This window comes from Sminthopsis crassicaudata, chromosome 2 (genome assembly GCF_048593235.1).
Source record: "Sminthopsis crassicaudata isolate SCR6 chromosome 2, ASM4859323v1, whole genome shotgun sequence".
In the NCBI taxonomy this organism is placed as follows: Eukaryota; Metazoa; Chordata; class Mammalia; order Dasyuromorphia; family Dasyuridae; genus Sminthopsis; species Sminthopsis crassicaudata.
The window spans coordinates 177329095-177473273 of record NC_133618.1 but is presented as its reverse complement, the minus strand read 5'-3'; the positions used below and the strand labels follow the sequence as shown (position 1 = coordinate 177473273).

General features: G+C 35.8%; 1 protein-coding gene across 2 annotated transcripts; it reads right to left on the bottom strand.

Annotated features, from left to right (window-relative positions):
- Positions 1–62109: 62109 nt before the first annotated feature.
- Positions 62110–135669, bottom strand: BLK (BLK proto-oncogene, Src family tyrosine kinase). 2 transcript variants are annotated; one of them, XM_074287922.1, is made up of 13 exons: positions 135354–135668; positions 94700–94817; positions 93013–93064; positions 91907–92000; positions 90124–90222; positions 88603–88706; positions 87116–87262; positions 83535–83687; positions 81827–82006; positions 80570–80646; positions 70616–70766; positions 64707–64838; positions 62110–62873 (listed from the first exon to the last, which is right to left on the bottom strand). In XM_074287922.1, the coding sequence occupies exons 2-13, from the start codon at positions 94814–94816 to the stop codon at positions 62671–62673; spliced, it is 1509 nt and encodes a 502-aa protein (XP_074144023.1). In that variant the 5' UTR covers position 94817; positions 135354–135668; the 3' UTR covers positions 62110–62670. The 2 variants fall into 2 exon arrangements, with proteins under 2 accessions (XP_074144023.1, XP_074144024.1); XM_074287923.1 differs by lacking the exon at positions 90124–90222 and having other exon boundaries at positions 135354–135669.
- Between the last annotated feature and the right edge of the window lie 8510 nt (positions 135670–144179).

Below are 144179 nucleotides of genomic sequence, written 5' to 3'. Positions count from 1 at the left end.
TGATCATTGGGTCTATTTTACAGAAGGGGTAACAAGCATAAAGAGAAAAAGTTGTCCATAAATGCTATTGTTTACTGGGTTTTTTATAATGTCCTAGGCACTTCATAGCATGGATGGCTAGATGGCACAGTAGACAGAGTGCCAGGCCTGGAGTCAGGAAGATGTGAGTTTAAATCTAGTTTTAGACACTTATTAGGTATATGACTCTGGGTAACTCACTTAACCTTGTCTTTATCTGTAAAATGAATGGAGGAAGAAATGGAAAACTCTTCCATTATCTTTGCTAAGTAAATCCCAAATGGGACCATGAAGAGTCAAACAAGACTGAACAACAACTCCATAGCAGGCCAAACAATCCATACAACACCAAAATCATAAACTCTCTTAAGGCACATGGGACATTTCTGTCTCTTAAGAATAGCTGAATGGCTACCATTTATAAGGAATTTGAAGACTTACAAAGTACTTTCCTTATACCAACAAACCTAACCTAGAATGTAATTAGGTTTGTGGCCCACAGAAGCTTCCAGATATTGATAGACACATTTTAAGATAACATAATCAGCTCACAGTTGTTAAAGGTCTTGACAATCACAGAAGAATAAAATATTGTAGTCTGCTTCCTGTCTCCATGTTTCCCCTCCCTCCCAATAAACCTAGGACCCAATTTTCCATGAATACACACAGCAGTGGAAGAATAGGAACAGATGTAGAACATATTACTAAAGAGGCACTGACATAGAATATACAAATGTGACACAACATAAGCTGTAAGACCCTTCAATTCTTTCTCTTCTATTGATTTCTCACATTAATATCTATCCCCTAGATAAAAATTTTTTGGGACAGGTTGCTCAGGTAGGCTTCCTAGCTTGGTTTCTGCTGGGGAATAATTCTATTCAATGCATCCAAAGTCCTTTGATTAACTCCATCCATATATACATATGTGTATAAGTACAAATCCATGCAAATAGATATAAGATTTTTTTTTTTTTTTTTTATGGGGAGGATACTAGCAGGAGGTGGGATAAGGAAAAGTTTTATGTAGAAGATGTTCTTTGAGCTGAATGTTGAAGGAAATGAAGAATTCTAAGAGGTAGGGATAAAGGGAAAATGTAAGCCAGGAATGAGAATGGTTAGTACAAAATTTAGAGGAAGAAAATGGAGTGTCAAGAAGGAAAAAGAGTGAGAAGGCCAAATTGAACACTTGTTGATTTATTGGTTGAACCACTGAGATCAGGAAGGGAGTAATGGATAATGATGGAAAGATTTGACATATTTTGCATATTTGCATAAGCCTGTTATCTTTTGCTATCTGCACAAGACCATCCCATCTCTTTTTTAAATCATACTATATACACGGCTGATGATGTATTTCAAAAACCATGAGCTGAGCTCATCATTGGTAAAATACAGCAGCCTGCATATACTGTTCATCTATCTTTCTATTGCCTTTTGGGTCACCTGGGATTGTGGTTCTTCTAGGATTATGATACTCTCTGATTTATGGTCATGAAGGATAGACTCTAGTTTATCTGTAATAAACATGAAACAATTCACACCAGTTTACCGGAGTCATGCATAAAGAATGAGCTGGTAGGGTAGGAGTATGTTAGGTAGATTGGGTGTGAATGTGTCTGAAGTCTTGGCCTAATCCAGGAAGATTTCCTAGAGAAGTTTGGCTTTAAAGGAGAGTATTTTAGACTGGACAATGAAAAGAGATAGGGTACTTCACCTGTGGAGGAAAATCATCCTCAGGACCTCAAGAGAAAATAGCCAAGAAGGATTAGAGAGAGTGAGTGATAGAAAGGGATGGTCCTTTTCCTCTGAAATTATCATCAAATAAGAACTTATATGTAAAATGTTCTGTAAATTTTAAGGAGATAAATCTGAGCTATCATTAACAATAATTATATTAATAATAATAATATTGTGAGTAGAATTCAGGTCTTGGCCTCTGATCCCAATTCTGTCTCTCCTAATGACTTCCTGAATGACTTTGGATTTATTAGCTTTAGTTCCTCATCAGCTTTAGTTTATAATGATTTTAAGAGACCATAAAGAGAAATAATCTTAATTCAACACCAGTGCCCAGCAATATTAATATTTTCATTGAATCTTTACTAGGATAATTTCTCCATCTACATGTATACCTTTCTCCAGGACTGGGGAACACTTTTATCCTTTCAGATACATTAAGCTAGAATGAATGGATGAATAAAACGTCTGTCAAGTGTTTAATCGACCAATCAATAATTTTTTTTTTTTTTTTTTGAGGCTGGGGTTAAGTGACTTGCCCAGGGTCACACAGCTAGGAAATGTTAAGTGTCTGAGACCAAATTTGAACTCGGGTCCTCCTTAACTCAAGGCTGGTGCTCTATCCACTGCGCCACCTAACTGCCCCTAATCAATAAACTTTTATGAAGTATCTCCTATGTGCCAGTTGCTGTGCATAGCACAGGGGATACAAGAAGTGATAAAACATAGTACTTATCTTCAAGGAGTTTACAATTTAATGGAAGAGATAGCATGCAAACAAATGCATACAAAGTAAGTTATAGGATAGGATTAAACAGAAGTGATGACATCATGGGATAAAGTCATGATTTGTAAATGAATAGGTTTTATGAGAGACAGAGTTACCCAAAGTTATCATCCTCACTCTCTCTTCAGTCATCAAAGTCCAGTAATAAAACAAAGATTTGATGCAATAACCCAAAGGATGACCTTGGAATTAAGAATGGTTAGAGAAGCTTCCCATAGAAAGCAAGATTTTAATTGGGATTTAAAGAAAGCCAGGGAAGTCAGTAGTTAGAGTGAAAGAGACAGCATTCCAGGCAAGGAGGATAGAGAAAATGACTGAAACAGAGAAGTGGAGTGTCTTGTCATGGAACAGCCAGAAGGCTAGTATGGCTGAATCAAAAATTATATGTTTGGAAATAAGGTGCAAAAAGACTAAGAAGTTTGAGGGTTCATTTTTGAAGGATTTTGAATGTCAAGCAGAGCATTTTGTATTTGCTGCAAGAAGCAATTTGTAGCCTTTGAATAGTGAATTGAAAAGAGAGGTGATATTGTCTGACTGGGAAAATGGTGCTGCCCTCTACAGTAATAAGGAAGGTGGGAAATGAGAGTTTAGAGAGAAAGATAATGAGTTATGTTTTGAGTATTGTAAATTTATGTCTACTCAACATCCAATTCAAAATGTCTAAAAGATAGTTGGAAATTCAAGACTGGAAGTTAGCAGAGATTTGGGCTGGAAAAAGAGATTTGAGAATCATCAGCATAGAGATGTTAATTAAACCCATGATCTGATGAGATTACCAAGTAAAGCAATACTGAGGGAGAAGAGAAGGGGACTCAGAATGGACCTGGGGGATATTTATGGTTAAAAGTCATAATCTGGAACAGGATCCAACAAAGGAAACAGAAGGAGCAGTTAGATGGGTAGGAGAAAAATGGGAGAAAGTGGCCTGAAAATCTAGAGAGAAGTATCAAGAAAGAGAGAGTGATCAACAGTGTCAAAGGAGAATGCGGATTGGAGAAAAAACTATTGGATTTGGAGAGAGAAGTTTTGGTAGAATATTAAATTGGGTAGACTGTAAAAAGTAAAAAGAGAATGAGAGGAAGGAAAGTAGAGCCACCTCTTGTAGATGGCCTTTTCAAAGAGTTTAGCTAAAAAGGGCAGAAGAGATAGGATAATAGTTAGCAGAGATGGAAGGATCAAGTAAGGATATTTTCAGGTGAGAGGAAATAAAGAAGAGGAGAAAAGAGTGAATTCATGGTGAAAAGCCTCAATATTTTATATATCACATGAGGCAACTTTCTCAACTTAGAGATTGTGGGGAGGTGGAACCATGGGAAGTGTGAAGAAAGATGAAAAAATTTGGAAGAGTAGCTGTGGAATAATGCATTGATAAGAGAGGTATGGTAAGGTTGTCTAGCAGGAGTGAGGGCCTTATGTCACACAAATTTGCAGCAGACCCAGTCAGAATGGTTGTATGATTTTCTCTGCCTTTATTCAGCAGCATATGTGTAGATAGTAAGGTGACAAATAGTAGGTGTGACCAAAGTTCAGATATAACTGGATGTATTCTGTGATATGATAATGGGATTAAGGATTCAAAAGAAGAGGACCATGTAGAATTGAATTGTTTCACCAAAGAGTAAAGATAGAAGTGAAAATGGTTAGTGCAGGGGACTTGGCTTGGGACAGAATTGAGGGGGTCAAAAGATTGTCATGATGCTGATGAAAAGTAGGATTATGGGATAGAAGGCCAAGGAAGAATATGTCAGTATACTCTTTTGTCTTCACTGCCCCATCAAGAAACTCTTGTCATCATCAAACAAGAATTCTCTTTATTCCATTCTTCTAGATCACTCTATCCATATCCTTGCTACAGTCATATATTTGCTCCCCGGACATTTTTCTGCCTTTCTCAAAGAATTAATTTCTTGGATCATAGTCTTTTCTATACCCACTTCCTTTGGAGACTTCAGCATACATGTTGATATCCTTTCAAATATCTTGGTTTCATCAGCTTCCTTCGCTCTTATGCACTTTTACCCTATGAGAAAGTCATATCCTTGATCTCATTATACCTGTTTTACTTTCTTAATCTAGAACTTTAAAATCTTCTCTTTGATCATAGCCTTCTATTTTTTTATCTTTATTTCTTCCTCACTCCTTTTCAACTTATTATTAATCATCTTAATTTTCAGTCACTCAGTGAGTTCATGGATTCTAGTTTAGCTTCATTTCCTATACTTCTCAGTCCTGATCCTGTAATTAATCAGTTCAGTTATCAAGTTAACCATTCTTGAATTATTTGCCTCCTTGTACTATTGTTCTTTATGTCTTGTCAAACTCCAAACCTGGCTTACTGCCATAATCAACCATTTATGCTTCTACATATGTATGAAGTTGTTGGAAGTATATTGAAAAAAGTTATTGAGCTGTATTAGCTGGGATAATAATGAGACCTGATCTCATCTTGGTCCTTACTACATGATTCCTATTATTAATGGATATGATCCAGCAAAGGAAATGAGAAGGCGTAATCAGATAGCAGAGCCAGAGAGGAGCAATGTAAGAAAATCAAAAAAATTTTCATGAAAAAAGGGAATCAAAAGTGGCAAAAAGTGCCAAAAGGTCAGAAAGGTGAGAATTGAAAATAAAGGCCATTAGGTTTGGCAATTAAGAGATTGTTAGTACATCTTAAGAGAGCAGTTTTGATTGAATGATGACATTGTCTTTCATTTTCAAAGAGGACCATTGACACCCTAGGGTGATGTCTTGACTCATATATGACTTGGATTTAAGTGAGGTAGAATTACATAAAGTTGTCAGCTTTACTTTCTCTTCCATAGTCATCAAAGCTAAATGGCTAGACATAAGTCAAGATGTCTGTAAATGGCCTAAAATGCTGTGGTTGACTTTGACATCTTTGATGTCTGTCCAAGATTTAAGTACCCCACAGCTCCTGCTTCAACTGCCTTCATGGCCTTTGGAACGATTGTTCTTATCTGCATCTTTCCCCAGGAAGAATCTTCACATGCTTGGGATAGACAACCCCCCAATTCACCAATAGATTTGTAGCTCATTGATTATGATCAACCTGGGTTAGTCTACCTGCCAAGATGTGTGTTTGTGTGTGTGTCTGATGTTCATGCTACAACTTGTTGGAGTCACAGGTGAGAGTTGGGTGCCAGGAGGACACCAAAGGTGAATGATTAGATCTGAAAAGGACTCAGGCAGCCCTTCCATCAGAGATGCTGTCCTCTCTGAATATCCATACATCCCCTGATACATAATAAGTGCTTAATTCCTTCTCCTTTCCTTTTTTTCTTGATCCCCTAGTTATCTCTCCTTCAAATAATCTCATACAATTCTTCTATGTTGATGTTATATTCTCACAGTGAATCTGTGAGTTCCAAGAGAGCTGTTAGTCTTGCCTTTTCATTCTCAATACCTGGTAGTGGTTGTACTTCATAATTGAGAAGATCAAGATGAAATCATTATGTTGTACACAAGATACAGTATTTCAGTACAGAAGGTTTAGTGTGGTGGGTTTTGTTTTTGTTTTATTTGTTTTGTTTTCTTACTGTGATCAAACGAACACAACCTCAGAAGGTTCTACCATATATCAGGCAAAAATAGTTCATATGAACAGTTGGAGTAGAGACATCTCTAAATTTGTACATTTTGTGTCTCTTTTGAGCAATTGCAACTCTGATTCATTCATAGAACATAGCACCTTCTTTGATGCAGGCACACCACGCTAGGCAGTCCTGTGTCAGGCTCTGTCATATCTCACAATCCATTCCAAGGTTCTTCAAAGAGACTTTGACACTGTCTTTGTATCACTTTTTCTGACCTCTATTTGAGTTCTATGTAAAATAGTTTCTTAGATAAACATACATATGGCATTTGAATAATGTAGGTAGCCCATCAGAGTTGCTCTCTTTGCAGTACAGTTTGAATGCTTGCCTGTGCCCCTCAAGAAAGTATCAATGACTGGTACCTTATCCTGTCAGGGGAGCTTCAGAGTCTTCCTAACAATTCAAATGGAAGCGATTCAGTTTCCTGGCATGGTGCTGGTAGACAGTGCAGGTTTCACAGATATACGACAATGAAGTCAGCACAACAGCTCTATCGATCATCAGTTTCAGAATCTAACACCTCTTCTTTCCCACACTTTGATCTCTCAGTCATATCAACCTTTTTTTAATCTATGTGTCCTAAGTAGGAAATACACTGGTAAGGGAACATATGTATAGCATTCAAAATTTCTCCATTTGCTGCAAATAATAATAGTTCCACGTATAAATGATGTGGTGCTGGCTGATGGAAAACCTCTGTTTTCTTAATTCTCAAACCCAACTTAGCCCAAGCAGGGAGAATCTATCCAGATTCAGTTGCATCTCAGCCTCAGAGGATGAACTGAGAACATATAATCTGTGAACAAAAAGTCGAGCACCAACTCTTTCTCCACTTTAGTTTTGGCTTGCAGCAACTTTCCTACTTTAGTCTTGGCTTGTAGCCTTTTAAAGTTAAATGATTTACCATCAGTGAAAAAGGTTTTTGTTGAAGGTACTTGCCTACTGAAAACACCTAGTACAGTGCCTTGAAATAGTGGGTATTTAATTGAATTTGAATCGAATCCCATTATCCCATCACTAGTCCATTGATTATTACTTCATTTTCTATTAGCAGCCTTACTTTCAGTTCCACCAAATATCATATCCCTTCCCAATAAACTGATCACCTGAAATCTCATCACCATGCTGATTGACTCAGCCTTTGATACTTAATACCTTCTCAGCTCCTTCAGTTGCTCCTACCCTCTGATTGGAGGGTAATAGTGGTAAATTCCTTCCAAAGTTCTTCCTTTATAGCTACACTGGAGTATGGGGCCATGAGTTTCAAAACATCCAATTAGGGTGGGAACTCTACTCACCTGACTATTTGGGACTTCTCAAACTGACTTCACCAAGCCTTAGGAAGTTCATTATTGGGAAAACTCTCATCATCATCCTCTCTGATTGATTTCTCCATCATGCTTGTAAATTATCTACTCCAACCTTTGAAACTTCATTATGTTTATTATAAACTCCTATCTTTTTTTTTTAATTTGTATCCACAACACTTAATATAGTATTTATAACTTATATTGAGCAAATGTTTATTGATTGACTTGATTGAAAATAAATTTCCTGATTGTAAACTGTGAACATTTTTTTTGGTTTTTCTTCCCAGATTATTTTTACCTTCTGAATATAATTCTTCCTTTGCAACAACAACAACAACAAAATTCGGTTCTGCACATATATGTTGTACCTAGGATATACTATAAGATATTTAATATGTACGGGAATGCCTGCCATCTAGGGGAGAGGGTGGAGGGAAGGACGGGAAAAATTTGGAACAGAAGGGAGTACAAGGGATAATGTTGTAAAAAAAAAAAAAAAAAAATTACCTGTGCATATGTACTGTCAAAAAAATGTTATAATTATAAAATTAATAAAAAATATATATATATTTCCTAAAGCCACAGAGGAAGGAAACATGAGAATTTTAGGGCTCATTTTATTACTTCTATGCTTGAAATCAGCTCTGAGGAAATGAATAATAATAATATTCCTTGACTGGCAATTTTATCCTTACAACAATGCTGGGAAATAGATGCCATTTTATAGATGAGGAAACTGAAGTCAACAGGATAAATAACATATAAATAACTTATATAAACTTATACAGCTAGTAAGCATCTGAGGCTGGATTTGAATTCATCTCTTCTTGACATATCTTGTCTTATCTGGACTCTCTTCACTGTACTATCTAGCTATCTATAGTCCCTATTCTCAAGGAACTCATACACTTAATTGGGGGAAGCAACATATAAAAGAAATCTCAGTTGCAGACAGAAAGGCCTGGACACTCTATATGTGCCATGACATGATGGAGTTCCTTAGGTTATATCATTATGACAGACAATAATGCTAGAAGGGCACTGAGGCAAGGCAGATGGCAAGGTCTAAAGAAAGATAAGAGAGGGACAAATGGTAATTAAAGAAAAACTAACATCAACTAAATAGTTTGCTGCACTATTATAAAAGTCCTATTCTGTTACCTTATTGTGGTACTGAAGTGATCTTTCAAGGGCTATGTTAGCAGAGTTCAAAATGCAGGGGACAAAAAGAGACTGGGTCTGTTGTCTGAGTATCATCTGAACTAAATATGGTCAGACTCAGCATTAGATAATGAATTGTTTGTTCATGATGATGTATGCAACATAAAAAATAGAAAAGGTTCTCAGTTATTTGTAGTCCTCTTCCATTTTACTAATGACAATAATGGAGTCCTAGAGAAGGAGACATTAGGTGTTAACAATTATGCTTGTTAAACATTAATTTAGTTGGCAGTTATTCTAAATGTGACATCTTCATGCTATGACAAACAAGTTAATGGACTGCCGGAATAAGTGAATCATATCCATATTGACATTCTTGCCATAAATGAAAGATTGCACTTGCAGCTAATTGGAAGGAAGATCCATAGGTCTATAATTAGAACGATGCCATCTGCAACCAGAAGCAATTGGAGGATTTCACCATATATGAGCAATCTTCTTCCATTTAGACTTTATGCCAGACATCTTCTAAGATATCCCCTATATTTGATACTTTGGGTAAGCATATGTCTCCTCTTTTTATGTCTTCATTCATATTCATACTCAAATCATCATCAGTTATCTCTGCACTTGCATCTTTAAAAAATCTTGTATAATTTTTAACACAATCATGGGAGATTATTGAAAGAGATTTACAAGTGGTGTTTTAATCTAGTAAAAGAAATATTTTTTATTTTGCTTTTTTTTTCTACAATTGAACAGATGGTAAATACAATGTTGTACTATATTCTCTTTTTTGAAATTTTTGTAAATTGCACAATTATGAAGTGGAATATCATTTGCAAAAGTCTGCCTTGTCCTTTCTTTTATCTTCATCAAAGATGTCCTGAAAAAAAGTATAAAATTTTAATAAATATTTTGTGAAAATGGATGTTTGCATGGATCAGAATTTATTAATATTTCTCACTTGCCTTTTTTGAAATGTTATATTTTCCAAGTATTAGGTAATCTCCCTTCTTTTCATATATCTTACAATATAGTCCCTTAATCTCTTTAATACTGCATAGCCGGGGCAGCTAAGTGGCACAGTGGATAGAGAACTAGCCTTGCATTCAGGAGGACCCGAGTTCAAATGTGATCTCAGACACTTACCACATCCTAGCTGTGTGACCCTGGGCAAGTCACTTAACCCCAGCCTCAGGGGGGAAAAAAAAACTGGGTTGCCTCCAGAATAGATGTCTATATATTGTTTAGATGTGTCCAGCTACTTTTCCCATAAATTGGTTTCTTGAGGGCCATTTCTCCCATGTGATTTAGTTCATTGGTACCTATAATGTCTAAATGTTATGGTTTTCTGTTGTTGATTGAGAAATTAATTTGTTAATAGAAATCTTGACATCTTTATTTTTTCATTGTCTTTATGTCTTTTTTTTTTTTTTTTTTTTTTTTTTTCCTGTTTCCTCCCTAAAAGCTCTCAGGATGCTTGAGCTTAATTTAGTCTTTTGTCATGCTTTCTGTAAACTTGTTTTTTTCCCCTTCTACCATGTTTTACTCCCTTGTGTGAGATGATAGTATTTATCATCTCACATCCTTCTCTGAGATTTTTATGAATGAGTTTATAGTTTAAAATGACAGACATTTGATTGTCATGTCTTTCTACTTGGAAAGTATTTGCTGGCTGAGGTCCTTTTTGGCAATTTTGAATTCATTATGAGATCAATTTATATTACTTGTTCTAATAAATCAGATTAGAGCTATTTCTATTTGTATGTTACATATTTTACCTTTAGTTTTTAGTCTTTCAATTTTGCAGTGGTTTTGATCTTGATCTTTGATCTTAATAAGACAATAGTCTGGCTAAATTTAAATATTGGTTTAAATTCATTACCTAAAAACCCATAATGGAATAATTTTAGTTTGTGAAAAGGAAATTCATTTTGTGCTGTGCTGTTATTTGATGCTCACATGTCCAGCTACTACCAACTTTATTTTGAGATTTCAGACCTATGTATATTCTACAAGCCTTTTTTGTTCAGTAATTGGATCGTGTTTTCTGACATTTTATTCACTCTTCTCCTATGGTCATTTTTGTCATCAAGTATTACCATAGATCAACATGTTAAGTATTAAATGTTGATTTAAATTGAAAAGTGTTAAATTATTTACAGAATTTTTCTCTCTCAAGGATATAGGAAAATTGAAACACTAATGAAAGTACTGTTGGTGGAATTGTGAAATCATTAAATCATTCTGGGGAGCAATTTGGAACTATGCTCAAGGGGCAAACTGCCCTTTGACTTGGTAATATCACTATGAGGTCTGTATCCCAAAGAGATTTTTTTAAAAGGAAGGGGAAAAACTTACATGTACAAAAACATTTACATCAGCTATTTTTTGTGGTATCAAAAAATTGGAAATTGAGGAAAAGCCCATCAATTAGGGAATGACTGAACAAGTTGTGATATAAGAATATAATGGAAAACTATTATGCTATAAAAAGGTGATGAGCAGGTGATTTCAGAAAAAAATCTGGAATGATTTACGTGAACAAATGCAGTGAAGTGAACAGAACTAGAGAATACTGTAGAGCAATAGCAACATTTTGTGATTACCAACTATGAATGATTTAGCTTCTCAGTAATACAATGATTCAAGACAATTACAAATTACAATTTCACAATGGAAAATGGTATCCATATCCATAGAAACAACTGATGAATTCAATGCAGACTGAAGCATAATATTTTCACTTTTTATTTTTTTCATAGTCTTTTTTTCTTTTGGTCTGTTTCTTCTTCCCCACATGACTAATATGGAAATTTATTTTACATGAGTGCACATATGTAACCTACATGAAACTGCTTATCTTTTTGGGGCAGGGGAAATTGAGAAAGAAAAGGAGAAAATTTGGAATCAAAAAAGAAACTTAAAAATTGACTTGCATATTATTGGAAAAAATAAAATACTATTAAAATTTTTTGTCTCCCTCAAGACCATTTGAGACAGGTGCTTGTGTATAAACTGCAATAGAAAATGACCAATAATGCTTTTGTACACAAAATACAGATAATTCAATTGATTCCTTTATCATTTATTCAAGGAAAAGATTTGCAAATTATTTCTATCTTTTGGTTTTATTGATAGTGAAAATGTCAATATTAGTCCTAGTCAAAAGTCTATAATTAATAAGCATTTACTAAATATCTAGTGTGTACAAGTCACTGTGCTCAGTGCTGGGGATGCAAATGCCATTGGTTCTAGGCCATGATTCAATTATATTATAACTCCCTAGATGAGGGTTTCATATTTGACTGATGTTTATAAATCTAAACATTGCATAATACTTAGTGTATCTTTTTACCATTTGGTCATTATCATTGTAGATGCAGATCTGATATCCTCTAATTCTAATATTCTATATCCAAATCATCTCTAGAGGTAGCTTGCTCATTGCTCTCAGATCACAGACAAGTCAAGTTTGGACATATGTTGAAAGCTGCTTACCTCTTAGTGAATTTTCCCTGTGTCTCTAACAGGATTTCCAATACATTTCCTCACTATTTTCCTTGGGTTTTGATTCTTGTCTCTGCTGTTTTGTTGTCTGTGCTTCCTAGTTTTTAATTTATCTTGTCTCCCCTGTTTCCATTGTTATCATGACTCTAATTCCCACCCTAGGCAAACCAGGAAGCTGGCCCCTGACTCGGCTTTTCTCCACTTTCCATCCTCTTCCTTCTCTGAAGAGACAAAAGCAAAATCAGTTCTTTAACAGATTTGCTGTTTCCCCTTCCCCCTCGTCTCTGATTTCCCACTAATTTTTGTGTGTGTGTGCCTGATTATCCATATCCATCTTGACCTATGGGAGAAAACATTGCTTTTATTAGTCTAGGTCCTCTCTGTGGTTTGTCATTTCCTCTAGGTCTGCCTTAACAATGTGGCACCAGAATTACACCCTGTCTCCTCAGGCAAAGTGACAAGCCCTCTCTTATCCAGATTGAGATCAGCAGAGGATCTAAATGACTGGCTGGCTGTTAGAGGTAGTTACAGAGATGAAGACAATATGACCTCCAATCACTTCTTTAAAAAAATTATTTTATTATTAACCTGAACTTAAACAACAAATAGAATGGGCTTTTCGTTTACAGAACAAGAATGTACAAGAAACTGCAGACCCTTAATATGTACAAAACTGCCTTTTATTTTTAACCTATGTAATATGATAAGCTGTCCTCTTGTTTCTGCTTCTAGTTGTTTCTTTTCTCCATGAAGGTGGTGGGGGTATGTGACTATGACTGTTTCAAGTAATTGTGTGTATATTTGCTATATCCATTAAACCATGAGTTGTCATTATTGTTGTTTGTTTCTCCTCCTCCCCCTCTTCCTTGTCCTCCTCCTCTTGCTTTCCTTTCTCCCTCCTTTTGTTCCTTTCTCCCTCTTTTTGTTCCTTTCTCCCTTCTTTTTTCCTTTCTTTCTTTTTCCTTCCTATATTTCTTTCTTTCTCCTTTTCTCTCTCTTTCTCTTTCCCCCTCATTTTTTCTCTTTTCCTCCTCTCTCTTTTTCTTCCTCCCTCTTTTTCTTTCTCTTTCCCTCCCTTTCTGCCTTCCTCTTTCTCTCTCTCCCTCTCCTTTTCTTCTCCTTTTATTGTTGCTGATGTATTGAAAATAACATTAAACCAGCCACATCATTCCTATGGATTTATAATTTGTAAACAGTTAAATGAACTTCATAAATTCAGATAATATTAACATTTCAAAATAGCTAAAAGGCCATTTATTCCAGCTGGTAATTTTATAGAAGAGAAGTCCTGGAGAAGAAGTGCCTTGTTCATTAGTGACAGAGCCAAGATGAAGACTTCTTATTCCCAGTCTAGTACACTTTTCACTTGACCATGAGCTTTTGTGTGCAAATAGTGTCTACCTGATGCCTCCTCATAATCAAAGTGTCCTTTGCTCTAATCCATTATTCATCCTGGAATTCTTTGGGACAAAGTTCTATGTTGAGGGGAGTATTGCTACCATTCTCAGTGCTCATAATATCATAAATTATCCTTATTATAAGTTTAATTCTTTGAATGCTCATAGAAACTACTAGCAGGAAGAGAACTTCTCCTATAACTTAGCTTTTCATAAATAGATCTGCTTTAGTAAGTAGAGATGAGTAGAGAGAAGATCAGGGTGCCTAAATCTCTGAAAATCCCTAAAAAATCTCTGAAAAGTCCAACCTACAACCTTTGTGAAACTAACCCTAAATAGTTTCAAATTAGGCTGTCACTATGATATATGAGACAGTATGATTTCATAGTCATTTTTTTATTACTTATATAAAAATTTCCTAGTAATAAGAAAATTTGATAAGAATTTTGTCATTCCCACACATAATACCACATACCAAGATAAGATCAAAATGGGTCCATGATTTAGGCATAAAGATCATAAATAAATTAGAGGAACATAGGATAGTCTACCTCTCAGACTTGTGGAGGAGAAAGGAATTTGTGACCAGAGAAGAACTAGGGATCATTATTGATCACAAAACAGAAAATTTTGATTACATCAAACTAAAAAGCTTTCTGTACAAATAATACTAATGTAAACAAGATTAGAAGGGAAGTAACAAACTGGGAAAACATTTTTACAATTAAAGATTCTGATAAAGGTCTCATTTCCAAAATATATAGAGAATTGATTCTAATTTATAAGAATTCAAGCCATTCTCCAATTGATAAATGATCAAAGGGGGCAGCTAGGTGGCGCAGTGCATAGAGCACCAGCCTTGAATTCAGGAGGACCCGAGTTCAAATCTGGTCTCAGACACTTAACACTTCCTAGCTGTGTGACCCTGGGCAAGTCACTTAACCCCAGCCTCAAAAAAAAAAAAAAAAAAAAAAAAAAAAAGAAAAAAAGAAAGAAAGAAAAAAAGAAAAAAAAAAGATAAATGATCAAAGGATACGAACAGACAATTCTCAAAGGATGAAATTGAAACTATTTCCACTCATATGAAAGAGTGTTCCAAATCACTATTGATCAGAGAAATGAAAATTAAGATAACTCTGAGATACCACTACACACCTGTCAGAATGGCTAAGATGACAGGAACAAATAATGATGAATGTTGGAGGGGATGTGGGAAAAGTAGGACACTGATGCATTGTTGGTGGAGTTGTGAAAGAATCCAACCATTCTGGAGAGCAATCTGGAATTATGCCCAAAAAGTTATCAAACTGCATACCCTTTGATCCAGCAGTGCTACTACTGGGCTTATATCCCAAGAAAATACTAAAGAAGGGAAAGGGACCTGTATGTGCCAAAATGTTTGTGGCTGCCCTTTTTGTAGTGGCTAGAAACTGAATGGATGCTCATTAATTGGAGAATGGTTGGGTAAATTATGGTATATGAATGTTATGTAATATTATTGTTCTGTAAGAAATGACCAACAGGAGGAATACAGAGAGGCTTGGAGAGACTTACATCAACTGATGCTGAGTGAAACGAGCAGAACTAGGGGATCATTATACACTTCAACAATGATAATGTATGAGGATGTATTCTGATGGAAGTGGATATCTTCAACATAGAGAAGAGCTAATCCAATTCCAATTGATCAATGATGGACAGAATCAGCTACATCCAGAGAAGGAACACTGGGAAATGAGTGTAAACTATTAGCATTTTTTGTTTTTCTTCCCAGGTTATTTTTACCTTCCATATCCAATTCTTCCTGTGCAACAAGAAATTTGGTTCTGCACACATATATTGTATTTAGGATACTATAACATATTTAACATATATGGGACTGCCTGTCATCTAGGGAAGGAGGTGGAGGGAAGGAGGGAAAAATTCGGAACAGAAGTGAGTGCAAGGGACAATGTTGTAAAAAATTACCCATGCATATATACTGTAAAAAAAAAAAAAGTTATCATTATAAAATTAATTTTAAAAATTTTAAATAAAAAAAAAGAATGTTGTCATTAACTTTGTGGCAGTGAGAAAGTCAATGCACAATTCATTTCTTATGTCTCAACATCTTCACATTTAAATTGAGAGAATACAATCAGAGGAAAATTTAAGGTTGTTTCTAGTGATAATATCCTATAGTTCCATGAATCTTGAACTCACATTGAGGATCAGAAGTTTAGGATGTTTTCTGTCAAATATATGCTGTCTTGAATAAAAGTGTGGCTTGACTTGCATCTACCTCATTCATGTAGGGAAGAAAGATAACTCCAAACCCTTGATTCATTGGTTTTCCTATGAATATAGGCTTAGAGCCAGAAGGGATTTTGGAGATCAAGTCAAACCAGAGACATTGTTAAGATCACAAAGAGCAGAGTTGGAATTAGAATTCATGTCTAGAATAATAGTTTGAGAAACTCAAAGTGACTCACAAATTGTCTGGTCATTAGAACCATAGATTCAGAGTGGAAGGGATCTTGGAGGCTTATCTTTTTTCATCCTCTCATTTGATAGATAAAGAAATTGAAACTTAGAAGGGGTTGTTACTTGCCCAAGGTTAGAAAGAAAAATGTAGGAGATGAGATTCAAATTCAGGTCCTCTGGCTCCAAATTCTATATTCTTTCCATTATGACATTATCCTCCATATTTTATTAAAATAAGGTGCTTAGAAAACATTCTGATATTCAAATGGATTTGCGAACTCAGATCTAGACGTTTTCTCCTATGAAGCAAATTGCTTGCTTATCTTTGGTCACTTTTGTTTATGTCCTCTTGCCATAGAGGTTCAACCAGTGCACCAGTCATTAAGTCATTTCATTACCTCATTTGAAGTATTGGCAAAAAGCTACTGAATTGACTGTTCTTTCTTCCTTCTCTGGATCATTTTACAACTGAGAAAACTGAGGCAAACAGGGTTAAATGGCTTGCCCAGAGTCACACAGATACTAAATATCTAAGGCCAGATTTGATCCTTACAACAACCTTGAAAGGAAGATGGGGCCCTCATCCTCAGGTGAAGAAACTGAAACAAGCAGAGATTAAGTAATTTGCCCAAAGTTTCTGAGGCTGGATTTGAACTTGGGTCTTCCTGACTCCAGTCCTAGTATCCCACTCTTTTTTTTTTTTTTTTTTTTTTTTGACTTGCCCAGGGTCACATAGCTAGGAAGTGTTAAGTGTCTGAGACCAGATTCAAACTCTGGTCCTCCTGAATTCAAGCTGGTGCTCTATCCACTGCGCCACCTAGCTAGCTGCCCCTGTATCCCACTCTTACCCCACCTGGCTGCCTCCATTTTTCCTATGACTACTGACCACTCTAGCTGCCCATCTGTTATCCCTCACTTTTGCTGTGTGACCAGACTATCTTCTCTTCCCATCTTACTATTCCTTGATACCCTTTAACTTTTTTTTTTTTTTACTTTAGAGTTTCTCATTGGTTATATATTGCAAACTCTACTCACTATATTTCTCTTTCTTGTTCTGTGTATGGCATTCATTTTAAATTCTTCTGAGACAATTGTGCTTCATCTCGTTTTCATATATTAACACGTAGAATGCTAGTATTAAAATCAGGGGCCTTTGCTTTCATGAGAAACTTGTCAACAAGGGAGTTTTACAAGTTCCTGAAGGCAATACAGTCTGTTCTCCTATTAACCTTGAGTCCAGCTGTTATCAGCCTATACTGTCATTTTTCTTTGCCTTTCTCTGTCTGTGTCTCTCTGTCTCTGTTTCTTTGTGTGTGTGTGAGATTCTCTCTTTCAATCTCTTCTCTCTTGATGTACTGATGGACAAACTCTCAGGAAATGGCTATTAAAAATGATATATGTAAAAATAGTATCCTTTGTTATTAGTTACAATAAACAATAATAAGAGAAAAACCATATAGTGTATGAAGAAAGGGAATTTATTAAAATAATTTTGAGGCAGCTAGGTGGCACAGTCAATAGAGTACTGGACTTGGAGTCAGGAAGGCCTTAGTTCAAATCCTTTCCCTTTTACTTAATACTCTGGCTTCTCCACCATGACCGAGGAAGCTCATTATTGTTTCCCCAATAGTCACCCTGCAAGATCTTATTAGTTTTTCTTCCTTCCTTTGTTCCTTCCTTCGTTCCTTCGTTCCTTCATTCTTCCTTCTTCTCCTCCTCTTCTTTCTCTTCCTCCTCCTTCTTCAGATAGAGTGCCCCAAGAAGTTTAAATCAGGCTAGAATATGTAATCCTACTATCCAACTGTGATATAATAAATTTGGATGTATATGTGAATGAATCCTTACTTCTGGGTGACAAAATTCATCACAATAAAATGAGGTCCTTTTAATACATAGAAACCCTATATGTGAAGGGCTTCAAGGATAAAAGCCATCCAGTAATCTTCATCTGAACCTCCCATGGAGCTTTCCACCAGTCTGGTAATGAAATGCTGAACCAAGAGTCAGGAAGACCCAGTGAAATATTCTTGTAGCATAAAAAATGATCAATAACTATATTGACAGAAAAAAAAATGTAAAATGAAGTGAGCAGAACCTAGAAAACAATTTATATGACAACCTTAAATTTTCTTCTGATTTAAATGTTATTAAAGAAATGAACTTTGAAAGATCTGATCAATTCATTGACAAACCACAATTGTTGAGGACCAGTGATAAAGCATATCAACCCTCAGAGGTGATGTATTTATAGAGTAGAATGAGAATGAACAACCAATATGGGGATTTATTTGTATTTCTCAGCTATGCATATTTGTTATGTTTGGGAGTAGGAGGCTAGGAGGGAGAAGGGGAATAGCAAGAGTAGGGGAATAGCAAGAGTTGCTTTAAAATGAGGTAGGGGAAGAAATAAAATTAGATCATTGAAGCACTTTTTGAAAATGCATGGAAGGAACTAGAAGAATGGTCAATAATAAACACAAGTAGGACAACTTTGAAGGTTGTATATTGACTTTATTCTACACTTAAGAGGATGAGTAAGCCAGTTTATAGTAGAAATGTGTTTCATGTACAGTTCTTTTTTCTGTTCTTCTCTGGACAAAAGGACACATTTTACTTGTTCATTTTTACATTTAGAAAAATAAAAACAACCTGAAAGAAGAAAATCAGAAAGATGGAGAAACATGAAGTATTAGTTATTGGTCTTGCCTGAGAGACTGACTTCTAGATGCCCTTCTCTGTGGCCTGGAGTTTGTGGCTGCTGGTATCCTATTTTGTGCCTGGTTCTATGAAAGTGATGGTGTTTTTCTTCAGGAAACTTTTGTTTTCCTGTTTTATTTCTTTGCTTGTTCATACTAGTGGAAATCTGAAATTTGTTCTGTAAAGTGGAAGGCATTCTATGATCTCCACAGCATTCCTTTTGAAAGGGATCCTGCTTCCTCAGAACAATCCCAAACAAAGGAACATTTTCAAGGCAGCTTGGGGACTCATTTCTTTCCATCAGCCCTGGGCTGGAGTGAGGAGGCTAAGAGTGTGGAAGACAGAGCAAGTCAAGGTAGAGCTGCAGTACCACCCCCCACCCCCTCCACCCCCCCACCCCTGGCTCACCCCAAGGCCACCCAGCTCCTCAGTGGCAGGTCTGAGGTTAGAACAGCCAGCTCTTTGCCTTGGTGGAATGGCAGGAGGGAGGGGAGGTTCTTCCTATTGCTCCACAGGGAGGACAACTTTGTTTCACCTCTGCCCCATTTCCCATCAGTTAGGGAGAGGAGTCAGATGGACTTTGGGTTCTCCTCTATCCCTGCCCACCCACAACATACATGTGCTCTCTCACACACACACACAAGCATCCTCAGGGAACAACCCAGGTGTTCCAGCATCCAAGCATCTGCTCAAAGCACTAGCATTTGCCAAGACCTTCCAAGAGTTATAATATAACATGGGGGTTGACAATGGAGGTCAGAACTGTTCTTCCAGCTAAAAATTCTGTGACATGACAATCATAATCATTTATATGAATATTCTATTTGTGCTTGAGCACTGGACTCCCAGATAAAGATCCTTTTTCATTCATATCAGGATCATTAAGGCCAGGAATTGGTGGAAGGAATGTAAGGGATATATATCAGGAGAAAGATTTGGAAAAGAAAAGATATTGTTCTTCCCATTGTCTAAATTTGCCACTATGTGACTTCTGTCCAATATTCCTAATTCACATATCTGTGGCTAAGGAGACATCTATGTGTTATCTCAGTAAGCTATTGGTATAATAAAGGTAAGGAGGGGCTGTGAACTTGTAATCATGAAGACCTGAGTTCAAATCCTACCTCAGCTGTATTGATGTGAGTCTCTTAACATTTCTAAATCCCAGTTTTCTCTTCTGTAATAGCATCTACCTTACAGGTTTGTCATAAGAATCAAATGAGATGACATTTATAAAGCACTTTGCAAACCTTGAAGTATTTTACAAATGTAAACTTTTATTATTATATATTTCCTTTTAATGTTATTTGGGCATGAAGAATGAAGAAAAGAGAGTTATGCAGAAAATAGTAATTGATTCTAATTCATGGAAGCATAGAGGAGGAGTGTTGGAAAAAACTTGAATGCTAGAGCATTTTTAATTCCAAGTGTAAAGGGTAACTCAAACCAACAAAATATTGCTAAGCAGAGATCCTGCCAAGTTGGTTTGAATGAAGATAAGAGTCCATGTAATTTGTAATTGACACATGACTTTTTCGCATGGGAATTGTACTACCAAATTAACTTAGTTTATTTTTTTACATAGATTTAAGACATTCATCCCAAATTCTCCACTATGCTGAAATGTTGTTCACTCTAGTAATTTGCTTTCTTCATAGAAATAGGAAGTTAAAGTTAAAGAAAAAGGCCTTGGTAAATGATCACAACTTTTGAATTGGTGATTACTCAGTCAGTTGTAAACTTGATCACTTGGTGACCAAGTGTTGGCCATTGCTTTGAAAGCTCTTTTTTTTTGTTGAGAGAAAAAGCATAAAGAAGGATGGTCCCTCTGGAAGGGAATACTCTGAAAAAACAGTATTATTGTGCCTCTCACTTTACAAAACACATTTCAATGTTCTGTCAGAATAGGTATAGAAAGAAAGAAAACACCATAAGTAAAGTTTATGAGTAGTGGAGAGGCTGGGGATGAGAGGTAGCAGAGCCACTAATTAATGAAGTTTCCTTGTTTTGTAATGGTAAAAGAAAATTCAGTTCCTAGACCACAAAGGGGAAACTGAGGGATAACAATGGAGATTAGGGAATTGTGATGGAGGTCTAAGTAAGTGCTTGGCTGGAAAATTAACAACAAAAATAAACAACAAATTAACAACAACAAGAACAAAGAACCAACCCCCAGTACTGGAGGTATCTTTGGTAACTTGTCTCTAAGGGTGAGTTTTTTGTTTAAATGTGCATTTCAAATGCTTTAAGCACCGTAGATAAAGGTTCAGTCCCAACACAGATGTTTTTATCTACTCTCCAGGACCCTTTGATGAAAACATTCATTGCCCATTGATTTAAACAACCCAGTGATTCCAGAAACTCTCTTCATTCCTAGAGAGGCAGCTTTGCATCTGGGTCCCGGCTGCCTTGACCCTTGGTTTATCAGTTGAGCTTTGTTTACCTCACTGCTTTTCTCTTTTTGCTTTGCTCCTCTTTCTGGCTCAAAGTTACTGCCGAGACCAGCCCACACAGAGCTTGCTCACTGACTCCACATGGCCAAGGCCACAGGCTTAGTTTGCAGGGGAGGCCTAGGAATGGAATTTCAGACTAAACTTTACTTTTGCACATTCTCCTGTCAAGGGCATGAGACTGCTCCAGCTGAGGCGATTCTCTGGGGAGAGCTTGAGAGGTTCTAGTTGGTGTTAATCAAGTCAAGGACAATTGCCTGAGGAACAGGCAGCTCTGAGGAAGGACCTGCAAGGTCTAGTGGATGTGGCTACCATATATGTAGACCCATATAAGAACCAATGATTGAATGAAAAATTATTCTAATACTTTTCAAATTCAAATAGGTCACAGTGTCAGAATGGGAGTTTTTACTGTGAACAAAGAATAGTATTAAGCTCTTGAGATACAAAATATAAGACTAGTCTCTTTGTCAACAATCTAATCGGGAGAAGCACCATCTATAGATTTCAGTTGCAAATCACATAGAAAAGTGCCACCATAGTCCTCAAGAAAGAGTGACATAGCAGATCATTATGTATAATTTTTTTTTTCCCTGAGGATGGGGTTAAGTGACTTGCCCAGGGTCACACAGATTTGAACTCTGGACCTCCTGAATTCAAGGCTAGTGCTCTATCCACCTAGCTGCCCCCATTATGTATAATCTTTAATGTCATTTACACTGACAAAATTTATCGGTTTCTGATGTTAAACCATTTGATAGGGGCAAACTATGTAGCAGTAACTACTGGTGGCCTGAGGATTGTTGCTATTCCCAGGGACTTAGGGTCTACCTGCCAAAAGTGACAGTTTGTCAGCAGATGGTATTGAGGAAAGTAGCCTACTTTTCCCCAGTAATTTCTCCCTTCAATGATGGCTGTAGGTCACAGGCTGGAACAGAGCTGATATGTTTGGCATATGACCCCACTTTTTGTGTCCTGGGTGCCTTCGTGCTTCAGCTAGGGTTAGTTTTCCTGCCCCATATGTGGCAACTGGTGGGGATGAATAGCTCTTTTTCTACAGATATTTCTTAAAATAGATTAGATAGTAAGCTCCGTGAGTTTGGGGACTATCTTTTGCCTCTTTTTTGTATTCCCACTGCTTAGCATAATGCTTGGCACATAGCAGGCATTTAATAAATATTGATTGATGAGTACTGTGCCTCTGCATTTTACTCAATTAACAATAATTTTTAAGCATCTACTATATGCCAGGAATTGTGTAAAGCCCTAGGAAGTCAGAAACAAAGCTAAAACAGTCCCTTTTCTCAAGAAGCTTACATTTGATTGGAGGAAAGAATATGTACACATGTAAAAAAGTTCAAGTTAATTAAAATGTATGGAACTTTTAAGACAGGCACTGAGAGAATAATATAGTAAGTGTGGCTATGGACTGCTAGGTGGTAGAATGGATAGAGCGCTGAATCTAGAAGTCAGGAAGACTCATTTGGAAGTTCAAATCTGACCTCACTGTGACCTTGGACAAGTTTCTTAGTCCTCAGTTTCCTCATCTGTAAAATGAGCTGAAAAAGGAAATGGCAAATCACTCTGCTGGAGTCAGACAGTTTGACATATTACTGGACTTGAAGCTAGGAAAACCTGTTTTCACATTCTATTTCAGACACTTACTAGCTGTGTGATCTTGGACAAGTCATATAACTACTCTGAGCCTCCATGTTCTTATTGGTAGAACAAAAGGACTGGACCTAATGACTTTAGATATCTCTGCCAGTTCTATATTGATGATTCTTATAAAAAGTAGATCTAAAGTGTTTCTCTTTTTCTTTTTCTTTTGTTTTGTTGTTCATGGATGGCTTTTGTAAATGGAAAGGCCTTATGGAGAATCTCATAATTATACTGAGTTGAGCTTAGAAGGAAGCTAGGGATTCTGGAGGCAGGAATGAGAAGGGAGTAAATTTTAGCTATAAATGACAGCCTGTGTAAAGGCATGGACTTTACCTGACTGTTCTGGGCTGAAAGAATTCACCTTCATCCACTCAGGCGTCTTTGGTGTCTATGTTGGGCTGCTTCTCAAGAAAAAATTCACATGTGTGTTGTATTGGGATTGGGATGAGAATTCAAGTAGGTCACAGTGTCAAAATGAGAAGAAAAGTATCTTTTCTGATCTGACGTTTACCATAGTTCCACACTCTGTGCTTCCCACTGCAACTGATGAACCATCCAGATGACCTTGGTCTGGAATGGAAGGAAATGAGCATTTAATAAGCATCTGCTATGTCCCAGGTACTGTACTAAGCACTTTACAAATATTCTTATTTGATCTGGAGAGGACTAGAACAAAGATAAGCAGAAGGATAGGGACATATAATGCTAACTTAGCTTCATGTAGAAGATGTCTCAGATTTATTTCTATAACATAATCAATCCAAATAGGAACAGATAAATAGGATAATTCCAGAAAAAAAATTAGGATGGGCACTGAGTGGAGGATAATGTACATTACAGAGAGCAGTGGGCAGGAGATTTGAATGCTGGCTCAAAACTCATCCTTCTTGACCTCTGTAGCTTTTAACACTTCTGATCACCCTGTTACTTTTTGTTTTTGTGACATTACTTTCTCCTGCCTGACAAGTCTGTTTCTTTTGCTGGATCCTCATCCAAATCATGCCCATTAGCTGTGGATATGCCCTCTTCCATTCTTCTATACTGTTTTGTTCGGTGACTTTATCAGCTCCCATGGATTCCATGATGATCTCATGCAAATACTTCTTAACTCTATTTGTCCAATTCTAACTTTTCCTCCATTCTTATATCTTCAACTACCTGTTGACATTCTCAAACTAGACATCTCCTAGATTTCCTAAATTCAACACATCCAAAACCTATTCCTAAGCTCTTCTTTCTACCTAACTATATTATAATCAACTATTGTACCATCCTCCCATTCACCTAAGCTTACAACCCAGGTATCATCCTTGACTCCTCATTCTCTCACCATCCCATCTCACCCCAATCCACCCCAATCAATCAATTGTTAAGTCCTGTTATTTCTGCCTTTTTACATTTTTTTTTTGTGTGTGTGTATGATCCCTTCTGTCTGGCACTACCACCAACCTGGCACAGGCCCTTATTTCCTCAAGCCTGGATTATATCCAGGCATGCTAACAGGCCTGCTGGTTGGGCTTTCTGCCACAAGTTTTCCCCTCTCCAATCTATCCTTTACTCAGCTGTCAAAGTGCTCTTAAAATGCAAGTCTGACCATGTAACTCCCTACTCAATAAACTCCAATGGCTTCTTATTACATCCAGGATCAAATACAAAACTCTCTGTTTGGTATTCCAAGTGGGTTTTAGTTGTTGTACTTTGTTCTTGATGACCAAAATGATATCACTATGTTAGAGTCAAGTTACAGTGTGCCCAGCTGTGACCGATCAAATTAATGCAAGCTCTGCCTCAGGTTGGACACAAATAGTCCCTATGAACATTGGGGTTACTTCTCTAATTTTGTGTATCTTTCATTTCTTCTGAGCTAATTCAATTCTTCTTTTCTGATGAGGGCACAACATACTGGGTGGTCCTGAACCAGTCCCTTCTTCTCCCTTTCCTATACTATACTCATTCCCAAATGTTCTTTAAGACTGACCTCCTTGCTGTTCCTCCATGCCCAAGATACTCCATGACATTTTCTATGGCAGTTCTTCTTGCCTAGAACTTTTTCTTCTTATTTCTACCATGTGGATTTCCTGTCTACCTTTAAGTCCTGGCTAAAATTCCAACTTATGCAAGAAGCCTTTCCTGCCCTTCTTAATTCTAGTGCCTTCCCTCTGGTTATTTCCAATTAATCTTTGTATGTTGTTTGTATGTATATTCACATTGCTCATAGCTGTACATATTTGTTTACATGTTGTCTTTTCTATTAGACTGTAAGCTCTCTGAGAGCAGGGATTGTGGGGTTTTTTTTTTGTTGTTTTTTTTTTTTGTTTTTTTTTTGTATCTCTAGCTTGGAAGGGGGAAGAATAGAGCAGGGTAACTGTTTTCAGGTTCCTCAAAATCCTCTGTCATTATTCAGAGAACTCCTTCTCTTCCTGCTCCTTTGCCCATGCCAGGAGACTTGGGTAAGTCATTTCCTTTCTCTGATCTTAATTTCCTCATCTGTGAAATGAGCAGATTGGATTAAGTAAACTCTTAGGGTTTCTTCCAGCTCTAACAATCTATGAGTCCGCAGTTTGTAGAGATTTGTAGCAGAGCCTAGCTGCTACATACAAGAAACTAGAAACAAGAAACTACAAGAAACTAGCTGCTGCAGTAATGATGGTAGAAGCAGCAGATAGGAAGGAAGTTAGCTTGTGACTAGGTCTCTACCCTGCTTCATCTCTCTGGGAAGTTCTTTTGTGTCCCACCAAATGTATTCTGGTGTCCATGAGCTCAGCTCAGAGGTCCTGGCTGAATGGGTGACATTATCCAGTGCTTTCTTAGATCTCTTTCCCTCTCTTGGATAATGACTGGAGGTGATAATGAGAACATTATGATCAATCACTCTGACAACTACAGCTACTAATTGTGAGATGCCCTACGTATTGAGTGCAAAACAAAGTATATAACATTAATTCCCTTGCAGGCAAAAGGATCAGAGATTAAAGACGTTAAAACTGGGAGAGCCTTAGAAATCACAGTTCTCTCTTGCCCTTCTACCCTAGCCTAATTTTAAATATGAGGAAACTGAGACTCAGAGAGAAGTGATTTGCTTAACACTAAAAGTGGTAAATAGGTAAACTGGGATTTCTATCTTAGCTCAAGTCCTTATCACCTCTTGCCTGGATTGTTGCAACAACCTCCTATGGGGTCTCCATGCCTCAATTAAGACTCTCCCCACTACAAACTAACCTTCACACATCTGCCAATGTGAAATTCCCAAGACCCAGCCCTGACTTTGTCACTCCCCTGTTTAAGAAACTCCAGTAACTTGGCTTTTGCGAAACCTGTCCTACACATCTCAAATGTACTTGCCCCTTCCTTTGTCTTCTTCAGAGTTCATCTCAAATGGTACCTCCTAGAAAAAGCCTTTCTTCATTCTCCAAGCTGCTAGTGTTTCCCTCTTGTTTAGATTTTGTTTATAATTATATATGCATAATAGAATGGAAGCTTCTTGAGGATGGAGACCATTTTATTTTTGTCTTTGTATACCCAGCATTTAGTACAATGTATGGTATGTATCAAGAATTTAATAAATATTGATTGCTTTTTCTGAAGTATTTCTTATCTTCAGAAAAGACCAAAGGAGAAAATATGTCTTTAACCTGAAGCAAGAGAGTTCAGGTTAGATATCGAGATGACCTCCTTTTCTATATTGTTCATGAAATGTTGAAATAAATTATTCAGAAGTAACTGGTAGCACAGTTGATAGAAGGCTAGGCCTGAAATTAGTTCAAATATAACTCTACAGAGTTACTTAAATGTAAGACCTTGGAAAAATCATATAACTTCTGATTGCCTCAGTTTCCTCATATGTAAAATTGGGATAGTCCTGCTATTGTTGTAAGGATCAAATGAGATAATATTTGTTTTAAAAAATGTGATTGTCAGATAGTAGGTGTTATACAAAATAATTTTCCCCTTTCCCTACATATTGAAAAAGTTAGGGTCCACATCATAGGGAACATGGATCTTTTTAAAATCTCCATGAGACAAAGTAGTTCTCTAGGAGGGCAATATAGCAAACAAATTCATTAAATGAGAAATCCCTCTGGAAATAGACCTTTCTGTTATGACTTCAGGCCATCAAGGCCAGAATTTAAAAATAAACCTCAAGGTTTTGGGGATTAAAAGGAAAAAAATCTTTTGAGCCTATGGTATTTCTGCTTGTCTTTTTCTCTCAATTCTTGTCTGCCTCCTCACTGTTCCTCCCTTCTAGTCCTAGAGTCTGAGGCACTCTCAGAAGCTTGGACACAAAGCAGAAACAGGACCATCTATCACTGGCCTTGAAGAGTGCCCAGTGGAAAGCTTGGGCCTTTAGTGGAGGCCTAGGGGGTGGGGAGAGACAGGGAGCTCAGTTATTTCAGGAGGGAAACATTCATTCCAGAAGGCCCTAGTCTTTCTCTCTCTCTCTCTTACTTTCTGGAGGGGAGGGCCTACAGGGTATGGGTGGAAAGGGAAAGTGGGGAGGAGGAAGAAAAGATAAGCCTGCACTAATTTATCTTTTTTAATTGGCTTGGAATACTTGAAGGAAAGCTGTTTTGTTATCCACTGACTCTGAAGTTGGCCCAAATCCAGGATCCAGGGAAGCAGTCAGACTCCTGAAGAGTACAGCTTCTTAGAAATTGAGCCCAACTCTATCTGTCATTTGTGAAAATATCTTGGGAGCTCTGGATTCATTGGGAGAATGAATTCAAGGAAAATGGGTGGGAGGCAATCATGCACTCTCAGAAGTGGCATTCATTTCCAGGATAGTAAAGAAAAAGACAGTATTAGTAAGTGAGCTTTGACATTTATATTTTATAAGGAAATCATGGAATACCAAATGATTCTCCTAAGGTCATCTCATGCAACCTTCCACCCCTATATTTCACCTCCTGGCTGGTCTGTATAATTATCCCAGACTGATAAGAATATTCCAAGCTATCCCTACTGCACCTTCTTCCACATTTAGAGCATTCTATGTTTCTATTACAAAATACATGAGGTGTTCTATGGAATTGATTAACAATGTTATACTGTTATACATGGTATATTGAAGGCCAATTCACAAGAGTATGTTTAATCCATGATTGCATGATTCATCTATTACTAGGGTTAATTTCCACATGTGCTATTATTTCTAAGGGAAAACCAATTCCAAGTTCTACCTTAAGTTGCAGAATCGCAGCTTTCTACCCGTGACCTTGAATTTGGAAACAGATTTGATTCTTCCTCAGCATAGCAGAGGAAGCTAAGTTCCCAGCTGGGATAGCCATTTTTCTCTGAGACATTTATAAATTGGGAGCTACCAGCTTCTGGTTCTTAAAGACCTTTAGGCTCAGATTTAAGGTAAGCGTGTTGTTTGTGGACACTTCCTTTAAAATAAGCTTCCTAGAGAAGGGGCAGGAATTCTTTGTCTATAGCAAAGTGAAATACCTTCATTTTGTAATCTTAATTTCTTCCAAGAGGACTCAGTGTCTTTAAATTGTTCTTAACTAATTGTCAATAGGCTCAAGCAATTTGGGGGTGGTTTATCAGCAGGGCAGGAGCCTGGGGGACGCCAATAAAAGAGCAGACTTACAAAACAAGAGCTAATAACGTTTGAACCCGGCATCAAGTGAGGATGATCGCTGCACAAGCGGTTATTTCCAAATGGTGTTATTCGATGAATATCCAGAGCCAATCATTTAACCTGTTAGGGCTTAATTTCCTCAAGGGTAAAATGAGAACTGGTTTCCATTCCAACTCTGATCCCTTCTACCTCTGACATGTCCATGTTTTAAAGTCTTTGGACATTCCATGTTGCAAGATTACTCCTAGTTCTGAGGTCTCCTGCTAAATCTGACATTCCATGTTCTAAGCTTTGACGTTTTATGATTTGGCGAGGTTATAAAGCAAAATTTACAGTTACTTACCAAGCAAAGGTAATCAATTCAGATAATCACACATTTATGAAGCACCTGAAAAACACTCTGCTCAGTGTTATGGATACAAAGGTAACAAATGAAATAGTCCCTACTCTCAGGGAGCATGCATTTTACTGCCAGTGGGTGAAAATACAATATATAAGCAAATAAGGATAGTGGGGGGAAATTATCTAGAAGGGTGAGCACTAATAGGAGAATCTGAAAAGGTTTCTCCAAGGAGGTAGCACCCGTACTGAACTTGGAAATGTGGGACACATTGAGAAGGGATGGTCTTCATAGGTATATTTGGAACTTGAATGTAATATTTGGGAAGAGGAATAGTACAAAATAAGTCTTGAGATTGGTTTATGGAAAACCTTAAATTCTGGCCTAAGGAATTGTTTATATTTTATCTTAGAAGCACTAGGGAGTTACTGACATTTTCTGAGCAGGGAATCACGTGGTCAGACATGCTTCAGGAAGCCAATTTTGGCAGCTGTGTGGAGGATGGATTGTAGACAGGAAGAGACTGGAGACAGGGAGACCAATCATGAAGCTATGCAATCATCCAGATGAGAAGTGATTAGGTTTTGTACTTGGATGCAGCCATCTAAGTGGAAAGAAGGGAACTGAGATGAGAAATGTGATAAAAATATAATCAGCAGCACTTGTCAACTGGTTTGATATGGTTGGTTAGAATGAATAGGAGGGTAGGGGAAAGAATGGATGCTTCCACTTTAATTCAATCAATATGTATTAATTATTATGTGCAATGTACTGGTGATAAATAGTGGGAAATATTGTGCCTGCCTTTATTTACTTTATATTCAATTGAGGGTAACATGATTTGATATAACATAATAATAGTATATACAGGGACATAATATATTATGTACTATTATATTTTACATGTGCCAATAAGGAAGCCACCTTAAATGGCCATGAAAAAAGAAAAAAATATGGAAAAACCAGTGAGACCTCTTTGATTAGAAACTGAAGTAGCAGGTAGGCATCATAATGGTTAGAGCCTGGATCTAGAGTTATCCTAAATGACTATGGGCAAGTCACTTAATCTTTATCTGCCTCAGTTTTCTTATCTATAAAATAGGGATCGTAACAGCACATACTTCCCACTATTGTCATAAGGAAACAATAAAACAATATTTGGAGAGAATTTTGCAAACTTTAAAGCTCTAAAAATTTTTGTTTTAAACCATTATGGAGGCCCAGGCTACATTAATTTTTTGGATGTCCCATAATTTTCTTACTTTTAATAAGCATTTCACTAAAATACTCTGGACCCAAATGTATGGACCAAGGAATGGAATCTAAAGAATAGTTTCCAGTGTTGGTATCCATATCTATGGTGAGTCACTATTGGTATCTTTATGTGTTATAAGTAATCAAATGGAAGAAGCTTTTGACTAGAAGTTAGGACATATTAACTATCTCATTTCTTTTGTTAAACCATTATATCAAATTATTTCTCCTTTTGTTGGGTAAAGTGGATTCTATACTTAACTGGTCTTTCAAAGAGGAGCTAAATTCTATTTATTCAACAAATATTTGTAAGGTGTCATTGTTCAGAGCATCTATTGAGTTCAGAGGAGAGAAAAAAAATGACATAGTCCTCCCCTTAAAGTTAGTAGGATATAGTGGAAAGAATACAGACTATGGGGTCACTCCATGGTGTGTATATTCAGCTTCTGTTAAACTCATCTCTGGTAGGGGTATCCCAGCCAAGTTAAGACAGCAAGGTACCCTGGGAGAGAAACAAGAAGCAGATTTAAGAACCTTGGGAATGCCAATGCTTCAAGTCCAGTGTCCTCAACTGTCATCCTAGGAAGCAAACCTTGTGGAGATGCAGCTTGACAACTCCTCAAGATGCTATAGCTCTATTTATTGAGGGTCCAGCAAAGAAAGCTCTTGTCACCCGAGTCATCTGTCAAATGCTTCAGCATTGAAAACTAATAAGATTGTTTTTAGTGGGAATGACATAAAGAAGTGTAACCACCTGCTTTGCCATTGTACTTTAACCATGGATCTTTCCATTTGACTTGCATCTGAAGCCTTTTATGTATATTATCTTCACCATCAGAATTTGAACTTGTGTTCTCAGTTTAGCATATAATAAATGCTTTGTTCCTTCATTATTTGTGCAATCATAGAAAACCATAATACAAAATAAGATGTGTACATTAGAAAGAGACAAAATGTGTGAGGACTCTGCTTAGAGGTAAATCAGTAGGAGGAATGCAGCAGGTTTCTTGAATTACTAGCATTTGAGTTAAGTGTCAAAGGTGAGTATGAATTCAGTAAGTGAAGAATGAAAGGGAAACAATTTTAGAATAGACTTTTTTTTTTAAACTTTATAGACAAGGAAATTATGAGCAAAAATCAATGTGGGAAAGCACAGGACACATTTATGAATATTTCAAGTATACATGAAATAAGTTTGGAAATACAGAGTATTATGAAGTGGGGAAAGAGGCAGAAAGATGAGCATTTGGATTTTTGTTTTGTTTTGTTTCTAACAAAAGAGTGTCATAATGAATGCTATAATGTGTATAAGGAAGATTAATGATGACAGCAATAGGAAGAACAAAGTGAAGGAGGGAGAAGAAAAGTCAGCTCCAGTGAAGTTATAAATGGTAGCACTTCATTTTTCCTGAATTTGGGACATCATAAATCCTTTTCAAGATTCAACAAAGATTACAATAGTGAGAGTCATCTAAGCAGTTTGAACAGGGTAGGCAAGAAGAGGAAGCAGAAAATCCAATGGCTTGAGAAGTTAGTGTCATAGTGCTGAATTCCTGGCTGATAGTAAGCTCTCCTCATTATCAAACCACTATGACACTTTTCATCTAAAAAGGAAATGACTTCATAAGTGTATATGCTAGTGATCTTCCCTTGGATAAGTAGTTTCTGGAGAGCAGTGATGGGTCTATGTTTTGAGGAAATAATTACTTAGCTCTCAGCCTCACATATTTACTAGCTCTGTGATCCTGGGCAAGTCACATAACTCTGCTTCAGTTTTCTCATCTGTGAAATGAACTGGAGTAGGAAATGGCAAATCACATCAATATTTAGAAAGGCACTGAACAACAATTTTTTCTACCTCCCCTTCCTTAATGCCTTTTTTTCTATCATCTGGGGACATGGATAGACTGCACTAGATCATGAGTCCTAAGTTCTGAACTGAACTGACTGAACAATACCAACAAATTATTGTCAGTTGAACAGATTATTCATTCGATGCCTATTAGGTGAAAAGCACTACCCATTCATTCTTGGCTTCCACAGTCAAAATGTAAACTCTTTTTTTTAGGGCTTCCTAAACCCTAAACTACTGCTTTCCCTATCTGCCATTTCATTGTTTTTTTCCAAAAATTTTTTTCTGATCATACATGTATATATATATATATATATATTTTTTTTTAACCACATTTCCTTATGAATCATGTTAGGAGAGAAAAATTAGCACAAAAGGAAAAAAAAATGAGAGGAAAAAACAGAAGAAAAAGAAAGTGAGCAAGCATGTGTTGATTTTACATTCAGTATCCATAGTTCTTTCTCTGAATGCAGATGGTGTTTTCCAAGTAAAGTGGGATTTTCTTGGATCACTGAACCTTTGAGAAGAATCAAGTTTTTCATAATTGATAACCATATAATCTTGCTGTTACTGTATACAATGTATTTCTTGTCCTGGTTGTTTTGCTCAGCATCAGTTCATATAAATCTTTCCAGGTCTTTCTAAAATCAGCTTGTCCTTCATTTTTTATGCAACAATAATATTCTATTACTTCCATATACCATTACTTATTCAGCCATTCCCCAATTGATGGGCATTAACTCATTTTCCAATTCTTTGCCACCGCAAAAAGAGCTGGTATAAACATTTTTGCACACATGTGGGTCCTTTCCTCTCCTTTATGATTTCCTTGGGATACAGATCCAACAGTGGCACTACTGGATCAAAGAATATGCACAATTTTATAGCCCTTTTGGCATAGTTCCAAATTGCTCTCCAGAATGGTTGAATCACTTCACAACTCCACTAACAATGCATTAGTGTCTCGCTTTTCCCACATCCCCTGCAACATTTATCATTATTTTTTCCTCTCATCTTAGCCAATCTGAGGCACACTTGCTATTCCTTCCCTCTCATTTGTCACCTTTCATTATATATGTGTCCTGAGTGCCTTACTCATTCTCCTCATCCCCATTCTACCTCCCATACTCAAAAAAAGTTCACCCTGCTTCATCCCAAACAGACCTTAAACTTCCAAGAGAAAACAAATCTCACCAATGTCCTGAAGATATGTTAATAACTGCTTTTTTTATTAAGCAAGGGAAATAATTAATGATAGTAGACAACTTCATAGGGAGAATTATGTATATGCATTAAGTGCATACAAAGTAATTTCTTTTGGGGGAGGAATTGAGAAAGATCTAGCAATGTAGAGTTCAGGAAAGACCTCATATAGCCGTAATCTGGGTGTTCCTGAAGTCAAGCAAATCTGAATTCAAATTCTGCCTTAAATTTTTCTCAGTTGTGTGACTTTGGGCAAACCACTAAACTTTTCTCAGCCCTAGTTAGCTCTAAGGGCATTTATTCATTCCCTTTGTCTCTTTCTCTGTCTCTCTTTTTCTCATTCCTTCACTTTTCTCTGTTTCTGCATCTGTCAAACACACACACAGATACACACTGACCTAACTGAACACCCTTTTCCTTATAGAATTAGGCTATATTCTCCCCACCCTACCCCCAGTCCCCCTTGCTGAGGGACCTGATGAAGACTTTAAACTTTCTAAAAATACCCCCCCCCCAAGGCTGTTACTACCCGTTCCCTCCTCCCTCCCAACCCCCAGCAATCTCCTGACAGTAACCATACCCCACCATAGTGTCAGTCAAAAAAAACTTGGCAAATGTCAGCGGCAGTTCCCTGTAATCTCCCGGGAGGTAAGACCATGCCAGAAGTGACAGATTCCTTTATCCACATCTCTTGGATATAAACAATATTGTAGAATAATGACAGGGGAAGCCTTCTAACATATTCTCCTTTAACCACTTTACCCCAGGCTAAGTTGCCTAGAGGCTTATGTCCTTAATAGCCCGAGGGCTTCCCCCCTCCTTTTTTTTTTTTTTTTTTTTTTTTGGCTTATTATCCTTATCTATTGGAGGCAAAAGCACCTCAGTGAAAGACCTTTCTGTGGTGCCATGTTCTGAATGTCTCTGTAATCCTCTCATTTATGTATGCAGACAAGGGAGATCAAAGTCCCCCTTTCCCCTATCCCCAGAATGCATAAAACATGTCAGGGCTGAAAGTTTTACATCCATTAGAGCTGACATACACCTTGTCTAAGCTGATGGGACAGCATAGATAGCTTCAAGAAAAAATGAACTTAGGACGGAAGGTCTAGTGTGGTCCATCCATGTCCCCACATAATGGACAAGAGACATTAAGGAAGAGTAGACAGGGAAAGGCAAGAGACTATAGGAGACAAGGAGGAAACTGAAATAATAATTAACAATTTTAAACAACAATAATGGAAATTCATATAGCACTCTGAGGTGGGCATTTTAAATCCCTTTGCATGTATTGTTGCTTTTGAGCCTTCATAGAAACTCTGTGACTTAGGGACTATTATTATTATTATTAGTTTTATTAATGAAGAAACTGAACCTGAAAGATCTTAAGTGATTTTGTCCAGGGTCATCTGATATTTGAGGAAGGATTTAAATTCAGATCTCTGTGACTCAAAATCCAGCATAGTGTTCAGTATCCCATGCTGGTTTTCTTAGAGATCAGTCAAGAGGTAAAAGAAATAAGAGAGCAAATAACAAAAAACGAAGGAAGAAAGGAGAGAAAAAAAAAGGGGAGGGAAGGGATACATAGAGAGACAGAGACAGAGAGAGGGAGAGAGACACAGACAGAAACAGATAGAATCTTGATGCACTGAGGATCCAGAGTTGTAGGTCCTGATACTTCCTCTGTATAAAGGATCTCCCCTAATGAACATCTCTTTAAGGAGGATGCTAGCCTTATTTTTAAGTTGATGACTCTCAAAACTTTTCAGCTTGATAGGACCTGAGAGACTGACTGTTTGTGTTTGACTGACATAGGCTTCTGGAGCCTAGCCATGGCATGGTATGGTGAGGTAGTTGATGACATCTGTGAAGAAATGAGTGTGGCAGATCTTTAAAGCTTATAGTAATATGGCCTCAATATTATCCTTTTGGGTTCTTACATTTTTTTATTGGTGTTTTTTGTCCTTATAATAATTTCTTATACTATTAGCAACTGACATTGTAGTTATTAGTTCATTAATGTTTGGAAAATATTTTATATACACTAATTAATTGGATCTTTACAATAATGTTATGAGATAGATGGTGTTATTGTGTTTATTTTACAGATGAGGAAAAAACTGAGCTTGGAGAGGTTTAGTTATTTATCCTTTATACCTTAAAATAAGTGTCTGAGGCAGAATTTGAAACAATTTTCCTGATTCCATGTCCAGTACTGTCAAATTTTCTATGCTGTTTCTCCATCTTTTAGACTGAATCTGCTCTTGTATTATATTAATATGCACATGCAAAAAGATCCAATACAGTGATGGTATTTGAATATAAATATTTATATTTAAATTTATATTATTTGTATTCAAATATAACACATACATATGTATATATAGATATACATATATAGTATATACTGTATATGTTATTCTTCTCTAATAATCAGTTCCTTAACTCTCTCCCATAAAGGGAGGTATATTTCAGTATATATTCTCCAAGGTCATCACTGATGTTTTAATTATTCAATTTCTTTTCATTTATATTATTGACATCATTGTGTTTATTGTTCTTGGATCCTCATTATTTCTCTCTGTAGTCTCAATGAGTTTGAGCTGTTGATCTTCCCATGCTTTTAAAATTCCTTATACACTTTATTGAATATTCAAATAATGGATCTGTGAGCTCCTCATTTGGGGAGTTCTCTACAATGCTGAAGATTATAAACTCCATTATATCTGCCCTTCCAGAATGACCCTTAGCCATATTTCCTCCTAAGTCCCCATACGCTACAGGCTTTGTCATTTCTTCCCAATGTTGAGAGGGTACCAACGCACTCTCTGGATGTGCAGCTGTCATCTCTTACTCTTGTCATATAATCAATACATCCTTTCTTTCTGTAACACATTTGACAGTTTCCTTTATTCCTATTCTTAGAGTTTCTAATTAGTTATTTTATATATCCTGATCACGTTCACCATTCATTTCTGTGTAATACTTCTCTTTCATTTTTCAGAAGCAGTGGTGTCATATAGAAGTACTAGGAAAATGTTTACATTGGTTTTTTGGGAAGCTTGATGTCTGTGAAAGTGCAGTTTTCCCAAAGCAAATCAACTCACTTTCTTTCTTTTCAACTAGAGGCTGTTCGCTTCTCTACCTGTACTTCCTGTTTCTCTCTTTCTCACACACACTCATATGTATATCTGTATACACATATATAATTGGACAAGCTCTCTAATTTAGCTGCATGGTGTAAGGAAAACAAGATTCCAGGATATTGAGTACTGACTGTGGGCTGGAGTAGCTAGGAAAGACTGAGTGAAAGACAAGAGCCTTGAGGGATATAGATATAAAAGGGAAGGAGGTACCATCCTTCTAGTTATACAGTTTTGCCTCTTTGGTTTCATCTTTAACTCTTCACCCTTTCACATCACCTCACCTATATACTCAGTTGCCAAATTATCTTTCCCTTCTCTAGTCTAGAACATTTTTCAGGTGCAACTTCTTCCTATTACTCTCTAACATCCTTGTTCAAATTCTCACCACCTCTTGCCTATCTTATTGTAATAGCCTCTTAGTCTCCTGTACTCAAGTCTCTTGCTGATTTTCTACCTAGCTGCCAAATTTTCCTAAAACCCAAATCTGACTATATTACCCAGCCCACCCCATTCAGTAGCTCTAGGTTCAAATAAAGATGTTTGGCATGAAAAACTCTTCATACCCTGGCTCCTTGCTATCTTTCCAGTATTCTTAATTTTTCTCTCCTCCACACATTCTGTGATCCAGACAAACAGGCTTATTTGTTGTTTCTCACGCACTTTATGTTCTATTTCCTTCTTTCTGCAATAGATGCACTGTATTCTGTGTGTAGAATGCTCTCCCTCCTTTGCCTCTTAGCTGACTTTTTTCAAGTCTCAACTCAAATGCCACTTCTAAGGACATCCTCCCCTGCAAGGATACCCTCCCCTCCCACAAGCTGTAAATATCTTCTTTCTAATGTTTCTGTATATCTACTTTGTATTCATTTTTCCAAATTATCCCCTCCCTCCCCCTACTCCCTCCCCTTGATGACAGGCAATCCCATACATTTTACATGTGTTACAATATAACCCAGATACAATATATGTGTGTAAATCCCATTTTCTTGTTGCACATTAAGTATTAGATTTCAAAGGTATAAGTAACCTGGGTAGACAGACAGTAGTGCTAACAATTTACATTCACTTCCCAGTGTTCCTTCTCTGGGTGTAGCTACCTCTGTCCATCATTGATCAACTGGAAGTGAGTTTGCTCTTCTTTATGTTGAAGATATCCATTTCCATCAGAATACCTCTTCCTCCAGCATTGAAATGTACAGCGATCTTCTGGTTCTGCACTTTTCACTCAGCATCAGTTGATGTCTCTCCAAGCCTCTCTGTATTCCTCCTGCTGGTCATTTCTTACAGAACAATAATATTCCATAACCTTCATATACCATAATTTACCCAACCATTCTCCAACTGATGGACATCCGTTCATCTTCCATTTTCTAGCCACTACAAAAAGAGCTGCCACAAACATTTTGGCACATATAGGTCCCTTTCTGCTCTTTAGTATTTCTTTGGAATATAAGCCAAATGATTGCTAATCTTTTTGAAAATACCCTTTTTTGGAGGGCGGACATACCTCTTTTTAATTTAAAGAAGATGTTAGGGCAGCTAAGTGGCACAGTGGATAGAGCACCAGTCCTGAAGTCAGAAGGACCTGAGTTTAAATCTGACCTCAGACATAACACTTCCTGGCTGTGTGACCCTGGCCAAGTTATTTGATCCCAATTGCCTCAGCACAAAAAATTAAATTAAATTAAATTTTTAAAAATTAATAGACATGTCTCCACTAGACAGTAGTTGGTTTTTTTTTTAATTTCTCTTCATTGAGAAACTAAAATAATGACAAGATTATTATGAACTCTAACATTTTGAAATGTATTTATATATACATTTTTTTCCCCCTGAGGCTTAAGTGACTTGCCCAGGGTCACACAGCTAGGAAGTGTTAAGTGTCTGAGATCAGATTTGAACTCAGGTCCTCCTGAATTCAAGGCTGGTGCTCTATCCACTGCGCCACCTAGCTGCCCCATGTATTTATATTTTTAACAATCATGTCAGTTTCTACATTCATTGTAAAAAGTTAACCATATCTAATAAGACATATAATTTGTTCAGTCTGCAGAATCTGTTTTTTGTTTATTATACTGTTACTTTTTGAGATGAGTCCATTGAAAGAACTCTGTGGCCTTCCAGGATTCTTCAGCCCATAGACTCGGAACATTTGATCTAGTCCTAGTGTATCCTACTTTTAACAATGTATTAACAAAGTTTTTTATTATAATTTTTAGGATACATCAAGTTCAAGGACACATGATTTCAGTGGCATAGGCTCTCCCTTCTACTGATACTGATTGTATACCTACAATAGGCAGTTTAAGTTTAAGGATTTTCTGTGGCCAAAAAAAAAGAAAGAAAAATCACTAGCTAGAGATCATATTTCTGGTGACAGAGATGAGGCTCTTAAAATTTAGAAAGGCCTGTCCTCTGGTTACAGATAAAAAAATCTTTCATTGGTTTTGTATGACAAATGTCAACTAGACAGCAGTGGAACTTAGCAACTGTTTTGCAGTGTCAGGATTTGGTGGGCATTTTATGATTTGGTGTTAAAGCTGATAGTATCATATCTCTAGAGCTGGAAGAAACCTCTGAGGCTACCTTGTCCAAACCACTCATTTTACAGATGAAGACACTGAGACTCCAAGATCTGGAGAATATAAGAGACATTATAAGTACTGTTTGAGAGAATTTGAACCCAGTACTTCTTAGCTCCCAAGTCCAGTATACTATTGAAGATATTATGCGGTCTCAAGAGGTAGAGAAGAAAGTTGTAAGCGTGTCATCTTGGAATAAGGCTTCAAAGTTTGAAGTTAATTTATTTTTTCTTTGTTTTCTCCTTTTAGACCTAAACCTCTCTTGAATTGGGGATTGAAGCTCTTTACACATACTCATAGATTATCAGAGCTGAACAGGATCTTCTAGGTCCTCTAGTCCTATCCTCTCATTTTAATGAGAAAGGGAAACCAATTTCTTCAAGGTGTCACTGGAATCTGGTAGAGCCAGTGTAAGAACCAAGTCTCCTGACTCCCAGAGTTTTTTGTTTTTATATCACTTTTATTTGTATCTTTACTCTCAACCCTACTAAAAGAACATTGAAAACAGAGAATCAAAAAGGAAAAGAATGGGGTGTTCCATGAAACAAATTGATCTCTTAATCAAATTAGACATTATATGCAACACTCCACTCCCATAATAATAGTTAGTGTCCTTGTGTCCCTAATCTGCCTTTGGCCCTCAGAGAATCTCTTTTGTGGAGGAAGTTAAGGATGAAATTCCTCCCTGATTCTTACCATCATCATTCCCATCCTGTCCTTCTGTCCTTTGTAGGGTAGAAAAGTCAAGCCCTTCCAGAAGGGCTTGCTGAACCATTCCCCCCATGGTGTTCAGAGGCAGAAGGCTAAAGAGAGGACACAAATCATTAGCTTTTCTATATCTTCTTTTTTTCCTAGCACTGAAGGAGGAGGTCATCAGCCACTGAAAGCTAAGGAGGTAGCACATTGGAGGAAGGGGAAGAGGAATGAAAGAACTACTGGTGGGTAATGAGATTAGAACTCCTCATGTTAATGGATCCTCTCCATGGCTTTCATCTGAGGGTTTATAGGTGGAGTAGGATTTCTCTTTATTTTCCTCTTAAGATTTGTTAGGAAGTCTCTTCCTTAGCAAGTTTTTTTTCTTTTAAATTTTGAGAGTTTTTTGTTTTTACTTCACTTTTATTTGTATCCTTTCCTTCTGTTCTATTGAGGGAGCCATCTTTGAGAAACAGAGAATTAAAAAGGAAAGGAGGTAGGGAAAGCAGTTCCATAAAGCAAATACCTCTCAACCAAGTCAGACAATGTAATATTTCATTCCCAATAATAATAGCTAACAGTTATATAGTGTTTAATATGTATCAGGCATTGTGGTAAGTGCTTTATAATTAGTAACTCATTTTTACAAGTGTGTTATGTGGAGGGGCAGAGAGGTGCTTTTAATATCTGCATTTTACAGATGAGGAAATGAGGCAAACAAAAGCTAAGTGACTTGCTAAAATCATATATCTAATAAGTACCTAAGGTTGGATTTGAACCCTAAGCTTCCTGACTGTCCCAGGTGCTCTATCTACTGCACAATCTGAATGCTTATATCCAGAAAAGATCATTTTCTCAGTTCTATTGTGGGGATTGGTTGTTATAATTGCATAATATTCTGTTTACTTCCTTCTTTCTGAGTTGTAGTGTCATATGTATATTATTTTCCTGATTTGGCTTATGTCACTGCATCAATTCACGATTTCCCCCATTCTTCTTTGAATTATGACATAGTAATATCTCTTTCATGTACTACAATGTATTCAACTATTCCCCAAATGAAAGGACATCTACTTGTCCTTGATTCTTTGTTATTATTTTGTTTTCTACAGAGCCTTTCTTTTTGTCTTTGACCTCTTTGGAATATAGTCAGATCTCTGGACGAAAGAGTACCATACAGGTCATATTATAATCATATATATCCTACTGTAGGGATAGGGATAGTAGGTCCCAGAACTGAGGGATGACAAAACCAGAAATGTGATCCAAGGGGAAGCAAAAGTATAGGGTATTCTTCCCAAATATTGTTCTATTGATCTTATCATAATAACCCCTTCAGCTACCATGTGGCCTCAACCACTAGGTTAGAAAACAGTTAGAAATATGTTTGGTAAACCACGTAAACACACCCACTTTATCTAGGTATATTTCTTTTGGGAAGTCTACTTAAGTTTTCTCCCAATAATACATCTTCATTAATCAATTAGTAAAGTATCATCTTGAAAGGCTCCCAGCCATGAGTATATAAAAAAGCCCAGAAAGGTGAATTTCAATGGGAAAGGAGAAAATAAATGAAAACAGAAAGAAGAATAGCCTGGACAAGATTTCAAATTGCTTCTAAGTACTCACAGAATAATGGCAACACTTATTACAGAACTATAACATTTAGGAGTTGAAAGGACCCTCCTCTTATTTTTAGCCTTTATTCAGCTGAAATTACTTTCTCCAGAGTTACCAATGATTTCTTAATTGCTGATTTCTTTTTTTTTTTTAATTTTATAATTATAACATTTTTTTGATAGTACATATGTATAGGTAATTTTTTACAACATTATCCCTTGTACTCCTTCTATTCTGAATTTTTCCCCTCCTTCCTTCCACTCCCTCCCCTAGATGGCAGGCATTCCCATACATATTAAATATGTTATACTATATCCTAGGTACAATATATATGTGCAGAATGGAATTTTGTTGTTGTTGTTATTTTTGCAAAGGAAGAATTGGATTCGGAAGGTAAAAATAACCTGGGGAGAAAAACAAAAATAATGCTAACAGTTTACACTCATTTCCCAGTGTTCCTTCTCTGGGTGTAGTTGATTCTGTCCATCATTAATCAATTGGAATTGGATTAGCTCTTCTCTATGTTGAAGATATCCACTTCCATCAGAATACATCTTCATACAGTATTGTTGTTGAAGTGTATAATGATCTCCTAGTTCTGCTCATTTCACTCAGCATCAGTTGATGTAAGTCTCTCCAAGCCTCTCTGTATTCCTCCTGCTGGTCATTTCTTACAGAACAATAATATTCCATAACATTGATATACAATAATTTACCCAACCATTCTCCAATTGATGGACATCCGTTCATCTTCCATTTTCTAGCCACTACAAAAAGAGCTGCCACAAACATTTTGACACATACAGGTCCCTTTCCCTTCTTTAGTATTTCCTTGGGATATAAGCCCAGTAGTAGCACTGCTGGATCAAAGGGTATGCACAGTTTGATAACTTTTTGGGCATAATTCCAGATTGCTCTCCAGAATGGTTGGATTCTTTCACAACTCCACCAACAATGCATCAGTGTTCCAGTTTTCCCACATCCCCTCCAACATTCATCATTATTTGTTCCTGTCATCTTAGCCAATCTGACAGGTGTGTAGTGGTATCTCAGAATTGTCTTAATTTGCATTTCTCTGATCAGTAGTGATTTGGAACACTCTTTCATATAAGTGGAAATAGTTTCAATTTCATCCTCTGAAAATTGTCTGTTCATATCCTTTGACCATTTATCAATTGGAGAATGGTTTGATTTCTTATAAATTAGAGTCAATTCTCTATATATTTTGGAAATGAGACCTTTATCAGAACCTTTAACTGTAAAAATGTTTTCCCAGTTTGTTACTTCCATTCTAATCTTGTTTGCATTAGTTTTGTTTGTACAAAAGCTTCTTAATTTGATGTAATCAAAATTTTCTATTTTGTGATCAATAATGATCTCTAGTTCTCCTTTGGTTACAAATTCCTTCCTCCTCCACAAGTCTGAGAGGTAAACTATCCTCTGTTCCTCTAATTTATTTATGATTTCGTTCTTTATGCCTAAATCTTGGACTCATTTTGATCTTATCTTAGTATGTGGTGTTAAGTGTGGGTCCATGCCTAGTTTCTGCCATACTAATTTCCAGTTTTCCCAGCAGTTTTTGTCAAATAATGAATTCTTATCCCAAAATTTGGGATCTTTGGGTTTGTCAAACACTAGATTGCTATTTTTATTCACTATCTTGCCCTGTGAACCTAACCTATTCCACTGATAAACTAGTCTATTTCTTAGCCAATACCAAATAGTTTTGGTGACTGTTGCTTTATAATACAGTTCTAGATCAGGTACACCTTCATTTGATTTTTTTTTTTTCATTACTCCATTACTTCCCTTGAAATTCTCGATCTTTTGTTCTTCCATATGAATTTTGTTGTTATTTTTTCTAGGTCATTAAAATAGTTTCACTTAACCCCAACTGCCTCATGCCATATATTTTTGTAGCAAGTGTTTTGTAATTTTGCTCATATAATTCCTGAATTTTTTTTTCCCCCCCTGAGGCTGGGGTTAAATGACTGGCCCAGGGTCACACAGCTAGGAAGTGTTAAGTGTCTGAGACCAGATTTGAACTTGGGTCTTCCTGAATTCAAGGCTGGTGCTCTATACACATTGCCACCTAGCTGCCCCTTAATTGCTGATTTCAATGGACTTTTCTCAGTCCTTGCCTTACTAGATCTTTCTATAGTATTTGTCAGGATTGATTACCTTCTCTTATTGGCTATTCTCTCCCCTTCAGGTCTTTGTGATACTGTTTCTTTTTGGACTTGTCTAGTCCTTCTTAATGTCTTTTTTCTAGATTATCATCTGTATCTTACCTCTGTCAGTCAAAAAAAAAAAAAAAAAAAACAACGAATAAACTTAAAAAAAATTTTTTTTAACATATTCCAAGTGCTAAGCACTAAAGTGTAAGAGTTATTCTGATTCCCCTAATTTTAAATTTTTTTTTCTATACTTTCTTTGTGATTTCATCAACTCTCCTGGTATGAAAAATCTTCTCTATGTAGAAGAGTTTCAGATATACCTACTGCTTCCTATTCTCTCTGCTGAGCTCTAGTTCTGCCTATTGGATATTTCCTAATGGATATAGGCATCTCAAATTGGACATGTCCAAAACAAAAATCATTATTTCTGTAAGTGCACCCCCATTCCCATTTTTGTTGAAGGAACATCCTTTCATTCACATGAGTTTGTAGCTTTGGAGACAGCTTTGGAGTCATCTTTAACTCCTTATTCTTCCCCACTCCCTATATTTAATCAGTTGTCAAGTCTTGTTGATTTTATCGACACAACATCTCTAGCATCCATTCCCTTCTCTTCTTTCACACAGCAACCACCCTAGGTCAGGCCTCTGTGACCTCTTATCTGGCCTATTGAAATAACTCTCAATTACTCTCCAATCCATCCTCAGCACAGTTGCCAAAGTGATTTGCCAAAAACACAGATTTGATCATATAATTCTTCTGCCCCAGAAGTTCTCTATGGGCCCTAGAATAAAATTGAAATTCTTCTGATTGTCATTTAAAGTCTCCCACAAATCAATTACAGCCAACATTTTCAGACTTATTACCCTTGATTCCCTTCCCATCTACAATGTTGTCAAATTGGTTTACTTGCTATTCCTCATGCACTTTGTGTGTGTGTGTGTGTGTGTGTGTGTGTGTGTGTGTGTGTATAATGTTTGTTTATTTCTTGCCTTTAAAACTATGTTCAGTTTTCTAGAATGCACTCCCTTTCTCCTTTCTTCATGTCTTGCCTCTAAGAATACTGAGTTTCCTTTAAGACTTGGCTCAAGTGCTTCCTCCTACCTGAGTCCCTTCCTGATTCTCCCAGATGCTAATGTTTCCTCCCTTCAAAAAAATACCTTTTATCTGTTTTACATTTATTTGCTCATATGTGCTTTTATTTGCTTCCACCACCACACCCCTTCCCTCGATAGAATGTAAATTCCTTGTCAGCAGTAACTCTTTTGTTTTTATCTTTCCATCTTCAGTGCTTAGCCAAGTGCCTGGCACAGTTGGTATTTAATAAATGTTTGCCAATTGGATAATTGACTTTAGAGGACATTTAGTTCAACTTGTACCTGAGAATCCTCTCTATAACATCTTCCAGAATTCTAGTGTTGAGGAACCAATCGGCTCCAGAGGCAGCCCATTATACTTGTGGATCTCAACATTTAGAGAAGTTTTCTTATCCACTGGCCCCAATCTGCCTCTCTTCAATGTCAACCATTGCTTTTTGTTGGGTCTTTCTGGACTAAGTAAAATACCTCTTTCACTTCTACTTTTTAAAAACAGCTATAAGTATGTGCCAAGTCTTTTCTTCCCTCATTTCTTCTGCTGAGCCCTATGTGGCACATCTTTTCCAGTGTCCTCATCATCCTGATTCTTCTTCTCTGAGCATATTCCAATTTCTCAATTCCCTTCCTAAAATGTGGCATTTGGAAAAAAAAAAATCAGGCAAAGTACAGTTGGATGAGATCACTTGAGACTGAGTTACTGAGACCAAGTAGATCAGGGACCACTGTACATTGGACTTCCCAACTGTGGATGGGGAGCTATCCAAGAGTATTGAATGTGGTAGCAATAGACAAGGATTTTTGAGGAACAGAGACTGCTGTTCCACTACATAGGATGCACACTAATCCTTCAACAAAAGACAGATTCATTTAGACAAGGTCTGTCAGTGCTCAGCCCCAGGGACTAATTCCATTAAAGCTTGAAGCAAGGCAGCCTGATACTGTAACTTTCACCATCTGGGTTGGGGAAGATGGGAAGTGGAAAAGAGCTGATTCTCCTCATTTCTCAATGATGTTGTTCTCAGACGTGCCACTAATTCTCTGGATATGCTGCTATAAGCATCCATATGTTTACAAGGGACTCCTCTAAAATCATAGCATGGGGACCTTTAAACTCATTCCCTCCCTCTTTTCCTTCATGGAGCTTGGCAAGGTTGCCTGATCCATAACCAGCTGCCAGCCCCAAGCTGACCCCTGTGATCCATGAATGGGGAGACAGCCGTGTGGTGGGTCCTGGGACCACCAAGGTTGCAATGTTGTAGTCAAAGAGATGGGGTGAGGAGAAAAGAAAGAAACTACAAGGAAAGCTTTGAAATGACACTAAGTAATGTACTAAGTTCAGTAGGTGGTTAATATATGCTTATGAATTGAATCAAAGAATGAGCATATATATTGAGATCAGGTCTTCAATCCATATATAGTTTTCATATGGAAAATTTCCCACTTTGGTAACCCTGTAGCAAAGAAAAAATTATTGAAAAGGTAGAAAGGCAAAAGGATTGTGAATTCCTAATCCACAACCCCAGTTGATTCCTCTTGCTAATGACTCTATAATCTTACCTTCTGGGGCACACTCCTTCAGAAAGGGGTCAAAGAAGAATAGAAGGGAAAAAACCCTAAGGCTAGACAAGAATGTTAGAGATTATCTACTTGATCTAAGGAAATCTGTAAAACAAAATCACAGAATCGAATAGGAAAGAACCTTAGGCCAACTATTCCAGCTCACTTTACAAATGAGGAAAGTGAGACCTGGAAAGGTTTAATGGCTTGCCTAAGGCTGAATAATAAGTGGCAGAATTAGTGTTTAAATTTCAGTCTCTATCAGATATTCTCCCAGAGTGTCCCTGGAAACCTTTCCTGGATGTTGCTTGATAGTTCCAATTGGTTATCTGTTGTACTTGCCTCCCCAAGGGAGAAAGAACAGATCCTCCCCACCCATATTTTGACTGAATTCTTTTCATCTCCCATCCCCTCAGTTCTTGGAAATATTTATTTCAAGGCAATAACTTTCTTAGAATAGACATTCAATGAAAAAGATGATTAGTGCAGAAGAGTCCTAGTTTTTTCCTAGCCACAGGACTTAGAACAATTGTTACAGTTTCACTCTCCAAAAGGAGACAAATGAAAATATAGAGGAAAGGGCAATGAACTCAAAATTAAAAAAATAAAAAAAAAAAATTTGTGTTGGAAGCCTAGCTTGACCACTCATTACATTTGTGAACTTGGATCAGTTCTTTTTCCTCTTTGGGGTTCAAGGTTCCTGAAATCTGACATAAGATTATAATGAGTAGGTGGGTGGGGTTTCTCTCATAAAATATCCTTGGATCTGGCTCTACTAAAGAAATTCTGGGCATGTCACTATCTGGTTCATTTGCCTTTTTTTTCAAAAAGGTCTTTGGATCCCTTGCAAGCATCCAGACCCATAGGACATCAAATATAGAATAACTTTTACTAAACTTAACCCTCCAAAATGGTAATTGGACATTGATAACCACAGCTAAGAAAACCATTCTCTTCTTTCATGTCATGTCAAATGGGTTCCATCTTTCTCAGGACCTCATCCATTCTTCATCACTTGTGGTACTAGTAGTAGTTGGGATTTGCAGGTTTGCCCCCTCATTTCATGGTTCTGTGCTTTTTAAAAATTCATAGATGTTGCCAAAGGTGCATTTATTTTTCTGCTTTTAAGTACACACAGTTAGTTTCTTGTACTTTTACCTCAACTTCTGGTAATGTTCATAATATCAGAATCCTATATGTGTATGTATATTGCTGAGGGCAATCCTATTATATACAACTATTTCTTTCATCTTTCTCTTGTTCCCTACTTTTTCTCCTGGATTAGCTAATAAGCATTTATTAAGCAGGGGTAGGCACTATGCTAAATGCTAGGAATTTTTTTTTCCTGAGGCAATTAGGGTTAATGCCTTGCCCAGGGTCACACAGCTAGGAAGCGTTAGGTATTTAAGATTATATTTGAACTCAGATCCTCTTGACTTCAGGCTGGTGCTCTATCCACTGTACCACTTAGCTGCCCCTAGGAATTTATTTTAAGGAAAAAGATAGCCCTTGTTTTTAAAGAACTCATAGTCAAAGGAAGAAGACAACATGCAAACAGCTATATACAAATGGAAGGCAGAAAGGATAAATGGAGATAATCAAGGAAAGGCATGACTACTTAAAAAAAGCTTCTTGAAGAAGGTGAAACTTTAGGTAATATCTAAAGAAAATCAGGGAAGCTAGGAGCTAGTAATGAGGATGAAGAGTATTCTAAACAAAGGGGATAGTCAGTGAAAATGGAATGTCCTGTGGGAGGAATAGCAATGAGGCCAGTGTCTTTCCCCATTTGGACTTATCAAGAGGCCCCAATGTCATTACTTGGTAGTCAAAAACGTTGTAGGCCCCTGTTCTTATCTATGTATTTTCCAACTATTTTTCTCCAGTCTCTTCATAAATCCAAACCAAACCACTGTTGGAAAATTATGTGGGCAAAAAGATACCAAGATCATTCTGAGATCACTGGAGAAACATAGAAGTCTGAAATTTTTGGAAGATAGGTTCTTCCAGAATCTGACAATAATCTCCAAAGATGCTGGAAATGTAAAAAAGTTCATTTGGAAAGAAAAAATCTTAAACTTAACTTGGAGAAATATTGCTTTTGTACAATGTTTTTATACAAACAAAACTTATGCAGACATGATTAGAAGGGAAACAATAAACTGGGAAAACATTTTTACATTCAAGGGTTCTGATAAAAGCCTCATTTCTACAACATATAGAGAATTGACCCAAATTTATAAGAATTCAAGCCATTCTCCAGTTGATAGTCAAAGGATAAGAACAGTTTTCAGATGAAGAAATTGAAATCATCTCTAGTCATTTGAAAAGGTGCTCTAAATCATTATTGATCAGAGAAATGCAAATTAAGACAATTCTGAGATATCACTACACACCTCTCAGATTGGCTAAAATGACAGGAAAAGATAATGATGAAAGCTGGACGGGATATGGGAAAACTGGGACACTAATACATTGTTGGTGGAATTGTGAACAGATCCAATCATTCTGAAGAGCAATTTGGAACTATGTCCAAAGAGTTATCAAATTGTACATTACTTTTGGTATAGCAGTGTTTCTACTGGGCTTATATCTCAAAGAGATCTTAAAGGAAGGAAAGAGGCCCACAGGTGCAAAAATCTTTGTAGCAACCCTTTTTGTAGTGGCAAGAAACTGAAAATTGAGTGAATTCCCATTAGTTGGAGAATGGCTGAATAAATTGTGGTATATGCATGTTATGGAATATTATTGTTCTGTAAGGAACAAGCAGGATGATTTCAGAGACCTAGAGAGACTTGCAGGAACTGATTCTAAGTGAAATGAACAGAACCAAGAGATCATTGCACATGGCAACAGCAATATTATACGATGATAAATTCTGATGGACCTGCCTCTCTTCAACAAAGAGATTGCTGATGCCAGTTCCAATGGTAGAGAGGACTGTGGGAACTGAGTGTGGTTCACAACACAGCATTCTTACTCTTTTTGTTATTGTTTGCTTGCATTTTATTTTCTTCATTTTTTTTCTGGTTTGATTTAATTTTTCTTGTATAGCAAGATAATTGTATAAATATGTATGCACATATTGGATTTAACATATATGTCTACCATATTTAACATATATTGGACTACTTGCCATTTAGGGGAGGGAAACAGGAGAAGGGGGGGGACTGGAACACAAGGTTTGTAAGGGCTAAAGTTGCAGAATTATCCATGTATAAGTTTTGAAAAATAAAAAGATTTAATAAAAATAACTTTATAAATAAAAAAAGCTAAAAAAATCAGCTTTTGGACTTACTGATATGGAAGAGACCTTGAAAATCATTGAGTTCAACTCCTTAATTTTATTAATTAAAATAAAAGCTGAAACCTAGAGACACAACTAGTAAGTGCCCAGAGAGCTTCCTCATTCTAAGCCTAGCACTTTAATCTGTCCACTGTTATACTTAGGTATATTTTATGGCAAAACTGAGCCCACAATTAGAAGAGTCCAACCAAAACTGTTCTTTCTTTACTCCATGCATTCATGCCTGAGGTGCTTTCCTTCCACATCTGTGATGGCAGATAGCCTTAGTTACAACATTTCTTTTTTGATCCTTATGAATAATAGTAATATTAACAATAGCATTTGTATTGTGGGGCAGCTAGGTGGCTCAGTAGATAGAGTGCTGGGCCTAGAGTCAGGAACTCATCTTTGACAGGATCTTTGATCAGGAGACCCCAAAAGGGGATTGATGACTGATGAACAATAATTTGTGTAGCGCTTTAAGGTTAAGAGCTGGAAGGGATCTTAGCTACTATCAAAATCAATTCCCTCAATTTATTGCTAAGGGAAGTAAGATCCAGAGGGTCACCAGGTAGTTATAGAGGTGAGATTTGAACACAGGTCTTTCTGGATCTAAGTTTAGGACAAGCGTTCTCATCAAGTGTAAAAATGTCAGATCTATAGGATCAGGTTGGATGAAGATTTGAAGATCATCTATACCCAATGACACAGAAAACTGGAGAGATAATTTAGATAGCTAAGGAGTTGTAACATCAGTATTCCATTGCAGTTTGCTTTGGGCAGTGAGGTAATGAGGAAAGAGCCTGGATATGAATTTAAAGCCCACCTGACATTTATTACCTATGTGACTTTGGGGTGCAGTGGATAGAGCCTGGAGTTGGGAAGACCTGAATTAAAATCCTGCTTCAGACATTTAATATGTGTGTGATCCTGGGCAAGTCACTTACGCCTGTTTTGCCTTAGTTTCCTCATTTGTAAATTGAGTTAGAGAAGCAGATGACAAACCACTCTAGTATTTTTTTTTTTTTTTTTTGCCAGAAAAATTCCCCTAGAGTCAGATGCTAGTAAAACAACTGAACAACTAGTACATTGGTTGGATCCATGGTAAAAGAGGACAGAGATTAGAGTCAAACAGGGACAACATAGTCAAGCATGAGCATTTGAATTTATATCACAGGAGGAGACTTCTAAATTTGAGTTGACAAATCCATAGTTATGAAAGCACTTAGTATTGTATCTTTCTGGCCTCAGACACTTACTAGCTATGTGACTTTAAGCAAGTCATCTAACCCTGGATGCTTCATCTGTAAAATGACCTGAAGAAGGAAATGGTAAATGGCTCCAGTATCTTTGCCATTTATTGGATATTATTGAAATAGGAGATTATTGAAAACAACTAAATAACAACATGGGATTTTGAACAAATTACTTGACCTCTGCTAGGTAGCCTCAGTTTCTTTGTCTGTAAAACAAAAAGGGTTTGATTAGATCAAGCTTTCTGATCTTTTGTATTTAATCCCAGCCTTCTTTCCAATACACTGCCTTAGGACCTTAATGTCATTGAGGCATCTTCTCATTTACAAGGTAGGTGTACAGAGGAGTCTTCTGACAAACACTATGTGCCCTTCGTACTACAGAAAGAAAAGAAACACTTAAAAAACGTTCATTGATTTGAATAACTTGCTAATTCAGACTATGGTGTTTTAAAAAGAGATCATTCTGCATTAGCCACATATTTAGAGCAGAAGGTAAAGTATTTTAAAGAAAGATAATTTTAATATGTAAGTATAAATGTTAGGCAAACTAGACTAACAATATTTCTAGGGAATCATAATGAACAATTAAAAACTTGTTTTTAATGAGAATATCAATTATATGCAAATAATGCTTTGGAAAACATTTGGTAAAATTATATCATTAACTTGAAAAAGAAATATTGCCAAAGAATCTTTTAATGTAGAAATTGTAATAATCCATAGAGGATTTGATATTTTCATATTTGTTCCTTAAATGCACTGAGATAATCCTTTGAACCATCCCAGGAATAAAAGTAAAATGTGGGTAGAGCACAGTTAATGCAAGAGAGGCCCAAACTGTATCCTTGAAGTAGGGATCCTTCTTCTCCAAATCCTAGAGCAGTTTTGAAAAAGAGTGAGCCTAGTTCTTCCATGCTGGATCAAACTAGTAGGTTCACTAGGATCTGTGCTTCCTACTCACTAGGTAGAGAGAAAACCTTGCAAGAGGTTTATCCTTGGGATAGACTCACACCTGAGGAGTCTTTGGATAGTTAGAGGTTCAAGGTCCTTTCCCCCAACTCTGCATTGTGTGTTGTGCTTGGAAATTGGTTTCCTGGAGGGGAGGGGGGTACAGGGCCTTGGGATCTTCCCATTATCCAACTCTCTCTCCTTGATGTGCTGCTGACCTCCCACACCCCTTTCTTCCCTCCCTGGTGTTTACACCCCACAAACACTTGTATACAGTGTTGATAAGCAGAGTGATGGACGGTCTGGGGAGCAGCATGGGAACTGGAAAGATTAAAGGCGTTCAGGCAGTGCAATTCCACTAAAGAAGTTAACTGATAACAGCTTACATATATCTCCATGGCAAGAGCCCACAGAGGAAGAAGAATGAAGTTACCTGGAAAAAAGAAGTTATCAGGAGAGGAAATGGGATGGAATTAAGAGAGGGAAAACTTAGACCAAATATCAATAGTCTCATAGATTCTCAGAGTTAGAAAAAAACCCCAGAGGTCAGTTCATTCACTTTCTGGACTTTAGCATTGAACCTAAACTCTTAAACAATGGGAAGAAGCACAGCCTAGAATCTCTTTGCTTAGAAATCTTTAACCACCCTCAGGATAAAGACACACTTTCTGAAGCATCACCTAACTCCTTCCTATTGCAGTTCAAATTCATTTTCTTTCATTCTGTCCTAACTGTGAGAGACCAAATAATGTTAAACCAAATGCAGGAAAGGTGAATAATTTTAACTTGATCTTGAGATACAGACTAAGAATCCTACCTATGACAGTAATCATTTTTATCTTTGGGTGACTTTCTGTAGAGAGCCAGAACTCTGTAGATTAACTCAGTGGAATTGATGAGATGATGATTCTCTAGTTCACATATGTGGTTCTCTAACCACATTATGGTTCTCTAAGTTCACACATAATCAGTATGCTGTAATGATGTAATTACAATAAGGTATATAAGGGCTAACAAGGACCGGAAGATAGACATTCTATCTTTGACCAACCTCATGGTGGCTCTCATGCCTCCTGCACTAAGATCAAGACTGGGCCAGAATAAAGAATCTAGACACTAGTCTTGACCTATTGGCTATTCTTGTTGTGTCTATCTTGCTGAGACCAAAGCCCATCTGAAGGACCTCCAGAAAGCTAATCCAGACATTACAATTTTCATTTCATTCATCATACTGTAAATATACAAATTGTAAATATTGTAAATTTAAGGGTGGAAAGGAACTTAAGATGTTTGGGAAACCAGATTCAGGTCCAATGCCTTCATTTTACAGAAGAGAAAAGTTTCAGACCCAGAGGTTGTGACTTAGCCAAGATTCTGTAGGTCAAAAGTGGTAGAGGCAGGATTTGAATCCAGGTGGTCTCCAAATCAAACACACTCGAGTAACTAGTATATTAAGGTCAGGTGCTATATGTTCAGTTATCTTTTCATTAAAATAGGGAAATATCAATTACCTCCCCATTCATAAAAATGCTATGCATAAGATGAGAGGAAAATAAGACTTTACTCCTGAATTATATGAAAGCTTTGGAAATAATTGAATTAAATAAAGTAACAAAAGCAATCATAATAGTCACTCATAACTATTATAAATTGCTTTTATCTTCCTGGATTCCATGACTTGATGGTGTCAACATATAAGCACCATACAAGCACACACTCCACTATCCCTACCATCACCAGCAGCAGCAGCTGACAGAATATAGTTCATTCCTTGTCCTCTCCTGGGATCACAGTGAACAGTTTCATGCCTACATCTCCATATGCAAGGCTAGGAGCTGAGAGGATTATGAGAAATCAGCAGTCCACAGTCCAGAGCAATGAGCAAGATACTAATTTTAACTTGGGAGAAGAATGACCTTGGAGCTGGGAGGGAAGAAGCAGAGGCCAGGGCTGGGGGACTGAGAGCCCTGTTATGCCCATGGAGTGTGCCAGCAGAAACTCAGAGCTACACTGTCCCCATGTGGCACCAGATACCTGGCACTACTTACTGCTGACGTAGGAAGCTTTTGAGTTGGCCTACTGGTCTCCCTTGCCCAGTTCAAGTCATGTAGCCATTGCAAACTTTGGTTAAACTGTAGCACAAATCTTAGGGATGCAGCCCAGACAGATAGATAGACACTTCAATTAAGGAATAATTCTTCTCATTGACTTTCTGTCAGCTCATAGTAAAGAAACCCTTTTCCACCTCATTTGTTTTCAGTAATCTGCTTTCAGTCTTCATTGAGGGGCTGGCTCCCATCAGCTCCCTGTCAGTCTCTGCTTCCTAAACAGGCCAAGGAACTCAAGGAGCCAAGCAAAAAAAAGATTGGAGCTACAGTGGGTCAGGGAGTTCTGTTCTGTCCCTGTTACTGTTCACCAAGTGCCTCTCCTTCACTCCCAGGAAACCGCTGGGCTGCCCTGGGCTTTGGATAACTAGCCTGGTCTTCTTCATAAGCTTTACAAACATTCTATTTTCAGATCTTCCCCATAGCCCAGTGAAGGGGGCTAGAGCATGTCGAGGATGGTTAACTCTTAGTTATCTGTGACTGTGGGAGCCTGGGTGGGCCTAGGTGATTGAAATCCACAGTTTCAACTTCTTCCCCTGCTCCCCATTCCTAACCTAAGAGTTCTGGGTGTGCTTAGGTTGGGAATGGAGAGAACTCTTAAAATTGCCATTCAGCCAACAACATTGCTTTCAGGACTATGAATAGTCAGAGAGGAAACAGGAAGAGGAAGGAGCCCAGACTTTTGGACAATTCATAAACTGGATTCCAAGCTCATAGATATCCAGAACAATTGGATCCAATGGACCACCAAAAATTGAAAGAGTGTTCTTAATTTCCTTTCAAGGTATATTGTCTTCCTTCCTTTGGATGATTCTGACATTTGGATGCCATTCTGCCCATAGACCTCTCCCCAAAAAAAGAAGTTGTAGAATCCATATCTAGCCATGATTAATCTCTTCCCTGCATTACTCTGACATTAGGAAATATGGTACTAGTATCTTTATGGTTTCCAAAGGGTTTTATTTCCCAATAGATGTCCACAAACCAATTTCTGCTCAATTTTCTCTGTAACATTTGTTCAGTCTTCCTACATGAAATTCCCTGAATGAATTGATAAATTAATGAATGAATCAGTCAATCAGCAAGCACTTTTTAAGTATCAAGATGTGCTCACTCTGTGCCTGGTTACTACTGGACTTAGATCTCTTTATTTCTCTTCTTTAATTTCTCGAGAGACTTTAAAATTCAATGCAATTATCTGAGGTGCTCATAACCCAATGTAGAATCATCAACTAATTTAAGAAGTATCCTCCTGAATCTGCCATCTGAATAATTAAGAACAACATATGTAAATAGGAAAAGTCTTGGGGGGTGGCCTTTGGTGAATCTCCCTTGATCTTTTATCAACAGCAGACCCTCAGCCTTAAGTCAACAGTCTTAAGCTAAGCTGATTACATTCCCCCAGTTTCTTGATGAGGATTTGTGGCACAGCATGGCATAGTGGATAGAGATCTGGCCTTGGAGCCAAGAAGACCTGATCATGTCCTGCTTCTGACAGAAGCTGCATATGGGAGCTTTCAAAAGTTATTTAACCTCTCAATACCCCAGGTAATTCTTTTAAGATCATAAGATGTAAAAAGGTGCCAGTTGGCATTGGGAGAGGAAATTCCCAGCATCAATGAAATCACACATCTGAACAAATATATATACACCAATGAATGCCACAGAGGACTGTAACACTGAACTAGAGTCAAGTCAGAGCTCTCTGCTGGCTATCATTATGTGAGCTAATCCACTATTATTAGCACCATGCACTTAATGTTTCCATGTCTGTCTCTTTCTCACACACAAACTGGAATCATGCAGGAAGATTATGTTGGAGAAAGAGAGCTTGGGTGAATTGTCTGATGCTCAAACAGGATGGCTCATTAGAGCAGGGTCTTTATGATTTCATGGTGGGCATTTAGGTAGAACACATTAATGAGATTCTTGATGGCATAATAGGAATGAAAGGACATCTCCAAGTTGCAGCGGCAGCAAGAATTAGGGCTAGGATTAAAATCCAGATCACAGATTTAAAGTGTTCAGTTTTTTCCTGCTTTTCCCAGGCATAGAATATAGCAATGGGCTGAATGGATTACTGATTCAGTCCAGGCTAACTTTCTGATATTCTTAGGTTCTCTTTGAGGCTCAAATCCAAGTTTTGTCAAAGCTAAGTGTTCAAGTCATTTCTAATTCAATTAGAATTGAATTAGAGTATTGGCCTGGAATCAGGAAAATTTGGATTTAAATGCTGCTTCAGACATTTCTAACTGCCAATCTGGACAAGTCTTTTTTTCAGTCCTGTTTTCTCATAAATTAAACTGGGACAATATTAGCACAATGTTGTTGTAAATTTTAAATGAGATAACAGATATAAAGTGGTTTGCCAACCATCATATAGATGTGAGTTTTAATTAATTCTTATATTCCCCAATCCTATTCCACCCATCTCCATCTATAGTTCCAGCTCATATCTCTAAGACCATAATGTCCCATATTCATTTGGTCAACAGCAAGTTTTATGAGACTGAACATGTTAATGGAACCTATACATTTTGGACTTAGGGGTACCTGGGTGCATGGAATATAGTTAGAAAAGGGGAGGGACAACTAGGTGGTGTACTACATAGAGTACCAGGACTGGAGTCAGGAAAACTCACTTTCCTAGGTTCATATCCAGCTTCAGGTACTTACTAGCTGTGTAACCCTGGTCACTACTTGCCTCAGTTCTTTATCTGTAAAATGGGGACACATTGGAGAAGGAAATAACCTCATTCCAGTATGTCTGCCAAGAAAACTTCATAGATAAAGTCCACATGGACATGTAGAGTCAGACGTGACTGAACATCAAGAAAAGAATGATAGAAAAACCAGAATTTTGGAGAATTTACTATTTCCCAAAGTGACACATTAATTAAATATTTTGATAGGTGTATGACTGCCTGTTTGATATTTTAGGGAGATAAATATTATAAGCATAGGTATTTTTTTTCAGAACTCCTATTCATATTTTGTTGTATACATTTCTAAAAACATTGTTATAGGACTTCTTTCAATCCTTTGCTTATCTCAGATTTTCTTGACTACTCTCTCTTACATAATCCAAGAAACCTTTCCTTATAGTCATTATCCAAAAAAGTAGAAGTTTTTTTTCTGGTGAAGTCACCCCACTTCTGTGATAATATGGAGGAATATACAGAGAAAAATATGGCATAGATAAATGCAGAAAGTATCAGCTGCCAATGGTATAATCTTTATAACATTACAAGATTTAAGGCTGGTAGATCATCTAGTCCTATTTGCTTATTTATTGATAAAGAAACCATTTCAGAGGATGACTTGTCCAAAGTCATACAGCTAAATGTGTGGTTTCAATGTCAGAACTGAGGTTTTCTGACTCCAAAGCCAGTATTCTTTCTGTAATAAGGACACATACACACAACACACATACACACACACACACGCATGCACTTATATGTGTGTGTGTGGAGAGAGAGACAGAGAGGAGAAAAATTGCATGAAATTATTTCCTCCCTTCTAAGATATGACCAACAGAGTCCTAATGTCCTTTTTTTAGAGAGCTGCTTAAAAGGGGAATCATTGTGAATCATTCTGCATATGAAATTATTATTGTCCTAAAACCACAAATTCCATCTAGAGAGAGTGGGAGTGGAGTTGAGGATGAGAACAAGCTATTTTCTGTAGGGTAATAGAGGTCATAAGAGCAAAGGAAATTAATTCTTCCTTCCTGGAAGGCCCTTACAGATAATCTGGTCTGGTTGGTAGTTCACATTTGACAAATTAGTAAAGACATTTTTACAACCTAGAAACATCACCTCTTTTCCCCATCCCATTGCTCAACAAAATTGATCCTACATAAAACCAATTGGAGGTCCCTGAAGGCCAATTAGTAATCCCAAACAATATTCTGAAGCTACTTCCTTATAGGACAGGGCAGTAGCATTTACAAATGAGCAACCAGAGTGATAAAGAGTCTTTAACTGATGCCATATAAGAACCAAGAAAAGAGATGGGGGATGTTTAAGTGGAAAAGACTCAATAGAGATATGGAATTATTTTCAAATATCTTAAGGCTTATCATTTGGAAAAGGAATCTTTTTGTTTTTGTTTTTTTTTTGCTTGGCTTCAGAGGGCAGACCTAGGAATAAGATATGAAGAGGCTTGATCTATGGAAAAACTTGTTTAACAAGTGGATTAATCATCACTGGAGTGCAGGCAAAGGCCAATTGACCACTTATTAGGGATGCTATAAAGAAGGTTCTTTTTGGAGAATATATTATTTGAACTGTATGGCTAACATACAATAACCATACAGTTGAGGACCCTACCAAATCTGAGATTCTATGCTCTGGGCAGTGCTGTAGATTCTCCTCACTATCTTAAGTGTCTTTGACTTGCCTTTTTTTTCTGGCTAATAGCTGTAGTCTTTAGACTCTAGGTAGGCCATATAAGAGTGGCAATTTCTCCTTAAACTTAGGATGGGACAGTATCACAGATGGGAAATGTCAAATTCCCCAGCATTCTCCTACAACTTTTCTGGCTGTATGGGCTCTGGAAACCATCAGTACATATGACCAAAGCATCAGGCAAACAGAGGGTGGATTTCATAGGACTGAATCTTTGATTAGCAATCAAGTGAAGTTTACTAAAGGCAGGTCTGAATTCCTTCACAGAATTTATACTTGGAAACTGTTTGCAATCATTTAATTGAACCCCTCCTTTGACAGATGAGGAAATTCAGGGGTTAGATATTGAAGGAACAGATAGCATGGCATGGTGGGAAAAACAAACAAATAACCTATTGGATGATTTTTGTTCAAATCCTATTTCTTTATGAGAGAAGCATCACTAAAATGCTCTAGACAACACTACTTCTATAATCCTATAATAAATTAAGAAAAAAGAAGTAAGATCCAACCAGGTCTTCTGAATTCAAATCTAGTGCTCTTTCCAATTCTATTTCTTTTTCTTTTTTTTCTGTTTTCCCATTTCTTAATCATAAATTTAACTTTTCAAGAAGGAGAAGTTATTTAAAGGATTGTTCATTATGATCTAAGGGCTGAAAGAAATCTGACTCCAATTCTTACTTGCCTCAAAATCAGTGATGGTTAATTTGGGATTTTGTGGATAGATTTTGTGTAGTCAGTGAATTTGGTTGTGGAAAAAAAATTCATCTTTATTTTCACTAATCTTTCATTTCCTTTGTAATCCGACATAATTTATTTATTTAAAACCCATCATTTTGACTGCCAAAGGAGATCATGACGTTAAAAAAAGGTTAAGAACTTTTAGAATAGAGTCTGTTCCTTCTCAGATGGAGACCCAATTATGTACAGGCTGAGAGTATCTGTATTTTATGAAGCAAGATGTTATGCATTTTAGGGATTTTTTTTACATGTAGGCTTGTATCTCCTTTTGTTCAGTTAGGAATTAGAAACTGGATACCTTCAAGGTAATTTCTAATACCTGAAGGCTTCATGAGCTGAAATAGTCCTCTTCTACTAATTAAAAACCTCCATGTTCCTTATGACATATGATATAATACAGAGAGCACTGTTCTTAAAACGAGGAGATGCCTGGATTCCTATTCTGACATATCCTGTTTGTGGCTTTGGACAAGCCATTTTAATTTCTCTGATCCTGCCCCATAGGGCTATCTCATAGAATTGTCATGAAACTCAAATGATGTCATGGGTACAATGAGGTTTTGAAAAAATCTTAAATGTATGTAGAAGCCACTGTTTTGTCAGCGGTGTGTGCTGTAGTAAGCAGATATAATCTCTGTCCTCTAACAGTTTATAAACTCAGCTGGCTCAATGGGGGCAATAATAAGTTGAGGGAAGTGTGCCTTTCACCTTTCCCTCTCCCTAACCCTGTCCCTGAAAAAGCTAAGAAAGACGCCAAACATAGAGATCCCACCAAGGACTTCCCTCCCTCTCCTCCCAGCTTCCTCTTGCCCTTCCTCACCCCAGGGGACTATTAGCAGGAAGGATAGGAAGGAAGGATTAATTTCCTTCACCCCATGACCACCACCACCCTAAGGAAATCTCTTTGTCCTCCTTCCCTCTCCTCCCTTTCCCTCACCCAACAATTCTCTCCCTACTACTAATCCTATCTGGACTCTCTGATTAAGCTTTTCTTTTTCTTTTTCTTTCTTTCTTTCTTTCTTTCTTTCTTTCTTTCTTTCTTTCTTTCTTTCTTTCTTTCTTTCTTTCTTTCTTTCTTTCTTTCTTTCTTTCTTTCTTTCTTTCTTTCTTTCTTTCTTTCTTTCTTTCTTTCTTTCTTTCTTTCTTTCTTTCTTTCTTTCTTTCTTTCTTTCTTTCTTTCTTTCTTTCTTTTCTTTCTTTCTTTCGTCAGCAACAATTTCTTATCCTCTTGATTCCACATGTCTTTTCCATTAACTATAAACCTCTGGAAAATGGAAATTATGAAAAAAGATGGGCAAAGTGATTTCTCTTAGTCCTCAAAAGTGAGGCTATATGTTCCTGGTAGCTTTTTTAGAGATAGGTCTTGGGAGAAAGAAGGAAAGACCTTCTCCAACTTTTTCAAACCCATTACTGTCAAAGCTGGGGACATTCTTAGTACAGGAAGTTTTCTTAGTATAGGGAATAAAGAAATGCCCTCTACAAATGCAAATTGTCACCATAGAGCACTTGAGGGACCTGATAACTTGCCAAGGACGACACAGCCACAATGTAGCAAATATACTTTAAACAAGATCATCTTAGCATCACAGCTGATTCTCTAATTATTGAGCCTTTTCTATAATAATAATTATCAAAATGCATTTCTGTAGTTTTTACAGAGCATATTTCTCATAGCAATACTGTAAGATAGAGCAAATGTCATTTCATTCTTCCTGTAAAGAAATTAATAGTCTTCCAGATCATTTTGTAAATTCAAAGGTCAGAACTTGAACTTAGGATTGAACTCATAATACTTAACTTCAAGCTAATAGTATCCACACTACCCAAGTTTTACAAAGTACTTTCTTCAGAAACATGTAAGGCAGGCAGTACAAGTATTATTTATACCCATTTTACAGATGAAGGAAACTGAGGGTCAGGATAAATGAAATTACTTCGAAGTGTCAAAGCTGGGATTTGAATTCAGCTCTTGAGGCCTAGCATTCTTTCTATAACACCATAATGGATCTCTTCTCTATCAGAGGGTAGCTCATGGAGAAAACAGCTCAGAAGACTGAGAACCCCAGACAAGTTTCTTCTTATTGTCCAGGATCTTTCTGTTCAACTTTGAAAAGCTTATTAAAGAGGAATATCATTTATGCACCTGGGAAACAGGATCCAGCCAAGATCTTTTAAGTTTAAACAAAACTTCTCCTGAGTCATAAACACAAGTGTGTATACCCTCGTATACCTGGGAAGTCCTAGCCTGATTCTTGCAAGAATTCTAAACTCTCTGCATTATGACTTTCTGCTCTGGGCCTAGATTTATTTATTTGTATAATCTTTTGGGAGCTGGGTAGGATTGTTGGAAAAAGCAGAATAGGCATAGATGTGCCTTTCTGAGTACAGGCAGAATAAATGGCAAGTGTTGCAAGGTCAAAATGTTATGTATGGAAGAAAAACAATTTTGAAGGATTTTCAGAGATCTGCTTCAAACTAATAGTGTGATCTTCAGTAGACTATCTCTCTGTAGGTCTCAATTTCTTTATCTATAAACTGAGAATATTAAGTTAGACCAGAAGTCTTGAGGTCTATGACCTTATTTTAAATATAAACATAAATATATAATACATATGTACACAGGCATGTATGTATTTGTACCAACATCCTTTCTTTTTAAAAGTCCCTATGTTTAAGTCATTTTTGAGCTCCAAATTCTATCCCCATATCCAATCCCTCCTCCACCCATTGATAAGGAAAATTACATGATAATTATACATGTGAAATCATACAAAATATATTCCCACATTAGTCATGGATAACTGTTTCAATATAATTGTTTTCCTTTGTAGTCCCCTGTATTTTACTTAATGAATTTAAAAACAATATTCCCAGAAGCAGTCTGTAGGATTCATCAGAGCACCAATGGGGTCCATGACATGCAAACATAAGGCTAGAGGGTTTCCAATGTTTCCAAATATCTCTGATATTTTCTTTCTAGTCTCAAAACATGAGGAACTCCTGCTGAGGATTCTTGAGGCAAGAGTGCCATCTGGTGTCCTACTGCTCAAAGTAACATGAAAGTTGTAGTAAAGGGGAAAATCAGTCATTGAGCCTTAAATATCAACGATTTGTCAAACACTTTCCTAAGTATAGCAAACAATTAAATATTTGCAATATGTCCTGTACATTTTACTGGTTGAGATACAAAGATAAATAAGGTATAGTCCTTATTTTCAATGAATTTTATTGAAAAATCAACCATAGGTTTTAGCCTAAGATAAAGGGTCTGACAACTTCTTTTTTTCAGTAAAGGAGAAAAAGGCCCAGAAAATAAAGTGATTTTTTTAAGATTCCCTAAGAAGTAAATAGAAATAAGTAATATTTGAATCTGCATTTCTTTAATGATTCCCAGTCTCTCCTATTATAATATTATGCTGTTTGGGGGTTTGCAAATATAGAAAACAAATCAATTCATCAGATTCAAATCTATATTCTTCTTTTACTTTCTCATATATTACAGAATACAAAAAAGGTAACATATATTACATTTTAAGAAAAAGATCATATTACAATTATGAAGAATTGATATTTTTTGGACAAATACTTCAAGTATATTTGTTGGACAAATTCTCCAAGTATTCAAGGTCAAGATCAAACAAGACTGTGTGCTACTCCTATGAAAGCCCAGAGTATATCAGTTCTTCCTGGGAGTTTTCAAGGACCACAGAGATAATTGACTGCCTATCTGGTATGCTCAGTACCTCAGAATTACCTGGTAACTCTTCCTTCAGTGATGGTTTAGGCTTAAATCTTTTATGTTGGTGTCTTCTTTCACTTGCCTTCCCTTCTGTGAAAAGTTATTCATCTGAGAAACAATTCCTTCTTTATAAATATTTTAATCCTACTCCCTCTGTCCTGTGTGTCGAGGACAGGGATTATGTAGGCTTTAGGGGGCTTTTCAAGAGAAGTGATTGAGCTTCAACTGAGGATCCTCAAAGTCTGCTAAAAGGCTGAGGGGAAGGTTGGTGCCATCTTCTAGGGCTGCAGCTCATATTGTTGCTCTGTGGCTGTGTAGAAATCCTCAAGTACAGACTGTAAGTATTCAAAGGTGGGCCGTTCCTCTGGCCTACTGCGCCAACACTTGCTGATGATGCTGTAGAGCTCAACTGGGCACATATCAGGACAAGGCATTCGATAGCCTCTTTCCAGATGCCGAATGACCTCCGGGTTGGTCATGCCTTAGGGGATAAGAGTAGGGATGGTAGGAGAAATGTTGTGGAAAGAGAAAAAGGCTGAATGAGTTTCTTAAATCCTGGAGCCTTGGGGCAGCTAGATAGCACAGTGGATAGAGCACCAGCCCTGAAGTCAGGAGGACCTGAGTTCAAATGTGGGCTCAGATACTTAATACTTCCTAGCTGTGTGACCCTAGGCAAGTCACTTATCCTAATTGCCTTAGCCAAAAAACAAAACAAAACAAAAAAACACCCCGGAGCCTCTGGATTTCTGAGACCCAGAAAATTGAAGTAATTTAATCAAAATCACTTAGCTATTAAGTCAGAATCACAATAGATCTGACACTAGAATTTAGATCTCTGACTTCTAATCCCGTGTTGTTTCCACTATTCTTCCTTGCCTTCCTATAATGCATTTGATTACTTACTGTTTTATATTGTTCATTAATTATTTCATGTATAATTGTTTACTCTTGGAAGGCAATAGTCATATTTTATTTTTTCCATATTTAACCTGTTGAATATAGGACAGTATCAAAGAAAACTAAGTCATTGAAAAACATTTTGAAAAAGGTGATGAATGTGTCTTCACTAGCATGGGGCACTGAAATGATCAGGTGGTCAACTCTGCTTAAAATCAACAAACAAAAAGTTAGGTGATCCTAGATTTAGAGCAGGAAGGATTTCAGAGTCAAAATGAAGAAATTGCAAGTGGCAGAGCTAGGTATTAAATACAGTTCTGCATTTATGTGCTGGAACTGGGGGCACAAAAAGCAAACAAATAACGGAATCTGCAGTTTTTTTGTTTTTTTTTTTCCTTTTCATCTGATTCTAAATAAATTCTTTGGAATGTACATATCCATCAAGTTCCAGGCAAAAGCCCAGGTTTCAGAGCTAATGGATTTTGACAGCAACGAAATATTGCCATCTAGTGGAAAAATTGCAGACATTGCTAACCTTTTTAAATGAGAGTGATTGTAAAAAGTGGTTTTCAAAGGGTGGTCTTGGGAACCGTGGGCGTGGGGTGAGTAGGAGTGGATGAAAGAGTGGGAAGGGTTTTCTTAAGACATCTCTAGGAGGCCCACAAAATGACTATTTTTATAGTAATATGTTTTAATTTCTAGCATATTAAATATAACTAGATGAACAAAAAAGCAAAAGCTCTCTGGGTTTTTGACCAAAAAATTCCAGAATTTCTTCTTAGAACAAGAGCATCTATAAGGATTGTGGCCAAAACTAGGGATAGTCTGTTATTGGAAATGAATTTTAAAGTCAGTCATTAAATGTGTACTATATACTGAATACTGTACTATTTACTGGGGATACAAAAAGCAAAAAAACAATCCCTCACCTCAAGGAACTTACAATCCTGAAGGAGAAAACAAACAAATGTGTAAAACTACACGGGATAAAAAGTAAATGGTAAACAGAGGAAAGACACAAGAAAAGAGGAATTAAAGAAAGCTTACTGTAGAAGGTGGGATTTCAGCTGGGACTTTAAGGAAGCCAGGACAAGTAAAAAGGGGTATAGATGGGAGAAGGGAGAACATTTCAGGTATAGGAGACAGAAAGAGAACATTTCTAGAACTGAGATAAAGCCTTGTTCATGGAACAGTGAGGAAATTATCATGTCATAGGACTGAAGAGTACATGGCAGGGAATAAGATGAGAGAAGAATGAAAATCATCAATTTTTCCTTCCAAAAACTTGTCTGGTTAGATTAAAAATGGAAGACATGGTTAGGTATTTGAAGTTTCTAAATAACAAAATTCCAGCAAGGAGAGAGGTAAGCCTGTGCTGCCCTGGACTGCTGGGCAGTGTAGGATCTGACTATAGTACCTGGGTAAGGAATCCGTCCATAAGTAATGATTTCCATTAGGAGAACTCCAAAGGACCAGACATCAGATTTGATGGAGAATACTCCAAAATTAATGGCTTCTAGGGCTGTCCACTTGATGGGGAACTTGGCACCTGTGGGAAATGAAAGAGAGAAAAATCCACAGAAGTCTCATGAAACAAAATATGGGAACATCTCAGCCTGATTCTTTCTTTCCAGAAGGGTTCTTCTTATTTTAAAGAAAAGGAAATTGAGACTCATGTAGGTTAAGTGATCTTGTCCAAGGCCACACAGGTAGTAAGCTTTAGAGTCAAGGATTGAACATAGTTCTGACTCTGGAACCAGTTCATTACATTGAACCAATTTTGACCACCAATCAGCCTTTACTAAACCCAGACATTGTTATAAGCACTAGGGATACAAAAAAAAAGGCAACAAAACAAAACAAAAACAGTCTCTGTTCTCAAGGTATTGATAGTCTAGTGGTAATCAAAGAACTTACAGTCTACTAGAGGAAAAAACAAGTAAACGTGTAAAATTACACAGGATAAATAGTAAATAGTAAACAGATGAAAGACACAAGAAAAGAGGTATTAGGGAAAACTTCCTATAGATTATGGGATTTCAGTTGGGATTTAAAGGAAGTCAGGGCAGCTAAGAAATATAGATGGGAAAGGGGAGAACATTTCAGGAATAGGAGACAGAGAACATTTCCAGAACTGAGATAAAGCTTTGTTCATGGAACATCAAGGAAACTATAATATCATTGGATTGAAGAGTACATGGCAGGGAAATTTTTGTTGTTGTTCAGTCGTTTCAATTGTGTTCAACTCTTCATGATCCCATTTGAGTTTTTCCTTGACAAAAATGCTGAAGTGGTTTGCCAGTGTCCTTCTCAAGTCCATTTTACAAATGAGTAAATTGAGGCAAACAGGATTAAGTATCTTGCCCAGTCACACAGCTAGTAAGTATTTGAAATCAGATTTAACTCAAATCTTTTTAATGGCAGACCTGGTGCTCTTTCTATTGTGCTACCTAACTGCCCCTATTTGTAAAACTACTATGTACAAGATTAATCTATGTATCTATTAATTTATTTATCTATTAAATTAGAAATAATTAACAGAAGGAAGACATTTTAAGAGAGACAGGGAAATGCTTCTTGTAAAAAGTAGGAATTTTGGTGGGATTTGAAGGAAGCCAGAATGGGAAAACAGCCAATGAAAATACTTGGAATTGGGGAAACTAGGTGGTTCAGTGGATAGAGCACCAGCCCTGAAGTCAGGAAGACATGAGTTCAAATTTGATCTCAGACACCTAACACGTTTTAGCAAATCACTTACCCCCAATTGCCTCAAGGGAAAACAAAAAACAAAAAACTTGGAATTAAGGAGGCCAACATTGTAATGTTCTCTGTTAAGGTTTTCTTGGGGTCTCTGGAAGCAACCTTCCTTTCAGTTTAGTAATCACTACAAGTACAGACAGGTGTTGAAGAGTTAAAGTCCAAATCCTTTATTGTCTCCTTCAAAGTCTTATCTCCTTTACTTGGGGCTCGGCCAGTTTTCTGGGAGTGTGAGATGGGATGAATCTGAGTCCAAGGGTTTGTGCTCCAGCCTCCAGCCTCCAGCCTCCAGCCTCCAGCCTCCAGCCTCCAGACTCCAGCCTCCAGACTTCAGCCTTCTGTTCATTTGTCTCTGAATCTCTGAATTTCCCTGGGTGAGGCTTCTTGCTTATATGCTAAACACTGAGTATAAACCAATCATTATATCACTAGGAAACCATTATTTGTTATAGGATTAAATCAATGCTAAACTAGATTTAATTCCACTCAGCACCTTATTTCAAGTTCTGGCCCATAACATCTTCTTGTAGAATTAAATCAGTCACACTGAACCATGCTAAATTAGATAACTATCAATTCCACTGACTTAGTACCTTGTAAGAATCCTTTGTTTCAAGTTCAGAGTTCTGGCCTTTAAAACAACATCACTTGATTTCAGAATATATGGACAAGAGTAAGGTGTAAAAAGGTTAAAAAGATCAGGGAAGTCTAGGATGTGAAGGGTTTTGAATATCATACAGAAAATTTTATATTTTGATTCTGGAGGTATTAAGAAGAGAGGGATAACAGGGTCAGACCTGAACTTTAAGATGATTGATTGATAGCTTGAATGGTAGAAGGATTGGAGTAGGGAGAGAGTAGGGAGGAAGAGCAAACAGAAATCTATTAAAGTAGTTAAGGAATACCAAAATATAAAGAACGAGTCTAGCAACTGATTGAATATGGAGAATGTTAGGGAGTGAAGAGTCAAGGGAATGAAGCCCTAGTGACTGGAAGAATGGTGGTACTCTTATCTTCCTTAAAAGTTTCCAGTCCCTTAAAGGACTCCTACTACTGAGCGATACTTAGTTGTGCGACAAAGTACCCAAATGTCACATCCAACTGTCACTCATCTCACATCTGCTATTAGGAAATAGTTATCGCTAAAACGTGCAAATCCTGCTGTAACCATGAAAGCTTTACATGATGACTTTGAACATACAGATGAAAAAGGAATTAGAAATGGCTCCACAGGCTTTATGCTATCTGTTGATGTTTAATCAAGGACTACTCATACCTACTGGTGTGATTTGAAGTCTCTGAGGATGAAGAGATTGTGGATATTCACAACCAATACATTTTCTTGGCTAAGAGAAAAACTGAACGAAGTTTACTATATAGCTACATTTTCAGTGTAGGGAAATATTGACAGAAACAAATAATGATATGATGCCCAGATAAATTGTCAAAAAGGAGAAAGATTTTAGCTAAAAAACATCGATGTTCATGAAAGTTACATAGAACTCCATGTGGCAACCAGTTTTTCCTAAGCTGTGACATTTTTGGTGGTGGATAAAGATGAGACATTTATCTCATAGTGTAGTAATTTTTCATCAGGAATTTCTCTCTCTCTCTCTGTTTTTGTTGGGGCAATTGGAGTTAAGTAACTTGCTCAGAGTCACACAGCTAGGAAGTGTTATAATTGTATAAATTGGCATATACAAGTTGTTGTCTGTGTATACCTGTTTTGAACTCAGGTCCTCCTGACTTCAGGGCTGGTGCTCTATTCACTGCACCACCTAGCTGCCCCCATCAGGAATTTCTCTAAACTAGATTTGTCACTGTCAAAAAGTGAAATGAAAAAAATGAAAAACACAAACAAAAGATGGATAGTCTATTCTTGACCCAAGATGTTCTTTAATAAAAGACTTTGCTTTTTACTTATCCCCAGAGACTGGTGGGGAACAATTCATCAAAACCATTTATTATTTCTAATGAACACTTTTTTCCTCAGAATCTAAGCAAAAGAGACTGCCTACTAGTTATGCAAAGACTGTTTGAACCAGAAAACAAGTCAGAAATATACATTTCAAGTGAAAAAGACTCAGTCTACTGTTACAGAACAATTAGTGCAAATTAGGGAGAAGCCTAAAACCAGAGGAAGTGCCTTTCCTACCTAGAGCTTTAGTTATAGAGACACCCACGGTAAAAAGGATGCCACACAATTAGTAACTCCACATTTAGGACACCCTACTCCCTGATCTCATTTAAGGATATAGGACTATAGCTCTGAAATCACTATAATCAACCTATACCATAAAATATAATTATCCCTTATACATCATGACTTTCCCCATTATGGTTTTCATATGTCATAGGCCAGCATAAGAAATTAAATGGGAATTTTGGGGGAGTTTTGTGAAGGACACGTGAAAGCCAACAGATGACACAAAAAAAGTTTAAAAACTCAGAAATATATGTAGATGTTACATATTAACCCAAATTTTATTAAACTGTAAACATCCCATAAAAAAAAGAAAAAAATTCAGACTTCTCTAGTATGAAGGGAGCATCAAAAAATTTTATGTGGATTTTCCAGATTTCAGGGGTGACATACTTCTAATCCCTACAACATGGAAGGAATAATTGTAGTTTAATTATAGAAGCAGATAGGTCATCAGGTCTCAGAAGAGCAGGGCTTAATCTACTCACACGGGAAACCGGAGAAGTGATTATAAATCTATCTAAATGACAGTACTGATATAAGATGTGCCTTATATATAATTACATATGTTCATTGTTGCACTTGGCAATTACTGCATATTTGTACACCACAGATATATTTGCCTGTTAGCTACATATAATTGTGCATATTGGCATATGATACAAGTTGTTGTCTATGTATAAGCTGTTATTATGAATGTTATTGCATTGCTTTGTTTTCTTAATTATAATATATGGTTTTTTGGGGGGGATGCATGACCTTCATGTAATTTGGAACTGAAATCACTAAAGATTAACTGTATAGAATTTGGGACTATGGACAATATACCCAATTCAGGCATTTTTAGTTATGTCCCATTTAGTTTAGTTTATTTAGTATCTTATTTAGGTCACTCTGATTACTCTTTGTGACCCATTTGGAGTTTTCTTGATGCAGATTTTGGAGTGGTCTGCCATTTCTTTCTCCAGTTCATTTTATAGATGAGGTGACTGAGACAAATAGGATTAAGTGACTTGCTAGTCCCATAGTTAGTAAGTTCTGAGGGAGGACTTGAACTCAAGGAGATGAGACTTCCTGATTCTAAGCTATATAGCTTAGAATCGGTGCCGCCTAACTGCCCTACTTGGTCAGTTTGAAACCTAGTTGGTTAATTTTCTGGGAACAGTAAATGTTTAACTGGGGGGGAAAACATAAAGGAATTGGCCCTTGTAAATTCAGGGCCTAATTATAGAAAACATTGTACAAATGTGACTATTTGAGGTAATCCCTTATGAGGTAGGACAAGTACTTTAAGTGAACTGCAAAGGGAGAAACGACAGAAGGCTCAATGATTTGATCATACCTTCCTGGATGACTTTTAAAAGTCAGGTCAGTCAGTTCAGGCTAAAATTAGATCGAGGGAGGGCAGCTCCTGACAAGACAGTTTACAGATCTGGATAAGGGGAAGCCTTGACAAATTACATACAGCTTCCACATAATCAGAGGCAGCTGCCACAAAGAAAATCCCAGAACTTTGGGATTTTGAGGTTTTGAGGGTCAAGTGGGTGTAAGGAGGATAGAACAGTTGAGTTTGACTTTTAAAAAAATGTTTATTTTGTGTTTATAAACAGTGTTAACTATAGACCTTTGCTAGTCTGGGTGTACTTATTGGGAATACCATTGAGAAGAGACAATTGAGGAAGGAGATAGAGGTTTTCCAGAATATTATTTCCAGCTAGAGGGCTTGGAGTTTTGTTTTATTTTTAAAACAACTAAAAGCTTATTGATTGATTGACTCAATAGAATTAAAGATCTTTGACATGATTTCTCAAAGCAATTTATATTTCTGTCATTCAATTGTGTTTTACTCTTTGTGACGTTGTTTAGGGTTTTCTCAAACAAAGATACTGGAGTATTTTGTGATTTCCTTTTCTAGCTCATTTTACAGATAAAGAAACTGAGGCAAACCTCAGATTAAATGAGTTTCCCAGAAGCCCACTCATAGTAGGTATCTGAGATTGTACTTGAATTTAAATCTTCCTGACTCTTGGACAAATACTTTATCCACTTTGCTACCTAACTGCCTATTCATACTAGGAAATCTATCTAAGCAATGAGTCAGTAGTAACATGAGGGTGAAGCAAAAAGGTGTAGTTGAAACAAACCTACTCACCATCCTATCCTACTACAGATAGATATATAACTGAATGAGGACAAGGCAAAGTTATTTTTATCTTCTTTGCTTTTTACCATGCAATATCCTAGAGAAATGAAAGTATAAGCATAAGGAGGGGATAGTAAATAGAGTCAGGTAAGACTTACATACAAGGTCATTTCCACTATTTTCTTTGAACAGTGGAGCCTATGAAGAAAACAGCTCAACTCACCTTCATGGGCTGTGTATTCACTATCCACAATCCTGGCCAAGCCAAAGTCAGCAATCTTGCAGCACAGATTCTCAGACACCAAGACGTTGGCTGCCCTCAAGTCTCGGTGGATTGAATTCCTTTGCTCGATGTAAGCCATTCCTTCTGCAATCTAAGAGAACATGATGGAACATTTGTTAGTTCCAAGTCCCTCCTCTGACTACTACACACATTAGTGGATCAATGGGTCCTCTGGTTCTGAATCTCACAAAAGGGAACGTGGCAGCAGCTTTCCATCTTCATTTCTTTCCATAGTTAGGAATCTACTCTGTGTGTGTGTGTGTGTGTGTGTGTGTGTGTAAAACTCTCTCTGTCTCTGTCTCTTTCTTTTGTCGGTTTTTCCCCCTCTCTTTCCTTCTCTGCCTTTCTCTTAGTCTTATTCTCTCTCTTGTTCTGTCTCTGACTATCTTTCTCTCTATGTCTCTCCCTTTCTTTCTGTCTTTGTTATACTCTCTCTCTCTCTCTCTCTCTCTCTCTCTCTCTCTCTCTCTCTCTCTCTCTCTCTCTCTCTCTCTCTCTCTTCTCTCTCTCTCTCTCATGACTTCATAAACAACTTCTTATACTACTAAGAACGTCAACATCTTTCCAGTTATCTAAGCTTAACGTTTAATTTCATATTGTATTACCTGACATCTAGAGGAGGAGGTGGAGAGAAGGAGGGGAAAATTTGGAACACAAGCCTATGCAAGGATCAATGTTGAAAAATTATCTGTGCATATGTTTTGAAAAATAAAAAGCTTTAATTAAAAAAAAAACCAGCCATACTTAACTCTTCTCTTTCACCCCCATAGCTGTTGCCAAATCTTGTCAGTTTTTACCTTTGTAACATTAATATCACACTCTTTTCTCTCTAACACTGTCACCACTTGATACAGATCTTCATCACCTCAACCTTGGACTACTGTAACAGCCTACTGGTTGGTCTTCCTGACTCATGTTTCTTCTCATTCCAGTAATCCTCTGCTCATTGATTAAATAACCTTTCTAAGGCACAGTTATGATTTTAAAAAATCATATATAGCTCTTTATGACCTAAACCCCACCCTAACTTTCCAGTCTTCTTATATCTATATCCCACTCCACCTCAATACCTCTAGCAATCCAGTGACACTGGCCTCCTTCCTTGTTGTTCTTTGTAAAAGGCACTCTAGCACCTGGCACATAGTAGATGCTCAGTAAATGTTGCTGACTCTATCTCAAGATGAACATTTTTATTGGAGGTTCCCCATGCTTAGAAATCTCTCCTTCCTAGATTCCTTATATGTGAATTGTGTGACATTCACTGACTCCATCTTGCAACTCAGTTCTAGTTATAGTTAAGTTTCTTTTCCTTTTTTTCCAATTCCTGACTTGTGTTAAAACTTTATTCAATTATAGGAATTGTATGAAAATTGTGTTACATTGTTTGAACTTAGCCCTGTGTAGCTGGGCTCTCTCTCCCTGCTGCTTAGAAATTCTCAGCTAAGGGCTTAGATTATGCTGACCAGAAACCCAGTCAAATACAAAGATTGATACAAAAAGATATAATTAAAAATCTCAAGCCACCCATATATTTTTTCTGAAAACTGTTCCTATATTAGTTAATCAGTTATTATTTCCATGTTCCTTTGATTGAATATAGATAATTGGGGATGTGGGAAACTTCTTTTTTTTTTTTTTTTAAATTTCAGGGAATTATACTCATTAACTCTCCCCCTCCCAACTTGGAAAGTCCCTAATGTTTCCTTCAATTAAAAATCAAATTACCAATATATCCTGATTGTTTCATTTAATTAGTTGGTCTCATTTGAGTAATTGTTTTTAAATGCACAAAAATGTTTCCCTTTTTATTTGGGGTCCAATGCCAAAGCTGAAGATGCTTGATCTTGATTTTTTATGCAATTGGTAAGTGTTACTTAAATCTACGCTCCCAAGCACAAATTTTTGTTTCTTCAGTCATCAAGCACTGACTACATTTAGCTTGTTAAGTCCCAGATAAAAACCCACTTTCCACAAGAAAGTCTTTCCTGCTTCCCATTAACTCTAGTTCTTTCCATCTAGTGAATTTCTCCAATTTATCTTGTATATATGTTTGTGTATAGTTTGCATATTTTCTTCCCATTAGATTATGAACTCTTTGAGGAGCTGTATTTTTTCTTTCTATTATTTTCAGCATTTGGTATAGTAAAGAATAAAATGGGTAGGGGAGACATCAAGTGCTTTTTTCAAAAATTAGTCAGTGAAAAAGAAGAGAGAAGTAAAATGGTAACTAGGTGGAATAGAAAGATCAAAGACAGGGATTTTTTTTTTGAACTGGGAAGGACTGACCATATTTATAGTAAATGAGAGATTGAAGATATATAGGAGGATGGCTGCTGGATAGTACAGGTATAATGGATACAGATGGAGGAGTAAACCTTGACAAGGAAAAAATATATATTTCTCTTCAATTCCTGGCTCTGAAACAGAATGAAGGTAAAGTTAGAGAAACATTTGGAGTCAGAGATGAACAAATTTCATTTATTCTTCTTTTTCACTGTCCAAATCTTTGTAATAACACTTGATTTTTCTACTATTCATTTGTTTCTACTCAAGCCTTCAATCTGGGTACTTATTTTACCACAGGGCATTTCTCTAGTGTCAAGTCTCTTTGCGCCTCTAAATGCTTGCCCTGGATATGTTTGGGATGTGTTTTATTCTGGCTACCAGAACTATTGCTTACCAACTATTTATTTTTATAGAAAAATATGCTCTAGTGTAGCTCTCTTCAACAATTCAGACCAGTTCCAATGATCTTGTGATGAAGAGAGTCATTTACACCCAAAGAGAGGACTGTGGGAACTAAGTGTGGTTTACAACATAGCATTTTCACTCTTTTTGTTGTTTGTTTGCATTTTATTTTCTTTCTCATTTTTTTCCTGTTTGATTTGATTTTTCTTGTGCAACAAGATAATTGTATGCATAATATGTATGCATGTATTGGATTTAACATATATTTTTACCATGTTTAATATATATTGGACATATATTGGAAATGGGAGGAAAATTGGAACATGAGGTTTTGCAAAGGTTAATGTTGAAAAATTATCCATATATATGTTTTGAAAATAAAAAGCTTTAAAAAATATGTTCTAGGTTTCAGATAGCTGACTTAGAAACCTGGTTTGCTACAAAAAGTTTTATGTAAATTAAGAGTTGACTATATAGTTCAGAAGTCTTACATAAGTCAATATATTTGTACTATTTATAAAGCTATTTATATTTTAATATAAATTATACCAGCAAATAATTTGAAAGAAAATAATCAAACTTAACCACTTTTAGGTTTCATCTCTTTTAAAATGATTCCTCCAGACCTGAAATAATACTTTGGGCAAATTAAAATTAGTGGGTCATTAAGACTGATTTTTAAATTAATATTATTTGAAGCATTGCTAAGGATCAATCTTTTGATATAAAATATTTTAGAAACTTTTTTTTCTCCTTTCAGGAGCTAGAGAAAGGGAAGCTATAAGAAGCTACAAGGAGATGAGAGATTAGAACCACAGGTAGAGGCAGTCACTACACAGAAAGGCATCAGGACTGTAGAATCCAAGTAAGAAGAATGGTAGAAAAGAACCTGGGTTGTTGAAAGTCCCACATTTTCTCCCTGCCCTTCATCTCCCACACCTTTTAAGCCTTAATGTTAGGCTGAAACCTTTTCCTTTTGTCTGGAAGGGAATGGTATTTTTTATTTTTCTCTGTTTATAATTTTTAATTTGTCTTCATACATAATGGTGATTACTATCTGTTGTTAATAGGAGTTGTATTTGACAGTATTATTGGGAAGAAAAAATTAAGTGAGAAAATATTCTCAGACAAGAGAAAGAGATAAAAGTAGTTCTAGTACTGAGGTATTTTGCCAGAAATACTGTTTTTGACTGGGGGCTTAGCTAATAAAAACATAATGAGAACAAGAGATTTCATGGAACTACTTCCCAGGATATAAAAGGAGTATCCATCTGGGTATTGATACAATATTAGGACAAGGGACAGATAAGAATGATCAAACCACTCTGATTATCCCATATATTCCTTAATACTGCTATATTTTTAGAAAAGTAATTCTTAACACTATTTCTTGTATGAAAAGCATAGATATATAGATTCTTTCCCCAACATCAATTTTAGATGACCACTTACAATTTTACAAATAGTTTTGTGAAAATTTTGGTCTTAAAGAGTAAACATGGTAAAAGAGGCTATGGATATAGAATATTTTAATGTCACTCCATAAGTTTGTTGTTGGTAGTGGTAGGTTTCATAACTGTTATTCTGTTAAAAGAAAGAGTTTAAGCACCTAGCACAATGCCATAGTAGGTATGCAATAAATGCTTGTTGATTATTTAAAGAGAAATAACTGGTAAGGAAAAATAAAAATGAGGCATCAATAAAACTTTTAAAAACAAAAATATGGCCATTTCTTTAATGATCCTGATAAAAAATATCATTTTCAAAGCTATATAATGTGAATTATGTGGCAATGATACATAACCACTGAGAAATAACACTATTTCTATGGGAAAATCCATCTTATAATTAATAATTCTGAGAACTGTGTATTTCAATGAACAAGAAATGTCAGTTTAGGTTTCTCTATATACATCTCTTTGGAATTTAATGATTCTTCTTCCTCCTTTTCCTATTCTTTCAAATATGCCTTTTGGGCCTTTCAGAGGAGAAAAAGAAGGAATGAACAAGGAAGAACAGGGGGAGAGAAACTCTCTGGATCACTTCACTCAACAAATTTAGGCTTTAGAAAGATATGACCCTAAGTCAAGACCTACTATGCTCAGGGATGAGTAAGAGAAAATGATGAATTACAGTTTCTACCTCAAGGAACTTATACACTAAAAGGGCACATAAATATGCTCCCCCCAAAAAATCCCACAGTTTATCTCCTTAACATAACCACAATTAGGAGAGAGACAGAGATAATGAACATGGGAAAGAAAGGTGGGAGTTTTCACTTTTTTAGAAGTAAAGGGAAAAGATGAAAACCAGAGTAGCACTTTTTCTGTTCTGTCTACAAATTTCCAAAACTGGGACTGCAAAATCTGTGTGTTCTTGTCTTTACATCTTTTGACCAAGAAGTACAATAACCATGGTCTGTAAGAACTCAAGATTTGGAGAATGGCTCCAGGGAAAGAAAGTACCTCTATGTGGAAAGTTTCCTGATTAATCTAATTATTTAGCAGAATGGATTGTGAGCCTTGAAGAGAGGAAGACATAGGGTCAACTCCTGCTTCTAATATTTACTGGGAGTGTACACTTTGGCAAAATCTTAATTTCTCAGGACTTTAGATTACTTATTTATATTCTATGATATAGAGAAAGTGCTGCCTGCATTGATAGAAGCAATTTTTTCTCTTGGGATTTTCCAAACAATGAAGTCACAGGGCCAGTCCTTATCCCCCTACCCAGGGCTTAGTTATTTCTTAAGGAATTCAAGTGTTATTAACACTCTCAAAACTTTAGCACTTTAGCACTTAGGACAAATCCCTATTCAAAGCATACTAATTGTGGTTATAGTAGTTAGGTTAGGTTCCCTCAGAGTATTTTATGGAGATAGATTGTGGACATTTTTTTTTTTTTTTGCATATTTATCTTATGTGCTCTTTAGTATATAAGTTCCTTAAAGGTAGAAACTGTCATTCTTCATTTTCTCACCCTCATCCCTGAGCATAGAATCTTGATCATAGTAGGACTTGCCCATTAATATATGTTGTAATTAATTTGGAATATATCTTCAGGGGAAGTCTAACTTTGGTAATTAGGGTGATCCAGATAAATCAACAAGAGAAAATTTCAAGTGAATAGTCATGGAGGTAGGAGGTGAATATAATTCCACAGAAATGAATGAAGGAAAGAGTTTCAAAGAGATGAAGGCCAATAGTGTCAAATTCTAAGGAGAGGTTGAAAAAAAAGAGGACGGTGGAAAAAAAAATTGACTCTGACAATTAGGTAGGGACATTTATGATACTGATGATCACCTGGGAGATAATTTAATTTAGTCAAGTTACTTTATTTTTATTTTATTTTTTTCTATTTTGCTGAGGCAATTGGGGCTAAGTGACTTGCCCTGGGTCACACAGCCAGGAAGTATTTAATATCTGAGGTCAAATTTGAACTCAGGTCCTCTTGACTTCAGGGCTGGTGTGCTATCCACTACACCAACTAGATGCCCCTAGTCCTGTTATTTTGCTGATAAGGAAACTGAAGTTTGAAAGGGAGAAGTATTATTCAACATTACACAAGTGGCTAAAAATCTCTAAATTATGTCACTGCTCTGATAATATCTTTTAACCTCATATTCTACATTGTATTAGATAACCTTTGGAGTCCTTTTCAACTATCAGAACCTTAGATTTTCTTTCTATTTCACATAGGAAATCACTTATTAGAGAAACTGAGAGAGGCAAAAAGGCAGTGAGTCATATCACTACTATTTCATCAATAAGCCAGGATTAGAATTTTTGATCATTATCACTGGTGCAGATTACCTTCATTCAATAAAGTTGTTGGGTTTTTTAAAATTTGATTTAAATTTGATTCCTGCCCAATCATTTTATTCATTCATTCAGCAATTATGTTGACTACAACATGTATTAAACCCTATGCTACAACCACATTGTATAAATATATTTTCATGCTTTTTGCCTTTAGATTGGCTCCATAATTTTCAAAGAGATAGAATGTGGTTTGGACAAATTTGCCCTTAGCATTAATTTTCTGAAATTAGTTTTATCAGCACTAACTCTATTCTGTGTTCTGTGCTCACTTCAGCGGAAAAAAAGAGAAGACATGACATCAGTTCCTGTCCTGATACTAATAACAGATAATATTCCATGCCATGAAAGTGGGTTGGGGGTCATGTGGTAAGTTGGAGGTGGGGGAAGATAAAAGGGGTTAGCTTTCTTTCTATAAATGGATGTGTGGTTATGTTTTTGTATGTATCACAGGCTGACCACAGGCCAAACACCCACACTTCATGACTGTCAAATGTGTTTTCCTGCCAGTTACAGGGAGGGGATTTGATCTGTCAATCTTTGACTCCCCATTTAACAATTCCAGTGAAATAAATTTTCCCTTTCTTCCCTTCTCCTCCCTGGGAGGGTAAATTCTGAATAAGATTTCCATTAGCTTTGGTATTACAATGCCCAGGGCAAAATAGGTTGATCTCTTCAAATTATAGAAATAAATAAATTTAAAACTGGATTATTTTCTGTCTGTGGATGAAGTCTGAATGTTTCATAGCTGTTGAAAATAATTTCTATTCAAATGTTAGGAAGGTCTACAACACTAAATTACCACTGGGTTCTTGGAAATTGAATAACTTTTTCATTTTAGGAACTATCATGAGATAGTAGCATAATGAATATATCTGGTTCCCAGTACAGAAAGAGACAGACTCACAAATGACACATGCTGGTTGTGTAACTATTGAAATAGCATAAGCTCTTAGTTCCCCAGGCAGTCTCTGAGACTAAATATTGCAGAGCAGCTTGCTAACCTGTTTTGGTAGGATTTTTTCTCCCTCTCTGGGAGCTCTCTATGCCAAGGAAATCAGAGGGCTATCTTAAAGAGAGATGCATGGAGGATGTAATCAAGGAAGGCATACTTCGGTAATCAGTGAAGAACTTCCTGGTAGATGATGACTAAAGATGTTATCAGAAAGATTTATGACTAGAAAAAGAGATGAGTCTGGAAGATAGAAAGATACTAGGAAAAGAAATGAGTGAGAAGGTAGGGAGAAGGATAATAAATGGTTAGTTTGTATAGTAGAATAGTATCCATGTGTATTCATAGCATGTTGGGTGGATTAGCCCTCCTCTGGAGAGTAGAAGGAATACAAGGACAATAGTCACAGAGATTATGAGAGGTGTTGGTTGGTTGATGTTATCTTTCATTTTTGAAGAGTATCAAAATATCGCTGTGTTAAAGTGGAGTTACAGTATGTCCAACTATGACTGATTAGACCAAAATGATCACGGAATGCTCTGCCAGAGATTGGACATGAATAGTCCATATGAACATTTGGGGTGGCTTCTCTAATTTTGTGCATCTCAAGTTTCCTTTGGGCTAATTAAATTCTCCTTTGCTCATAGAGCACAGAACCTTCTTTGATGGTGTGCTGGGCAATTCTGTGCCAGTATGTCCCATGTCATATGGTGAGAATGACTGCCTTAAATTGATTATAGACCATTGAAGAATTATCTTACATAGAACCTATTTAATCCTATATGTTAAGTGCATAGTTCCAACGTGTTGTTTTTCTGATCAAGAAGATGCTATTGCTCCCCATTTACTTTAGATTAAGGTAAACTCTCTTCTGTTGAGCATTTGAATCTCTGCAAAATCTGACTCCAGTTGATTCTTTCAAACTTATTAACATCGCATCAATCAATAAGTACCTATTAACTACCTACTATGTGTTAAGCACATAGTAAGAGCTGGAGAGAGACAAAAAAGAAATAGTTTCTGACTGGAAGAATATATCTTAGCAAGGAGACAACATTTATATAAATAAGTGTATACAAAATTTACTCAAGAAAAATACAAAGTAGGGGCAGATAGACAGCATACTGGATAGAGCACCAGCCCTATCTTCTTAACCTAAGCTAACCTAACCTTAAGAAGACCTGAGCCTCAGACACTTAATACTTCCTAGCTGTGTGACTCTGGGCAAGTCACTTAACCCCAATTGCCTCTCAAAAGAAAGAAAAAAAGAAAATTACAAGGTAATGATGTGGGACATTAGCAATTGGAGAGAGAAAGAAAGGCTTCATGTGGAAAGAAGTAGTATTTAAACAATTTTGAAGGAAACAATGGATTCTATGAGATTTTTTCAAATATAAGAGACACTCTTTGGTATTGTTACTTGTGTGTAAAATTCCATGTCCCTCCTCTGGCTCTACCTGGAATTGTCTTCCTCCTAACTACTTCAGGGAACTCCTAAATCTCTAGAAGATTCAGTTCAAGAGCCACTTTTTATGGTTTCTTTAGATGTTACTATCTTGTATCTGATGAATTCACTATGTTTCTATTTTGTTTGTTTATATGTAAACTCCCTAGCAAAATGTAGGGTAGAAATTATTTCCCATTTGTTTTATAATCTTAGTAACTGGCAGAATTCCTGGTACATAGTAGATTATTAATAAAAGCTTCTTGACATATTGAGTAATACCCATCCTCATTCTACTCCAAGAAAATGCCAGTTTGGGTATTTCTGATTTTATATGATTCTCTCCAATCTTCAGTATAACAATCCAATGCCCTTTCTACTGAATCGGTATCAATCTTTGAACTCTCAGATTTTGTCTCCACTGAGTGACCTTGTAACAAAATGGAACACAACCAGCATGTGTCAAATGTGAATCTGGATTTTCCTGTATTAGAGGCCAGATGCCTCCATTATGCTACTATATTATGATAGTTCCTAAAATGTAAAAGTTACTTTATTTCCAAGAAACCTAATGGTGATTCAGTGTGAGAACCATCAAAACATTTAAGTTTGAATTTCATTTGAATTTCAATAGTTAGATTTCATCTTTGAACAGAAAATAAGAGAGCTTTTAATACCTGTATCTAATTATGGGTCCTTGGTAAATGGTTATTTACCTTTTTTTTTTGAGGAAAAGATCAAATGAGAGAATGTGTTTTATACAACCCATATCAAATTGCTTACCATTTTATGGAGGGAAAGGAAAAGGAGGGAGAAAAATTTGGAGCTTATTTTTATAAATTAGTGTTAAAATTATTTTTACATATAATTAGAAAACTAAAACTATTTTTTAAATGAAAGGATATATGTTAAAGTATTCTGAGAATGGTAAGCACTGAACAAATGACATGAGATCATTGTTATTGTTACTAGTTAATCCTTGGATCACACACTTGGGCCATTATGTCAATCAGTCTTGATAATGACAGCTTGCAACCTTCTTCTGTCTTTAGGAAATCCAATAAGGACCCTAATGAGAAAGAAATTAAAATATTATTTCAGAACAATTATCTGACATCTGCTTTTATCAACTTTGCTCAACTAGATTCTCTCAGAGCAAGCTGTTCCTAGAAATAAAGCAGCCAAATAAACTCTTCTAGGTCATTCAGGAAAAAGAGAGTAGTTTGTTAAGTGATAATAAATGTAACCCTCCCAACATATCTAACATGCCTTGGCAGTATGCTCTATGCCCAATGAGTTGCTTTTTACTCTTAAGATATGTTTAGAAGTAGGCTGGCTGCATGAAATAAGTTTTAAAATACTTTTCTTTTTTTCTTATTCAGGCTCTCCTAATCTGGACCATTCCATTCTAAGAGCCTGGTGCTTCAGAATAGAATCCGTGGCATGATGATGTCTCAAGAGTAATGGGCATAACAGCATTTCTGAGCATAGATACCATGGAGACAAGAATGATGCTCTCTCCTCTTCTCTTTCCTCCCTTCTTCCATCTGTTTTATCTTTCTCTCCTTCCTTCTCCTTTTTTTCTTTTCATATTCCCTATCATCTTACCCCTTCTTTCTTCCTCTTTTTCCATCTTAATTCCCCTTTTTTCTCCCCTTTTCTCTCCTTTCCACCTCTCATCCTCTCTTCTTCCATATTTTTCCCCTTTTCCTTTTCTTTTCTTTTCCTATTTCTCTTCACTCTTCTCCTCTGCTCTTCCTCATTTTCTCTTCCTTTGTCTTTCTCCCTTCTTTTTTCATGTTCTTCCCTTTTCTCTTCTTTCTACTCCTTATCTTACCTCTTCCCATTCTTTCTCCTCCTCTTCCCTTCCTTCATTTTCTTTTTCCTCTTCTTCCTTTCTATACCTTTCCTTTTTCTCCTCTCATCTTCTCTTCTCTTTCCTCTTTTCCTTGTGAGCACCAATAGGATATGAAGCTTGTCTTCCTAAATTCATAAGGAGAATAGCCTTCACAAGTAACACTTACTCTATCTTTCCCATCACCTTTTATCTCTTAGAGATGCCATAAATTGATCACTTGCTTCAACTCATTGTTCAGGTTTTATCTCTTAGAGATCTTCCCAGCAAGCACTCAATCAATACTGAGTGAAGTTCACTGACTAACCTCTTACTAGCCTGCATTCTCCATATTTATACCACCTACAGCCCTTTTGTACCCCTAGCCTCAATCACATGGTCTAAGCTTTGTCACCTTTGGCCATGTACTCTGTGACAATATAGATGGGTTCCTGGGTTACCACTGCATAGAGACGGACCAGTTTGTCATGCTGGAGGGTTTTCATCAGATTGGCCTCAGCAAGGAAGGCCTCAGGAGACATGCTGCCTTCCTTCAGGGTCTTGATGGCCACCTTTATGTTGTTTTTATAATAACCTATGCCAAGGGGAGGAATAAGGAATCCATTAAGGATACAGATGTTCTAACTGAAAGCAAATCTGTGTCACCATGAGACAACATTTGGTAATGGAAACAGTATTTAGATAAATATCAGAAAACTTAGTTTTTAATCCTAACTATGTCATTTACTATCTCCATTTTACATATGAATAAATTGAGATTCAAAAAGTTAATTATCTGAAAGTTTCTCATGTGGAAGAGAGATTGTTTCATTTAGTGTCAATTAGCAGAACAAGAGGCAACAGAAGTTGGGAAGAGGGAAAATTTAAGCTTGATATATATATATATATATATATATATATATATATATATAAAACAAAAACAAATAAAAAAAACCAACTTGTTAACAATTAGAGGGCCCAAAAGACAGGCAGTGAGCTGCCTCTCAGTGGCAGTCTTTAAGCAGGGGATGGAAGATTACTTATAGGCATGTTGTGGCACAAATTCTTTTTTGGGTACTGGACTAAATGGTCCCTAAAAGTGCCTTCATACTCTAAAATTCTATAATGCATTTCAGATTCAAAGCAAGGAATTCAGAAGAATTTTGCAGTCATTCAATCAACCAGAAATAAGAATTTATTAAGCAAATTTATTTGTTTATTCTTTCATTCACTCAGGTCAAATTAATAAGCAACTTTTTGGTAGGATAGGGGGAGAAGAAATTAGGGTTAAGTCACTTGTTCAGGTTCACACAGCTAGTAAATATCTGAAGTCATATTTGAATTAGGGTATGCAGGTCCTCTTGACTCCAGGACTGATATTCTATTTCCCTACATAACAGTCTTAATAAACATTTTAAGTGCTTGCTATATGTCAGGCATTGTGCTAAACACTGGGAATAAAAATAAAGGCAAAATGCAAAGAAGAGGCAGTTCCTTTCCTCAAGGAACTAAAATAATGATGGAAGACAAAGTAAAATGAAGGAAGAGGTTCATTAAGCCTTTATTATGAGCCTACCATAGGCCAAGCACTACTCTAGGCACCAAAGTACAGTCCCAAAGTTCATCTCCTCAAGAATCCATCCAAAAAGATTCAGAAAGAAGGTCTCCAAATAATTCAAGGAGAAGGTACTAGCATGGGGATCATCTAGAAATGTTCAGAAAGAAAGCTTCCAGATAACTTAAGGGAGAAAATATCAGACTACAGACCAGGATCCTATGGTTACTTTGCTATGTTCCTTTAGCCACACTATTTTCCTCTGTATCTCAGTTTCTTCTTCATTGAATGGAGATAAGTTAATCAATAAACATTTTATAAGCATCTACCTGTGCCAGGAACTATACTGGGGATGCAAAAGGAGGCATCAAAGAGTTTTCATTCTAATCTAATATCTCTACTGACTTATTTCAGTGTTATTTTAAGACCCCAAAAGAAAGCATGTATATAATAGCATGTGAGTAAATGCAAGGTATTGCTCCCCAGAAAAAGCCCTTCTTTCCTGTCTGTTTCATTTCCTCCCTCTCCATATCACACTTGAGGGAGCCCCTGAGGAGAATATACTTACCCATCCAGACTTCTCCAAACTGTCCAGAACCAAGTTTCCTCACCAATTTCAGTGATTGCCGAGGTACCTCCCATTCATCCTGGGCCCACTGTGTCTGAGGAGCCAGAATCACACAGGGCATAGTCAGCCTCTGGCATAAACCATCCTGTTTCTCTGTGTTTGTGATAAAAAGATGTAGATGGATCATCAAAGGAACCATGCTTCTCTCTCCTATTTGGAAAACCTTAGCCTCCCCACCTCCTGCCTGGTATTATTAAACTTTGCTCATTAACATTCCAGAAAAATATAGAAATGAGAGGATGGAGAAATCTGGCATTTGATATGTTCTCTTTTCCATATCTTCTGTTATTATTTGTGCTTGATTTGAATAAAGTGCCTTAACACTTCTCTTTCATATAATAGGTGTTTAACACAGTTCTTTTTCTTGTAGTTTTATGGATGTAGAAAACTTTCTGGTTAGGAAACCTCCTTCTACTAATGCAGGTTAGAGATAGACATTCTGCAACTTCAATTTAAATAGTTGTCCAGGATACTGAGAGGTCATTGACTTTGCCCATAGCTGATATATTCCAGAGACTGAACAGGTACCATTCTGACTGCAAGATGGGATCTCTATTATGCTAATCTGCAACAGACTAGCATAAGGTATACATTAATCCGTAATCTTCCAGTACATTTAGATTTACATTTTGCTCCCTTTAAAGCTGTCACATAGTGAGCCTGTAGGTGGCGGGCTTGAGATTGGTGAAGGCAATGGCCACCTATGTCATTAATAGTCATGGAAAAACACTTTGGTGAATTGGTATTTTCTGTAGAAACAATATTATAACCGAATAATTGGACTTTATAGGGGTCTTTGCAGGGGCATGCTGAAATCAGCTCTAATTGGCTTATAAAAGCTGATAAGGTGAGTTTTTATACTTCAAAATTACAAATATATCAAATTAAGGCTTGTTATTGCTTTGTTGATTGTCTAGATTTAAGAAAATGATGGAGAAAAAATGGTAATAATGTAGATTAATCTTGTGTACATTTTTTCTTCTAAAGAGCTACTTGTTAAACATTTACTAGTATACTCCTAAATATAACTGAGATTCAATTACAATGTATTAAAGATGTTATTGTGAAATAACTATCACATGATCACAGAGGAACTGAACAAGGCAATGTGAAAATAGGTGCAAGGAAGCACTCATCATATTATCAGAAATGATTTGTAAGCAAGAAATGGTATAAAAGACATCCTCTGTGAAATGTAATAATGGGAGGAAGTAGACCAGTTGGGCAGTAATAGCAAGGGGTGGGCACATGGATGGTCCTGATTTTGCATTGGTACCCATAAAATATTTTTTAAAATAGTTTTTTTTCAAGTGTCTTATCAAGTTGGATTTTTGATAACTTTCAATATTTCAATATAATTGATCTCTTTTGTAATCTTAGGCATTTAGAAATTATTATTCTGAGAAGAGGTCTATTGATTTAACCACATTAGGATTTAATTTTGTCAAGGTGGTTGATAGCATAAAAAGAATCCGTGGCTTCAAGGAAGATTTCCACCACAATGGATAGATCTTCTATGGAAAAATGAGACAAATGGGATTGGAGACTGGAAAATCTTTGATGGTTATGTACCATGTTCATATAGAAGAGATTATAAATCTCTCCAAAGAGTCTAAATATTGCTTGAGTACAATGTCAAATTAGATAGTGCCTATGTTCCTACTTAAACTATCACTGATGCTATGAGATATACAATGTCAGAGCTGGGAAGTAGCTTAAAGATCACCAAATCCAACTCCATCAGGTCCCAGCATGTCCCACAATACAATTATGAAAGTACACTAAGGCCAATTCTTTCTTAAGGAAAATATTAATGAATAATGTTATTGTCTGAAGTCCTTTGAGAATTATCTGAATGAAATAAATTTTGTATTTAATCACAATCCAAAGAGACTACCCAAGTTTAATTTTTTTTGTTCCATCTTTACCAAAGGTCCAACTAGTTTCTTTCTTTCTTTCTTTCTTTTTTTATTTTTTTATTAAAGTTTTTTATTTTCAAAACATACCCATGGGTAATTTTTCAACATTGACCCTTGCAAAGCCTTCTGTTCCAAATTATCCCCTCCTCTCCCCCACCCCTCCCCTAGATGGCACGTAGTCCTATACATATTAAATATGTTGAAATATATGTTAGATCCAATATATGTATACATATTCATATAATTATCTTGCTGAAAAAGAAAAATTGGCTCAAGAAGGGAAAAAAAAACTGGGAAAGAAAACAAAATGCAAGTAAACAACAACAGAAAGAGTGAGAATTCTATGCTGTGATCCATACGTAGGTCCCACAGTCCTCTATTTGGGTGTTATTGGCTCTCTTCATCACTGAACAATTGGAATTGGTTTGAATTATCTCATCATTGAAAAGAGTTACGTCCATCAGAATTGATCACAGTCTTGTTGTTGCCATGTTTAGTGAGCTCCTGGTTCTGCTCATTTCACTCAGCATCAGTTCATGTAAGCCTCTCCAGGCTTCTCTGAAATCATCTTGCTGGTCATTTCTTACAGAACAATAATATTCCATAACATTCATATATCATAACTTATTCAGCCATTCTCCAATTGATAGGCATTCATTTTCCCAGTTTCTTGCCACTACAAAAAGGGCTGCCACAAACATTTTTGCATATGTGGGTCCTTCTCCCTTTTGTATATAGACCCAGTAGAAATACTGCTGGATCAAAGGGTATGCACAGTTTGCTAGCTTTTTGAGCATTGTTCCAGATTACTCTCCAGAATGATTGGATCCATTCGCAGTTCCCCCAACATGTATCAGTGTCTCAGTTTTCCCACATCCTTCATCATTATCTGTCATCTTGGCCAATCTGAGAGGTGTGTAAGTGGTATCTCAAAGAGTTGTCTTAATTTGCATTTCTCTGATCAATAGCAATTTGGAGTACCTTTCCATATGACTACAAATACTAACTAATTCCTAGTAGAAAACTCTTAAAACCATAGGAAAATGAATTAATGTGATAACCACACTTGTTGTAGTAGGAATATCTTCTGATTCATCTAGTCAAGAAGAGTATATCTTTCTTCTGCCTTTGGCTCTCATAGACATAATAGTCTTAGGAAAATTATTCTTCAGGTCGTGTTGATAATTTATTTATTATTCTGTATATTAAAAACCCTAACTAATTTTGCATCTTGAAAAAATTTTGACTATGGATTGCTACCCTTGTTTCATGATTACTATACAATTGTATGTATGAATAATTATGACAAATTTTTGGAAACATTGACCTTTTTATTTCTTTCTCTGAGCTGCTTGGATTTATGTAATTTGTTTTTGACAGACTTGTAACAAATGAGCAGAATATGTGCAACTGAGCCCTGAGAGATGGAAGAGTAGAGAGGGGAAAGCCAATAAGTACCAGAACTGGGACTAGAATTCAGTTCTTCTTGTATTCAGCACATTGCCCACAGCCACCAATTATAAAGCCCAATCTTGTTTAATAAATCCTTCTACATAAGCACAAGTGATTTCTCTAGAAACAAATTTAGTATCCAGCTCTTACTAGAATAATGTTGAACCAAATCCTGTAGCGAAGGGAAGGTAATCCTTGGAGAGATATAATATCCTCCTTCATCTAGGGACCGGATCTTATAATGTTTGATCAGATCCCCTGTAGAGGTGGTGTCCTTCACAGACAGGGAAAAGGCACCTGGAGAATTAATTAACAAACACACATCAACTCAAGGAAATTAAGTATCTAGGTAAATGAAGTGGGGTTTGGGTTTCATTTAATTTACTTAGTGGGGCAGTTAGCCCAACGGTCCAGCAATCAGGAGGAGCTGAGTTCAAATCTAATCAGATATCTGACACTACCAGTGTGACTCTGGGCAAGTCATTTAATGTCTATTGCCTAGCAAAAAATAAAAGAAGAAGAAAAATTACATAGTGGATTTTTTCAAATACTGCTATTGTTTCAGCAATTATGTGAATACCTCAAAACTTTGCTCAAGGCAAAACCTCTAGCAAGGTTTTCCTATCTGACTAATTACCAAGTGTTGACATCCTTATCTTCTGAGCATTTATTCCTAGAAGGATTATAGATTTAGATCAGGAAGTTCTAGATTTAGAGCAAGATCATCTGATTTAACTTTCCTTTTTTGATGAGAGGAGAAAATAAAGCCCTAGAAAGGGCAGATGTCTTGCCCAGAGTCACACAACTATGGCAGAGCTTGGATTTGAAACCAAGTCTTCCTATTATAGTGCAGTCTTATACTTTTAAAGGGTTGCTCCAGGTATTATAGACATCCTGGGGGAGGGGGATGGGGAAATAGGAAAGAGGAGAGAGTGTGTTGTTCAAGACATTGCCACAACCAGGTCATTGACTAGAAGTAGGTTAAAAATGATCTTCTGCTTTAATTGTGTTATTAGAACTAAAGAATTTACCATTTTCAAATAATTCTGGATGGCCTTATATTATTTCAAATCATGTTGACATTTCATATATATACACACACACACATTTTTTTGGATTATAAGCTACTTGAGATCTGGGACCATGTTTTTGCCTTTTTCTGTGTCATACTCAGCATTGTGCCTAATACATAATAAGCACTTAACAAATGCTTCTTGACTGACACAGGCATTGCCTTAATAGAATTGGAAATATTGCATTCTCTTTTCCTTGGGTGGAGTAGGAAGAAGCCAGTTAATAAGGGGAAAGGAGAAAGGGAATGTGAATGTGGCTAAGAGTGAGCCTAATGGGGATGGCTCTAATTAAGGAAACCTGAGCTAGAGATGACAGGGAGAAAGCATGTAGCTCTGACCCAAACCATTCCCTGGCTTTGTATACCAGATTGGCTAATGACATGAAGGATCATGGAGTGCCAAAGCTGGGAAGTTGCCCTCTTTTTCAAAGGAGGAAACAGAGAATGATTTGAGTAAGACCTCAGTGTTAAGAGCTGAGCCACACCTAGGGTCCCTGTGGGTCTCTTGCTTCTCAATGCGGTGCTCTTTGCCTAGCCCTGATCAGAAGGGGTGCTTTGTCTTTACCTTTGTTTGTTTCACTCTCTCTAATAAGGAATGCACCAGTCTTGTTGACAGGGTCCAGGAGTCTCCTCTCAGCATCTCTCCGGCTAATTGTTTTGAAGAACCACCTGGGAAGAGAAGGGGAAGGGGAGGGCCCATCAAATGGTAGCATAGCCATCCAGGGCTCCTAGCAGAACATTAGCAATGTTCTCTTCCTATTGCAACTCATACTTTGGTGTTTCTCCCATAGCCATGTCCTAAATACCCCAAAGCAAAGGGGAATCTCTCCCCCCCCAAAGTCCTCACAACTCATGAGTCAATGCAATATTTTCTAGCCTCTTAAAATAATATCAGTTCTTGAAACTAGCTAAAATATAGTCTCATCTTGATTTAAGACAGATATTATAGGGGCAGCTAAGTGGCACAGTAGATAAAGCATCAGCCCTGAAGTCAGGAGGACCTGAGTTCAAATCTACCCTCAAACACTTAATACTTTCTAGCTGTGTGACCCTGGGCAAATCACTTAACCCCAATTGCCTCAGGAAAAGAAATTATATTAAAAAAGACAGATATTACATGTATAGGAACTTTGCCAATTTGAAGACACGTGAAAGAAGGGAATGGCCAGAGCTATGTGCTTGCCCTCTGAGTTGTGTTTGTATGTATCTATGTGTATAGCCATATATTTTGGCAGAATATATACATATAAATGTTGCTAAATTGAATTAAATCATTATTGCCCAGATTTAAAGTTCTGTCAACATCAACATTTAGTACTGTGACTGGCACAAGTAAGTACTTAATATATGCTGATTGATGATCCAACTTCTCCTACATCTGCAAATGTGCTATTTGAATGTTCTAATATCTGCAACAATCCAGAAGGATTTTGAATTAGAAGAGACTAGATAGAGGAAATTAGGGCCAGCTCAAATCCAGGTCTTCTTAACTTTAATTCTGCTCCTCTGTGTACTATATGCTACTATTCTAAAAGCAGCTAGGTGATGAAGTGAGTTGAGCACTGGACATGGAGTGAGGTAGACCTGAGTTCATTCTGGCCTCAGAGAGTTGTGTCTGAGCTGTATAAACTTGAACAAATCATTTAGTCCTCTTTGCCTTATTGTTTCATCTGTAAAATAAACTGGAGAAGGAAATGACAAGCCACTTTAGTTTTCTTTGCCAAGAAAACCCCAAATGACATCACAGAATTGGACATAAATGAAAAACAGTAATTAGTTCTCCTCTAGGCAGGGATATGAGTTCCAATTCCATGGAAATGCCTATTCCAATAAGGAACTATCCTTGAAGCTCTACTATGGGAAGCTTTACTATGACTAGGCAGTCCAGATCTCTATTCAAAGGTAATTCTCATTTTCTATGGTTGGGCAGTGCAAGATGACTGGCTGAAGATCACAATGAACCACTATTGTAATCAAGGTAGTAAAAGAGAAATCCAAAATCCAAATGGTGAAGCAATGGCTTCCACTTCGTCCATCCAGCATCACTGCCCTCCATAAATATTAGGCTATATTAAAGTTCACCTACTTTTCAATTTCTAGGGTCTTTAGTCTAGCAACAAAATTGCTAGGGACATAGCCTTCTCTTCCAGTGACAAGTGATTTGGCCAACCACCAGTCTCCAGTTCTGAAAGGGAAAAAAGGAAAAAAAAAGTAAATATAATAAAAGTCTTATGTTCAGGGATTTCCTATTCCTATAAGCACTTTACAAACATGGTTTCATCCCTAAAAGACAGTAAGAAATAGAAGAAAAATGACAAACTTAGAAACATGAGTTGGCTTTATATATTTCTATTATTTCTGATTTACTGAGATGTGGGACTGTCATCCTGACAATTACAAATGTATGTTTGGTAATTGCCTCCCCACCTGTCAATGAGCAACATTCTTGGAAAAACTTGATCTTGATGGGAGAATGGGGAAAAATGAGGAGGAGCTAGTCAGCCCCATGTCTAGGAACTGCTCTGTTACAAGGTTAGGACTTGAACTTCCAGAAACAGTGTTCAGATGTAGTTTGATCTTCAAGAGGAAGCAATATAACTTAATGGGAAGATTGATGGATTTGAGTCAGAAGAAGACTAACACTCACTAGCTCTGTGATTTTGGGCAACACTCATCTTCCCAAGGTGAATGTTACTACTAAAATGAGGGAGATGGAGTTGACTTCTCAGGTCTAGATATATGATCTTAAGTTTCAAATGCAGTGAAATGTTATTTACTTTCCTTCTTAGAAATTCAATTACAATGACATGCTCAATCTGATGACTTTATATATGAAGTAGTATCTATGCAATACAGTGGGGAGTGCTGGATTTGAACAAGATTTGGGTTCAGTGATTAGAGCACTAGGCCTGATCTTCCTGAGTTCAAATACGGCCTCAAACACTAGCTGTGACCCTGGGCAAGTCACTTAATCCAGTTTACCTCAGGAAATGGCTAATCAATCCTGTATCTTTGCCAAGAAAATCTCAAATGAGGTCATGAAGTCAGACATGACTGAACAACAAAAAAAATCTGGTTTTGAATGCTCACTCTGCTCCTCACTACTGATATGATCTGAGGTTTGTCACTAGACAACTGCTTGCCCCAGTTTCCTCATTTGTAAAATATTGGGGTTGTGCTAGATTATTTCTAAGGTTCCTTTTTAGATTTATACTCTTGGGTTCTATGAGTTACTATGGAAGTTGACTGATTACCTTTTGCATTGGTAAAAAATAAAAGCAAAATTTGAAAAAAATATACAAGAAAAGATGTCAAATTGTTTTACCTTTTAAGATAATTAAATTTATTGACGTACAATAAAACATTTAATCTTTTATAGCTTTACTTTTAATTTATAGGTCAAATTGTTATAAAAAGCAGAAGAGATTCTGTACAAACCAAACATGTTTGTGACATACTTTTGTGGAATCATTCATGAATATATGTAAGTCAGAAGCTTCATGGCCTGATTCCAGATAATTAGAACAAAACTACAGGGAATGGGGGATAAATGTCTCAGGAGCTCACCAAACAAGCTTGCCAGGGTAGGTAAGTCCCCTGTGTATGGTATATAGTGCAATGGGAAACTGTAAAAGTACTCTGGAATTGACTTTACGGTAACATGGATGTTGCCTCTTAATATTCAGGCTGTTCTCATCTCAAGAAGAGGGACAGAGAGAAAATGCAAACTATAGGAGGTAGAAAAGAATGAATAGAAACGGATCCCCTAGCACTGGAGGACAAAATGGTGGAAGATTTGAACAACAAAGCAAAGTTAGGAAAGACTAGTAGGAGACTCCCTATGTGTAAAGGCATTTTGAGAAACATACTTCATCAATATTTGCAGCTTCTCTCCCCTCACCACCTTCAGGTCCCGATCATTTACGCCTTCATAATCCCACAAGGCAACCACATAATGCTTTTCTGCAATAAAGAAGAAAAAAATGGCAGCTCTTTGAGATTTCTGGAGATTATGGCAGAAAGAAAAAGTGAGCCAAATGATAAAAGAAAAATCAGGAAAAAGGGTTTATAGGCAGAGACATGATCAGAATTAAGCTCCAAGAGAATTCTTTAAGAGCTGTGATAAAGATACAGAGTCTGCAACTAGGCTAGGGTGACTGGAACTTTACCCAGAGCACTGAATTTAGAAGTAGATGAAATAATTTGCAGAAAAAATTACTGTTAAGTACCTGACTAGTAACCACACTTCAAAGCAAAAAAAATATATATATATATATATAAACAGGAAGTTGCCAAATGGCTTGCTTCCTTCCCTATCTCCCAATCCTTGAAGTATCTCAGCTGAGCTCTTCTTGTGTGGCCTCTTCTTGCTCCCTCCTTTATCCCCTGCTCCAGAATTGGCTTTGCTGTGTTCAAAGGCTTTCTCCCATTGAACTTCTAGTTTGCTTCAAAATTATACCTTGCTTTGTATCCTGTGCTCCCTAGTCTACCTGAGCTATTAAGAAGTTTCTGGACTTGACATGTCTAGTCTGTGATTTTGGCAGGCACAAATTTGATCAATTTAATGCTTATTGGCACCTGATCTGTTTTTCCCTATCTCTCAGTCTGTTATGTTCTATGCTTTTGTAGAGCAATCCAACTTCTCTCTGGAATACAAATTTCTCACTATCAAAGATATTTCTCACTATTCTGATCTTCCTTTTTAAGGTCCAGAAAGTTCTGGAGAATGGTTTTTCCTTGGCTTTTGAATAGTGTCTTTTCTTAAAATGAATCAGAAATTCCACAATGAAAATTTATACTAAGTGCTTAGTGCCTGAGTTAAGATAGTCTAAATCCCTCATATTTCCTAAGATTCCTAAGTCACACAATGAGGCTGAGGTTGATATCTCTGTATCTCTTTGTAGATTGTCCAAAAACAAAGCATAAAAGTAACAGGGCAACAGAGCAAACAAGCTGTCAAATTCAAGAGTCTTACCTTGATCAGGATTTTTAACAGGAGTTGGTGTAGTAAGGTGACTGAAGACAACCTTTGACAGAAACAAAAAACCCAAACCCAATGATTAATTCACTATTTAGCAGCTTGAATAAGCATTTATTAGATGCTTACTATATTTTAGGCACTGTGCTAAGCACTGAGGCTACAAAGAAAGGCAAAAAGAATTCTATCCCTAAAGCATTTCACATTCTAATGCACCACATAAATAATATGTAAGATTTATGCAGAATAAGTGGACAGTGAGTTAATATGGAGGGCACTAGCTATTGCAAAAATCAGCAAAAGACTTCTATAGGAGCTAGAATTTGAACTAAGTCTTGCAGGAAGCCACAGAATCTAAATAGTAAAGATAAGAAAGGGAGAGCATTCTAGGCTGGGGGGACAGCCAAAACAAAGGCATGGAGTCTGGAGATTGAATTTTGGTTTTTGTTTTTATGAAGAAGAGCAAATTATTAAGTACAATAACTATGAGATTCCTATTCTGTTACATACTGGGAGTAAAGCAACACACTTCACAGAGATACACCAACAGTAGTATGTACGAAGAAATGAATTCTGTAGTTATAGGATCAAGAATTGAATCTTGGCTCCAATCCTTATTTATTTCCAAGACTTTGGGCAAATTGCTTAGCCTAACAGTGTGTTTTCTAAAATGAACAGGCTAGACTAGATTTCCCTTCTAGTCTTAGATCTATAATACTACAAGAGTAGAAAAGAAAGACTTGAAATAGCAAATATTGAAAAAATTAAATAAGATTTATATTGCATCTGCTGCCTTGATGTCACCCACTAATCCCAAGTCATAGGGTAATAATCCCGGGATCTTCAAGGCTTCGCTATTTACAAATCTAGGCAGATCTACTAAGCTAAAAACACTTTTAGTAAGGAATGGATGGGATCTTTTATGTCCGTCATTTGAAGACCATCCTCGCTCAATGTGCAGATTTTTACTAAACCAGGAGATCAATTTTTTGGCCACAAAAATTCATGTGGACTGTCTATTAAGGCACAGAAGGTTTTTGTTCTGCATCAATGGAGGGAAAAACTATACCAAAGCAATAATAGATCTTTAAAAGTATAGTATGGAAGTAACGACAGCTATATATGTATGTGGGCATATACAGAGAGACATCCATATGTGTAAACATATATAAATGTACATATATTTATATATCTGTATTAGTGGAGGTAGTAATGAAAGTAATGGCAGCTATAGCTATAATAAATAATGTGTATAGCAGTATATTTATATATTTGTATACATAATAATGTGTATATATATATATACATATATGTATATATAAAACTGCCATTTCTTCCATATTATGCTTCCAAGATCCATGAATGTATAAGTACATATGTATATATACATGCATATATCTATGCTTTCTTTATAAACACTTACATATTTGTTATCATTTCCATGGCATCTTTCAAAGATCCACAAATATATAATGTATATGTGTGTACTCATACACATATATGTATATATTTGCACAAAAATATATCTGCTTTTAGGGATACACCTAAAAGAAGGGAGAAAGATACTTGGTCTTATAAAGAAATTTATAGGGAATATCATCATAAGGTTGGAGAGAGCTGCTCTTCCTGCATTATTCAGCTTCTGACTTTAGCTTGGAAATCAGGAGATAACTAGTTCACTCACCAATGGAGGCACAGGTGGGGGAGGCTTATTTGGGAAGGTGATCGGAGGTTCCTTCTCAAAACTCCACCAATTCTTTCTTTTCTCCTTAGCAAGTTTTTTGCTGCTCACTACTCCCATCCTGTTATGGTGAAAGGGCAGATAACAAGAGTGTTAGTCCACTAGAGTGAGTGCTCAGTATTTCTGTCCATATACACTAACCTCCTTGAAAGATTATCCATTTAAGATGTAGCCCTGAGAGGGAGTATCTTGTAGATCAAGACTCAAATCCTGGCTCAGTTTCTTTCAAGATCAGGAACAATTAAGGCCCAGAGAAAGAAAGTGACTTCTCTGATGTCACATAGAAAAATTAAAAAGAAGACTCAGGAATTCACTTGGAAATTAGAGTCACACTGTTTCTGGGACTGACAAAACACCTTCTAAAAGAAAAATTTTGAAAGGAGACACCATAATTTATGGAGCTAGGAGAAAAGGGTTTTAGTTATTCACTCTTCAACTGATTCACTATTTCTGAGGCTTAATTTCCTCTTTTGTAAATTGAGAAGGTTAGATTTAGTGTCTTGCAAGAATTCTTACACCTCCAAATATGTGAACTACAAAGCTTAGCCTATGCTCTTTTATTTTGTAATCATTTTTATTATTCATGTTCATTTAAAAATAGAATGATGGAGAATAATATGGAATAGAATGGAGAGAATAATATGGCCAGTAGCAAATCCCATTGAATATATGTTAATTCTTTGGGAACCTTGGAACAAATGTACAATATAATTTCACTTATCCCCAAACCATGATCTAGAAGTTGTATCAAAAGGCCAAAGATTATTATCCTTACTTCACAAATGGGGCAAAGGAGACACAAAAAGTGAGTCAAAAAGCATTAATTGGGCATATTTTGTAAAGAGGAGTGTAATATCTGAAAGTATGTTTCTTGCATTTGTTACTACCACTATTACTACTACTACTACTATTACTACACCATCACCAATTGTCTTTTAATATGACTATTATCTTTCATTTAAATAATGCTTTAAGGTTTTTCAAAGCACATTTCATTCTCACAACAACTCTAGGAAAAGGTGCTTTTATCATTCCCATTTTACATATGAGGAAACTGAAGTTAAAATGTATTAAATGACTTATTCAAGGTTAATCATCTAGTATGTGTCAGAATAGAATTAAAACCCTTGTCTCTATACCTCCAGGATCAGCATTCTTTACACTTATGCTTGGCTGCCTCTGGTTAACAGAAGACTCACTATCTTGCAAAAGCAATTAATTCTTTAATTTCACAGGCCAAGAGTTCCGAAATGGGAATATCAGGATGGCTTGGGTACAGAACTTCAGCTATGCAGCCAAATACTGGAATCTGAAAATAGTCATTTCTTCATTATCCCTTTACCCTTTGTCTTCTGTCTTGAATTCCTGGTTCATAGTTTCTTAGCTCATGGATATACAACCAGAAGAAACCCCAGATCTATTCTAATTCTTTCATTTTATAGATGAAGAAATATATAGGAAAAAAATAGAGAAATTAAGTGACTTACCCAAGATCACATGGGTAAATAATAATTTGACTTTTGAGTTCTTTAATTTGAAGAACACTATTTAACTAGGGCTAAAGAATACTGGAATGAATTTAGGCTTTTAAAAATTTCAAGTTCAATGCTCTGCCACAAAGTACTTCTGTCAACTAGGACATAAAATATGGTATCTATGTATATTATCCACATCTGTAGAATGAGGATAAATGCTACTTATAACACTCACTCACAGGGTTGGTGTGAGGAAGTGCTTTGTAACCATAAAGCTTATGGACAAGTAGAGTCTTATTGGTATTTTAACTGTGCCATATTCCCAGCCAACCCTCAAAAGGAGGAATGGCATCTAGCTGCCCCTAAAATAAATAATATCTCTTTTCAACTGTTTTCAGTCACGTCTGACTTTTCATGCCATCTTCTTCTCTAGTTCATTCCTCTAGATGAGGAAACTGAAGCAGAGTAGGTGACTTGCTCAGGATCACACTGCTAGTATCTAAGGCCAGATTCAAACTTGGAACCAGTACTCTATCCACTGGGGCTTAGGTATTGCTTAGTTGCAAAGACAATGAATGAAGGACTTTTGTCATATTGTATAGTACAGCCAATGTATTATATTGTTCTTGTCTGTAATTGATATTGAAGGTCTAAAGAAAAAGTAGTCATTGATCACATAGTCAGGGAATCTATTCTCCTCACTTCCTATTCCCAACCAGCTTCTGAAGAAGACTTCAAAGATGATGAGAAGGATTCTGTTTGACAAAGAATGTGGAATTAAGGAGTATAGCACAAAGATAACATGAGCTAGAGTATAATAGATCCTAGAACCAGTATCAAACACTCATCACTCTCAGCCCCATGCTCGTTACTGCTGCCACCAAGGTGATCATTCAGATTCCCTCAACCTTAGTGAAGTTCAGAAGGATCAGAAAAAGTCACTTTCATTAAGTGGTAACTATAAGGAATTCTCAGAAGAGGTATCAGGGTGGTGAGAAGGATCACTTAATTCGGCAGATCTCTGAAATGTAGGTCACTGTTTTCTTATCCATGTTGCTGACATCAATACTATTGATTGGTACATCAACAATCAATCTAGGAGCAAGTGGAGATTTATAGTTTCATAAAAATCCTTTTTTGTGTTCTCTATGTATAGAAAAGTTTTTTTTAATAATTAGATTCAGAATAAAATGTGAAATCAATCAAATCAAAAAAGCATTTATTAAAGACTTGCTATGTGCCAGATACTGTCCTAAGTGATGAGGATGCAAATATAAAGAATGAGACGGTTCTTAACTCTAAAGAAACTTACAGTCTAACATCATGGTCATGATAAACATGATGACTGGAAGTTCATTGAGGGCATGGATTATACCTTGTTTCTTCAAACATAGTGCACTACACCTAACAGGTAGTTAAAAATGTTGGGGGAATGAATGTCCCTTTGGTTCTCTGCTTCACTAAGAAATTTTTTTTTATTGACTGTAATGCTTCATGATGAAAAAAAGCAGTTACTGAACAATCATACCAGTCCCAGTTCTCCTGCTCTTTTATATTTTATCAGTTTCAGATTGAGTGGTACCAGAAAATATAAAAATAGACATAAACAAAAACAAGAATGCCTCCCAAATTTTTAACATTTTCATAGTTTTAACCAAGGCTGTATCCAGAAGCTAACAATAACTTCTCATAGTAACAATCAAATTGTATATGCATCAAAATGCATTAACTCATTTGGTCCCACTCACTGTGAGTGTTCCCCAAGGTTCTGTCCTGAATCCTCTTTTCTTCTTATTCTATTTAATGATATATTCATCAGCTCCCATGTATTTTATTATCTTTTCTTTCACTCTCAATCTCTCTCTTGATTTATATTAATATATTATGTAATTGATATAATAATAATTGTATTATGATGCTTTGTAATTATTAATATGCAATATAGAGATAGGATTTTATATGTAATAGAGTTTACATATATGTATATTATAATATAAACAAATATTACACTATATATTATATGTATATATTACACATGGCATATCATATATATCATAATTAATATAACATAACTTAATAGTTCTATTAGATGTCTTATAATAATATATAATATATTGAGAGATAAGATTTTATATATTACACACATATATAACATGTATACATATATTCATTCATGTGTATATATATATATATATATATATATGTATTTATCTTTCTCTCATAAAATCATGCTTCCAGTTAACTGGAAGTTTGAAACTTCACTGCCATTATCAATTCCTTATTCCTACTCATCCCCCAATCCAATTTATTGTAAAATTTTACAGTTTCTACCCTCATAAGGTCTTTTATTCCATTCATACAAACATCGGTGTAGTACAGATTTTTAATTACTTCCTTTCTAGACTACAATAATAGCCTTCTGGTTGGCCTCCTTAGCCTAAGTCTCTACATTTTAATCCATCCCCTACTAAGCTTCCAAAGTGATTTTCCTAAAAAGTACATTTGACCTTGTTACCATTTTCTTATTCAATAAACTCCAGTGTGTCCCTAATGCTTGCAAGATAAATTATAAATTCTTCTCTTCATCATTTAAAGATATTCACAACCTTGGTCCCCTTTCCAGTTGTCTTATATTTCTGTCCATGTATTCTTTGTCCTTGTTCCCAATTTTTCTTGGAAATTACTTTCTGTTACTCCATATATATCTTGTAAGCATATAATAGAAGTAGTTATTTATATATATAGTTTTATCCATGTTGCCTTCTTCATTAAAAAAATAAGCTCCTTTGAGGACAGGGAGTTTTGAGTAGTTGGGTTTTTTTTTATTTTGCCTTTGTTTGTATCTCTAGCATTTAGCACAGTCCTGAAACAAAATAAGGCTTAATGAACACTTGTTGACTGATTGACCCTCATAATTGTCTTGTGGAGGTTGAAAGTACAATACAATTATCTCTATTCAAGAGATAAGAGTGAATGACTTTCCCAATATACCACAGTTAATGGTAATATAATATAATCCAGATCCAAGTCTTTTGACTTTTAATGCTTAGTTGTTGTCTCTATAGCATCCTTTTCAATCATAAATCCTAACCCACCAGAAACTGACACCCTGCAACACACATAGAAGCTCTTCTAGCTTAACTTCTAGACATATAATTAACATTAACTTAGCATGATATAACGGAGAATATGAGACAACTGGCTGGAGCTCCATCCTAGCTTTCACTGGGAGTTGTAGAATCAGCATTTGTCCAGGGCATTAGATAAAGAGCCAGGAAAAATAGACATTTGGGATGAAACAGAATAATAGTAACTACTAAGAAACTAAGCCACCACCCTGAATGCTTCTTGAAGCTCTGCCTAACTTTATAGTAACTGATATTTGGAGTACAGAAATGGAAAGAGGTACCAAAGATGCCTTACAGAATCTGCAGAAGTTTCCTTTTGCTTATTCTCAAGCCTTTGAGGATTTGGGGAACAGGGAATAAAGAATGATGGTACTGATATATTCACTAGTCTTTATGGGTTCCAGGTAATAGAGGGCAGATGTAGAGCAGTGCAATTATGGCAAGGAGTAGATCTGTAATGAGATAATGAGCATAAATGGAGTCAGGAAAGTTTCAGTGAGAATGGGAGGCAAGTGCAATTGTAGACCTTTCTTTTCTTGCATAATAAATGGGGGGGCACCCAAAGTGGAGATTTCAGGTTTGAGCTGCTCCAGAGCCAGAGAATGGTATACACTACTAGAAGAGAAACAAGTGACAATGGAGCTATGGTCAGTGCCAGCCTAAAGCCTCTTAGAAGGTGAGGTTGAGCATCTTGTCCTTGAGCAGACCTGTTCAACAGCATCTGTCCTCAAATACCTTGCAATTTAGTAGGGGGACAAGACTCAGATACCAATCACTCTGATATAAGATTGCATATTCCAAGTGTTTTGACAGATCTAAGGAAGAAAAGATGTTCTTAGATGTCTGTCTTGGCCTATAATTAAGCTGTTTTATGATTCACCAGGTCAGTACTTTGGAAGGGATGGGGGATTACAGAAGGCTTCAAGGAGGAGACAAAACTTGAATTCGACCCTTAGTGATAGATATAATTTCAAAAGATAGAGATGAGGAAAGAGGGAAGCCATTCTAGAGGCAGAAGAAGAAAACATTTTCTCACATTGTCCTAATTCTTTTCCAGTGGGTGAAACCTCTCAGTTGAGAGTAAATTCAACAAAAGTCACTAAAAAGAAAATAAGAGAAAGAACGAACAGTGTGAGTATGTGTGTGTGTGTGTGTGTGTGTGTGTGTGTGTATGTGTGTAATATAGATGGAGAAATCATAATTTGAAGAATCCCTCCTTAGACTGCTTAGAAATCACTGATTAATTCACTTCAGGAACCATTTGCATCCTTTCATGTGCTAAGAACCAAAAAAATGCTTCTGGAGTCATCAGCTAGCTGCATGGTATAAAGTGAAGGATGTTGATAGACAAAGTAAAAGTGAATTTTGGAGGGGTATTTGAAAAGGAGTCAGAAGTTGTTTCTGGATAGGGCCCTAAGAGAGATAGGATTTCAAGATTCAAAGAATGTTAGTACTAGAAAAGGGCTTAGGGAAAAATCTAAGTCAATTTTTTTTTTTAAATTTAAACAGATGATCTTGCTAAATGACTTGCCCAGAGACATACTATCAACATGGCAGAACTTGAACTAGAACCTTTGTTTCCAAACTCCCAGGCAAACATTTTTTCCCATAATTCCACATTACCTGAAAGGATAAGGAAGCTTATTTTGGGCTAAGAAAAGAAGAAACTTTAGGTTTACCTACTAAAATGGAGAAAGAAATTAGATCAGACTGTCAGAGTCAGGTTTTTGTGTTCCTTAGGCAAGATTTAGAAATTACAGGCTCTAGTTTACTCTCCATTGTCCTTAATTGTGTAAGAAGAGAGTTGGATTATGAACCAAAACAAAGTACTATGAACCACAGAAAATGGAAGTTTTAATATTAAAAAAAACACATACATTCCCTTTGTCTTTCCTTTTAGAATTAGGGGGTACAAGCATAGAACACCATATGCACTATGAGATATGTGGCTGAGACAGAGTAGGGACAAGGGCAGTGTCATTTCTGGATTTATCTTAATATCTCTGAGCCTCAATTTCCTCATTTTTAAGACGTTGCCTTTGATTCCCATCAATCTATGCTGCTTCATCCTACGATCATATGATCTTATTTTCTCCTTCATTTCACTCCCACCTGGGTCTGTGCCTTAGAGAAAAGAAATTGTGAACATTGTATATTTTCCAAGAAGAATGTGTTAATGGTGGAAAAGATGTATGTTGTAAGAAGCATGGTAAAAGGTACAATTTTATGAATCCTAATTTTGTTCATTTTAAAAATGTAATTTCTTGCTCTGTTCTTATTCTCTCTGTTTAATAGCAAGCTTTGAATGAATAAGAGCCAAGAATAATGACGAATATGTATGTTGTTTAGTCTAAAATGTAAAGCAAAATGGGCCTCAATGCTTTGGTTTTTCTACTATACTGCAGAGCACCTTGGAGAACTGATCACAGACAGTACAGAGTTTCAAGAACTCTGAGTGACTCTTTACCCTAACTAATATCCCTAAAACAATCCCTAAAATTACCTCCCTAATGATTATCTAGTTCTTCCTGGAGACCTCTAATAAGAGGTAACTTCCGGCCACTTGGAGCAACCCATTTTCTTTTGAATAGTTCTCAATTGTCCAATTGTCTTTTTTTTTTTTTTTTTTTTAAAACAGTAAGCCTAAACTTGCATTCCTCCCCTCCTCCCATTTTTAACTGCTGTTCCTGGCTCTACCCTATACATCGTTAGGGATACAGGAAAGATAGTGAAAGATTACTGAACAAATGCCAAGAGTACCCTTAAATTTGAGATGTTTTTCTGTTCTTTCAGGCAACAATAGAAAAGTCAATCAGTAGCTTGAGGCCTCTTTGAAAAACATCAAATTTGGTTACATGAAAACACGAAAACCAAAGCATTAGTGGCTTGTTTTTCAGATGCACCATTAAGCACGTAGGCACTGTGTGTGTGTTTTGAAACCTGTCCCTGTGGTGGAGTTGTAGAACTGGTAAGAGTCTTAAAAGTTTATTGAGTTCAAACTTTTTAGTAGAAACTCCATAATAGGGTGGGAAGATTACTGGCTTACGAACAGAAGGACATGGATTCAAGTCTACCTCTAGCACGTGCTATCTATGGGATGTTGGGCATCTCTAGATTTCAGTGTTCTCATATGTAAAATCAAAGAATTGCCTTACTGGCTTCTAATATTGCTTTTAGCTCTAATTTAGGATAGCTCTTTTTATAGAGAAAAGAACAGACTGAGGAGGATTTCCCACAATGCACAGGAAATTAGTGAATTTTGTTTCTTAAGGACTTATGCTGCATTAAGGAAATCAAGGTCATCTAAACTTGAGGGAGAAAAACATGTTTAATTTGTTAAATTTCTCTCTTACTCCAAAGGCAAGTGATCTTTCTTACAATTATTACAAGTCTATTCTTAAGCCAAGGCTACTTAGCTTAGAATTTTAAGATTGGTCCACAGCTCCAGGACTAAAGAATAGTCAAATGAAGGTTTGAATGGAAATCATCAATAAGGTCAGAAAATGTGGTATCTTACCTGACTAAGGAACTTCTCAGAATATCCCTTTTCCTCTACACTGACTCTGTCCATACAAATTGGATTCCTTGTTATTGCAAGTAAAAATTTGCACCATAACTAGCTGAAGAGCTCTAAGAATATCTCGTTCTCTGCTAGACTATGAGCTCTATTTCCCAGTGCCCACGACAAGACCCTTCCTGCATACCACCCATAATTAATCAGTGTCTATGGAACTGAATTGAACCAATTTCATTCTTGTGAATTCCCAGTTTACTCTGCAAGTAGTCACTAGTTTTTATAATGAGGTTTGAATCAAAATATTCTATCTATCTGATTAAACCAAAGGTATCAACACCTGATTCCTGGGCAATATACCTCTTGAGGCCACATCAGATTAAAAAGTAATTGGATTGGCTCTTAGGGAGAGGGAGAGGGAAGGAGACTAGAGATACTATACTGATGTAAAAGAAAAAGACCAAGTAAATAATAATTGGTAAACATTTAATGAATAAAAATACAACAAAACATAGATAACATTATATTTTTAAAATATCATCATGCAGCCCATAGGGATGCTTAGGTATAAACTATTAGCCTTGTTTCTATTTGAATTTGACCCCGTTGGACTTATATCAAGCATAAATTTGATGCAATAGATCATCAGGAGACTTCCTTTTTGGTCCCATTTTGTCTTTTTCCACCTTTTCATAAAAATTCATATTCTATTCACTTAAGAAGTATTTTCTCCATCTCCCTCTCCTTCTCATTGGGAAACAATCAAAAGAAGAAAATAAAACCCTTGTAACAGTCAAGCATTCCCACATTGGCTGTATCCTACATATAGATCTCATTCTGCACCATGAGTCAATAATCACTTCTGTACCAGGAAGTGGGAAGCATTCTTTATCATTGGTCCTATGGAATGGTGGCTGGTCATTACATTGATCAGAATTCTGAAGTATTTCTAAGTTGTTTGTCTCTATAAGGTTTTTGCTATTTTGGAAACTATTTTCCTGGTTCTGCTTATTTTACTTTGCATCATTTCATACAAATCTTTCTACATTTCTCTGAAATCATTTGTTTCATCAATGTATGTAACATGATAGTATGCATTACATTTATAAACCATAATTTGTTTAACCATTACCCAATTCATAGACAATCTCTTCTATTAGAAATAATGATAATTCATATTGATGCCTGTTTCCTTATCCATTTTTGTTTTTTTTTCTATCATCAATAGCTTGTTTAAATAGGTTAGATTGGGACTATATTTTAACTATGACATTTTTGTTCGATTTTGATTGCTCTAATTCTTTAAAAAGTTGGTGGTCTAACTGTACACAAATGGCTAGCTGATTTGGAAATGATTTCTACATTGGAAACTAGTCATTTCCTGTCATGATGTAGTTAATTTACATTTTTAATGATGTCATTTGTTGTTTGCCATATATAGTTCCCTTGTATTTTTCATTCCTCCATATTTATGATGGCTTCTTCTCCTAGAAGAAAGAATTCTTCATACATAGACGTGAAGCTTCTTTGTAGTCTATGAACCTTTAGCCTCTACCATTTATTGATTGTTTATTAAGCCATATTTCCCAAAATGTTTTCCAGTGTCTAACTTTGCTCTGAAATCCTCAATTATTAAAAAATAAATTGTTCTAATTTAGAGACTCTTTTCAGATACTTCAAAGAATTTCCTTTCATCCTTATGATTTGCAGACTATGTATATACTTGAGCTATAATTACATTCATAGTTATCTCTTTTTTAAATGTTCTTCATGAACATTACAAGATGAGAGGGTAAAGTATAATGAAATTTTTTGTTGTTTTTGGATACACAAGAAAACCAACCCACAAACTCCTCTATTTTCTTTTCCAAGGAGAGCCTGTATGGGATCTTTCCTTTTAGCTGTAACTTCTTTGCAACTCCTTATTTCATTTATTGAAGTTCTTACAGTAGGATTTTGTAGTATAAATGGAGAGAAGCAAATGGATTCAAGAGACGTTAGAGAGTTAAAATGAACAAGATCTGGAAAATGATTGAATAAAGGAGGTGAGTCAGTCACAAGTTAGTCGACTCCCTTTATTATGAACAGGGAGGGAACAGAAAAGTGATGATATCTTTGCTTGATGCAGACTCAGTGATCATTGCACAAGTATCTCCCTTCAAATTTGATTTATTAAGTTAATTTTTATACATCTAACATTTTTTTGTGATCCTTAGAACCTTCTCACCTTTCTCAATTGCTCTGATACTTTCTCTGCAGAAACAGAAAGGCTTCTGCAGAGCCTTGATGACTATTTTGTTGTTATTGGTTTTGTGGATTTTGTGGAATATCATCAACTTTTAAAGGTCAATCACATGATTTTGGTAAGAATAAAGGATAGTAGTATCACATTTTATGAAAGTGGATTAATTCACACATTGAAACCTCATTTAAATGTTCAACTTTCAGTATAAATAAAACCTTTCTACCTTCCTTAGAATATAGTCAAGCAAATTATATCCACTCATATGAAAGAGTGTTCCAAATCACTACTGATCAGAGAAATGCAAATTAAGACAACTCTGAGATACCACTACACACCTGTCAGATTGGCTAAGATGACAGGAACAAATAATGATGAATGTTGGAGGGGATGTGGGAAAACTGGGGCACTGATGCATTGTTGGTGGAGTTGTGAAAGAATCCAGCCATTCTGGAGAGCAATCTGGAATTATGCCCCAAAAATTATCAAAATGTGCATACCCTTTGATCTAGCAGTGCTACTACTGGGTTTATATCCCAAAGAAATTCTAAAGAAGGGAAAGGGACCTGTATGTGCCAAAATGTTTGTGGCAGCTCTTTTTGTAGTGGCTAGAAACTGGAAGATAAATGGATGTCCATCAATTGGAGAATGGTTGGGTAAATTATGGTATATGAAGGTTATGGAATATTATTGCTCTGTAAGAAATGACCAGCAGGAGGAATACAGAGAGGCTTGGAGAGCCTTACATCAACTGATGCCGAATGAAATGAATAGAACCAGAAGATTGCTGTACACTTCAATGCTGTATGAAGATGTATTTTGATGGAAGTGGATATCTTCAACATAAAGAAGATCCAACTCACTTCCAGTTGATCAATGATGGACAGAAATAACTATACTCAGAGAAGGAACACTGGGAAGTGAATGTAAATTGTTAGCACTACTGTCTATCTACCCAGGTTACTTATACCTTTGGAATCCAATTCTTAACATGCAACAAGAAAATTGGATTTACACACATATATTGTATCTAGGTTATACTGTAACAAATGTAAAATGTATGGGATTGCCTGTCATCTAAGGGAGGGAGTAGAGGGAGGGAGGGGAAAATTTGGGAAAATGAATACAAGGGATAATGTTATAAAAAAATTACTCATACATTAAAAAAATTAAAAAAAAAGAATATAGTCAAGCAATTATCCTTTGAGATATGTTTTATGACTTCTATGAAGGGGAAAAAACGAAGGGGAAAATCATCTTCAATGATTTTTTTTTTTTTTTTTTTGTCTTTCCTGTTAGGGGTGTGTGTGTTGTGTCTGTATGTGTGCATATATTTGCGTGGGTGTGAGTATGTATGGTGTGCATGTGGTATGTGCATATGTATGTATGTGAGAAAGAGAGACAGAGACACAGAGAGACAGAGAAAGCAGATTGATTCAAGAAATGAGATAGAGTATTGAGGAAATCACCATCTATAAACATCTATTACAAGCCTAAAAATCAGAATGATCATGGATTTTTCCTTGCAAGTATGTTAATCACTGACTAAAGTTCTTTTTTTTTTTTTAAATTCAAGTCAGTCCTTGTTATTATGCTATTTATTTTAGCAATTGGTGGTTAATAATGCTTTGGAGACACTTTTTTGTGGATGTACAAAGACATAGTCTAAATCATCATGAAATATCATATCTTGTTTTGTTCTTGAATTTCTGCTTTGGAAATTTTTCCCCTGGGTAAAATTTTTTCAGATGGTCTTCAAAATAGCTTTCACATTTTATACCAGCACTTCAAAATCAGATTCATTGAATTGGATACAATTTAAAAAAATCAGTCACAAATCAAACACAAAATCTTCAGGCTTTTTGTACACTAGTTAATCCATTTGAAATGTCTTGATGGTGAATGTCAATAGGCTTTTAAAATTATTTTATTATAATCAGCACTGTAGAAAGAATTGGAGTCATGAGACTCTTCATACTTAATTAGTGTAGTCTTTAGAAAGTAAGGTCTGTTGCATGGATTTTACTTAAAGCTATTCCTGCATACGTGGTAGAAGTTGCTGAGAACTATGATTCCACTAACAAAGCTTTTTTGAACTCAAGTTTACTCCACAAAGTGATGAAATGTTGGAGTAGGACTTTTCTGGATATTTAAACTTTATAACATTTGGAAAAATAGTTTGAATTTTTTTTGGGGGGAAGATCTTCCCTCAGAAAAATAAAACAACAATGCACTAACATGGCTTAAGAGATGTGTCAGGGAGATGCTGGTAAACGTTTAATAACTAGGTCTAAGGGAGGAGGGGAAGTAACCACAAATACACATTTCACTTTAATCTGCATTTTAAACATTTTCACTTCCAAAAATTGGACAATCAGCAACAATAAATTAAGTCCTTATGTCTGACAATTTCTGAGGTAGAAATTCTGATACTGCAAGTTTAGCATTTGAGCTACCTCCAGTTCCTAGACGTTGATTTCTGTTGAGAAGGAATAATGAAATTTTAAGAGTCAGATAGTCTTACAACCTGCCTGCTAGGAGGGGTATAATTATAGAAATGCAATAACTTTAATGAAGCTTGAGTACTGATAGTCATTCTGAAAGGGCAATGAGTAGTCATTTTAGCTAGTACCCAAATTCAAAGTATTTTGCAGTTTAGCATAGTGAATAATTATAATAATAATAACTAACATTTATACAGTCCCTGCTCTGTGCCAGAAACTGTGCTAAATAAGCACCTTACAATTATTTCCTTTAGTCCTCACAGCAACCCTGGGAAATGTGCTATTATTACCACTATTTTAGAGATGAAAAAAACTGAGGTAAAAGATTTGCCTAGTCACATAGCTAGTAAGTTAGATTGGATTTCAATTCAGGTCTTTCTGATTCTATGCCCAGTATGCTATCCACTACCACCTAACTGGACCTGAATATGTATCCTATCTTAAACATTATTAACTCTGTTAGTTTCTCTTAGCCTCAGCTTTTTCATCTATAATAATAACTCCCAATTGTAAGAATCCAAATGTAAAGTGCTTTTGCAAAGATACCATGCAAATATTTATTATTATTGTTATTTTTATTATTGAACCACACATGTACCATGGGTTCAGAGCTGAAAAGCACCTCAAAGGCCATCTTATTCTATTCATTTTATGCATGAGTAGTTTCATTTGCTTATGTAACCATCAGAATTAGAATTTGACCTCAAGGTTGTGTTCCATGATTCCAGAACCAATGTTCTCTTTCCTGTACCAGGGAAGCTCTTCAGTGCATCATCAAAATAGACTTTGTTACACTCATTTCAGCAATGAAAAAACTGAGGTGTTGTGACAACTAGGTGATGGTGATTGTTGCTTTTAAATTAAGAGGTATAGACGTTGGAATAATAACCTGTATCTCCTGGCCTATATTTGGCCATGCAATTGACTAGGTTACTTCAAACCTTTTCTCTGAATTCTCATTCTCATTAGAGCTTAACTGTAATACCAGCTCTGCAGGAGCTGTCCTATATTCACATTGAAATTATCCTTGTTACAAAGAAAAATTATACAAAATTAAGCAATGTGGTTCCTGAATCAGAAAATGTTTGTAACATTCTCTGCCCCAAGTCCTTTATCTCTCCACTAAAAGGAAGGAGATAAAGTACATCACCTGTTCTCTAAGATTAAAATTATATTTTATATTTACTCAGCTTTGTTTTCCTTTTTGCATTCTTCTAATTTATATTATTGTAGTAATTACATATATCATTATTTGTGCATATATTGTCATTATTATATTATGGCATATATTCCTTCATTTCACATTAATTCTTATGAGTCTTTGATGTTTCTCTGAATTCCTCACATTTATTGTTTCTTATGGCACAGAATATTCCCTTATATTCTATTATGCTATTTGGCCACTATTGAATAAAGTGGCATCTACTTCGTTTTCATTAATTTTCTGTTCTGGTGCTGTGGATATTTTGCTACAGATGCTGTATATATATGAAGTCTTTGACTTCCTTGGGGGTATATGCCCAGTAATAAGATTACCCAGCTATTCTTCCACTGCACAACATATTCCTAATCCGTACTCCACTGAATCATTGATTCCCCAAAGCAAAAATCTCCTATGAATTCAATTCTTTAAGCCTACAAGCAGTTATAAATGCATAACTGTGCATCACCTTTTGTGTCTCTTCATGTGAAATCCTAATAAATTATTCTTTTAGATTTGACTATGATTCATTTGCCTGTGGATTAACTGACATTCCACACTGAGTGATGCATTCATTATCTATGTATATTCTTCTGCAAAAATTGTAGGGAATATGTAGCCATATCATCATAAATATCACCTCCTCATTTACAAATTCTTGAATGAGCCTTAAATTTGTTCCCCCCCAAGTCTGCCATCTCTCATGAGATCCTTCAGACTATCCATCCATTGATTATTCTATATTTCCTACAGGCAGAATTTAAAAAAGGAAAGATAGATTCTAAGATATTAAGTGACCTATAATAAGTTTGAAGAACTTGGATGAAAATTTGGACTGAAAACATTAACTCTACTTTGTTTTTTGATCCAGATTAAGATTTTTAAATATCAAAGATAGAAAAAGAAAATGAAAACAGAACTTTGGAATTTCTGGGGCAATTATATAGCTATAAATACATATATAAATCTTGTACCTTTGAACCTTTGCTGAGGGGCAGAGATTAGAAATTTACTTGTTTTTATTTTGTATTTTTATAGGGACATAGGAAGAGGTTCTTCCTATACTTCGAAGATCTAAGACTAAAAATTACTTCAGTCCAGAAAACTCAACATTTGTAGTTTTTCCCCTCATACATACATTAAGTATGTCTATTATTTTTTAATAAGGAAGATTTGAGGTCCAAGATTTAGATAAAGAACAAAAAAACCTAGGGAAAAAAATCTAGGAACCAGTTGTTAATGTCCTAATCCCAGAGGTCAATTGCAAAGAGCCTGATTCAGGAATTAGGAAACCTGGATTCAAATGTTGTCTGTACCACTTATTATTTGTATCTCTCTGGGCAAGTCACTTTTCTCACCTGGAAACTAAAGGTGGGTGGATGGAAATAATGCTCTTTTCACGAAACTATCTTGAAAGATGTCTTGAGACTCAAATGAAATGATATGAAACAATTTGGAATATGAAAGCACTATATAGACATGACCCATCTCCATACTAAAGTGCTCTAGGGGCTAAAGTACTCTGCTCTAGAAACAGTCCAGCATAACTTCTTAAAAAGTCAAAATAATATTTTCCCTTTTGCACTTACTCATGCCAATCTCCTGAGGCAAAACTATTAAGATAGCACAAGCCTTGGAATGAATTCCATTGCTTAGAATGGTGTAGACTATTTTGTACCATCCTGGGCTAGAGATAAGGGAAGCCCAGATGTCCACCAGATTTTAGATCATATTTTTGGGGATAGAGAGGGGTGGAATGATTTTCTGTTTACTAGATATAGAGTCCTGTGTTTGGGATAAAAGAATTTGGGGAATGCTAATTCACATTTTGCACATTTTTCTGGGTATCTGAGATAGTCAGATTAGTAATCCCTGAAGTTCCTTCTGTCTCTTTCCCAACATAAAGATTCTTAGTTTTTTTCCCACTATTGACCTCTTTTGCTCTAGAAATTTTTCCATCCCTCTGAGATTACAAATATATAAAATAGGCATACAAATAAAACATTTATTAATAATTATAATTTTATAATGCATACATTCAATTATGTAACCTCATATGGGTTGCAATCCACAGTAGAAGAAGCTTTGCTCTGACAGAGTTAAATTAGTTGACCTTCTGATTATCTTGGTATTAGAAGACTATATATGAGAGAACAGAACCATTCTATCTGGGACCAGGAGGATTCCAAGTGTTCATACCATCTTTTTGTCATCATGACTATTTATTTATACATTTCTTGCCTAGGAGTCTTCTTCTTTCTGTTACAGAAAACTTAATACTTAGACACTTCAAAGAAACTAAATACACCAACTAAGATATGGAAGGTTCACCCAGATGGCAGTGTCAGTATCATAGACAAGTTTCAAAAAACTAAACATATCCAAAAAAATAGGATTTCCCAACATTTTCAAGAATAAGAGATATATTTACTCAGAGCCTAATTACTACAATACAAGAAAACCATTTTCATTCCTCAAGAGCAGACTTGGCTCATATCTTTGATGGCATAAGATTCAAGAATCAGGTGTGAAAGGCAAAGGGTAGCAGACATCAGAAAACAGAGTCCTGTCTTTTTGTTGATCATGTCAGGGGCAGAGCCAGCTCTGCAAAGACAAGGGAACATCTGAGATGGAAAAGAGTCTCACTGGGGCTATATTATCTCACAGATGTGGTAGGTCTTAGACTCTAAAATCATCATTGAACATTGAGTGACTAACAATAGTGTTGATGATAAAAGAACTAGAATAAAAAGAAACTAAAATAAACTCCATTTCTAAAATGGAGATAATAATAGCACTAACTTCTCAGGGTTGTTGTGGAGCTAGAACAGATTTGAATTAAATAAATCCTTCATTTTATAAAAAAATTGAATCCTAGAGAACTGATGAGTTGTCTAAAGTTCCATAGACAATAAGTAGTAGAGCTGGGATTTGAACTAAACTTAGAATTAGGGAAAAACGCAGTTCAAATCTGGCCTCTGGTTGCTTGATTTCTATCTACCTCTGTTTCTTCAGCTGCAAAGAAGATATAATAATAGCTTCTATTTCCAAAGGTTGTTGTGAGAATCCAATGAAACAATATTTGTAAAGAACTTAGGGCAGTGCCTGAAGCATAGTAAGCAATTAATAAATGTCAATTTCTTTCCTTCTATACTAACTCATCTTCCTCCTTCCTTCCTTCCATTCTTCCTCCTTCCACAATGCCTTGGTTTCTCAAGGGCTAAGTTCCAGCATTACTAAGTATTACAACCTTGAAAAGGTTCTGAGTAAATTTCCTACTACATATTCTGCCGGTTTACCAAGTGGTAGCCTAATAGAAGAACTCATATTCAGCAGGCTGGTCACTTAGTGATGAAATCTTTGACCACAAAAACCCTTGGAACAAAGAACAAAATGTTCTTCAATCCTGGGAAACTCTCTCCAGTTTCTGCAATAATAGTATCAGAGTAGAAGGAAATTGGACAAAAATGCTAAGAATCACAGTTTCTATACTATCTATAAATATTAATTTAGTTCTTGGCACTGTGAAATTCTTGTGCAGTAATCAGTGAGTGTACATTTGGAGGCGCCAAAAATATATCAATTTTTAAATTCTTGTTATAAATGAGACTAGAAGGCCAAAAGAAATGAAACTAAATATAAACAATGCTCACAGGTAAAAAAAACTTGGTGGTTTTCTTGATATATCAAAAGCAATAAGAAACATGATTTGATAATCATATATTATAGTACTTATGGTAAGTATTTACTTGGACGACCAAGAAAATGATTGCAACTTAGGAATCAACATCACTTACAGAGGATAAAGAGATAAAGAAGTTCTATAAACATCTTGATTTAAAAAGCCTCCAAATGAAATCAACATATATTTTGATACTTGGTGACAAAATATTGGGGAAAATATATATGTTTAGGAGTGAAGAATGATAGAGAGATGAGAGAAACCAAAAATGAGAGAAAAACAAAGAGAAACCAAAAATTAGATTATATAATGTACATGTATATGTATGTATATATATATATATATATATATATATATATATGCCACAATTATTATCTTTGAGAAAAGAAATGAAAGTGTCTGTCATGGTTAAGCATCTAATAATATCATATATCTAATAATATCATGTTTCTTATTGCTTTTGATGTATCATAAAAACTACCATCACTATCTTCTTTTTTTTTGCCTCTCCATGGAAAAATCTGTGAGCAGTGCTTATATTTTGTTTCATGTTCTTTGGCCTTCTGTTCTCATTTATAACAAAAATTTCAAAATTTTTGATGCCTTCAGTAGTATGTATACTCACTCATTCGTTACTGAACAAGTGTCTCAGAGTACCAAGAGCTAAGTTAATATTAATAGACTAAAAACAGTAATTCTATTGTTCTATTTTTTTCTAATGAGATCTATTTTAAAAATAGAGAATAACTTGTTACTGGGAGTAGTACTGAATTAATTGTCCATAGACAATGAGACCACTGAGTACGCTGTTTAAATATTATTGATGCCAATAAATGGGAAGTGGATATAGAATTAAGCATCAACACTGAATATATAGAATTCATATAGAATTCACTCATTCATATAGAAGTTTAACTAATTGATATAAACTAATTGCCATAATGAGAAGATCAAAAATGCTTAGGAAACTCTTCAGTCAGTGAACTCCTGGTGTACTTCACAGAATCAGTTAAAAAGTCAACCAGTTTGTAAAACCATAAGGAGAAGGATTGGAAGAATATGAATATATTACCTAATAGAACAGCCAGAAGCAGTAGGTAAAAAAAATTAAATAAATTTTGATGAAACTCAACAAAGTTATCCTGAGAAAATTTAAAGATGAAACTAGAAGATCACAAATTGATGAAAAATGGAAAAGAACTTGAGTTCTTTTCAATACCAAACTTTTTTCCCAATCAATTTCAGTAGAGATACCACATTAGGACTATCATACAATAATCCTCAATGTGTTGTTGGAAGAAGAAATGACACTGATGATAATAAAAATGGAAAAAGCAATAGGACCAGATCACATATACATAAATAAGATCGATGCTATAGATGATTTAATCTAAAGGAACTGAGGGATTGATTTTTCAGCACATCTATGAAAAAGAAGATGCCAAATACATTATTATAAAAAGGGCCAAGAGTTGTGAAGGATATCCAGTGCAGAGTATAGACTGAAAAGGAATTCTCTCTAGATGATGTTCTCAAGAAGTTCCTCTTTTCAGATAACATTGTGCTAATTATATTAAACTCTGGACATTATGGAGTATCTTAAATGAAATCAATTATCACTCAAAAAACTTTGGTTTATCTATCAAGTAAAACCAAGTGGTAGAATGCCCAGGCTATATGATGACAGCAGATGGAAAATCTATAGATTTAGGACTTCAATCCATCTATTTAAGGAAAACATTGCAGATAAAAAGTGAATTAAGGAAGAAGTCAGCTGAATTGCCTTTTTAAAATTAAACAGTTCTTTTAATGACCCTGAACTTCACAAAAAATTATAATCCATATTATAAATTTGTATTTCCCAATATCAAATAATTGTGAATCATGGAATGCTATAGTCTCCAAAGAACTGAGGTTGAAAATCATAAAAATGATAATGGAGAAACATAGATTGGGGAAGAGAGAGAGAGAGAGAGAGAGAGAGAGAGAGAGAGAGAGAGAGAGAGAGAGAGAGAGAGAGAGAGAGAGAGAGAGAGAGAGATGTGATATAGGGGATGTCATAAAAAATGAATAACCAAGAAAAAAATTATTGCTAGTTCAAAAAATGAGAGGGAGGAATAATTTGTATACTCTATCAGCATCCAAATATCTTTGTGTGGAAATGACACAGAAAAGCTTCTTATTATATTGGAAGAGTCCCTGATTGGTAAATTTATGGCAGGATATGAATGAAAGTCACATAAGATGGGAAGACATGGAGGAAAGAACACATACAATGAGGTGAACTAACATTTATTGGATTTTTGGAATGCCAATTGATTCATACAAATAGTGGTTAGAAGTTGGTTAGAATACTGGATCTGGAAGTTCAAGTTCATCCTCAAACACTTACTAGTTGTGTGAGCCTGTGCAAAATGTTTAGCCTTTGTCAGCCTCAGTTTTTTCAATTATAAAATGGAGATAATAATAGTATCTACTTCCCAGGGATCTTATGACAATTAAATGGCACAATATTTGTAAAGCATTAGGCTATAGTCTAGAATATATTAGGCATTTCCTCTGGAAATAAATGAGAGAGAATAATCATAAAACAATATCATTTTTAGAGGCAGCTAGGTGATACAGAAGATAGACACTGGGCTTGGACTCAGGAAGACCTGAGTTCAAATGTGACTTACATACTTAGTATCTGTGTGAAGTGGTCAAATCGCTTTCTGCCTCAGTTTCCTGAACTGTAAAATGGGTATAGTAATAGTACTTACCTTATCAGGATTGTTATAAAGATTAAATGAGATATGTGTAAAGCACTTAGCACATGATAATTTAATTTATGTTTTTTTTCCCTGCTCACCTCCAACCTACTTACTAATTTCTATTTCTCAAGTCATTATCAAGAATCATGTTCTAACTTCACTATTTGGAGCCAGTTAACTTTGTCCCAGGGCAGAAGTTCAAACTAGGCTTTGGAGACAGGGGAGAACTGTTGAGGTCAGGGAGAAAGGGAGGTAGAGAATAGTAGGGAGATACATAGAGCTGAAGTAATCCCTCTGATGTGCTATTTCTCCATCAGTGTCAGTGGGTCCAAACTCAACCTCAGACTAAACTTGCAAGCAGAAACATGCCAGAATTGGTGACAGAGCTTTAGAATTAACAATGGAAGTCAACAAGTACATCAGCTCTTCCACTAGGCAGAAGACAAATGCTCTTGGCAGACAAGTGCTGTTGGTGTAGATTGCATAGGTACACCCACTTATATTTAATGATTATCTGATTATTACTAGGTTTCCAGGGCATGAATGAATCCTGAACTGGATAGTTTTTGAATAGCTTTTATAACTGATTACTGAGCAATGGGTGAGAATCAAGGAAGGGACAAATAATTACTGAATTATTTTGTCTTAATGGTTGAAGGAAATTAACTACTGAGTGATCCCATCCATTGTTTGGCATTAGACCAGCAATAAACAGTCTACTCAAGTGCAGAGACTCAATGAAATTCAACCTATGAACCCTCTTCTTACAATAATGTATTTAAATACATACCATCATCAAGGAAACCAGTTATATTGAAATATAGTTATGATGATAATTTAAAATTTTTAATTTTAAATTTAAAAGTTCATGGACTCTTGATTAAGGATCCCTCTAAATACAAGCAAAGGGAATTTGTACCTTACAGGAAGTACAAGAAGGACAGTAGAAGGGTGTTACCAAAATGATCCACTGGAATGATCTGTATCACAAAACTAGATATTATAATGCAAATCAATGTTCAAAATAACATGCTGGAGATGCTTCAAGATCCTACAGTGTTATCTAAAAGCTATAGCTTGTAAACACAGGCCCCAGCAGGGGGAAGGAGGATTATGGCATGATCCCAAAGGGTTTGTGATCAATCAACAGGACAGTGAGAAAATGAGTCACTTCTCATCCATCCCACAACAGTCAAACTCATAACACTGGTGTAGAATATAAACTAATTTGTAAAATATTATTTAGATAATTGAGGCATACAGAGGGTAAATAACTTACACATGGTCAAATAGTAAATGTCTGAGTGATTTCAATTCAGATCTTCTTGACTCTAAGCCTAGTATTCTATTCAATGTGCTACCAGCTGCTTTTGTTCCTCCAAAACACAACTAAAATAGTCAAACATGAATAGGAAACTAAGATATGACACTACCCATTAAGCAAATCATATGAAGCAGGAATAGATTATACTGAGATTTTCCTCCTGCATTTAAATCAAAGACAATTCCCTTTTATTTCTTTTCGCATTGTGTTTGGTGAATATCTAGATATAGGAAAACATCACTTTCAAAACAGTTATGGAAACTGTTATGGCCCATTTTTTGATTAATATATTATGTATCTTTCAAAAAAAAAGAATATATATTTTTTAAAAGAAATTCACCTCTTTGGCTATCTATATTAATCAGAATAAATGAATAGTTAATTGTGAATAAATAATTATTAGAAGTTTGTCTGATGCTTTAGGAATTTTAAAAAATGAAGCATCACTCACTAAAATATTATTATGATGATTATATTAATATTTTAATGAGAGAAAAACAATTTTATACCACTAACACATAAAAATAAAAATACTAAATAATATCCCTTCATGTAAACATTTTCATATTTTTATAAGATGCTAAGATACCTAATGGGCTAATATAGCAGTACATATATATATATATATATATATATATATAATTTATAAATATATACATATATGGGGAGGTTAATTGTTTTTATTTCACGGAATGCTTCATCAAAAAAATTTGGAGACCACTGATCTAAAGCATTGATGAGATTTTAAGTAATGCTCAATATCATTTTCAGAGGGCAGGAATAGGAACAGCGAATAGTAGTTATGGAGAAGAAGATTTTGTCTTTATATAATGACATATACTGGAGTCAATGCTTTAGAAAGTAGTGAATTTTCTATCACTGGAAGTCTTCAGGTGGAAGCTAACTAACCACTTATTGGGAATATTAATAAGTGATTTTCTTTAGGTATGAGTTAAATTAGGTTTTTTTGAGATCTCTGCCTGCTCTAAGATTCTGCTTTTGTGAGACTATAAAGTTAGTAATATCACAAGTAATCTTGTCACTAAGCCACAATATTTTCCTTTTTTATTCATTCCCCTACAAAAACAAACCAAAATGCTTTTAAAAGAAAGCAATCTTATTATATAGTCTCTATAACAAAAGACCCTTTTTAATTTCCTTTCCTCTCCATATTTTGATCTCAAATTCTTTTTTCCTTAAAGTATACTTAGCACAGCGTATGATACATAGTATACACTATATAAATGCTTAATCCCTTCTCTTTCTCTTCCTGTTCTCTTCCCCCTTACCCTTGTGGTCTGTGAAGAGTAAGTTCAACATTCCCAACAACTGTATGTTAAATAATACAGCCCAGTGTCTGGTACATAAATGTTTAAAATGCTTTTACTTGACTTAGAGCTGAATGAGACCTTAGTAATCTTAGACTTCAATTGCTTTATTTTTTCATATAAGAAAATTGATTCTCAGTGTGCTTAAATCTATAATATAGCAGAATAATTTGTCAAAATAATAACCTTTTCCAGAAAAGAATAAATCCCCATATTATTAAAGTAGATATATGTAATAGCATATAGAAATGTTTCTATAAAAATATTGAAATTCAGTTTTAGTATTATAAAATTACCCCCATTATTACCCATGATCTATATAATAAAGATATTACATTTCATAGGGGTGTTGTTCAAGAAGCAGAGCACATGTTATGCTCAAAGTAAGAGGAGGAAGAGAAGAAATAAAAGAAGGAAGGAAAGAAGGAGGGAAGGAAGGAAAGGGAAAGGGAGAAGGAAAGAAGGGTGTGGTGGAAAGAACATTGGATTTGGAGATGAAAGATCTTGGTATGAATTCCAGAATCCATATTAGATGTGTGATCCTGGTAAACCATTTAATTTCTCCAATCTTTATTAGCCTCATTTTATAGAGGAGGAAATTTTTTGCTATCCTCATATAATCAAATTATATGGAGTAATATCTTCTTGTTTTGAATGTTACAATACTTTGCACATAGAAAGTGTTTCATATATGCTTTATTTACCCATGTTGTTGGTGAAAATAAATTTACATAATGCTTTGTATGAGGCCCAATTAAATCAGATCATCTCAAGATTGGCAGGAGAACAAGTTGACCCCTAAATGGAATTAATCTGCCAGAATTTCTATTAGGAGTTGTCTTCACCACTGATGATAATGGGACTTTTGCATTGGGAATCTCATTTCCCAGAGGGAAATGTTAGGTTGGGGAAATGATGATTAATAAAATGAAGCTGGGACCAAATGGAAAACATAGAGAAGAAAATCATGCTGAACACAACACAGTTTTGAAATCATCAGAAAAACTTTTTTCGAGATATCTAAAAAAGGGAGAAATTGCAAAGTTTTTTGAAAAAATAATAAATTATTTTATTCACCCACAAAGGGCGAAACATCCTATTAACTATCTATTCATATGCCTACTTTCTCATCTCTATTAAAATTTTATGAATGACCTATACACACACACACACACACACTAAAGATATTCTTGATGAAAATATGGGATAATAGGAAGGCTTTTACAAATAATTGTTAACAATAGAACACATCTTCATAGTCACACAGTTGTCTGATGCCCTTGTGCTTATTGATTATTAAAAGAACATTTGAATTAGAAGAGGAATTTGTGGACTAAAAGACTATCCTTTAATTAGGTCCCTGCTCCCACGGAATTGACATTCTAACAGAAAGGATTTATTTAAGGAGATTTGCATAATATAAAAGAATTTTGTTTGTTGGTCTCCTGGCCCAACATACACATATACATGTACACACACACCCACACACATACACACACACACAGCTAATTGGGAGCTTAGAGACCAGTTTCTTCTGATCCAAACTACCTTTACTTTAGTTTGATTTTTGTCTTTTTGCTTAATAGACCCTCATCTTTACATCTGCTCAAACAAAAATTGCAAATCATTCACTGAAGCTACAAACAGTTGTTTGCTATTGAGAACATCTGAATACAAGAAAAATAGCTGACCAAATTCCAGAAATATCTGGATAGAATCTACCCAACTGTCTCCTGAAAATCCAAGTTATGTCTTCAGAACAAAGTGTTAGTTAAGGGGAGGAAAAGTGCCATGTTATGGCTAATGGTCACAGTAGGGAAGAAAAACAGCAAAAAAATTTTTTAAACATTACTTCATTTTTTTTTCTAGTCATTTTTGGAAGATTTTTAAGCTTTAACTTTTTCTTCTTCCCTCCTTTAACTTTTCCTTCCCCTAGAGAGCAAGCAATCAGAAATATGTTATATACATACAATCATGTTAAACATATTTCCATATTAGTTATAAACAACTGTAAATTAATTGTGAATTAGGTTTCCCACCAAGGAGTCAGGTTGACATTGAAACAGACATTCTGGTATTCAAACAGTAGATTAAAAGGCTTTGTTATTGTTTATTATTTAGTATTGGTCTGTCTATGTTTTACAAAGGTCATTGATTACAATTGGCTTTGGGACTAAAATTACAAACATAAATGTTATTCATACATTCACTTATAATTTTTTTAAAGTAGAGGGTCAACTATTCCAGCCTTTTAATTTCACATATGTTGGAACTGAGGTTCAGAGAGAGATTATACAGATGTTATACAGATGCTACTTTCCATCATTGATATCTAAAGAGAAAACACAAATATTCTTCAGTAGGGGCAATTCCCTATACTAATGAAATCATAGCTGTAGTCTTTATTACTATTTTGAAATAAAGTATATGTATGTATATATGTATATAAATATAGGTTGTATATGTACATATGTATATGTGCCTATACATACATATATATATACCTGCACATATATACATGTGCATGTATCTATAGATATTTTTACATTTGCACATGTTCCTATAAATAGCTATTTTGAAATAAAAGGTATTAGACATAGATAGAAATATATATTTATATACACATATCTATCAATATTTACTTAAATGTATAAGGATAAATCTGACTTCAGACATTTACAAGCTATGTAACCTTGGGCAAGTCAATTAACTCTGTTTGCTGGAAAAAAGAATGGCAAATGATGCCAGTATCTTTGCCAAGAAAAACCTAAATGGGATCACAAAGAGTTGAGCATGACTGAAACAACTCAACAACAATAACATAAGGACTGGAGCTGCAATTTCATTAATGTAGGGAACTTACATATGAGGAATCTTCCTCTACTAATGCATATTTGTGTTTTCTCTTTGAATGTCTTATGTCAATTCACATTCAAACTTAATGAATGATTAAATGCATGTGTAACACTGATTATATTTTATGCACATAAACACACACACATACAGGTACACATTATACTGACCTATGATTTTCTTAATGTAGAGAACTACTCTTGAGAAAATTCCCTCCACTAAATGCATCAAAAAACAATTATTGAGCTACTACGAACCAGTTACTATGCTAAATACTGGGGCACAAAATCAATTTTGCCCTTAAGTTTGAATTGCCATGATTCTGACTTTTCCTTCAAAAACCTTATTGTTGCTTTTCCATGATTACTAGTAAATATTAGCCTGAGAATAGAAGCCCCTGACTTTGGTAGATTCAATGTGAGTTCCTACAGATACAGATTTGCACCAAAACAAAATGTCAAAGGATGAGAAAGGGCAGCATCACTGTACAAAGTTCCTGGCCAAGTTTCTGTTAGGTTTGGAAGTTCATTCCCTTGCCTCCAGGTGAACAATACCATCTCTATGTACCAATATATAAACACCAGCTGTTCCAAATTTTCTGATTTCTGTAGTCAGTACCCCTGGAGAAGACAGCACTCAGATTAGATCACTCTCAATTCTCTTTGTAGTCTTGGATAAGTCATTGAACTCAGTGTGAGAATCCTCTGCCTGGGACAGTTTGGGGCCCAGAGTCATAATTCAATTATCTTAGGGACTTTTATTTACTACAATGTGAAGACAGATTATAAAATAGGCTAGGCTCCTTCTTCAGATAACAGAGTATTGTTACATGTAGACAAAAACCAAATGACTGAGTCTACTAAGTACATCCTTTGACCTCCATGGAATTTTGCCAAGCTCTATTTTAGGTTTAGGACAGAAGTTAGGTGTGCACTAAATAGATCATTAGGCCAGGAATCCAGAAAAATTGTGTTCATGTATAGTCCTAGACTTATAAGCTATGTGTTCCTGGGCATGTCACTTAAATCTCTGTCTCCCTCAGTTTTCTCTATGTAAAATGGGATAATAATGACACTAATCTCCCAGGATTGTGGTCAAGATATCAGAGGATGTACTTAGTAGACTTTTGTAAAACATTCATAGTAGGCTCTTAAATGCTTATTACATTGTTTCCCTTTCCTTTCCCCTTTCCTTTCCCTTTCTCTTTCTCCTTTCCTTTCCCCTTTCCTTTCCTCTTTCCTTTCCTCTTTCCTTTCCCCTTTCCTTTCCCCTTTCCTTTCCCCTTTCCTTTCCCCTTTCCTTTCCTCTTTCCTTTCCCCTTTCCTTTCTCCTTTCCTTTCTCCTTTCCTTTCCTTTCCTTCCTATTACTCATGTTTGGAATCAAAGATGTTTGGAGTCTACTCACCCTAGACTAAATCATTGAATACCAATTATTTCAATATAAATCTCCCAATTCTTCCCAGGCTACATGGAATTTGCCTACAAAGATCTGACCAGGTCTAGTTGCCTGGAGTTATCGGAAACAGAAGCAATATTGAGACCTGGTCAAGGCAATATAGTGGTCACACACTCACTCTTCAATCTCCTTTGTTTGTTAGATGGATTTGATCTACAAATTAATAATAAAATTAATAAACCCCTTAGATCAACTAAGTATGCAGCTCTGTTTTTGTCCTTTGAAATATAGAACCAAACTTGAATTGACGTAATGTGAATGCTGCCCACTGTAATGCTAGCCCTCTTAATATCAGGACTGGTCAAACCCACAGAGAGAAGGCAGCCAAAGGGACACCTCCCTTTGCTTGCATCTGAGGCAAGGTTGGCCTGCCAGGGAAATATGATTGGGCCAGCATCACCAACAGCAAGGCCACTGTGATGTTGCTATAATACATAAGGCACATTAGGGTGAATACTTATAAGTAAAATCAGCCTGGGCAGGAACACAGAGAAAACCTCAGAAGCCTTGCTTGCTTCCTCTAGACTGAGGTTCCCAACCACAGTGCTACTTTAAGTTCCCACAGCTGCAGCTGGAGAAATACAAATCGTAAGCATAACATGAATAACTGGCATCCTGTGTCAAACCTACATTTCCTTTCCACAATGCTCTGCTTGCTTGTCTTTTCCCTTTAGGGTCAGTCCTTGATTTCTCTGATTCAGTCATCCTACCAAGACTCACTAGGGAACATTATCTGGGAAATATGGAGCAAGCACTCATAAGCTTGCAAAGGGCATTCATGCCCAAGGGACTTAAATAATTATCCAAAGGTCATCACAAAAAAGTGACATGAAATTCCTTCTCTATTGCTCCTGCTCCATCAGTATGACTTTAGTAGAAGAGCTTTTGATTTGTAAATCTTAAACAAAGAGCTCTATCATCACTTTCTTGGATAATTATCTGCTTTGGCTCTCCCAGGGAGTTAAAGAAATAGGTATTTCAACTCCAAAGTTCTCCCAGCAAACTCTGTCCCACTTTTGCTGACATTCATAGCTTTTCCTCCTGCCCTAGAGTCCCTGTCCCTCAGAGAGTCTACTTTTATATGTCCTACAGTACAAATATGTCAAACATGTGAAAGGGATCTTAAAATAGAAATTCTGTACAACTCTACAATTTATCAGAATTTAACTTAAGTTTGTGTCAGGCTGATTATTAAAATAAAATTTGAAGTTTATTATAAACTTAATAAACATTATCAAACACAACCATTTCAATATTATCAAGAAGACAGAAAAGCACTTATATATAAAACTATGAACTTCTCTTATCTATGGTTTCTTTTTAAGTATATATAAATTTTAACATGGAAATAACAACACTGCTCTACTTGTGTGTCACTTTCTGAATTTCCATCTTTCTTCTGCATGATGTTTTAAATGTTTTACTGATGTTCTTCTCTTTCCTTCCTTCCTTCCTTCCTTCCTTCCTTCCTTTCCTTCCTTCCTTCCTTCCTTCCTTCCTTCCTTCCTTCCTTCCTTCCTTCCTTCCTTCCTTCCTTCCTTCTTTCCTTTCTTTCCTTCCTTCCTTCCTTCCTTCCTTCCTTCTTTCTTTCCTTTCTTTCTTTCTTTCTTTCTTTCTTTCTTTCTTTCTTTCTTTCTTTCTTTCTTTCTTTCTTCTTTCTTTCTTTCTTTTCTTTCTTTCTTCTCTTTCTTTCTTCTTTCTTTCTTTCTTTCTTTCTTTCTTCTTCTTTCTTTCTTTCTTTCTTTCTTCTTCCTTCCTTCCTTCCTTCCTTCCTTCCCTTCTTCTTCCTTTCTTCCTTCCTTCCTTCCTTCCTTCCTTCCTTCCTTCCTTCCTTCCTTCCTTCCTTCCTTCCTTCCTTCCTTCCTTCCTTCCTTCCTTCCTTCCTTTCTTTCTTTTCTTTTTCTTTCTTTCTTTTTCTTTCTTTCTTTTTCTTTCTTTCTTTCTTTCTTTCTTTCTTTCCTTTCTTTCTTTCTTTCTTTCTTTCTTTCTTTCTTTCTTTCTTTCTTTCTTTCTTTCTTTCTTCTTTCTTTCTTTTCTTTCTTTCTTTCTTCTTCTTTCTTTCTTTCTTTCTTTTCTTTCTTTCTTTCTTTCTTTCTTTCTTTCTTTCTTTCTTCTTCCATCATTACTTCCCTCTCCATTCAAGTTTAAGAATTAAATCAGCACATTGGCAGTCTGAAAATGTGTCTCATTCTGTACTTCTCTATTGCTCATCTGTCATATGATGGGAAATAGTTGTTTCATCATCAACCTTCTGAGTTAGGATTAATCTCTCCAGGCTTAAAAGCAGCCTACTTACTGTTTTTTTCATATTTGTTACATTTCTATCTTCTGGATTCTTCTCTGACCCCTCTCCCCAACCCTTGGGCTCACTGGCCTTTCTTGCTATTTTGTTTCTATGCTAGACTTAAGCCCAGGTTCCTGGGACCCTGGAAAAAGAAAATCTTGGATTCCATCTTCTTAAATCTCAGCTCAAACCATTCACAACCATTTGAATCTGAGACTTAATTGATAATGGGAAGACTTAAACCACTGAAGTGCCCTGCCTAGTCTTGCTTCTTTCCTAAGTACTTAATACTATACTCAAGTATCATGAGCTGACCTTCTATTTTCCATCAGCATATTGGAGTCTTCTGTTTTTCTAAAGCTTTTCTTTGGATCACATAATTTCAGAATTGGATGAGAACTTATAGGCATCTTATCTAGTCAATACTTAAACAAGAATTTCCTTTACAGCATATTTGTCAAGCAAGATCCTACTTTATTCTCCAAGATTTCTAATGAATAAGAGAAGCTTTTCCCTCCCAAGGAAGGAATTCTGTTTTACTTTTGCATGTCCCTAATTAATATAAAGGTAGGAGTGTGTGTGTGTGTGTGTGTGTGTGTGTGTGTGTGTGTGTGTGTGTGTGTGTGTGAAGAAAATCAAAATTGGTTTCTCCATGATTTCCACACTGTTCCTAGTTAGTTTCCCAGTAATATCAAAAACAAGCCTAGTCCTTCTGTATTATAGCCTTCCAAATATTTGAAAATGGTCATTAAATCCCAATTGTCTCTTATACAACATAAACCTGATCTATTTCATTTAATTAATCTTTTTTATGATATTGTATTAGGACCCTCCTCGGAAGACTTCCCTATATTGCAATGTTCTTCCTAAAATGTATTTTTCCTAAAGTTTCCACCTCCCTAGGTGGTTTTTGGTCTGTTCTCAATTCCCCTAAGAGCTTTCTTTCACAATGACTTTAATCAAGGGCCCCCTTCATCACAGTCTTTCTCCCCTTTTATAAGTGAGGACTGAAGTATAAACAACGATTAAAACCACTAGGACAAATTCAGTGGGGATTGTGGTAGTGGTGATGGTGGTGTCTAAAATATGTTCATCCTTCCTTTGTGTAGCTGAAGGTGAGATTAGATATAAAAGTCATGTCAGTAAAGGAGCTAGTTCCTCAACTAGACAGGTAACCTCCCAATTAACCTTGGTTTTCTCACATAAAATAGGAAAAATAATACCTACTCTTAGTTAAGAAAATAAAATGAGATGACATAGGAGGAAGTGATTTTTAAAAATGCTATTCAAATAAAAAGTTATTAACAAGATTTCTGAGTCTACTGGACCTATTTCCCCAAAAGTTAGAAACATTCCCTTTTGAAAATTAAACTTGTTTTTCCAGCATACATGATTTTATGGTTGACCTGGACATTCCCAAAGGTTCCTTAACCTAAGTGCTGCTTTCACCAATATCACACTTTTCTACTGAAATGAGAAATGAACTCAACACATAGTTCTGATTTGTGTCAAGTTTTTACAGGAGTGAAAAATAATCTTTAAGCAAAATTTCTTTTTGTTTAAATCCCTAGAATCAGTCATACTGGGGTTAGCTGTGGAAATTTTCAAGGTTCAATCAGAAAGTCAGCAACATATGGAGAAAGAACTCTGGGATGGGAAGTTGTGCTATCTGGATTCTAAATCAGGCTCAATAAATTCCTTTGCTATATGACTTTGGACTAGTTACTTCATAGAATCATGGAATTACAGAATCTCAGAAGTTGAAGTTACCTTAATCATCATCTAGAAATCATCATCTAGACCCCATATAATTCTATATTAGACAATGGCATAAATGAAGCATAGAACATAAATGATGATAAATTATGAGGAATAGAGGTTTCATCTGCCTATGGAATGGATGATAGATAAATGCTTTAACTTTTGAAAAAAATATAAACAATATGAAAAACTAAATCCCCACTAGGGGAGAATAGCCCTATAATAATCATATAACTAGAGGTGAAATGTATTTGAAGGTATAATCCAAATGCTTCTTTATACTAGACATTTTTTACTTATTGGCAATTTGATCAAAATTGGCCAAGACTTGCTATTGTTACTGTATGTAAATATTCTAGGTATAATGATATTTGTTAAAATAGGAATTCCTATTCAATTTGTTTGGGTTTAGAGGAAGTGGAGTATGGAGTTTTGTTTGTGTTTTCCTATTTAAACAACACCTAATCAGAGATACACTGGAATATTCTTGGAACATTACCTTGGGGTCTCATACCATAGATGGTACTCATATGAAAAGGTACCGCATCATAAGATTGTCCTTGTGGCTCTTATAACAGTAAATCATTTAATCTAGGTTTAAAGTGGAGTCATATCCATTTGAGTGTATCCAAGACATATGAATACTGTTTTCAGACATAATCTCATAGAGAGCAAAGATAAGGGACCATGTTTAAGTAATTAAGTATGCATAGTCCTTAGGCTATTCCAAACATTCAAGAAAAATTTTTTGAGAAGAATACTATATTAGTTGCTACACATGTCAGCCTAGCTAATAGTAGCATTTAATACAAAGTGTTAAATATTGTCGTTATAACACTATACATATTGGCAAAATCAATAAGGAAAGAATCATATTTCCCCTAGTTCAATCTTAGGGCTTTTTCTTCATTCTGTTACTTAAAGCATTTTTGGTCACTAGAAGGAAGATCAGCTTTCAGAGATGTCGCTAAAGAAGGCACAAGTCTGCTATATTAAAATGCCATTAGGCAAAAAACTCCATGAATTCAGAGACTAACATTATCCTTCTATGCATTTAATCATAACTTAGCACAGTGAATATTAGAAGGTCAATAAATATTTGTGGACTGACAATAACCCACAATATTTCAACTTTCGTGAGAGCACAGTGAAAGAAAAGCACTCAGTCATTAAGGGACGGCAGCATTTTTTGAAGACTACCGTGAATCTTTAAACAAATAGATATTTGTTCTGAGAAAGCTTGCTTGAAATAAACAGATTGTATTGATTCTATTGATATAACCTGCTGAATGTGTCACTAATAGTAATCAAAAAAATTGTCTTTTAAACTCTATCTCCACTGCACAACACAGGGTATGATAGCTACGCAAGGGCGAAATCATGTTCACAAATATAGTATTGCAGAGAGCTTGAGCCAAAACTCCCTAGGAAGCAAGATTCCAATCAAAAGATCTCCCCCATGACCTTAACTGTAGTGCTCATTTTAAAAGAGTTATTATTGTTTTTTATTTCTTAAATTCCCAAAGTGCACCAGACACCATAAATATTAGTGACAAGAGGGTCCTGAGAATGGACATAACCAGCATGAAGGCAGTAAAATTGTTATGCCTCTATTTTACTAGAAAATCAAAGCCTTTGGAAGGAAATTAGAAGTATGCTGAAAAGGAAAAGTTCCCCTGGAAGAAGTGTTATAACTGGGCCCTGGCTTCATTTTATTTTATTTTTAAAAATACTTATTTATTTAAAACTCTTACAAACTAGAAAAAGGAAAAAAAAAACCACATTGCCATGTGCATATCAAAACATGAGAGGATTGAACATACGACAGAATAAATTTCCATTTCAAGAAAGTCTATATAATAAACACTATTCATTATGATAAGATCTGTCCATCTTTGCTTCCTTGTAGGTTTTTTTTTTCTTCTTTGTTGTGTACTTTTTACTTTATTCTTTCCCCCCCCCCTCCTTCCTTCATCTTCCTCAAGAAGACTACAATTAAGGAGGATATATACACATACAAATACATAGATATCTATATGAATATACATATTATATATATACATATATATATACATTTGTACACATCTATGTAAGGCCATACTATGCTTGTTTGCCCTCTGCTTCTCTGAAAGTGGATCACATCATCCTTCGTAAGTCCAACCAATTCTTGGAACATTTTTCTAAGTTCACCAACTCATCATTTTCTACAGTAAAGCACTATTCCAACCTTAACTGTCTATTTTAAATAATCTAAAACAATATTGATTAATATGGATGACAGTGTAATTTCTCTATTTTTCTCTTTAGATTAAATTTATTTTAGCTTTAACTATGTCTCAAATTAGTGATTACTACCCCTGCATTTAAAAAAATAATACATTCTACTCCTGTCCATGATCATTATATTTATATGTATCTTTCATTTCTTCTTCCTCCTGAGTCCTCTACTTTACTTCTACCTACTTGTGATTGCTTAATCTACTACCCTCTCCAAGGATCCCTCTATTATCCTCTCCCCTTTTTCTCCCTTTCCCTACCTCTTTATTCCATCCCTATGAATCTAGACATCTTATTTCATTTCCATTAATCTCCACCCCCTTCTATACCCTTCTTATCTTATTCCCTTCTTCTCTTTATAAATTTAAAATTTTTATATCCTTCTAGATGTATATGTATTATTCCTTTTTTAATTCATTCTACATGAGACTAGGGTTCCAAAACTACCAATAGTCCTACTCCATCTAATCCCTGTGGATCAGTTCCTTTTCTCACACCTCCATCTGTATATCATAATTACTCTTTTAATTTTTTCCTATTTGGCTTGCTTTTTAGAATTACATCATATTCAGCTCTACCCAATCTTTCTTTTAATTATCCAATTACTAATGCTAATATATATGGATTATATTTCCACATATAAAACATAAACATTTTATCTTTATTGAGTCCTTATATTTCTCTTGGATCTTATATATCAAATTTCCTACTAAGTACAGATCTTCTTGTAACAAAATCCTGAAAGTCTAGAAGTTCATTGAATATCCTTTTTTTTTTGACAAAGATTATGCTTAAATTTGCTGGGTACCTGACTCTATTTTAAAATAATCACTGGATCCATGGGACTTGGTAGAGAAACTTCCCTTTCCCCGAAATACACCTACAGATAAATTTTAAAAATAAGATACAGTCTTTTTTGAGATACAAGGTTTCATCTGGACAGAGCTGGCATACCCAGCATGCAAGCTTTTGATTTTGTATATTTTTAATGCCATTACTTTGCTGCTGCCCTGTCTGTATCATATATACCTAGTTATTTACATGTTGCTTTCTCATTATAAAGTGAGTTCCTTAAGTGCAATGATTGTTTTTGTTTTACTTTTATAATCTTCATTATTTAGTTCAGTAATTGGGTCAGTAAGGATTTAATAAATGCTTGTTAATGGTCTGACATGTTGTCTCTCCTAGATCGTGTGGGTAAGCTCTTGGAAGTCAGGTTTTTGAGTTTTTAAAAAAATAATTAGTACTTACTAAAGTATTTGGCACATAGTATATAATACATAAATGCTTGGGTTTTTATTTCTCCTTTTAATAGTCATTTTTTTCAATCAGATGAAAATATAAAGATAATTTTCAGCATTCATTTTTTGAAAGATTTTATGTTCCAATTTTTTCTCCCTCACTCCTTTCCCTCTCCCTTCTTTGAGATGGTAATATGTGTGTGTGTGTATGTGTGTGTATGTATGTGTGTGTGTTTATATTCATGTAAAATATATTGAATTTTAAAATGCCTGCTGATTGGGTTGACAGAAATCCCTATTTGCTCATTGGGCTAATTTAAGTCCCCTGTATGAGGTGTATATGTTCTGTACTTTTGTAATCTCATCTAAACCCTGTCTTCTTTCTGTAAATTATTCTTCTAATACTGTGAAATTACTTAGCAATCACTATGGTTGCTCAGAACAAAATGATATATTAGAATATTAGGTCAAAGGGATGTTGGGCCAAAAAAGTAACATCTATTGTAATAATATTGGAAAGTCAGGGCTCCCAAGAGGTAAAAAACAAAACAAAACAAAAAAAACCCCTCAATTCACTAATTCAGGAGTCTTAATCTCCCTCCATCCCTGATAAGTCTTGAATCAAGACCTAACAGTCAATCCTTGAGTGAAATGGGATAACAAATATAGAAAAATATTTCGACGTCCAGAGTTGAAGGGATCAACTTTTCTTCCCCCAACAATGTGCCTTTTTATGAATTACACCAGAACTTTGATTTATTGTTTTATCCATGCAATCCTCTGACAACCCTAGAATTTGTGATCAATTTTCTATACTTTCCCATTCAGCAAAGCAAGAGATAGAGATGAACTTGATCTCTTCTGATGTTTTCTATTTGAAGGAATATACTTTTAGATCAGCAGATAATTATAACAATCTAAATTTTTATAAACTATAGTGATATACATGCTGAACAGATCGACACACATCTTAGATTGACAACTAAAAAAGAAAAAAAATTCTTTCCCTCTTTTTAATTTTTAGAGTTGAACCTTTCACATAATGCTACCTAATTAATAGTAATTGAGATTTAATTCTTTTGATCCTTTACATATAGCATTTTAAAAATCTTTTGTTTTGAAAAATATAATTTTTTCTTGTTTATATACTATGGAACACAAGTGGTAGAAGAGGAAAGCATCTTAAGATTACATGTGTTATGATTGAGGCAAAGACTTAAGGTGTCATTTGTAAAACTGCTAGGCATTCAATATTTGGATACAACTATATAATGTCAGGGAGAGAGAGGTTTCAATTTGATGAGTTACCCCTTAATCAACTTGAAGATTATAGGGGTGTTAGAAAGGGCATTGTGCTTAGAAAATAGATACTTCTCCATTTCTTGTTCTTGGCTTTTAAAACCACATCCCCTTTACTTCTGCATCATTCCGGCTCTCCTCTCAGTGCCAGGTGCCCCTTTGGCTTGGAGCAGCCTACTACCCTTGTGCCCTAGTCATCCTCCTATATCCTTCTGCAATGCTCTCATACTTCTATTGAGGATTTCCCCTAGAGACACCATTCTGTGGAGCGACTGAGAGTGGCCTGCCCTCATTATCCTTCTTTCCTTCTTCCTAAATTTCTCTGGATTTCAAAACCAAGTTATATACAATTGTTAGCAAAAGATAGTCTTAGAGGTAGGGAAGGGCCAAGCAGGAAAGGCCTTCTGAAGAAGATTGTATTACACTATTAATAATAGCTCACATTTCTATATTTTAGTTTACAAAATGCTTTCCTTAGTTCAGCTCCATGGGATAGGCAGAGAACATATTATTATCCTCATTTTACAAAAAAGGAAACTGAATCTTAGAAAGATTAAATGACTTGCCTATGGTTCCATGGCTACTAAGAGGCAAAGCTGATCCTCCAGGGCTCTTTCTACTTTACGTCAAAGTTGGGTCTCAGTTTGTGAGAAGGTCAAATTCCAAAGAATGAGAACTGAGATTTGAAAACTTTTTTTTTTTTTCAGAATTCAATAAATTGTGAATTTTGAAATAATCATTAAACTTTTACTTATGATATCTCCATAACCCTTTTTAGATATCACATAAGGCTTGTTTGGGATTTTTTAAAACACAAGGGTGGATTTTTAGGTTTAGTCCTGTGATTTCATCAGTATAGGTTAATTTCTGTTAGGAATCTCCCTCTACCAATCCAGATCAGTATATATATATTCTGTAATTTATAATCTCAAAGTCATAAAGCAATTTGCTCAGAGTCACACAGTCAATATGTGTGAGAGGCAGTATCAGAATTCAGTCCTTTCCTCCATTATAACATACTTTCTGCTGCTTCTCTTAAATAAGGAGTAATTGTTTATTACTGCCATATTTTTACTCATGGGTACCTTGCATTCAATAGTTGCCTAACATTGGGCTGCTGGTAAATGTTTAGATCTCCAGAAAAAAAAAAGTACACAGGACACAATTTTTAGTTTAATGTTCATTATTAATATTTTCTCCATTGTTCCCATAAGTCTAAACAATCCATAAAACAATAGCTTAAAAGTTCTAATTTGTAGCATTCGCTGATTTCTGAGGTATAAATACTCACACTGAAAATAGAACAAATTTGGAGCTGACTCCATCATAACCCTGGACCCAACCCTGTCTGAGCACTAGTACTACCTCACTCATCCTAAGAAAGGAATTGGTAGGGAGAAAGTTATCTAGCTGGGGATAGAAAGGAACTAAGAAGTTAAAGTCACAGAACACAGAGGCCTATGAACCCTAGTGAATTCTTACCAGTCATTGATACTTTAATAGGAATTAAAACAAGTTCTGATAAACACTAGATCTATTCATCGTGATGGCTTAATGAGATGCAGTACAGTGAGGAAAGGGGATCTTTGCTGATGAAAGAAGGCTTACTTTCATTCAGATGGATCATTAATAGGCCCAGGTAGAATGCCATGGTGAGAGCAAAAGGAAACACTAGAAAGGGTTACAAAAAAGGAGGTGGAGAAGTTCCAAAGGAAAACAATAACAATAATAATTAGCTTGAGATATCATTTTAAGGTTTGTAAAGCACTTAATGTTAAGTTATCACATTTGATTGCAACATAAGAAGACTATGCTATTTTTAAATTTGGTCAACATTTGATCCTGTTTTTGAAGAAGATGCTAGTGAATTAGGTAGGGGATCTGGTCAGGGAAGAATGGATAATGGAGGGAAGTCTTAGAAATTAAAGAAATGCATATGAAAGACCCATTTGAAATATAGTCCTATTTTTGAGTCTAGGAAAGAATAAGACCCAAAAAGTTGGGTCATTATCATCATCATACATAGCATCAAGTCACATTCATTCATAGAAATAATAGTACCTTGATTAGCAACAATAATATACATTTCATATTTCCATATTCCCTATCACTGTGACCTAAAGGTGAACAGGTCTTTGCCATCTGCCCTGATGATGTAGGGAATTACCATTGTGCCTTTCCATCTGCCCACAGATGTACCTTCCACATATTAGAATGTGGACTTCTTGAGAGTAGGGAAGACATATCTTGATTTTCTATTTTCATCTAGTTATAGATACAAAGCCTGGCATATAGTAAAGCTTAATACATTCTTCTTCATACATGCATTAGTTTTCTTGTGTTTCCTTTATTTGATTTTTCTAGCATGACTGCATTTCCAATTCCCTATTCTTATGAGTTTTCACAGTACATTTTCCAACTCTGCCTATATGTTTGCTGAACACAGATGGGAGAAATCAGCAGGAATCAACTGAGATTGAGAAAGGCATTGCATATCAGCTCAGAAAAATAACCTTTTCCCCTAAGATTCTGAAGTCAAGGGTTATCCCATTCTGAGCTCCAGAAATCACTGGGATTAGGTGGGATGACTGGAAATCATTGGAATCATGCAAGTTTTTCCATTATTCTTCCTTTATACTCATATTCATCACAGCAAATTTGAAGCAAACATATTTTCAGCTAATGTTCTAATTAGGGCCCAACTGCTGAAATCTCTGTAGGCTTTCACTTCTCAGTCAGGTTTTAGCTTCCTCAGTCTAACGTTATCACCTCAACCAGATGTTTGCTCTTTCAAGTATGCAATATGCTTCCTCCATGCCCCATATTATCTCAAAAGAAACTGTTTCACACAAGTCCTTACCCTTCATTGCCTAAATGTACAGTTTGACTTTGTGGCTGATAAATAGGATGTGAGTTGGGGGAGACTTCTAATTCCAGCCAGTGTCCTGACTCATCTTTCTAAAAGGTGAGTCACTTTGCTTCAGTTATAACTTTTGCTAATGGGGAGCTTTTTTACTGATAAAGGCCAGAGCCCTACACACCAACCTAACATCAGACTTCAGCTCTCACACAGAGAAGGTTCACCAACTTGTTCAAGCCTAGAATACTCTTGTTCCTCACTTTTTCTTCTTAGCTTCCCTGTTTTCCTTCAACAAAGTGCAAATCCAACCTTCTGCAAAAGACATTTCCTAGTCCTCCTGGTTGCTAGTGGTTTCTGTCTCAAATTATCTTCTATCTACTCAACAGATTTTGATGCATTTAATTATTGTCTCCTCCTTTAGAATATGTGCTCACTGGAGTTTTTTCCCTTTCTTTATAGCTTCAATGCCTAATCTAGTACCTGGCTAGGTTCTAAAGTTACCATGGACCAGTCTAAGTATTAAAGGAGTATTCCAAGGAGAGTCATTAAAAAAAAAAGTCTTGGGATCTTCCATGGTCTAGGATTATCCATTAATACCTTCTTTGGACATGAGACCTGAAATTCCCCCCAAATGAGAAACCCAACAACAAAATAATTTTCCAACAAATCAATCTTGGCGTATTTATAAAAAACTAAATAAAGAGAAGAAGAGAAAATGGCCAAATAGCAGTTGAGGTACTGAGGCAAAACACAATTTCAAAATATATGCTGTTTTTTCCTTCTCCTTTCTCCCCTATTGATCTTTCCTTTCATAGAAGAAATTCTGGCAGAAATATCTCCTAGTTCTTCATTCTTTAGATTTTTGTTCAGAGATGGAATAAATTTATTACTACTATTCTCCCTCAGATTTTAAAAATTACCTGAGATAAATTTAAAAACAATAAATCATGAAATGATCAAATTTAATTGCTAGAGAGTAATAGTTAGGATCAGAGAAAACAGCTTCATGTCCTGTCTCTGACACATACTGGTTGTACAACATTAGCCATATCATGTTATTTTTTATAGTGCCTTAGGCAACAGCTAAGATTATAAGTTATAGATAAGGTTACTTGTCTGTATCAATGGAAAGAATTTCCATACTGGAAATTCCCTATATTGATAAAATCACAGATCCAGATTTCCTCTCCCTAACACAAGCAACCAACCAAATAAACAAAATGAAAATCAATCAGCTAGTAATCTATTGAACACGATAGCTATTATCCATAACCATTATGTTTTCCCCAAATACTTATCTCACTTAAAAAACAGAGCAAATCATTAAAACCAATTCATGATGATAAACACAATTAATTAAACATTAGCCATAAAGCTGAAAATAATAATTTTTTAAAAAAAACTTAATTCTTTACCTTGTTAACACTTTAGAGCATAGTCCTTTAAATCCTTATGGTCACTCGTTTAGAGGAAGCCTTTATGGCTGAAATAGTCCTTGGTGGATATAATCGAATTTTAAAGAAATAGAATTCCATGAAAAAACGTGTCTCATCTCAGGCTGCCTTTTGGTTGCCTGGCTCACTGATGGCACCCTGTGATTAGAGTTATGCCCAGCTATATGCAAGGGACAAATTCAGGGCTGAAGTAGCTCGGGACCCTTCCAGTTGAATTTTTATGCTGAGCCTTCCAGGAACAAAAAGAGGTTTCATAAGTCACGTGGCTTGCAGTTAAAAGTACTTCTTAGTTTCAGAGAAGATTTAGTGAACTAAAACCCATCCAGCCCCTCTTCTCATGTGAATGAGGTAGAAATGCCAGATGTCATTTTTTTTTTTTTTTAGACTCATACAAGTTTGCATCATGATATCAAGTTTGCATCATCCTCCAGGGACTTCAATATAATGATGTGGTGTTTGATGGGATCACCTAGAACTAATTTCTTCTCAGGTACTAAAGGATCTTAGTGCAGAATTATTGAGATTGATTCTCTGTAGTTTGTTCTGATGGACTGTGCTTCATTTTGCGGCAAAACTCTATGTAGTAGTCAACCCAAATCAGAGAATAGTCAGCCTTTTTGACTCAGCTACTGAGAATCACTGAAAAAGTCCTTTTAGAAAGATAATAACTTTGAAGATATGGCAAGAGCAAAAGTACAAAAATTTCTCCCTATCCCAACACTTCAAGAATGATACTATGGTCTCTAAAGAGAACAGGTTCCGGCAAGTTTCTACCCATCAGTGATCCCATCCCAATGCAACTTGCTGTCTGATGAACTTTTTCTCAGCTGCTTTTGAGATGGTTCCCAAAGATTGCCTCTTATTCCACAACGTTGAAGGGTTACAAAACCCAGCATGAGCTCCACTCCCAAATCTCAGATATATTCAGTACCTCAAAATCCTTATAATCAGAAAATTCTTTTTCTTGAGGTAAATTCCCACCATTACAGATTAAACCTATTTTGTCTAATTCAGTTTAGTTTAAATGAGCTCAATTCCATTTCATTCAAGCTTACAACTTAATAGAAGAGATAACAAATTTTATTATGTCTTGTATTATGATACTAATAACAATAATAATTATACATAGCACACCTTTGGACATGGTTTTCATCAAATGTTGAATGAAAAATCTTATATTTTCAAATTTGTTAGATAATTTTTATTTTGTTTCTTTAAGTTAATAACACAATTCCTTAATCTTTTCTTCATAAGCCCTCTTTTTGGATTTTCCTTTATACTTCTTTGATTTCCTTCAAAACTCATCTAAAGCACCACCTCTTTCAGAGATTTTTCCTTATACCCCCCCACTCAGAGATGCCAATGTCCTTCATCCCCATACTCTTTTACTCATTTTTTATATAATCTGTTCATACTTATGTAAGAACGTGTTTTCTCCCCTATTAGAATATAAGTTCCTTGAAGGCAAAGATTATTTCACTTTCATCTGTGTAGCCTGCTTGCTTAGCATAGTGCCTACCAGTAAGTAGTATATACTTACTAAGTACTTGCTAATTGATTGATATTCGGGGAAAGGTTCTATATAACATCCAATTATTATGTTAGAGAAGAATATAAGGGAATATGAATTTATACAATATCCATTATGTGCTAATTAATTCATTAAGAATTTTTCCATTTGTTTTTCTCAATAACCCTGCAAAGTAGTTGTCCCTACTTTACAGGCCCATTTACTGAGGCCAAAGAAAAAAAGTGACTGGTCCTGGTCTACACAACTAGTATGTACCTGACACCAGATTTGAATTCAGGTGTTCCTGACTCCAGGCTCAGCATTCTATCCATTAAATAACCTAGCTACTTCAGAATATAGATGCAGCATGGCATCCTGTTTTATGTACAAACTGAAAGATTGCAGCTGGAAAGATACTCAGAATTGTCAAGGTAGAAGGGAACCCAGAAGCCAAGGATAAAAATTTATAGTATCCCTAGTACATTCAACACCTCTAAGAAAGAAAGAAAACACCATTTCTTTTATAAGTACCCATTTTACTTTGGGACAACCTTGATGGTCAGGAAGCCCAAACTGACGAATCAAGAGACATCTTTATGACAGGATTTTTCAAATTTGTGGAATCTACCTTCATAAAATAAGACAACTGTTCTCCTAGTTCCCATATCTCACTTCCTATGACATAGAGAGTATATCTTAGAGTGGGAGTGGGGGTTCCCCAATGAAAAAATGGGGAATTCCCCCCCCAAAAAAAACCCTAGGACATCATGGAATGTGGAACCAGGCTTCATTCCTTTATTTGTATCATCTCCTCCCTTTCTGTGCTGTTATTCTTTTTACACCCATCACATCTCCACTGTTGCTTTAAAATGTGATGTCTAACCACCCCCACTACCAAAAGCCCCACCCACAATTTTCTCCAAAAGCTGAAATTAGAATTCTTCATTTTTAGAGAAGGGAGGGACCCTAGAAACCTAGTCTACTCTCCTCTTTTTATAGATGAGGAAACTGAAAGCCAGAGAGGTTAAGTGAATAATAAATAACTCATGAGAAAAAAACTTCTTGAGGGTAGAAACTCTTTCTTTTTGCTTATACAGCTATCTCTTCCACATCTTGGATGTAGAACATCCTCCTTTTCATATTCTCTCCATTAGGATTATGACACCCCTGCAATCTGGAAAATCCAAATAAAATTTTTTGGCTCTCCCTTCTTACCAGAGAAAAAGTCTGATTTCTTTCCCCTTTTTCTCTTATGAGTATTTATAGTATATTATTGGAAGATTTGGGTTCAGTATTTGGTCATAAGCTATATATTATACAATACATATATTTTATTCATTTCTGAGTTTCTAAATTTTTTCTGTGTTGTCTTCTAGCTTTCCCCTGTCATCTGTATCTCTCAAAAAAACTCCCCAAAAATTCTCATTTAATTTCTTATGCCAACCCATGATATATGAAAACTGTGATAGGGAAAATTGAAATAAAGAAAATTGTAATGTGAAAGGGATAACCGTATTTGTGTTCTTGGCAGTTTTCTTTGACTTCTTTGACTTTGACTTCTTTCACAGAAGTGGAGACTAGAATAAATGAAAAGAAGCCACAAAGAAAGAATTTAATATGGATCTGGACATAGCAACCTGAACTCTAACATCTCATTTGGACAAGGATTATGGCAGCAAAAGCTATGAAGATTCAGTGTTTATTCAGACATGAGAAATTAGCACTCTTTTTTCCTGCTGGGAGAAGAGAAACTCAGTTAGACAGAAAACCTTTATATTCTAAGCTTGGATACGTGCCCTTAGTTTCAAGTTAACTATGTTCCTTTCTCACTATGTTAAGGATACAGAAGATTTATGTAGGGTGTTGGCTACTGCTCTCCTGAAGGCTTAATAGATGATAGACATTGGTCTATGTTCATTTGCTATTCAATTTAATTAAATGCCTTTTGCTTTTGAATCATGTGCCATTTGGTATGGTCTGGCACAGACATATTTTGTTGGGGGCTCAAGGTCTGGTTTTAAATAGATGGTGTTCCAAATAGAACTCTGAAGTTAGATGCAGTAGCTAAGAAGGGTTTTAAAGATAAGAAAATGTAAAATGGTTATTTCCATTGGTCCAGCATCCCAGAGAAAAGAGTATAAATATTGTGATATATCATAGTTGATTGCTGCACCTAGGAATTTAAATTTTGTTAATGCAATCCAATTGCTTGAAATTTTTATTTGGAAAATTATTCATTTTTGCCTCATGTGGGCAACTAGAATCTTGAAAATTCACAAAACTGAAAAATTTTACCCAATAAGAATTGTATAGCTGTAGTTGATATGCCCCAAATTCTGAAGTGGTATATCTCATATTCCCCACCAGATCAACAGTGTCTTTGGTGTAGACAACAACTTGCAGCAAAACAAACAAACAAATAAACAAATAAGTAAATCTTTCAATGCAAATAGGCAACTTACAGTATCATGGAACAGTTGGGAAATAATATAAAGTTAAATGACCAGAGTACAGATAGCATATGCCAGAGACTTGAATTATTTTTATACATTATTACTAAAAGCAAACACACAAACTCAGATGATAAATTTTCTCTAGTCTTCTCCTCATTCTTCTTTCTCTCTTATCACTGTCTTCTCTCTTCCCTTCTCATTCTGATTTTCTTCTCCAATAGAATCTTTGTTTTCATTAATTCAGTGAATAATTGTTATATCAAATACATATTATAAATTAGGCAGTATTAAGTGCTGGGAATGCAAAGAAAGACAAATACAGTCCCTGCTCTCAAGAAACTTACATTCTAAAAGGGGAGACAATCTGTATAACTATAGTCCTATAAGTTGTATACAGAATATTGGAAGGCAATTTGAAAGTAGTCAGTGCTAATAACTGGGAGGACCAGGAAAATCCCTTGAAGAAATGGGACTGAAGATGAGCTTAGAAAAAGCTAGACAAGCTAAACGATGGAGGTGAAAGAATAGAAAATTCTGGGCTTAAGGTACAGATACTTTTAGAGAACTATTACTTGAGTGACATGGGGAAAAATTAATTTTTAAAATTAAATTAAATTAAATTTAAATTTTAAAAGAATAACAACTCAGTTTACTTTTTTTTCTTTTCTATAAAGTTATTTATTTGGACAGTGCTTGATATGAAGTTTAAAAGTTTGCTACATGCTTCAAATGCAGATTAAGGTTTTGGCAATTTACACATAAAACAATTGGTCAGAGATATAAACTACTTATGCTGGGGTATAGCAAGAATGGGAAGTACCAACATTATAACATTCTTTCTAGAAAAAAGGTCATCCTGACTTTTAAAAATGGAATTCAAAAGAAAGGAAGAAAGAAATGCCTTGATGAATTACAGGACAAAATAGAATCACAAAATTTAACAACAATTAGAGACCAGAGTTAAATATCTGTTGTTTAACTGACTTAGAGCCACCCAATATCAAAATTAAAAATGAGTTTAGTCACAGTTCCTAGCAATTGGGTCATGCGGGAGAGAATTGTAACTCTTCTAGTTGAACTTTCCGGGAAATTCTCTTTATCCAATTCATTTTTCAATCTGCTCAAAATTACATTGGTTTCCTTATTGTGTCTAATTCATACCTGATTAATTTTCTTAACCTCATTAAACTAGAAACCTTTATCTTATCCTGATTGTTAATCACCAATCTTTCCTGATGTAAATGATGGGAGCTACATTCCACTTTTTCTTCCCTCAGTCAATCAATCAAAGCAAGCAAACAAAAAAATCATTTATTTAAAGACCTTTTATGTGCCTGTGACAATGCTAGCTAGCTTTCCCTCTTTTGTTTCTCAGTTCTCTTTTATATATTGCTTTTCCCCCACTAGAATGTAAGCTCTATGAGCATCTTTTTGCTTGTATATGGGACTTATACTTAACACTGTGACTGGAATATAGAAAATTCTTAATGAATACCTGTCTTTCTGACAAAGTCAGATAGTTACTGCCTTCAAGGAGTTTATAGCTATAAAGAACATTTATTTGGTCCCAGAATTGGACCCTGTCAGATGGAAAAGAGTCCCAATGTGGACATGTAGTTCAGGTCCATTGGTCTTAGGGCTGATTGAAAAAACTGCTTCAATCCCCTGCCCACTCTCAAACGTCAGGGTTGGAAAAAAGTGTATCATATTAGCCATTCAGAAAGGAACAAAGAAACTAACTTTCCTCTGGGGTGCCAGATGTCTAGGCAGAAGTGAAAGTGAGTTTTAGTCATCATTCTCTTTAACCCATCACATGATACAGAAGACAGACCATCATTTCTAAATCAGAGGAGGACAGGGATGCAAAGATGAGAGGAGGAGGAACATGGCATTTTGAGAGGTGGGCGATAAAGTACATCTGAACAACTAGCCTAGGTGACTTTCTTCAGTCATTTTAACAAATCTCTTTAGAAGTGAGCTGGCTGAATAGAACTCTGAACTTGCTCTCTTTCTTTCTTTCTTTCTTTCTTTCTTTCTTTCTTTCTTTCTTTCTTTCTTTCTTTCTTTCTTTCTTTCTTTCTTTCTTTCTTTCTTTCTTTCTTTCTTTCTTTCTTTCTTCCTTTCTTTCTTCCTTTCTTTCTCCTCCTCCTCTCTTTTTGAATACCATGTTCTCTTGTCTCACAGAGGCAGAAAATATAATGGCCACCTATGGACCCAAGGTCATTCCCCATCAGCACTTGATGTTTTACCTGCCTCCTGGTCCAACTCATCCCTCATCCCTAATTAAATCCCTAATTAAATCAACCAACCAATTTAATCAGAATTACTATGTATAAGTTTCTATTCCGGGTATTGGGTATATAAAGAAAAAAACTCAAACAGTCCCTCCCCTCAAAAATCTTATCTTCTTAGGCAGGGGTAGGGAGGTGGGGGGCCCATCATGTGCTTGTATTAAAAAAAAAACAAAAGGAAAACAATAATATTGAATAAGAAACAATTTACTTATTTACTTCTTTTGAATGCTAGTGATTGAGGAAAATTAGGCTTAATTAGGTAAGAATAGATACATAGATGAGATATAGAGATTCTTAAGTGAATTTTCAAGAACTTTAGAGGTTGATGGCATTGTTATTTATTCTATGAAACTTCTTTTAAAATTTTTGACTTTAATTTTCCTCAGCAGAGGGCTGTAACCAGTATTGTTTTTATCTAAAATGATTAGCCTCTATTTTGGGACTCACAACGGTAACAAAGAAGATGCAAAAGAGAAGAGGTGAAGAACAGGGAAGGAACTTTTTGTGTAGAAATTGGGCAGGAGTTCAAAGAGACAGGGATAAAGACAGAGGGTTAAAAGAGACTTTGTGTTCCCTTGAGAAAGTAATTGCCTAAACTGTGAGTGAGTATGAAAGACAGAAAAAGTGGGAAGCCCTTGGAGTATATGGCTTCCTGGAGGAGATTTGATAGAGGGAAGGATGTGGTGGGGAAGATCTGGATCAGACAATTCCTCTTGCTGGCTATCAGCTCAGAATAGCTTAGTTACTCTTATAAAAGGGCTGGGAGCTGGAGTGAGGATAGAAAGTTGTTCCCTGTTGTCTGATACTGAATGTCAATCAACAGGTGAGAACCTGAAGGCACAGAGATAAACCAAGATTGTTCCTATGTTTTCTCTGTGACCTAAGGGTCATGCAATGGGGATACCATACTAATGGTTACAACCATGGCTATAGGGAGAGCAATTTTTGAAGGGAATTCAGTTGGAAAAGAACCTTGAATCTCTGGAGATTAAAAAAGGGACAAGTGTTATAGTTTTATTTTAGTCTAGAAGGGGTAAGCAGGGCAATCAATTCAGAAGAACCATCTCCTCATGGTCAGGTCCTTTAACAGTATCAATATGTTCCTAAAGCATTAATTGGTCTTTTAAAATTAATAATCTCTAAAAATACAAATTCCACTCAACGTTAATTCATGTAAAATCAGTCTTCTTTGCCTTCTCTCTCCCTAAAGTAGGTCCTGGGTATTGTGCTTCTCACTAGAGTTATCACTTCTCACTGAGAGTACTGGGGTTCTCTCAAAGAACACTTTGGTTCTTTGAAAAAATTTTATTTTTGTTGGGTTTTTTACGCTCCCAACCCCAATTGAATTCTCCTTCTAGCAAATAAATAGCCAGTTAAAACAAATTGATTATATTTGAAAATGAGAATTAGGAGACATACTTCAAAGTAAGTCTTCTGAAGTGAGGATTTGTCATTCATACATAGGCTTCTAATGTCTTTAATTGTTTTTATTTAGATAATTGTGATCTTCATGAATTTTGTTCTCCTGGCTCTGGCTATGGTTTGCATAAATTCATGCAAATTTCCCCTTTAAATTCTCTCTAAATTCTACAAATTTGTTTTCTTATATATTTCCATTTAGGCAAATGCTACAATTTATTCAGTTATTCCCAACTTTCTTTCCAGTTCTTTGCTACTACAAAAAAGTTATTATAAATATTTGCATGTATAAATGGAAATTTCCCCTCTGTCTTTGACATCTTTGAGGAAAAGGCCTAGCAATATTAGTGGTGGCTCAAGAGATATGTGTGGCTTAGTGATTTTTTTTCTTAATTGTTTATAGTTTCCTAAAATTGTTATTCCAGTTTTCAGTTATATCAATAGTGGAATAGTCTGTCGGCCCCTTCCTAGAGTCCCTTTACATTAACATTTTCATCTTTTATCATATTTTCTAATCAGATGGAGCATGAATAGATATATCATTGTTGAATAAGCCTGAATTAATTTTATTATTAGTGCTTTGAGACATGCTTTCATATGATCATTGGTGGTTTGCTTTTCACCATCTCTGAGCCTAGGAAGCTTCTCAAACATCTATCATTATTTTTTTTTTTATTTAATTCTAACTTTACCCTTAATTTTTTTCTTGTTTGTCTTTCTGTTGGGTTTATCTAGTTTTTAATGAGACACCAATAATTATTGTTTTATTATCTAGTTTTCTGAGTAGTTTGATTAGCTCTTAATTACTTATGTGCTATGGTATTTTGTGTGTATATATATATATTTAATATTAATATTTGTCATTATCTATGGTATCTTTATGCATAATTTAGTTTTGCTTTTCTTTTAAAAATTATTATTATCTAATACTGTGATTAACCTCCCTTTTAAAAAAAATCCTACAGTCAGATATTCTCTTCCAATTCTTCATTTTATCTTTCCATGAGTCTTTTGTGTTTTGATTGTATTTCTTGTAAACTATCTGTTGTTGGAATTTTCTTTTTTGATTTAATCTGTCATTCCTCCATCTTGTGGGCAGATCGTCATAGTC

Coding starts and splice junctions, on each gene's coding strand:
- BLK (XM_074287922.1), bottom strand. CDS start 94,816: ATGGGAGTAGTGAGCAGCAAAAAACTTGCTAAGGAGAAAAGAAAGAAT. Junction 82,007..83,534: donor GTTTGGAGAAGTCTGGATGG/GTAAGTATATTC, acceptor CCCTTGGCATAG/GTTATTATAAAAACAACATA. Junction 70,767..80,569: donor TGATTGACATAATGGCCCAA/GTGTGTGATCCA, acceptor ATGTTCTCTTAG/ATTGCAGAAGGAATGGCTTA.